The following is a 144,179-nucleotide window of genomic DNA, read 5'->3' as shown; positions in this document are numbered from 1 at the left end:
CAATTTTGGAGTTATATAGTACTAGGTGTGGGGAAGGTGCAGTGCTGGGAGTGGCACCTTATATCGGGGATAATTTAAAAGTGCTACAGCAAGTTTTGAGTTTTGCTGTTTTAGTTTGCAACTATCACTATTTTGTGATACTGCATTATCTACACACACACACACACACACACACACACACACACACACACGGATATATATATATATATATATATATATATATATATATATATATATATATATATATGATATTTATATATAGTGAGTGTTGAGCCAGGGAACCAGGGAGACACACCACTAAGTAGAGAAGACAGTGTGTCATGGAGTCTTAAGCAGGCAGACAAACCTTCCATAGCAAGTAATAGGCAACAGCTGTTCCTAGAGTTTTATCAGGGCAACTGCCCTTGAAGAACAAGATTTGTCACCTCTGGGTTAATATAGCATTACAGGGGAGTCCCAAGAAATCTACAAGTGTAATCTGGGGGTGTCTTTCAAGTTTAAATTCTGAACATTGTCTTTTAAGTCTTGATGAACAGGATTTTTTGGAGTTACCCCTGCTTGTGTTAATGAGAAACATGGAGTTATCCTGCATTCTGATAAACAGTTAAAAAATTACTTGTTATTAAATACTGTTGCTTTTACTAATGAAACCTTGTAGGACGTTTTGCATCAGAAACATTGAATATGAGTTTAATGCACAAAAGACACACAATTTGCACATTGCTTGTGTGTGGTCTTATGCTTTATAGCAGCACTTGCTTATACAGATGTTGATTGTATTTTTATTTTTCTGTTACTGTCCATTTTGGCAAGAAGACACTTTTTTATTTCCCCATAAATGCCTTAATTTAAACCGAAAATGATTTCCCGACACTGTGTCTGTTAGTGACAATGCAGAGATATGTTACGTATGGTAGATTGCAGTAGGCATAACTCTGTTTTTTCCTACAGACTGTGACTTTGCACACTACTTACTCTTCCTGACTGATTTTCCTAACATCTGGAGTGAATGCTTTCTGTTAAACTGGTAAGGAAATTGTGTTATACTGCATGAGAAGATTCTTGAGTACTAAGCTGAAAAAAAGAAAACTGTTATAACCCTTGCACCTGTACAGTGACTTGCTCTGATCAAAAGGATCCTCATAACAGTAAAAGGATTGCTTTGAGAATCTATTTTAAACCTTTGAATACATACAAGGGATTACTTTGCAGCCCTTGTAGCACTGCAGTGAATATGTTCCAAAACAATAAAAATAATTTTCATAAATCTTTTAATGTCATAAATGTGTTCATAACATCTTTTACCATCTACCACAGTTTTTTGTCCATATAAAATGTGTGACATGTCATACACTGGGCTAGGTAAACCAACCCTTTCACGCCACCATTATAATGCTTCTTGGTAAGTATTTTTTGTCTAAATCCCAAACCATAATTTTACTACCTTCTAAAATATAAGTGCTTTGTGCACAAAAAATAAATAAATAAATATGACAATAGATTTAGATGCTAATGTTGGTTCACAAAGTTTTCAATGTCTCTGTCTTATATTTGATGTCAGGAATTCTTTTACACACAACATTAGGATATGTTCCAATCATTTCCCCATTTTTCTAAATATATTTCAGTGCCTTTTAATAATGCTTTTAAACACATCAACACTGGGGGTATAACTTAAAGCTTGCATCTGCATGTATTTTTAAACCATCTTTGGCAACACTCTAATCTAGTGGCATTCCTCCTTTCATTAAAAATAGGCTGATATAATGTAATTATGTTATTTATTATTTCATCTGCTATACCTTTTAATATATGTTCTTGGTAATCCTATTTCTAAGAAAAAAAGTATTTACTAGTTTGATTTCATTTAAAGATGTCCCTTTATCAGATATTAGTTTACAAACCCTCACCAACTGAGCTTTAACCAATCTTTTTATATCTATATATATATATATATATATATATATATATATATATATATATATATATATATATATATATATATATATATATATGTGTGTGTGTATGTGTGTGTGTGTGTGTGTGTGTGTGTGTGTGTGTGTGTGTGTGTGTGTGTGTGTGTGTGTGTGGGTCTACTTTGTTTGATAGAAAACACATTTCACTGAAATTCATTTAATCAAAGCCTCATTTCACTGAAAATGAATTGCCTGAGCACAATTCACTGAAAGCTCACTTCACTGAAAACTCATTTGACTGAAACTCATTTCATCTAAACAGGTATCTGCCTTGTTCCCCACTGATGTGTGATCCTATACGTGATAGCTGTGTAGGAGTTTGATTTACATCAGCTCCTATATGACTATCATGTGGTGGTTTCAACAACAATGTCGAGTCAAATGCATGGAGTATTTGGTTCGACATTGTCAAGGTTAGTTTTTTTTTTACTTTTGGTATTAGCATTCATTTATTTGAACGGAAAATGTTTTTTCGTTCGAATAAACAATAGTAAACCATATATGTGTATATATATATATATATATATATATATATATATATATATATATATATATATGGGTCTACCTGAAAACACTGAAAGTACACAACGCCGATGATGAGAACACCAACACTGGAAGATCGACAACGGAGAAGACAGACAGCTGAGAATCCCGACGCTGAGAACACCGACATGTTAAGGTAAGTGTGTGATAGGGACGGACGTTAGGGTCAGGGTGTGGGTAAGGTAAGTGTGTGATAGTGACAGATGCTAGGGTAGGCTGCGGGTAAGGTAAGTGTGTGATAGTGACGGACTTGAGGGTTAGGGGCAGATTAAGTGAGTTAGGGTTAGGGTATGGGTAAGGTAAGTGTGCGATAGTGACAGAGTTAAAGGTTAGGGGCGGATTAAGTGAGTTAGGGTTAGGGTGCGGGTAAGGTAAGTGTGCGATAGTGATGGACTTGAGGGTTAGGGTTTGGGTTAAGGTTAGTGCATAGATAGTTGTGTATGTAAGGTTTACTGTAGGTATGTAAGGTTTTTGGTGTGCTTCTGTTGTGTGTGTGTTTTTCGGGAAAGGTATTTGTTTTGTTGAATGTTGGGATTTTGGTTTGTTGGGCATGTGAAGTTTCGTGTTTTTGAACTTTCTTTTTTTGTCGTTTTTTTTTCGTGTCGGTTATTTCGTTGTCTGTGTTTTGGCGTGTCAGTGTTATCAGGTAGACCCATATATATATATATATATATATATATATATATATATATATATATATATGTGTGTGTGTGTGTGTGTGTGTGTGTGTGTGTGTGTGTGTGTGTGTGTGTATGTGTGTGTGTGTGTGTGTGTGTGTGTGTGTGTGTGTAGATATATATATATATAAATATATATATATATATATGGAAACAGTTATGATGCATGCCTCAGAATGTGAGTGCAAAAGGATCCAGAACAAATGTTCAACAAATAATCTAGAACTTCAAGAAAACTGTTCTGTCAATTGCAGCTTTATTGCACATAGCTTGCGAAACATCCCAAAGTTGTTCACAATCTAACAGTATGGAAAAAAAACAAATATAAAGTCTAAAAATAAAGAAAACAGTGAATGAGTCAGCAGAAAGCAATGCTGCTGTCCTAGCATGCCATCACCCCAGCAATCACCGGCTGCAAACAGAAACAACAGACAGGACTGAGGATGCCAGAGGGCGAAACCGGTCTGTTGTTTCTGTTTCTAGCCGGTGATTGCTGGGGTGATGGCCTACTAGGACGGCAGCATTGCTTTCTGCTGTCTTGTTCACTGTTTTCTTAATTTTTGGACTTTATATTTGTTTCTTGCTGTACTTTTAGATTGTGCACAGCTTTGGGATGTTTTGCAAGATATGTGCAATAAAGCTGCCATTGAAAGAACAGTTTTCTTAAAGTGCTGGATTATTTGTTGAGTGTAGATATATATATATATATATATATATATATATATATATATATATATATATAAAATATATGTGCGTGTGCATATAAATATATATATATGGGTCTATCTGACAACGTCGAAAGGTCAGAATGCCGACAACGAGAACACCGACACCAGAAGATCGAAAACTGAGAAGACCGACGGATCAAAACCTCGACGCTGAGAACACCGACATGGGAAAAGGCTGTGTAAGTATGCGGTAGTGACGGACGTTAGGGTGCAAGTAAGGTAAGTGTGCGATTGTGATAGTCTGTGGGTTAGGGGCGGGTTAAGTGAGTTAGGGTTAGGGCGCGGGTAAGGTAAGTGTGCGATTGTGATAGTCTGTGGGTTAGGGGCGGGTTAAGTGAGTTAGGGTTAGGGCACGGGTTAGGTAAGTGTGCGATTGTGATAGTCTGTGGGTTAGGGGCGGGTTAAGTGAGTTAGGGTTAGGGCGCGGGTTAGGTAAGTGTGCGATTGTGATAGTCTGTGGGTTAGGGGCGGGTTAAGTGAGTTAGGGTTAGGGCACGGGTTAGGTGAGTGTGCGATAGTGGCGGACCTTAGGGTTAGGGTTTGGGTTAAGGTTGTAGGTAGTTGTGTATGTGAGGTTTAGTGTTGGTTTGTAAGGATTTTGGTGTGCTTGTGTTGTGTGTGTGCTTTTTGGACAGGGGATGTGTTTTGTTTGTTGATTGTCAGGATTATGGTGTGTCGGGCATGTGAGGTTTCGTGTTTGTGAAATGTCGGTTATGTGGTGTCGGTGATTTTGTTGTCGGTGTTGTGATGTGTCGGTGTTGTCAGGTAGATCCATATATATGTATATATATATATATATATATATATATATATATATATATATATATATATATATATATATATATATATATATATATATATATATATATATATATATATATATATATATATATATAGGTTTACTATTGAAATATTGGCACAGCATTGTATGCCTATGAACTATTCGACCTATAGATGTTCGAATAGTTCATATGTGTGCAAGCTACGTAATCGAATGGTATATTTGCGAATGAACTGTGCATTCACAAATATAACGTTTGATTATGTACAGGGATCGCCGTACAGTGCGGTTAGGGAAATACATCCCTTTCTTCACTGTAGTGCAATCTCAAAGTTGGAATATTAAGTTAGGGGGTTGTGGGGGGCACAGCCCCCCACAGGAGGGTGCAAGGGGGCTTGCCCCCTGCATAAAATGGGATGTTAGGCATAGGGGTTAGGGAGTTACTGCAAGAGTGACATTGTTGTTAATGCCGTAAAATGTCATTGTTGACATTTTCGGCATTAACAGCTAATTTTCGACAATAGGGCCGTTAGGTTATGTTTTGGTTAAACAATTCACTGTTAAGTACTGTTTTTATTTGAAATTTTGACATTAGAATAGTAAACCATATATGTATATATATATATATATATATATATATATATATATATATATATATATATATATATATATATATATATATATATATATGGGACTAATTTGATAGAACCACAAATTTTGTGAGGAATAGACCAAAAATATGAGGCAAAAATCTGAACATTTTGTGATAATCTGGACAGTTGAGAGGTATGTATGAGTCACATTTTTTTTTTTCAAACAAAGAAATTATGGAGTGTAAGGGATGATTATATGTACTTGTTCTCTTAGGAATTTTTTCAGAATCAGCATACAAATATTTATCATCAAACAACATCGCAAAATTCCAGTAACACATACACCATATCCATTTTAAAGATAAAATAAATGAAAAAGCTTTTCTGTTTCAATACATCATTATGAATCTCAGTCACCAAAAAATCATTAGAGTTGTGAATTTTAAAATTAACTTCCAAAAATTATCTTGCATATGTTGCCTTCGGAGCTTAATTCCTTGTCAGCTTCAAAGCCCTCTTGTAGTTAGTATTCATTATATTCACATGGTGGCTTACATGCTGGAGGCATAATAGTTCTTGTTTGTAAAGTTTATTTAATTCTGTCTCCATCTCCTAACAATGCAATGTGATCTCTGTAATGGTGGAAAAGATAAATAAAGGGTTACTGATTTTAGGGTAAGTATATACATACACAGGAGAATGGCATTTAGTCAAGAGAGATATTGACTGTTGATGTGATACCTTGACCCCATGAACCAAATGGTAAATAGGGGCTGATTATAATTATGTCTTTTAAATACATTATCACTGTTTATCATTCATTAAAGTGACCATTTTGGGTTCATTATGATTAAGTTTTGTAGCTTGATTCCATCATCTTAGATTTGGAACTTAACATCTCATTTTTTTTTTTTTTTTGCATGGTGGCAGTTGCTCCTTTGGGTTTAACAATTGTCACCTCAACAGGGATCTCAATATTCTTGGCTCTGACATTTGTTCCATTGGTTCAGGCATTTGTCTCTATGGTTTAAATATCTCAGGAATATCTTGACCATGGCTCCTGTTTCTCCTTACTACAGCTCTAGCATATTTTTGGATCACATATGAATTGATTTTAGAGGACTTTTCTACTAATAAATCAACAACTTTTACACTTGTTCATGGTTATTTACTGTGTTTGGGAGCTGTAAGAGAGTTTTTTTAGAGTTCAAGCTGTTTTTTGGAGTTGGATAAATCAACAACTTTTACATTCGTTCACGGTTATTTACTGTGTTTGGGTGCTGTAAGCGAGTTTTTTTGGAGTTCAAGCTGTTTTTTGGAGTTGGTATAAATCAACAACTTTTACATTCGTTCACGGTTATTTACTGTGTTTGGGAGCTGTAAGCGAGTTTGTTTGGAGTTCAAGCTGTTTTTTGGACTTTTCTACTGCACCACTTTCCCATCTTATTTCTCCTCCAACTTGAGAAGAACTATTTAGCCTAGTTCCAGTGCATGCAGAACACAGGTAGAATACCATCTATCATGGAAGTACTTTTGTGAAGATTTGGACCTTAGGTAATGTTTCCTTAATTGTTTTATACATGATAGTCTATGGCTTTTGTTTGGCTTCTAGCATAGGGGCATTTGATTTGATTTACCTGTCCAATAGTAGTACACTGGACTTACCAGCTGCACTGTATGTGGAGTTGCTTTCAAAGACATTAAGAAAATATTTTGATGTGACTAAAAATTTCTTAGCTGCCTATACTACTTTCTCTGTAGCATTATTTAATTAAAGGTAGTGAGAATTGGATTTTTTAATGGATAAACCCATGCTCTTTACTGAAGTTTTGGAATTCTGTGGATACAGAGTTCCATTGCTGGTGATCAGATATGAGAGTGTCCCCATCTTGAGAACATTGCTTTAAATCGACCTATCACTTCTTGATTAGTATCTTGAATAAGTGGATTATTTTAATGGCTCTAAAGTAGTAGTCTACTATCACCATATAGTGTTTCTTATCATAGATTCACTGGTCATCTCCAATCTCCTGTCATGCCTCATTTTGCAATGGTGTAGTCATAAGAGGTTCACTGCTTTGTGATTGATTTGTTCTATAAAGAACTGAATCATTATCATCAATTTTGTAATATCTGTATTTATATTTGGTCAACACAAAGATAAGTTTTTCATTTTTAGACTTGGTCAACCTTTGCTGACCCACATGAGTTTTTGTGAGGACTTCTTCCTGTGAAGTTGCCAAAACAAATTGATCTTGGAACAAAAAGTGACATTTGTGCTCTTCACATTTATGTTGTTACTCTAAGGAGCTTATACTTTAGCTGCTTTGTCCATGTCCACTGTGTTCACTTGTTAGGCCTTCCATTTTTATCATAATCAGTTATCATTTCCATGTCATTGTCTTGTCTGGTAGCTTCTTTAAGAATGTCCATTCTTCTCATAGTCACAGATTGCTTACATGTGAAAAATTGCATATAGGCAGCCGTACCTTCTTCAGGATCATACTCAATAACATCAGTCACTGAGTTTCTGGACAGGGTATCAGCAAGTACTAGTTGCTTTCCTGGCTTTTGCACAACTTTTTCATTAAAATGTCTGAGGCTTAGCAGTAATATCTGACATGTTGCTGGTACTTTATCTAAGTCATATGAGTTAATGAGAAGAACTAGTGGTTTATGATCTGTTTGCATTTGGAAGCAGCCCAGGCCTAAGAAGTATCTGGTGAATCATGCGCATGTCTATACTCCTTCTATGCATTCCTTTTTGATTTGGGAATATCTCCTGTCTATTTCTGTCAACATCCTAGAAGAAAAAGCAATTTGGCTTAGCTTTGCCTCATTCAGTTGCATCAAAACAATATCCGGTCCACATCTAGTTTTCTACAGACTACTGAATAAAAATAGCACCAAGCAAATTAAAGTCTTGTTTTAATTTAGTATATATTGTCTATTTGTCTGTATTTTGAGGTGTTTCATATCTGGTTCACTGCTGCATTGTCTGAGTTGCTCAGTACAGTGCATGTCCACATTGAGTGACTCATGCCGATAGAGGAGGTATAGCCTACTTTGCTGTTCCCCCACTCCCATTCCCAGCCACCCACTTATTCCCTGCCTTCGCCTAAAATCTTTACTCCTATTAAAGATAACCATAGCATTAGTATTCATTAGTCTAACCTACAGCACACAGTTAATTTAGTATTCTAGATCACCCTTCAAACTTTTAGTTCCTCTTCACTCCTTCTACTTAAAAGTAAATTGTTAACCTCATCATCATCATCATTCACCCACTTTTCCATTTTTTCTGCAAGAGATTGGAGTTTTGCATCAACTGTCATCATCTCTCTCAATTCAGTGCTACTCTGTCTCAGATGATGTGAAACTACAAGCAGGCTCTGAACAGGAACTTCAGCAAATGATTGGGGAATGGAATGGAACACAAAACTGAAGGAACATGGAATGAAACTGAACACAGACAAGACAATTGTCATGCAAGCAGATGGGGAGAGGTAGAAGAAGTTGAAAACTGAGATAGAAATGAAAATAGTGGAACAGGTTAACAGCTTCAGTATCCCCTCAGTGGGATGGTTGAGGAGAAGAGAAGTCTGAATGAGGAAGTAAAAGCAAGAATCATAGATGCTGCTGCCAAATGGCAGAAAGTGTCTGGTATAGTGTGAGGCAGAGAAGCTAGAAAGTAAGGTGCACAAAACAGTGGTGCAACCTGCACTTCTCTGTGGCTCAGAAACCTGGGCAGTGAAGGCAGACTAGTTGAGGAAGCAAGAGGGGATGGGGATGAAGTGCCCGAGACAGGTGGTAGGATGCACACTGTAGGACAAATGCTGATATCAGAGAAGAAGTAGCTCCAATGGCAGAGAAGTTCAAAGAGAACATATTACAGTGGTTGGGGTACATGTCCTGGAAAGCAGAAGGTAATTTGGTGAAGATTTGGGAGAGGCATGAAGAAGTTCATATCTACTTTTGTGTGTAGAACAATGTTTTTTTTATTTTTTTATTTAGCTTAACCTTTAGTATAATGTCTATAGTCCATAATTTTATTATTATATTTTTCATTTAACCAATGCTACCTCAGTAATGTTTTTATACATGTCTTTGTTACATATTGTTAACTTTGTTACTGTTCATGCTTGGAGCTTTTCTCTCCGGGCCTCTACTGAAAATGGACATATATCCAGTTAGACCAGCCCTGTCAACAAATGTAAAATAAATAAATAAAGTTAAAAGTAAACATGGATGTCCAATCAATAGATGGGTGGACATCTAATAAAAAGGACTTTATATTTAAAATCTACTGCCTTCTCTTCTTATGCCTTTTCTTTCTTTCTGTATATGTTTCTATAAACATTAACATAAGCAAAAATCATCCCTACTTAATTTCAATGCCATTACATTTAATGACACGCTCTCATAAATAAACTCTATACAAAGTCAATGGTACATCTGCCTAGGATAAGTGTTGTTCACAGATATAAAGTGTTTTGTCCATGATTTATTATTCAGATGTTTACACCATGAATGAGATATACTTAGGATTTGTAGAACTAATAATTATGTAAATATGTTGTAAATACTCCTTATTCATCTATTATGATCTCCTGAAATTGCTGAAATTATTACTCTTTCTTAGGCTATCTGTTACTATTTACTGTCCTTTATTTTGATGTCTGCTTGAGGTCATCACCATTTATCTTCTGCTATTTCTTACTTTTCACACATTAGTCTTGTACAGAGCATTTCTAAGCTACTGTGTTGAACTATTAAGCCTTGGTGATTTAGGGTGCCTCAGAGATGCCTGTGCAGAAATGTTTAACACTTATTGTGGTCACCAGTAACTTGCATCCATGTGAATCCTGGTATCTATAACATCACCCCATGAGTGTGTTCTAAAGAAATTATCTTGGCGCCAATACCATAGACAATTTAAGGCAAAATACAGACCATATAAGTGTTCTACATAAGGAAACACCACAGACTAAGCGCAAATGAGACTAGTGAGATATATAAAAGTCTCCCGTAAAAACTACGTACTTCTTTTATTAATGAAATAAAACAAACCTTAGGTTGTAGAAATCAGTAAAAGAGTTAAAATATATGAAAGTACAAGTCCAGATAAGTGCTTTTGTCTTCACAAGTTGAAAACTTCTTCAGATACCAAAAAACCCTGAAGGTATCTAAGGAAGTTTTCAACTTGTGAAAACAAAAGCGCTTATCTAGACTTGTACTTTCATATTTTAACTATTTTATTGATTTCTACAACCTAAGGTTTGTTTTATTTAACGAATAAAAGAAGTACATAATTTTTATGAGTGATGTTTACGTATTTTGCATACAGCTGCTCCTAGTCTCATTTGTGCTAAGTCTTCTACATCTTTATTTGGCACAATAGGTCAGTCTAGCTGCTCCTATCAGATACCAGCCAATACTTAGCTCGTATCGTCATTTTACTGCATGCTTCAACCAACTTTCACTCAGATGGCATTTCTCTATGTCTATTGCTTAAGGCATCTGGTGTACCACACTGTCTTGAATTCAAAGCTTTGAGTTTTGGTGACAGCAATTTGGTTAAAGTAATGATTGCTTAAAGGCATCACTAAGGTTGCAATAGCTGTTTAGATATCCTCTTACTGGCTTGCCCATACTTTCATACACTAGTTTGTTAATATATGTAATAAAAATTAATAAAATACAAACAGTATATTATTTCATTATTTAATATTAATAATTTCATGCCTGTTTTAGTTAAGGTATAAATATAATTTTTGTAGCTCTATGTTTGACATGCATTTTCCTAAAATATGTTCTATCTGGACTTCACCAAGGCCTTCAACATTGCCCCTCATGGTGGGATTATTGACAACCTCTCCCAAATTGACATTAATCTACACATAGTTAGCTGGATGGAAAATTGGCTGTCTGAGAGGACTCATGCTTTTAAGGTTGAGGGCGTTTCCACTAGACAGAAAAATGTCACCAGTAAAAGTCAATATCAATGAACTATAGCTACCCAAGTTCACTGATGACTGCAGGCCTGGGGTAAATATCATGTCCCATTCTGATACTCAAATTCTCTAGCAAGGGCTGGACCAAACAAACATGGGCTTACTCTCACTTGGGCATTTTCATAATAAAATGCAGAAAGTCCAAGCAGCATTATGCCATGATCACCTGCTATCCCTAGAAGTGCCCATACAAGTAATAATCAAAAACATTTTTGGACTCCTGATAGGGAATTGTAGTCTGTTTAAGTAAGACCCTGCATCACTTATTCTATGTACTAAGTATCCTGACAGAAATTTGGCAACTCAAAAAGGACCACTAGCTAGAGCTTCTAGTAATTGCAAATGCTGTAAAGACAAAGAAGAAGATAAAATAACTGCAAAGCTGTTGATGTTTTCCATTTATCCTTCATAAAAGAAAAATACAGGCTTACTAAAAGAAAAAAAACTTATACAATTAAATGGTTGCTGGTTGTAAATTTATGAAGCTGATGCTTGCGGCTGAAGACCAATCTACTCAATTGTATTTGCTATCATCCCAATAGTTAGTGGGCAAAATCCCTGTTTGTTGTTCTTTATAAGAAGTTAGCATGATATTAAAATTACCTGAACTGATATGGACTCCTCCCTGTGGTCTATAAACTTCCACTGATTTCTTTTTTGACCCCCTGAAGTGAAGCAGGGTGATAGGAATCTGACTGACTAACACAGTTGCTAGCTAAGTCATGTGACTACTTAAGCTTATTTGCTTGGGATGGTCTGCACACACCTACGCCCCCCTTACTTGGAGACTTTTCCACTGTAAGTTTTCTCAGCCACACTCAAGCTACATAAGGTAAATTGTGTTTGCAAATATACAGTATTTATTTTTTGGATGCTCCACTGTGACACAGATGTACCCAGGGTTTGTACAACTAATGAACATGTAAATATTTTGTAAAATCTCTTTTTGCATCTGTTATGAACTGCTGAAGTTGCTGAAATTATTACTCTTTTAAGTTGTGCTTTACTCTTTTTAGGCCATGCTGTACTCTCTCTATCTTTTTATGTTGTGCTTTACCCTTTTAGACTGTAATTTACTCTTTACTGTCTTTCCTTCTGGTGTCTGATGTCATCACTGTCCTCCTCCTCCCCTCCCAACTCTTACCTCTCACACATTAATCTTCTGCAAGGCATTTCTAAGATACTGGGTTCATACTCTGAGCCTTAGCAATTCTGTGTGTCTCAAAACTGCTTTTATAGAAATTTGTGATATATATTGGGATTCCCATTGATTTTCATAAATTAAATCCTGACATTTGCAGCATCACTACAAGTGTGTACTTTAAAAATATTCTCTTTGTGCCAACAACACAGACAGTTTAAGCCAAACATTCAGGTGACATTAATATTAATGTTCTATATATTGATTTGGTACAATAGATCAGGCCAAATTTTCCTATTAGATAACAGTCACTAACTGACTCATATAATCAGCTAGGAACCGATTTATTTTTGACTCCGCTGTGCACACTATCCCCTACTTTCACTTGGGAACCATTTTACTATGCTTGTTGCCTAAGGTGTCCACTTTACCATATTATCTTGAATACAAAGCTTTGACTTTTGGCATTTATAAAGTGTCTCACTTCAGATCAGCAGATTTTAGATTAGACTCCAGTTATGGACATCTGAAAACAATATCTCTTCACAGGCTGACCATGTAGAGTGTAAAGGATAAGGTGTCTCATTTCAGATCAGAAGATTGTAGGTTATAGTCCTAGTTGTCTGGAAATATAACCATTTTCTCCACCATTCCCTCTCCTGAGATAATTTAGCCCAAGTCCTTTTGACACTTTCTGAAATTAAAAACACTAATTCCATGGGTCCTGAGAATATCCCTGGATGTCAGTTGACAACACAGGAAAAAATAAACTTACTAGGCAAGCAATCACAGAAACCATAAAATGCCTAGCCATATACACCTTTAATCAGATAAACTTAAATGTTCTTGCTACCCTGTTCAAACACTTAATAGTGCTCATCTCCCAAATCAAGCAGGGCCTTACACAATAACCTTGATGACAATTTGTGTCTACTCATCTTGTCACCAAATCTACCCTTAAAGTTAACCAAAGTAGGACTTTGTTTGGGTAACCATTTGAAATGTTGGGAACCACTAGAGCAAGTCCTGAAGGACAAAAGCTGAATAGACGAAAGATCAGACTTACATATCCTAAGACTGAGATACCATTTATTGGAATATTCCCTTTTCTCTGAGGTATGGTGATCTCAGAGTTAGTATATATAACCTGGGAGAGTGTGCGGGGGGGGGGGGCTTGTCCCCCCTGTAAAAAAGTTTAAAGGAGAAGAGGTATTTTTCAGATTTGCTCTTGACCTTTGTTTTTTGTACTTTTATTTTGACTTATTGGCACTTGGCATTTTTGTGTGCCAACAGTTAAATAGGGAGTGCTTTGTTTGACCTGTAGTGATAACATATTCCATAGTGTAGGAATACATTGAGTTAGGAACCTATATTTTTAATGAGTTTTGTTTATTTGTTGGTGTAGGTTTAGGTTTTTAGTGTGGGTGTTTGTAGAGCTACTGGTTTTGCAAAGAAATGGAAGGTCAAATAAAACTGGGTCTTTCGTGACTCAAAAAGCAAGACACAGGTCACCTTGCAGCAGTCTGTAGGCTACTGAAAAAAAGGAGAGTTGTGCTAATTTATTGGGTTAGGTGAATGATTTAAGCCCTTTAATTTTCTTGATTAGAAATCTTTGGGGTCTTTTCCATTTGAGCAATATGCTTGGATTTGTATATTTCAAAGGAAGTATTATATTCACTAATAGCTTTGATAAGGGAAGAGTACAGTTGTAGGATAACTTAGTTGGATTTTAAAGATATTCTCTTGGAAATTAACTGGGAGAGATATAAGGATTTTCTAACTATGGTGGAAACACAATGATCAAATGAGAGAGCAAGAGAGAGCTATCCATATAAGTAACTCGGTTTCTTATGACTGCATCTGTCTGAAGATGAGTACCATTTATAACATAAGGTGTGACAACTTTTCTGCCAAATGTTACTTTGCCTCAGTTTTTTCATTTAGTTTGAGACTATTTTTGATACATCATGTAAGTGCCTATTCCAGCCCTTGCTGGAACTGTTTGTATAAGTGGATGAGTGGAAACAGAACTCAGTATGCATTCAGCAACAAACTTAGTCAACCACACTTCTGGGATATTGTCTTGGAGGTCTGCAAAATAAATGCTAAACAGGAGAGAGCCCACAGCTGATCACATGTGGTACCCCACTAGTTACAATTTTACATTGAGAGAAGGAAGTAGCAATATTCATAAGTTGGAGTCTGACATATAGGTAATTTGCAATCCAGCAGAGATTTTAGGGGGTTACATTAAGCGTGTCTATTTTTCAATAATACTAGCATTGGGGATAGTGTTAAAAGACTTGGCCAGGTTAAGGTAAGCAGTGTGCACAAAATGACCACTATCCATAGCCCCTGTGACCTTTTCAAAGAACCTTACTAGGTTCAGGAGACCTGCCTTTCACAAAACTATTCCAAATGGGATCTAGATCAGTTAAGATGCCTGTGTCTGCATAAATGAGTTCTGTTATGGTACATTCCATGGCTTTGCATATAAGGCTGGTGAAGCTGGTGGGCTTTTAATTACCTGTGTCTGTAGAGGGCCCTCCCTTATGTAGTGGAGTCACAGCATGAAGTCCCACCTAACAACATCTGCCATCAACTTTTCAAACTGAATCTCTCCACTGGTTTAGTTCCCGAGGTATGGAGAATGGCAACTGTGGTGCCCTTGTATATATGGTCCCCCTACTGACCCTATGAATTATGGGCCTATCTGTCTAGTTAGTAATAGCTGCAAGCCTATGAAATGTATTTTAGCTGAACTAATAAACAATAATATAGGTCTCTTTATATCCCTGGATACACACAGTTGGATTTGTAAAAGGCAGACCATTTCACACTGAGCTAATCAGAGGAAGGGCACTGAGCAAACTCGGATCTGTAATATATAACATTAAGTATCCTGTTTTTTGCTTATTTTTACAAGTTATTTATAGCACTTTTATTGTCTACGGCATACTTTTCTAGCTAGTTTCAGTGTGTGTGAGGTATTAACTGGAAATTGTCTACATTTATTAAGCATCTGTTTGGGAATTTTGTTCTGATTTCCTGCCAAGGAGTGTATTGTATAACCTGTGTGCCATTAAAAGCTTTCTCTAGAGTCTCCTTGCTCCTTTATCTGTTTAAAATTTTCATTTAAAGGCTCACTGCTGCTTTTCTGCTGTGAAAAACATTTCTGCATTTTTTTTCTACCTAAGTAGTGTGGGTATTTGTAACATTGTCCATTTTTAGGCTTGTGTTTTGGGCCTAGTTGTTGTGGAGGCTGTGTTCAAGGCCATCTTAGTTTAGCCAAAGCCATACTGCATTTCATTGAGAGGGGATTGTTTATGGTCATTGGCCGATTGGGGTTACCTGGACTAAAGCTTGCGGTCAGCACCTTATTGGTTCTTTCGAGCTTTTTTTTAAAGCACTGTCAACCACAAACGAGGATGGCAGGCATACGACCAGACCAGGGACCCGGGAGATGGACATTACAAAAAGAAAAATAAATGGACAAATAAATAAGGTACTGTTACCCAATACAAATGAATATGTTATTAATCTGTCTGAATATGAATTCAACACAGTGGAAATGAATGTCCTAGAGAAAGGACTGAAATTCATACCCACAGTGTTACCTAGACTCTATGAAGTTAAGGGGGAAATTCTTGAACTGGTAAGGAAAATGTATTTAAAAGAATATTTCTTTAATCAGAAAAAGGAAGATGATTGTTTAGTAAGTTCAAGTGATTCAGTAACAAGTGAGGACAATTATTTTACACGTGAGTCTGAAACAGAAAGCAATGCTTATACATTGTTTGACCTTAGTAAGATTTAAGCAAATAATACATTTTGCCCAACCAGTAAAAACGTACATATACAACGCTTTAGTAATGCGACACAGTTTTTTGTGGAAAGAGAACTAAAACCTATTATTAAGAAAAATAGGAGTTACAATTTGAACAAGGAAGAATGGTGTAAATTACAGGATATGAGTCGGAACAGAAATATAGTGTTTAAACCATCAGATAAGGGGGGGTAAGTTAGTTATATTGAATGCACAGGACTATTATAACATGTGTATAGAACATTTGAAGAATGAAGGAGTTTATGGTAAAGTGCAGGAAAATAATCTTAAACAGGCACAAGAGGAATTATATAAATTGTTAAGGAAAGGGGAAAGGTTATGCTATTTTACAGCTAGGGACATAAATAATAAATTGTATATGAAAAATAGTACTACAGCAAATTTTTTCTGTGTCCCAAAACTGCATAAGAACTTTTTCCACCCCCCAGGCCACCCTATAGTATCAGCAATGGGTTCTTTTACACATAAGGTGGCTAGTCTTTTGCATGAAATATTAATAGGAGAGGTAATCAAGTTAACATCATATATCAAGGATTCATATGATCTACTGGATAAAATAAAACAGACAGTCTGGACAAAAGATATGTTTTTCATCACAGTGGATGTAGTTAGTCTTTATACCAGTATTACCCATGAACTGGGTTTGAGGGCTGTGCAATATTTTTTGAAAGAGTCACCAAGGACTCAGTATATAATGGAGCTATTAAATTTTTGTTTAGTTAACAACATTTTTGAATTTGATGGGACATTATATAAACAAAAAATGGGAACTGCGATGGGGGCAGCCTTCGCCCCAGCGTATGCCAATTTGTTCATGGGACTGTTTGAGTTGGAACATGTCTACAGAAATAGTTTTTTCAGGGGTCATGTAATACAATATTTTCGTTTTATCGACGATTTGATTTTTATATGTAAGGGTGATAGAGAGGAAACTAAGGTGTTTTTACAGTATTTGAACAATAATGAATATAAAATCAAATTTGATGATATCCAAATGGGAGAAGAAATCAATTATTTGGACATAAATTTGAAGGGGCAAGTAGGCAAAAAAATTCAAGCTAAAATATATAGGAAGTTTGGACAAATGAGTAGGATGGTACATGCTACTAGTTGCCACCCAGAACATACATTGAAATCTATCCCATATGGGGAAATGTTAAGAGTTAAAAGGCTATGTACCAGTGTTAGGGAAGCAAAAGTAGAGTGTGACAAGGTTTGCAATGAATTCATGGAGAGAGGTTATGACCCAAATCAAGTGAAACTAAGTTATAATAGAGTATTTGGAAAAAGTAGTAAAAAACATGATTATGGGAGTAAGGATAAAAGCAGTCAGCATGTAGTCACAAATTACAAGGGAGAATATTCAAAAATGTTTTTTGTCACAAAATATACTATTTTTTCTAAAGTATTTAATGAAATGATAAAAAATAGTTGGAGCAAGACAAGAAGGGAGGTACCTTCTTTGGTGAATGTTGAGCTTACTATTTCTTTCCAGAGAGGGAGAAGTTTGAAAGATTTTTTAGTAAGAGGCAGGTTTGAGAGACCAACACAGAAGCTAGCATGTGCAATAACAAGGAAGGGAACTTTCCCCTCTGGAAAGTTTGCAATATGTCCTTACATAATCAGAGAAGCTGAAGATATTAAGGGGAAAAGTTTTAATACTATAGGAGCATTTAACTGCACTAGCAGGGGGATTATATATCTTATAAAATGTTTTTGTGGCAAAGGCTATATTGGGGAGACTAAAAGAAGTCTGGCTGAGAGAATAAAAGAACATGTTAGAGATGTTAAAAACAGGAAGATGAGCAGTCCAGTGGCAGAACATTTTCACTTAGAACATGGGGGTATAATAGACAGTATGAAAGTTACAATTCTGGAACAAGTAAACAACAGACATGGAGATGAAAATGTATTGAAAAAGATTTTAAGAAGAAAGGAAGCAATTTTAATAATGAAATATGAAACTTTGCAGCCTTTAGGAATGAATAAAGAGTGCAATTGGCAGAACTTCATGGGTTAATTGTTAGCTTAACAATTAGGAATTGATCTTGTTATGTAATGAATTGTTAATTGATATGGCGGCTGTATAAAAGGACTGTGTGAGTGAACTTCACTTTTTTACTCTGTAAAGGCTTGCAGCCGAGGCGCTAGGAGAGGAGAGACAACTTAAAGGTTTTTATTAAATTCTTATTTTGGAAAGTAGAGCTGTTTTCACTGGTCCTTTGTGTGGTTTCAGAATAATATTTTTTAAAGTTGTTTCAGGTTTCAACTTTCTGCTAACTAAGAAGTTAACTTGTGAGTGTTTCTGCCATTTCACACTGAGCTATTCGGAGGAAGGGCATGGAGTAAACTCAGATCTGTAATATATAGCATTAAGTATCCTGTTTTTTGCTTATTTTTACCAGTTATTTATAGCACTTTTATTGTATGCTGCATACCTTTCTAGCTAGTTTCACTCTGTGTGAGGTATTAACTGGAAATTATCTACATTTATTAAGCATCTGTTTGGGTTTTTGTTCTGATTTCCTGCCAAGGAGTGTATCATATTGTTTCCCACCCTCCCTCCTTATTGGTATTGTGTTCTTATAGTTGGTGGCTTTGCAGTTGCCCACCGCTACTGTAAATTTGATCTGGGACACTCCTCCCAGTCTAGTGTCATTACCTCATTCTACCTAATCAAGGGAGAACATTTGAGAAGGCCAACCCACTTAGTTTCTGCTCCTCCTTTCCCCTTTCCACTTTACAAAAAAAAATTCTAAGCTTGTTCTCTGCCTTTCCTGTGAGTAGTCTAGTCCAGAGACAGATTTGCTGTATCCAGGACTGTTTGTAAGCTTCTGAGTCCTCAAGCCTTTCTGTGTTGGAGGGAAGCATTCTAGCTTAATTTTGTTTCTTAGAACTAGCCAGTTTTTTAGTTCCAGCACTCAAATCTGTTTCTTTGAGCTCAGCACTTGTTCAGAACTCACTGTAAGCACTAAATAAGCTACAAATTACTACAGCACTCAACTTTCCTCACTTGTCTAGAGGAAAACAGTTTTTAGTACTTAATAAATAAACACCTATCCAGGCATGTCTAAGGGTCAGCTACCGGTGTTTTCTCCTGTCTAACATAAACCAAAAAATAACCAGCATATGTTTTGGTTTATGTTGGTATTTTGGGACCTTGCAAACACCTTACTTGCAGGAATCTATTTTGGACTGGTTTTCTCATGTCTACCTGATGAATCTGGGCATCTTGGGGCAATGCGGCAATTGCCTCATGTACACAGACAACCCTCTCCTCCTACCACCCAACACTACAATCTGTGAGAGATGCACTTATATAGCCAAACTGGAAGCAAAGCTCTCTTCACCCAAGACTGGACTAGACAGTCAAGAGGAGAAGGTAAACACTTGCACCACACCACACTCATCACATAATCCCTCAAAGCCTACACCACCAATACACACATATAGAAACACAAAACACACACCTACATTCAAGGAGGCTCTCAATAAAAATATACCAATGCAACAGGGACCTCCAAAGCAGAAATGCAAGCAATTTCCACTCCCCAACACAACCCAAATGACACATAGCCCACAAACTCAGTGTGCCACTCAACCACAGCCCATAAGGCATAACAACGTACCCAACACTCTAGTCATAGGTGACTCTATAGTCAGGCACACTGATGTTCCACTCACCAGGCTAAACAAAGAGAAAGTTACTGTCAGCTGCCTGTTGGGTGCCAGGATCTGCCACATAACGCACACATTCAAGTCACTCCATAACAAGTACATATATGATTCTGTCATTGTCCATGTTGGTGAGAATGACCTGAGACATACCTCCCTGGACTACATGAAAAGAGCCATGGAGGAGCTGTCCGATCTTGTAGCTCAGGCAGGTATGATCCTAGCCCTGAGTAGCATCCTGCCATCACCCAGAATTATACCACAGTACAAGGACAAAATGATTGACTTCAACAATTGGCTAAGCTTCTGGTGTCATTCTAAGGGGATCCAGTATCTGTCTGCCTGGGATGACATGATCGACAAACCATGATGCTTTGCCAGAGATGGCCTGCACCTATCACCCTTGAGATTCCAGATACTGGCTAAGGCTCTTGTCACCCTTAGAGTGCCTTTTTTATGCAAGGTTCAAATGACAAATTCACCACTGTAACAACTAAAAGCAAACAAAATCTGAGGGTAATGCTACAAAATGCTAAAAGTCTAAACCTCAAAATGCACTCACTCGAGGCACTCCTTAAAATGGAGAACAATGACATCTGTGCGATGACAGAGACCTGGTTCAAGGCTCCAGAGAGCACCCCTGCATTACCAGGCTATAATTCATACCACACCTTTCGGCCACCTAACCTGGACTGAAACACTAAAGGCGGAGGCATGTCCATATTCATTAAGGATAGCCACACCTCCAGGCTAGTTGCTCAGCATAATGCATCCGAGATTATCCAAGTGCAACTAACTCTGGGCAAGACCACAATCCAAATTGTAGCATGCTACAGATCTCCCACCATGCCCCAGGATTCCCACTCGTCATTTCTTGATACATTGGAAAATATTAGGGTACAACCTAACACCCTAATAATGGGTGATTTCAACTACCCTACCATTAACTGGGAAAACTACTCATGTACCAACTCTTGTGCTCAACATTTTCTGGAATTCATAAATTCCTACACCTTCGATCAACCTATCCACATCCCCACCAGGGGCAGCAGTATCCTATACCTGGTCATTACCAACATGGGCAACCAGTGTTCCACACCAGAGGTCAATTCCTCATCGGTCAGATCCGAGCACAAGCTAATCACCCTAGACATCCACATCCCACCCCCACCCCCATTAGGGAAACCACCGTAAAAGATTTCTCCAAAGACAACTTCATGCTTCTTAAGACAGAAGTGGCAAACTTCACGACATCCATGCTGACGGACAATAGAGGTACGACTGCTGAATCCTACACAAATACACTTTATAAGCACTTACACAAGTGCATGGATCGTGCAATCCCTAACAGAACCAAGATGCTATCCTCCAAAAAAAGAAAGCCAATCTGGTGGTCCTCTACAATAAACAAACTCTACAACAGAAGAAAGAAACTGTTGCAAAAAAGAGTAAAATCCCATGATTGGAGGAACTCCCTGGTCAGCCTCAGTATGAAGCTGAGATCCCTCATAAAATCCTCCAAAGCTAGTTACAAAAACAAAATCACCACTGATTCTAAAAACAACCACAACGCATTCTATAGCTATGTCAAGAATCTCAATGGCAACACTCAGATCTGCTCTGAGTTACAGCACAAAGGCTCTAACTATACAGAACCAACTTATATTGCCAAAATCCTGGCAGATAGTTTCAGTGCTAACTTTACCCCCCTCTCATCCCCTTAAGGACCCATCTCTATAAAGGAAGAATGCAACGTTCCTGTAATCATGGCTGCACAGGTAAAAACACACTCTCCAAAGCCAAGAACACGGCATCCATGGGACCTGACAATATCCCAGGCTGCGTTCTACATGAACTACAGAAGGAACTGGCACCCCACCTAAGTACCATGTTCAATCATAACCTCACCTCAGGCTTTGAGCCCACTGAATGATGCATAGCAATGGTTATCTCACTCCACAAAGGGGGAGCCACCACGGAACCTGGGAACTACCGCCCCATTAGCCTGATGAGCCTTGTCTGCAAGGCTATGGAATGTATCATCATGGAACTTATAAACAATGACATTGGAAATCTCCAAACTCTGGACCCCACACACTTCGGGTTTGTAAAAGGCAGATAATTCCTCCTAAACCTGATAGACTTCTTTGAAACGGTCACCAAAGCTGTAGATGAGGGTAAGGTGGTTTACACAGCCTATCTAGATCTCGCCAAAGCTTTCAACACCATCCCCCACTCTGGAATTATAGATAAACTCACTAAACTAGGTATAAATCCCTATGTCACAAGATGAGTTGCCAACTGGTTCACTGACAGAACCCACACTGTGAAAGTAGCAGACTCCAAATCCAACTTCAGACCAGTGACAAGTGGAGTACCACAGGGTTCAGTCCTGGGTCCTCTCCTGTTTGGTATCTACTTTTCTAAAGTAGAGGCTAACACAGAAAGTTTTTGGCTAATGAAGTTCACAGACGACTGCAAACTAGGAGCCATAATTGAAACTCCTAACAATGTGGACGTCCTACAAAAGGGCCTCACTGAGACAGATGCCTGGTGTCAAAGCCATGGCCTCAAGCTCAATGCCAAAAAGTGCATTGTCATCCCTTTTGGTAAAAACTCTGTACCCATGAACTATCACATAGGCGGTAGTCTACTTAGCACCGAAAGTGTGATAAGAGACCTTGGGACACAGGTGGACAGTAGTCTCTCTTTTGATAATCATATCACCAGAGTAATCAGGAAATCCTTCTATGTGGCACACTTCATCACAAAAGGTTTCTCATCCAGGAAAAAAGAGGTCATTGTTCCCCTCTAATCATCACTTATTAGATCCGTTATAGAGTACAATGCCCCTTTTGGTATGTACCTCACAAGACATCTACAACAACTGGAAAGGCCACAGAAATACCTCACAAAGAGGATTGCCAGCCTCAAACAGATGCCCTACGCAGACTGGCTCAAAAAACTCCAGCTTTACTTCGTCGCATATCCCCTACTCAGAAGCAATCTCTGCCTAACATACAAAGCTATGTCAAACCCAGAGCTGTTGGACATGCTGCACTTAAAGAAATCACAATCCCTCTGAGCTACATGCCCTAGAGACCTAAACATTGTCACCACAATAAATAGAACATGCTAGAGGGATAGATTCCTGTCCAAGAGACTTCCCATACAACTCTGGAACAAACTACTTATCTATATCAAACAAAGCTCCTCATTAGCACTTTCAAGAAAAATCTTGATGATTGGATGGGAGATATGAATTTCACCCCGGGGATCACTTCTGTGGCTCTGCTCGACAGGGGCAAAGGAAAATAATTTTCTTGGGTGGCAAAAGCCAGGGTACCATTTGGTTAGGCTTATATAGGTCCTAGGGCCAAAAGCCTAGTGCCTACCTATGAACCTACCTATGAATTGCTCAACCTAGTTAAGTCTTTTGAAATGGGTACTGAGACCATAGATAAGGGGCATACAGTCCACAATGCTTATCTGCTTCTAGACAAGGCCTTCATCACTGTCCCTCATGCTGGAGATATTGACAAACTTTCCCAACTCAACATTATGCATAGTTAGATGGATTGGCATCTGGCTGAGACAACCCATACCTTTAAGGCTGAGAGTGTTTCCTCTAGAAATAAAAATGTCACCAATGAAAGTAGATATCAAGGAACTGTAACTAACCAAGTTTACTGATGATTCCAGACTTGGAGTAGTTATTATGTCCCATTCTGATACTCAGATTCTCCAGCAAGAGCTGACCAAACAAATACTTAATGCATTACTCACCGGCTTACTCTTAGTTACAAGAAATGGCAGCATATGTTTTTTTTTTGGTAAATGTAGCATCACAACTACTTAACATATAGATAACATTCCACTTAAATTTGATTAAGTCACCAGGGACCTGGATACATATGTTGATAGCAGACTATCCTTTGCCACCTCATCTATGTGCTGGTTGGAAAACCTTTTTACTTTGCACAACTTATATTTTGTTGTATATCATCATCAATGTCCAAAGACATTATAGTCCTATTTTATGCATCCGTTATTTGTCCCCTCATTGAAAATAATTTACTCTATAGCATGTTCTATACCTCACTTATTATCTAAACCAGCTTGAGAGACCTCAATGTTCCATCCCCAAAAATGGTTCTAAGGTCTCAGTACCCTTAGCTACTCTGATAGACTAAATATCTTGACCCTCTACTCAGTGCCATACAAATTTCTGAGGCATGATCTCTGCTTAGCTTTCCATGCTATGAATGACCCAGCACGTTTTGAACTCCTTCACTTAAATATTACCAGTGGTAAAGGAAATATGCATTTTGTACATGTAAGCCTGTTCTACCACATTAGCAACTCAGATGGCATGACATATACCTAACCTAGCTTATACCCCATTTTTGGAATAGGCTGATTTTACCCATCAAACAGATGAGAGCACTTCTCTAGTAACCTTTAAAATCAGCCTTGATGACTGTGTGGGTTATTGTACTTTTTGCCTGTGGGATATGTGGAGAAAATCTACTTAATGGGAGACATTGTTAGTCTTCCACAGTACTGGGCGATGTGGCTGTGCTTCTTGATGGACGTCTTTGGTTGCAAGCTTAGTAAAAACCCATGACCCTATGAATAGGTTGGCTAAGGTAGTGATTGCCTTAATGCATTGCTCAGGTTGCAATAGATTTCGGGTCACATCCCACCACCCTGCCCATGCTTCTTTATACTAGTTTGTTGTGTATAATAACTGGGAATATGTGCAATAAACATTTAATGAAATACAGTCAATGATTACTTCATTATCTAATATTAATAATTTAACTTCTGCTTTATTTAAGGTGTAAGTATCAGTTTTATATCTCTGTGTCTGATATATATTTTCCTGTAATGTGTTCTGTATTGTAATTTAATGCATTTAATGCATTTAATACTCTATTTTAATAGGCATCCATATGACTCCTCTCAGGCATTTTCATAATATAGAGCAGGAAGTCTGACAATCTGTACACAGAATGATGCTGACAGCAACTGATATACCCTCCCTGTGTTAATACAAGTAGTAATGCAATACATTTTTGGATTTTTGATATAAACTTGCTCTCTCTTTAAGTTAAGTTCAGTAATTCTTTGTACTGCATATCCTGACAGAAATTTGGCAACTCAAAAGGACCACAAGGTGGAGACTCTAGTAATTACAAACACTGTAAAGACATACAAGAACATAAACTACAGAGGTTTTCATGGTTTCTGTTTGTCCTGCATAAAGGGAAATATACAGGCTTATTAAAAATGTCAACAATTAAAGAGTTACTGGTTGTAAAATTAGGGAGTTATTGCTTGCAACTTGAAGCCTGTCTACAATATTGTATCTGCTATCACCCCAGTAGTTTGTGGCCAAACCCCTCTTCATCTCTGTTTTTCAAAACAAGTGGCTTACTATCATCCTATACTTATATGAACCAATAGAGATTTCCATCTGCAGTCTACCAACTACTATCCACTGCCACTGCTTTATTTATTTATTATGTTTTAAGGGAAGCAGAGTGATAGCCCTCCTCTGCTTCGGTAGGCTACACATGGGGTCACTTCATTCCCCACTACCTCTATGCCTACTGCCCCTGCACAAAGCCTGACCCTCCATCTTGCCTTAGAAAACCCTTTCCATATTACTACCACTATTCAGACAAACTGTGTCTGAATTTGTGGTGTGGTTTTGGATAACAGATTACAAAAGGAAGCTGCTTGCTTCATCTTTTCAAAATACTAGCATCAATCACCTGTATGTTGATACCTGTGCATTTTGAAAAGTAAACAAAACATAGATAATCTATTTTGATTACCTGGAACTGGCTAAATGCAGACACCTTGATTAAATGCAGCTACATTTTTCTCCATAAAACTAAGTAGATCTGCAGAAACACAGCAATCAGAGTAAACTTGAAACTAGTATTATAAAAACAACCGTAATATTAAAACAAACAATAGGCTCTGATTCTTTGCTGCTGAATGAACAGACATAGACATTGTTTTTTTTTTACCATACCGCAGTTAAAGATATGATTCCTTCCCTGGGGACTATCCCTGCTCTGTTCATCCTTGCAATAAATGGCTTTGCTATGCTCATCCACCCTACCCCCATTCCCACCCTCTTATATCATTAAATTTTATTGGCAACAACACATCACCTTACCTACCACTTGACAAAGTACAGCCTGTACAAGTCCATAGAATCAACATATCAAAATATAGCACATGACCAAAATATTAACAAATCAGAAATAGCCAATCCCCCATCTTTTCTTATCCACCACCCCCATACCCCAAAGTCAAGTCCAAATGTTATTTTCTATTTTCCTTCTATTCCAACTCTCTCCACTTTCTCCTACTGTTGCACACTTCGTGTCATGTATCTGCACCTACTTATTCTAATAAGAATCTTAACTATTCCAACACAATTAACTACTGATGAATCCTGTCCTCCACCCATTCAACCAAAGTCCTCTACAAAAACTCTTTTATCCCTCCCCCATTTGTAGGTTTAACTTCCTAATCTGACCATCCCTCTTTAGCACTGACAAAATTATACTGAAAAAAACTCTGTTATTAATAACTTGCCCAAAAAGAAAACCTCGCCCTCAGACTCAAAAGAAACAAACACCATACTCCCTAAACTCCAGAATTCTTCCACCCATCTCAGTAAACGAATAGAAAGCAGAGATGTACACCCAAACCCTGGTTCAATATTATCACCTCCTAAACCCTCCCCATGAAAAACCCACCAAAATATCCACTACAAAAATACCCCTATCAACAGTCTTCCCAAACACAACAAACCCCAGTTTTCTCCTCTAGCCTACAAGTATACAATCTCAATACCTGCAGTATAGCTATCTGACCTTCATGAAGGGATTAAATTCCACCATCCCAACATGCTAGTTATCAAAGAAACCTGGTTAAGACCTGAAATCAAAGAGGAAGAAGTTAAATTATTGGTTACAGCATCTCTAGGAAACACTGAATAGGTAAACAGGCAGGTGGAGCGGCCATCATTTCTCAAGCCACATTACAAATTTTTATTCACCACCCAACCATTCCTCAACTCAACAATGAATAAATCCTAATAACCAAACTATTACTAAACACCCATAAATCCATGGTCATTGTAGCTGCCTATATCCCCCTTCCCCAGTGATGCCAACACAACTGACAATTTACTTAGTTATATATTATTTACCTTCAACTATGAACCATCTTGCTCAGAGACCTTAACATAGATTGAACCATTAACAAAAATATGTCTTCCTCCCATAATATTAATCTTTATTATTTCAGTCAACTGATCCAGCAGCCAACCTGATTTGACCACCCGAAAAAGCATCCATTCTAGACTGTATAATCTCAACTAACCCAGAAAAAAAAATAAGCTAGCCAGCACCCTCCCAGACATTGTAATCAATCACCACCCCACCTACATCAACAGAAAACATCACAAGCCTTGTACACTTCAGCTCTATGAGAAACCTATGTAAATTTGACAAATGCATCTTTAGTGACACACTGAAACAATGTAACTGGCAGCCCCTCAAATATCTTCCACTAGGCAAAGATGTCCCTCATTTCAGTAACTCTTTTCTAACCATGTTAAATGTGCAAGCCCCATTAAGAGATACAAGAGTGAAAAGAAAACTAACTCCTGGCTAACCTGTCAAACTTAATAACTTATGAAAGACAGTGCCAACGCTTGGAAACAATGGCACAAAAACAGAACCCAAACAAACCTAGAATATCATTGTCTTGGAAGCCATACTGAGACACAGGCTTGTAATGATAAAAATAAACTTTTTCCCCATATATTTCCCCATAAATCAGACCACACATACAAAAATCCCCAAAAGATTTTAGCAAAATTTAAACAATCTGTTAAAAACAGGCAGAAAACCCACCCCAAGTCCTTTCCCATCGGAAACTAGCAAAGACATAGCTGATAAATTCAATAAGCACTTCATATCCTACACCCTACTCAGCTTCTCCAGCAATAGCCTATGCCTGCCTCCACCAAACTACCCAATTCCCAAGCACCACACTGCAACTCAACTTAAAAACATCCAGACAAATACCACCAGAAATATACTAGAAAACTGGTGCCAACAACACTAGCTCCTAAAATCTGCCAGCATAATATCTCAGTTGGCACTGACAGTATTGTCTACACAGCAGCCTTCCTCATTACTAGATCCATAATAGAAAACCACACTTCTGCCCTATAGAAAACATTCTTCATAATCACATCACACAAAGGTGGCACACCCACTGAGCTGACTATCACCACATAGTAATCTTTCCTCCCCTCTCAAAATGCTTGAAAAATGCATACATCAACAACTCCTATCTTTTCTACTTGATAACCAGTTAAACTCTCCTACCCAATATGGCTTCTGACCCCATCACAACACCAAAACCACCCAACTACACTTCCTTGGTACTGTTAACCAAAGTAAGAAAGGGGTCAAATTGTCCCCACCCTTTTCCTTGACATATCAAAAACCTTTGGCATGGTCTCATATCAACTAGCCTCTAAAGACTACATCTTATTGGTCTTGCACCTTCCACAATTAGCTGGTTCACCAGTTACCTACAAAGTCGCACCCAGTCTATGAAATAGAACGGGTCACACTCTACCTTCTGTCCTACTGTCAGAATTTGCCACCATAATTCAATACGCTGATGACTGTGCCATAATCTGCTCAGCCTCTAGTCTTCCAACCTTAGAAACCTAGCTAAGTAAATCCAACTGCTCATAAACCCAAACAAAATCAAGCTAATCATATTCCTTCCTGAAAACATAAATCACAACTCTTGTATTAATATCTTTTCCTCAAACAACACAAAAATCAATAATGTCGCCAACACAAACTTATAATGAATTATCAACAGCAAGTTAAAGTCTGATATACACATTGGCACTGCAATAAAAAACACACTGCAAGCTAGTCTCTCGATACAGAACAAAACACATTTTAAATGATCACAACAAAAAAGCTGTCACCTCCTTCCTCCTATATGCCTCAACAATATTTACAAATCTCAACTCTTACACCAAACACAAACTAGAAAGCTCCTACAATAAAATCAGTAAATTTGCATGTAGCCTTCCAAACTGCTCCTACCACTGTGTAGGGCTCAAGCACCCTAATATGGCTCAAACTCCCTTAGCATATCATCCTCTTCCAATTACTCACAACTTACAGTATACTTCACTGTTCTCATAAGACACCATGTCTGCTAAATCTTACGCAATGGCATGCAACAATTGAGCCTTGAGTTCCACAGAATGTAAATTAACTATACCTACTAAATCAAACAACTCATGTGGTGACTTGCTCTTCTCAATCAGCAGCAACTCCAAGAAGTGGAAATATCTACCAAGCCACACCAAGCTCCTGAGTCATCTGCAACACTTCAAATCTGCCCTAAAGTATCACCTGATAGCCATCACAGGTTGAAGCATCTAATCTAAAGTCTCTCATATTGTGTGAATATTATACAACTGTATTAATGTTACGTTTTCTGTTTATTCACACCTATTCTGAGTAATTTTCTCTTACCTATTTTTAAAGCATGTATTTTTTACTTTGTAACATTTTCTAAATAATTATTTTTCTGGCTGTTGTTGAATTTTTCTAAAAATATTGTGTGTCCTTGTTTGGAGATTTTCTCTCTAGGCTTCTGCTGAAAATGGGTATCTCTTTCCAGTAAACAAAGACAAATAAAAGAAATAAATACAGTTCTGTCTGTGTATGTATTCATGTATGTATGTATACACACAGTGACACATTGGGTAGAGTTGTTGCCTCACAGCAAGAAGTTCTCTGGTTCAATTTTCAGCTAAGGTGCCTTATGTTTGAAGTCTGCATGGCCTTCCTGTGTTTGCATGTTTTTTGTCCAGCAGCTCTGGTTTCCTTACATGCAGAAGGTGGACTGAACACTCTAAAGTAGATGTAAGTATGAGTGAGTATGTGTGTATGATATGGAAGAACAACTGTGGCAGCACTAGTCATCTGGCATTTTGATGATTGGATCTAGATCAGATGTGTCCAACCTGCAGCCCCCAGGCGGCATGCGGCCCTCAGAGCTCTTCCATGTAGCCCTCAACCTCTAACTGCAACATCGATGTATGCATGCCCCAAAACACTTTTTTGTTTTGTGTTTTTCGCACCTGTGACCTGTAACTCTAATGTCAGTGTGTGCATGTGCCAAAGCACCCTTCTAGTTTTTATTTATTTTTTTGTGCCAAAGAAGGATCTGTGTGTTTGTGCCGTTATTTTATACCAAAGAATGAGTATGTGTGTGTGTGTGTGTGTGTGTGTGTGTGTGTGTGTGTGTGTGTGTGTGTGTGTGTGTGTGTGTGTGTGTGTGTGTGTGTGTGTGTGTGTGTGTGTGTGTGTGTTAATCAATTCACATATATCTTTGAAAGGAATCCAGAGTGGCATAATGGTTAAGGCTTTACCTCGTAGATACACAACACAGGGTTTCATTGTGACCTCTGGGTATTGGGTAGACTTATAATTGTTTGCAGACTGATAGCCAGGGTTTTATTGTGACATCTGGGTATTGGGTAGACTTATAATAGTTTGCAGACTGATAGCCAGGGTTTCATTGTGACCTCTGGGTATTGGGTAGACTTATAATAGTTTGCAGACTGATAGCCAGGGTTTCATTGTGACCGCTGGGTATTGGGTAGACTTATAATAGTTTGCAGACTGATAGCCAGGGTTTCATTGTGACCTCTGGGTATTGGGTAGACTTATAATTGTTTGCAGACTGATAGCCAGGGTTTCATTGTGACCTCTGGGTATTAGGTAGACTTATAATAGTTTGCAGACTGATAGCCAGGGTTTCATTGTGACCTCTGGGTATTGGGTAGACTTATAATAGTTTGCAGACTGATAGCCAGGGTTTCATTGTGACCTCTGGGTATTGGGTAGACTTATAATAGTTTGCAGACTGATAGCCAGGCTTTCATTGTGACCTCTGGGTACTGGGTAGACTTATAATAGTTTGCAAACTGATAGCCAGGCTTTCATTGTGACCTCTGGGTATTGGGTAGACTTATAATAGTTTGCAGACTGATAGCCAGGGTTTCATTGTCACCTCTGGGTATTGGGTAGACCTGTAATAGTTTGCAGACTGATAGCCAGGCTTTCATTGTGACCTCTGGGTATTGGGAAGACTTATAATAGTTTGCAGACTGATAGCCAGTGTTTCACTGTGACCTCTGGGTATTGGGTAGACTTATAATAGTTTGCAGACTGATAGCCAGGGTTTCATTGTGACCGCTGGGTATTGGGTAGACTTATAATAGTTTGCAGACTGAAACCCAGGGTTTCATTGTGACCTCTGGGTATTGGGTAGACTTATAATTGTTTGCAGACTGATAGCCAGGGTTTCATTGTGACCTCTGGGTATTGGGTAGACTTATAATAGTTTGCAGACTGATATCCAGGGTTTCATTGTGACCTCTGGGTATTGGTTAGACTTATAATAGTTTGCAGACTGATAGCCAGGGTTTCATTATGACCTCTGGGTATTGAGTAGACTTATAATAGTTTGCAGACTGATAGCCAGGGTTTCATTGTGACCTCTGGGTATTGGATAGACTTATAATAGTTTGCAGACTGATAGCCAGGCTTTCATTGTGACCTCTGGGTATTGGGTAGACTTATAATAGTTTGCAGACTGATAGCCAGGGTTTCATTGTGACCTCTGGGTACTGGGTAGACTTATAATAGTTTGCAGACTGATAGCCAGGGTTTCATTGAGACCTCTGGGTACTGGGTAGACATAATAGTTTGCAGACTGATAGCCAGGGTTTCATTGTGACCTCTGGGTACTGGGTGGACTTATAATAGTTTGCAGACTGATAGCCTAATATTTGCCAATGAACCTATAAGTATTCAGAAAAAAAGCACTGTATGTTTTCACTGATGTAACATTGCATTTTATATTGTTTCTGTATTACCTTGTTCTGTAAATGTATTGTATTCTGCAACCTCGTCTGAGACTGCAATTGGTCATATCTGGTCAGTGCTCTACCCGGTAAACAAAAATAAATGCATACATACATACATAAATACATACATACATAAATACATACATGCATATATGGATAGTAGTTGAAAGTGGAGATTCCACACAGACTGTAAGTGGAAGTTAGGACTTCACTCTGAAATTGTTCAGAAGAAACCTTAACATCTTAACAGCTGAGACACTTTATGTAAGCATGTGTGTATGAACGTATGCATATAATTATTTTAGATGTAACCAGTCTCATTTGGCCATAATAGCTTTCCATTTGGCATCTGCACATCTGTACTGCTGCACAAGTAAGTTCCAGAAAAATCATTCTTCAGAAGGAATTTAAAAATATTTACTCTTCACTACCAAAATAGTATAATAATACTATATTCTAATTTTTAACAACAGCCACATACAAATAAATTGTTTTTTGCACTCATGCTGAATGCATTTCATCTTAGAAAAGAATGAAGATGAAAGTAAATGGAAAGGTTAAGTGACAGTTACTGACTTTGAAATAAAGATAAAATCAAGTCTAGATAACTTTATTACAACTGCTATGAATATGCTTATATAACAGCAGGGCTTACCTGTTCAAAGATATTAAACTAAGAATTGGTCCCATTTCTGGTGCTCTATATGATGATTGGTCATCTGTGTTTTCACCCCTTTTGCATGTTCTCCAGCTGACCATCAGTTGTTTTTCTGACCATTTTTACCTTGAATGTACCCGTTTCTATTCCACAAGGCCAGGAACACAACAGTGATGAGTTGGGAAGGGAACATGCAGCTGGCAGTGTCACATATGTTGTCCTGTATACCAGGGGATTTTACTATGCCCAGAATGGATGGGGCTATGGTCACAATGTACATCACCTCATTTAACATCAATCAGCTCAGGCCCCACACAGTGCCATCATGTTAATATCAGTCTGACACACAGTTATGGCATTATCCTCATCAGCAGGAATGTGTTATTCTGCATGCAGAAACTCCTCCTTTCCTCATATAGTCAGTGAGCCAACAAAGGTTGCTTCAGTCTTCCCCCTGAGATGATCACTCAGTCAGAATTAAAGTTTTAAAAGTTGTGAGTCTGAAGTATTATTTCCTTCAATCAGGTATGGGTTTCAAAGAAATGAACCTGACTGGAGATAAGAAGCACCATGTTACTAGATCAGAATAAACAAACTAAAAAAGCCAATGAAAATTAAATGTAAAAAAATGCAACATTTCACAATTGCTCCAACATGGGTTAGACTATCTTAACAATTAGTACAAAGATGATGGTCTCAAATGAAATATGAAAACATTTTTAGTAAACTTTGTTTTGAAAAAAAAAAAAACATCTTCACATACCATATAGGTGTTGCACCCATCTGATCAGACACTGTTGTAAGGGATGTATGCACTCTTGCTGATACTTCCTTATTGTTTGACAATCTTTTCTCTGCATTAGTTCTTAAAGCCTTTTGTCTGACTCATATAAGTTCCAAAGGCATCCTCATTAGATCCAAAGAAGTTTTAATTCCTCTTTACTCATATCTCTTCAGATCCATTGGTGAATATAATGTACTTTTGGCATGTATTTGTCTAAATATATCACTTAGCTTGAAAACCCATGAGATTCATAACTAAATAGATCACTGACCTCAAAAATCTTAGTTATAAGGACAGACTGGCAGCCATCTCTTTTTACTAAGTTTCTTAATGATTCCTCCATAGAGATCTTTGTCTAGCCTTTCAAGCCATAAAAGATCCAACCCTCTTTGACCTCCTGTTTCTTCTCAACTAGTACCTCAAATACCCAGCTAAAGGAGTGAAAACTTCATCAGCAGATAAGTAAGATACTTTGGCATGATAGATTCACATCCCATTGCATTCCTCACCTCTGTAATAAATGTCCCCTACATGTTAGACAAAGTTGTACCACCCTTGCTGCCTTCAAGGCAAACCTAGATCATTGATGGGTGGCCTCAGACAATCCCCAATTTATCTTGTCTTGCCATTTTTGAGGGTGGAGGGAACTTGAGAATATATTTTCTTTTTTAGCTAGGTTTGTAATTTTCTACAGACGGATTGTGTAGTACTTACTCATGATCCTATGAAAAACAAAAATGCAATTAGCTGATTAGGTAAAATATAGTGGCAAATTGTAAAGCATTGTATTAGTGAGAAGCTAAGTTGAAATTATTATAAAGTGTAATTTACGCAAGATTGTAATTGTGGTCATGAAAATAATTTTTCTTTGTTATACAGTAAGCTGTTGCAGCCTCTGTGGGGTCTTCTGAAAAATCTAATATTAAATTCCTACTAGTTATTTCTCATGAAGTCCTTGAAAATAACACAAAATAATTTTCTGTCTCTGTTCCTTCTTCTTCTTCTTCTTTCGGCTGTTCCCGTTAGGGGTCACCACAGCAGATCATCTGTTTCCATTTCTTCCTGTTCTCTGCATCTTGCTCTGTCACACCAACCACCTGCATGTCTCTCACCTCATCCATAAACCTTATCTTAGGTCTTCTTCTTTTCCTCTTACCTGGCAGCTCCATCCTTAGCATCCTTTTCCCAATATATCCAGCATCCCTCCTCAGAATATGTCCAAACCAATGCAATCTTGCCTCTCTGGCCTTGTCTCCAAACCCTCCAACCTGGGCTGACCCTCTAATATACTGATTCCTAATCCTGTCCATCCTCGTCACACCCAGTGCAAATCTTAACATCTTTAACTCTGCCATGTTCAGCTCTAACTCCTGTCTTTTTGTCAATGCCACCGTCTCCAACCCATATAACATAGCTAGTCTCATTACCCTCGTGTAGGCCTTCCCTTTCACTCTTACAGGTACTCATCTGTCACAAATCACTCCTGACACTATTCTCCACCCACTTAATCCTGCCTGTACTCTCTTCTTCACTTCCCTTCCGCACTCACCATTACTCTGAAATGTTGATCTCAAGTTTATTTTTATTTTATTTTACATTTGTTGACCGGGATGGTCTGATTGGATGCATGTCCATTTTCAGCGGAGGCCCGGGGAGAAAAGCTCCAAGGGTAAGCAGATACAGCATTACATAATACCAGCATTACATATTACAAACAGACTATTTACAGAGATTACATAAGTAAGCAAGTTAAACAAGTTCCACAGGTTACAGTTAATCCTGAGCGCAAGTCAGGATTAAATTAAATTACACAGTAAACTGGTTAACAGATTTTTACACATTATAGAGAGAGTTAGCCAGGCTTGATACATTGACATAGCTAGTTAAGTGACAAATGTTGTTTGAGTCTAATTTTAAATTGACCTAAGGTGGAAAGTAAGGTAATATCAGCTGGAAGAGAGTTCCAGGATCTACTTACAGAGTTTGCAAAGAGAGAATCACCGGCTGTGTTATTAATTTTGCTAGTCTGAATTAGTAGTTTGTTAGAGGATCGAAGCAGTCTAGGATTGTTATAGGGGGTGATAATATTTTTAAGTGCAGGAGTTTTGTCCGGATTATAGAGGATTTTATAGGCCATAATCAGTTGGTTATACTGGATTAGGCTGGGTAGTTCAAGCCACCCAAGTTGATTTAGATTGATACAATGATATGTCCTAAAAGGCAGCCCAGTGGCAAACCTGGCAATGTGGTTGCAGCAAATTGAGAGTTTGTTAAGGACAGTCTTGTTTAAATTCGAGAGTAGAGGGGATGCATACCGAAGGGTTGAAAGAAGGTGAGAGCAAGCTACGGCAATTTTAGCTGGAGGGGTTAGGAAGGCTTTTATTCTGTAAAGTGACCCTAGTTTTTTATTGATGGTTTTGATAGTTTGATTAACATGTAGGTCAAATTTTAGATTATTGTCTATGATGACACCTAATAATTTTGTAGAGGGGTCAGGGGAGATTATTGTGCCATCATTTGATTTTATGGTAAAGGTGAAAGCGGTAGACCTACGTGTTGGTGAAAATAACAGCATTTTAGTTTTTTTGGGATTTAGAATCAGACGATGTTCAGAAAGCCAGTTTTCTATTGTATTAAAGGTGGTCTGGGTAGCTGACCATAACTCTACTGGAGATGTGGCTGAGCAAATGAGAGTAGAGTCATCAGCATATTGGATACAGCTGACATTTGGGATGACAGTATAAAGGTTGTTAATGAAGATGGAGAACAGCAAGGGCCCTAGTATAGAGCCTTGTGGTACTCCAAGGGTGTTAGGTAGAAGGTTAGAGAGTTTGTTCTGCCAGAGGACAGCCTGCTGTCGACCATTCAGGTAGGATTAAAACCACTGAAGGGCTCTAGTATCTAGACAGAATGTTTGCAGGGTGTGGATTAAAAGTTGGTGATCGATCATATTGAATGCCTTGGAAAGATCCAAGAAGAGGGCTGAGGATATATAATTATTGTTGCGATTATGGTTTATGGTGTTGGTAAAGGCTAGGAGGGCTGAAGTAGTGCTGTAATGAGGATGGAAGCCATGCTGAGTGTCTGCCATAAGGTGATTCTGGATTAGGTGGTGCATGAGTTGTCTATGAATACATTTTTCCATAATCTTTGCAAGTGGAGAGTATAGCTATTGGCCTATAATTGGTGAATTCAGTAGAGCTGCCTCCTATGTGAAGTGGGATTAAACAGGATATTTTCCAGATGGTGGGAATTTTAGCTTCTACTATGGTTCGATTGATTAGTATTGAGACGGGGTAAGCAATAGCATCAGCTGATTTTTGTAGGTACTCGGCAGGGAGTTGATCAGCAGAAAGTGTAGTGGGTTTTAATTTTTTTGATCAAGGTACAGATAAGTGAAGTGGTGACTGGTTGGAAGCTGAACATGAGTAGGTTTCTAGGGGTGCTACTTTCAGGACCAGGGGAGCTAGGAGGTAGTTGGCTAGCTAGGGCTTGAATTGTCTCAGTAAAGAATTGGTTAAAACTGTCAGAAACATCTTCAGGGGTTTTATCAATAGTAGCAGCAGGGATTGAGGTTGAAGTTTGTCCAGGATTGTTTGTTTCTTTCGGCTTTTCCCAGTTAGGGGTCACCACAGCAAACTCCAGTCCGCTAATGATTGGCAGTAGATTTTTTAAGTGCTGGCTTGCCGGGCCTAATGCACAACCTTCAATGAAGGAATGCCCATTCACGCATGTCGCCACACAGAAGGTGCTCTAACTGAGAATCGAACAGGCAACGTCTAACTGTGAGGCGACAACACTACCGCAGCACCACCACCGCAGTTGAAGTTTGTCCAGGATGTAGTAGATTATTTAAACCTGCCCAAAACTTCTGAGGGTTATTATGATTTACTGTGTGTAAATTACAGTAGTATTGTTTTTTGTCTTGTAAAATTGATTTTTTTGGTTTCGTTCCTGGATTGCCTGTATTTAATGTGATCTTGAGGGTCTTTAGAAGAATGCCATAAAGCCCATGCTTTGTTTCTAAGGGTAATTTTGAGTTTAGACTCTTTAGAAAGCCATGGCGCAGTTTTTGCCTTGGTTCTCTTTGAATGAACAGGTGCATGCAAATCAAGGATCTCAAGGAATTTGTTGTTAAAGTATGCTATTGCTTCCTCTAAGGGGAGGTGTTTTAGAATAGACCAATTACATGAGTTTAGTTCTTGTTGGAATTTGACAGGATCAAAGTTTTTATTGTTTCTAACCTTTCTGAGTAAGGGTTGTTGGGAATTAATGGTTTTGTGCTTAATTACATATGTGAGAAGGTGATTGCTTAGGCCATCAAGGAGGGTACCAGAGGTGTACAGTTGGGGGTGACTATTTATGAGTACCCAGTCAAGTATACTTTCTTTTTGGTTGGGCTTACCTATCCTGGTAGGGGTGGATATAATTTGTGTAAATGCATGCAGGTTAATATGGGTGGTTGGGGATTCTGAGGAACAGGTGCCCCAGTCTATGTTAAAGTCTCCAAGTAGTAGGGTTTCTTGGGGGTAGTGACATGATAGCCAGTGCAGGATATTTTCAAATGTAGATATATTGTTACCCGGGGTAATGTACATACAGATGATATTAATGCATTTATTTTATTAAGTTGCAATTTGGTGGCAAGAATCTCTGAGTTATTAATCTGAGGTGGTTGTATTACATCTATGGTGACATTCAACTCAGATTTATAGAGTACAGCTACCCCACCCCCTTCCTCGAAGCACAATCCAGCCTGTGTATGTTGTACCCAGGTGGTAACACTTCATTGTCTTTAGTGTTAGGTTTTAACCAGGTTTCATATAAACAGAGAATCTCAGGGGAATGGACATCCAGAAGTGCATGCAATTCATGTACCTTGTTATTAATGCTTCTAATACTGAAATGACAGGCTAGGAGAGAGTTAGTTGGCCTATTAATTGTAGGTTTGTTGCTTAGATTGCAAGTAGAGGGGGTATGTGTATCTGAAGTGAGTGGGCCAGGGTTGGGGTGAATATCACCACCAAGTATTAGGTTGAGTCTATACTTGGTGATGAACTTCAGGAATTTGTTTATTAGTTTGTGGTTATGTTTGGATCTAGAGCTAATGTGCCTGGGGTTGAGATGTTGATAGACTGAACAAGATGTTGGATAGGATCTGGTACTGTAAGTATGGTTAAAGGTGGAAGGATTTACAGCTGGGATGATAGTATGGCCGTTTGGGACCTGAGGTCCCGTGAGAAACTGGTTTTCATACAAGGTAAAGAGGTATGGTGCGAACAAGAGGGGTAGTAAAGAGGAGTATATCATTATCTGTGATTCAGCTAGTGAGTTAAGGAAATGTTTTACCTGGTGATGCAACACCAGAAGATAGAGTGGTGAGGTAAAGGTACTGGAAGGGGAATGGGAGAATGCCAGATGAAAGCTAATAGGTGCTATTAAAATGTGGGTAGAAGAATGGGGGTGGGAGGACTTATTCCAGATGAAAGCAGATAGGATCTAGAAAGTGGGGGAGTGGCTATAGTACTATAAATTTAGAGGTACCGGGGGTGGTAGGGAATTGGGGGCAGGGAGGGGAGCGAAAAGAGCCCGAGCGTAGCAAGGTCGAATGTAGCGGGGCTATTGCAGTTTACAAGGTTTCCTAAGGTGTCCTAAAGCTATAAGGTAAGTATTATAGCTCTTAATGTAAGAGTCAATTTACTTAAGTTACAGGGGAAGGAGGCAAGCACTCATGTAGAAAAAAAGAGCCCTATGGCTGACCAGTATGGTGACCTGCTTAATTACACAGCACTGTAAGTGAAAACTTAACAAATGCTTTTTGTGTGTGCAACCTACTCTGTTTAAATGCTGAGAGAAACTGATTGCAGTCCTGTGGACACCGTTTTGTAGGGAACTGTAGAGTTCAACTAGAGTTCAAGTATTTAAATTCATCCACCTTCACCAACTCTAAGTGGATGAATTTAACTACTTGGAAACCCAGCCACCAGGGATGCACAAGCCAGTGCATTTCTTTGTGCTGGTCCCAAGCCCGGATAAATGGGGAGGGTTACGTCAGGAGGGGCATCTGGTGTAACACCTTTGTCAAATGACATATGCGGAGATCAGTTTCTCTCTATTCCTGTTCTTCTGTAATCTTTCCCTACCCAATGTCAGTCTAACATTTTCTATTGCCAGCATACAAAGTTTCAAATCTGCTCATAGGTTTCTTTCTTGCCTTTAAATCACAGTTAAAGTCACCTAATATTACTATTTCTACATTAATTCCACCCAAAATACTACATCTTTTCAAATAGCGTCTCCTTTTTTGCCATGCATATGAGCATATACAATTATTATTCTTTGTGCTCTAGTTCTCAGTTTATAGTCCACTATCAGTAGTCTCTCTGATTCTCCTATCTAAAATCTTGAGTTCTATATTATTTATCAAGACTACTATTCCAGAAAACCTGCCTATTCTCTTTGTCCACATAACTTCCCTACCCTATATCTATCGAAGCCTTTACTTTGTTTTTCCTTAACATTTATGATATCTAATAAACATAATGTCTGTGTTTATTTTTTACACTATTCTAGCACATTAAATATATTCCTTCACTCACTATAATATTTACATTTAAGGGTGTTATTGAAGAAATATACCTTTACTTTTTTGCGGCCTACTGACATATTAATTTTGTTTTCATTTTCCTATGCCTGACATGATCCCTTATTGAAATTTGACCTTTAGCAGCTTCCCCATCTTCACTTTTATTTTGCAATGGCTGAAACTTTTCTTGTACAAGTCCATTTTCAGTTTTAGCATGCCATCCCCTAAGCTGTTTATGTCACTTTCCATTCCTTCTTCCTTAGACTTCCTTTCTCTCTCTTGCTGTTCCTCATTTATTTAAAGATTGGTATTCTTGTTATGCAAATATACTCTGTTAAATAATTTTTTTCACTCTATGATTATTTTTCCCATTCACCACTGCTCCCCATGCCATACCTAATGCACATTAATTTACTTTTTTTTGTGCAATGTGACCCAATTTCTCATATTAGTTACATCTTGTTTTATTGTTTTATTGCCTTTACTAATTAAATGACTTTCCTCACCAAAACGAAAAAAGAAAACATTTTTGGTTGACCATAATAATAAACATTCCCCTTATCCAGTCAATGTTCACAATTTCCTGCTAAAAGCTTCATTTTCACATCAGTTTCTTTCAGTGTCTCTATCTCCCAAACTGAAATTCATAATTTTGTTTTATCATGGATTTTTTTTACAATTTAAATTTCTTTGCACAATTCAGACAGAAAAAAAGTCCTGTTTAGAAATAGTGCCTGTTCTAAACTGCAGCAATATTTTTCTAAAATATCTCTAGCAGGAGAAGAAGCACACAAATTCAGCCTTAGGCATAAATCTGTTTAATAGTTCGGATGATTCAAAAGTTAATTGAAAAGTTCACATTCTTTAGATGTATTAGGGAATGCACATAAAGTGGTATAAAACCCAGTGGTTCTACCACCTTGTCCCAAATGTTATACCTAGCTGCTAACTATGACATCCTTTTTAAAGACATCCTCACACTTGTTTTAATTTTTTTAACAGCAATCATTCATTCTATGTTTTTTTCTCTCTTCTTCAAAGTTCCAGCATAACTCTCACTTCCTGTGTTGCCTGAATACCTGCAATGAACTAACTGAACATGCCTCTCTCCTCCTGCATTTTTTTCCATCATCTCCTTTAGAATTTGTGTATCGTCTACCCTGTGAGAACTCCACCACTTGAGTTTGCCTATTTTCCTCTGTATTGCCTAAATTAAAGGCTGCAGACACTCCTTTGTATTCTCATCTGCCCTCTCAGCTCTCTGCAGCCCACTCTCATACACGACTTGTTCCTTCCCCACCATTCTCTTACAGGAAGAAGTTTTATGGGCCCCCTTTACTGAAAAACTAGGAGAAGGTCCCTGGTGCTCGAGCCAAATGTTCCCTGGGTATAAATACCACACCTGGAATCCCCTGAAAAGAGGCTACTGTCCTAGTGGGACTAACCCAGTAAACATAATATAGTATGTAAATATAATAAATAAATATATACATACATGCATACGTTTATCTCTCTCTCTCTCTCTATATATATATATATATGTATATATATATATATATATATATATATATATATATATATATAAATGTGTGTGTGTGTGTGTGTGTGTGTGTGTGTGTGTGTGTGTGTGTGTGTGTGTGTGTGTGTGTGTATGTGGTGTCTGTGTGTGTATGTATGTGTATGTATATATATATATATATATATATATATATATATATATATATATATATATATATATACATATTGACATATATACATATATATATATATATATATATATATATATATATATATATATATATATATATCCATGTGACTGCAATAAACATAAAGTAAATCTCTTAGCTATATTCTCTTGAAGGAATGGTTTCTTTGAGCGCTACTCATGATCAGTGAGTGTCAGTGTCATGCAGATGATCTGGAATGCTATGCAAAGGAGTATAAAACCCAGATGTGATTCACAAAAAATGAACACAATGGGTTAAAACACTCTCTGAGATGCATCAAGATAGCATGCATATGTGTAACAGCATTGTGATCACTAGACATGAATCACAGTAGTCCTCAATGGCATTCAACGGCTTTTTCATTGTACTGAATGGTACACAGGGCTCTAATACTCTAATGTGTATTATGTGCTCCTATGTTTGAGTTGACAGGCAGTGCTGTGTAGCATTAAAGCTCTGCATAGTGCAGTGTTTTAAAACAGTGAGGTACTAAACAGTCTGCCTTACCAAGGAGCTATGTGCATCTAGTTGGTAAGGCAGACTGTATTATGGATGTGGCTTGTTATCTTGCCTGTCTGTGATTCATAAGGAAATCATAATCATCAGGCAAGACGATAGACCGGGGTCCATTACCATATTATGGTAATGAGGAGATCTGGTGCTCCCTTTTGTTGGGGGGAGCAGGAAATGGTGTTGTGTAACAGCAGGTTTATGTGCATGCTGTGTAGGGAATTCTGTAGACAATAGTGCCATGGATCAGAATTTCTATTTTATTTATTTATTGTTTGTTTTACCTTCCTACTACGTTGCCCAGCACTTTCTTCTAAGTGATATGCAGGGGAGGGGGGATCACTGTGCTTGGGAGCAAAGCAGCATTGATAGGTATGTAGCTGTTCTATGCAGTTTACCCCGCTGGGACCAGATGGCACTCCAGTGGTGCTGAGGTGACTTCTATATGTATTCTTTGCCTGGAGCAGTATGCTTACACAATGGGACAAGACATCATACGTGGTCTTGTCCCATTGTTTACTGACCTTTCTGAATGGGTACAAGCTTGTTATGAAGAGTTACTCCATACTAACCCTATTCCACTGGGTACCAATGTTCACAAATACTGACCCTCTTTTACAGTCTTACCCCATTGCATGAGAATTGTACTCCAGTCATGAGGTACAAGTGCAAGTAACCACATTCCCCGGATGTACACAATTCAAATTGGTGTAGATGGTCCCAAAAGAGTAACCTACTATAGTTACTGAGGTGGTAGGGTGTGTGGCATGTATGGTTAATCAATTTGCCATCACAGGAAGACTAATGGATGCTGCCCCCTCCAACCTCATCCAGAATGAGCGGAAAGGAAACTGCAGCATATGACCAATTCAAAAATTGGAAAAATCACTCACTTAGGGAGACTTAGAAAGAATCCAAATCAATATGAGAAACTTGGAATGGAGCATGACAATTCACTTTAATGCCAGTACCTGGAAACTCATGACCATGAAAAAGAGAACCCTTGTATGATTGCACAACTGTAGAAAGTTCTTGAAGCTATGTGTGAGAAAAACTTTACTGGGTTTGAAAAAAATTGCATCTGACAATTTCAAATCAACATTAAAGAGTGCTTTGTACCTGCAGGTAGAGTATGTGTAGGGGGACTGAGATTGGCAGCTGAAAGGAACTATTGCTTGGTTGCTCTTCTCTGCAAAATTCTTACTGGAAATATCAGGTCTAGTACCAAATGCCATGTCCCTGTCATGTAGGAGATAGGGAAAGAGTTGTACAATAAAACATGTCAGTAAAAAGATGCATATTTTTTGTTTTCTGAAAAGGAAATTGGGCTGTATGGATTGGGGAGAAGGGGTACTCGAAGGGAAACATACCAGTATGCTTGATGCAGGAACATTTGTGATGGAATGAAGAGAATGATTTTCCATAAGTAAGTGTCAGGAATACGACAGTTGATCAAAAACTGAACTGGACAAAATAACAAGTAAACAATCAAACTGGTTGAACTCCCATGCAATCCGAAGTACCATTTAACACACTGTCATTCTACCTGATTATGTTTTCCCATGAGGATGAAGCTCCCTGCATCCCCATATATAAGGTTGCTCCCCTCCCCCAGTCAAAAAACTATACATATACTAACTCCAAGGTCACACAACAATGGGAAAAGGAAGAATTCCTAATCCCCTTTGTATCATGATGTCATGCAGAAACAGCTGCACATTTGATCATCTATGCATTCAGTCGGATATGCCACAGCTCAGACAACTTAACCAGCTATGCTTTTGACTAATTGCATGTTACCTAGTGTGGGATACTCAGAAATGCTTCTTCACAGATAAGGTGATAGGTACTCAACACAGACTATCAGAGCAGGTGACAAGGGTGGGGTGTCAGAAAGAAAAGTTCAGAGAGCTTAAAGCACATTTACACAGAGCACAATGCTACAGAACGATAAGACATATATGATCCATGTGTCATTTCTGGACCAGTCTTGGACTGATTGCATTTATTAGCCTGCAAATTACACAAAACACAAATACAGGCAGTAGCATCTCTGTTGAAGTGCCTTAGACTTCTTCTTTTTTTTTGCAACTATTCACAACTAGGCCGTAGTTAAAAAGGTCTTTATGGTCTTGTCTCTCTGCCTTCATAAATAAATTAAATTAACAGAAGAGTTTGTGGCATCCTGTTAAATGAAAGTACCATTTTATTTTCTATTTTTTCTCTAAAGATCATCAGATGATAGCATCAACATGTGTCTATGGATATGCCGACAGTCATGTTCACATTTGGTATGGGTATCATGATCCATGGAGAACTGTATGACTCAGTGGCATTTGAGTTACTGCACTAAGTCTTTGTATAATTGAACAAAAAGCTACAATGGTACATTTGGTATCTTCCATCACAACTGGGTCATAGCTGAAATGAGTCAGTTCCCATACTCTGATCAGCAGTACTGCAGGCAGAAATTAGGTTTCTTCACAACTGGTTAAATATTTTTATTATTATTGCTATTATAATTATCATTTTTAGTCCAGCAAAATAACTTATGTGGAAAATAAAAACTGTATTGTATTTCTGACCATATTGCCAATATTGTAAGAGTTGTGTGGAGTTCATGAGCATGCCAGTTTTGTGCTTCTAATTAGATTAATTGTCACATATAACTATATATCTAGCCAATGTGGCTTACACTCATGCAAAATTAATTCACAGTTTTTCAAGCTTACTGATTTGAGCTTTCATATGCTCATTCTAGACTGCTCACTTCTTTTTAGTATGAGATTTTGATACTCAAAGCTTAGCAAATTTAGCATGGTCCAAAGTTGATGTACACTCTTTTTCTGAAATGTAGTAACCCCAGTGTGAGAAGAAGGTGCAACAATTCTTGCCCCATTCAAAGCACGTTCTTTGCTTTGGTCACATTGTCTCATAAATTGGGCAGCTGGAGTACATGTGTGCACTCAAGCTATTATTTATGAGATTTTGTAACCAGACTAGCTTAATGTGAGGTTGTTAGAACCAAGCATATAGTGGCTTCAGCTAGTATTGTGTGCACAGTAAAATACTGATTAGAACATTTTTTAACTGAAACAGCATACGGCTGGTCAGCATTTTCTATGAGTTTTAATCATGCCATTTAGTAAATTAATATGGAGTGGTCTGGGATGAACAGAGATGAATCCAGCACTATGTGATCTAGGCAGCTGCCTAGGGCTCATGTTGTCTGGGGGGGGGGGGGCCAGCTTTGCTATACAAATTAAAAAATATATTCTGTAAGTAAAAAAAAAATGGTGGAGTCTTTCTGTAACTGCAGCAAGCATTAGGACCTCATTGCAGAACTTCCTTACCTCATGACTTCCGTAAACCCAAGGAACCTCCTCATTAGGGCAATGTTCTAATGTCATCTAAACACACATGGGAAATTTAAGTAGAAGCTGTAAAAGACTCTGTAAGAATTAATAGGACTGTAGAATATTAGAATAAACTGGAAATAGCTGGAAGAAACTGGAATGAGACTGGAATGAATGTCTTTATCTGTTAATTACCCAAACTTGTGCAGAACAGGTGCCAGTCTCCTTTATGGATCAAATTTTCTTGTACCTTTCAGAATAAAGGCTGCAAACACTGTAATTTAGCTAATAATGTTTTATTATGTAGTAGAAGTAGATGTCAGCAGTGTCTGAATCAAATCTTAATGTCTGTAGCTTCTGCACTCGTTATACTGTCCATATGTTCTGTACTCAGAAATGTACTGTCTCCAATAACAGTGCTGGTAATTATGTCTTTAGCTTCTGCACTCATATTCTGATAAGTATATACATAGTTTCTGCACTCATATTCTGATCCTCCTGAATAATATCATTAATATTCTGAAAAGCAGGATATTTGACCTGACTTCTGCACATATACTCGAGTGTCTGTACTGCAATGACTTTCTGCATTATCATTCCAAACAAACTAACTTAACTGTGTCTGAAGTATTTCATAGCAATACCAAAACCCTGTTAGTTTCTACATCCCTCTTTAACCTTAGTTTCCAAAGTTTTACCAAACAAACAAAATGTGTTTGTACTCAATATACTGCACATTCTGTTTTTATCAATATTCTTGACTGAAAGTTATTTTCACTGATTGAAAGTGCATTCACTGCAACTGTATGCACACTGTGAAGGCCTGCATTAATATGGCTGTATTTCTAGACTTATGCAAAGAGAATACTGTATTTTTATCTAACAAAATACATTTAAATGAAATATGATCTTACAGCCTGTCATCTAAACCTATGGGAGAGACACAAAGCAACAGGACTGGGGAGATACAGATGGATGTGCAGCACAGATCCATTCTGGTGAGTGCACAGCTGCGTTTTCCTTTAGCTTAGATGAGTGTGTGTGTGTGTGTGTGTGTGTGTGTGTGTGTGTGTGTGTGTGTGTGTGTGTGTGTGCGCGCAGTGCCCCATTTTAGGGGCATTGTCTATTTAAGCAACTCTGCTCAGAGTCAAACCCTGAACCTTAATTATTAAAGGCAGGTAGATACCTTAAACTTCCACATCAACAGTCAGGTCTCCTTTATTTTTTATTTTATTTATTTACTTCTTTTTTTATTAATCACTGAGAATTATAGTCTGTCAATATCAATCAGAATTTAAAATCTATATTTATCAGTGTCCGTGGCACCATAAGTAGCCCACTTGTGTTTAGTGCAGAAAGTTGTGGGTTCTCTTCCCACAACAGGTAGATTAACTGCTGAAATTAATGTGCAGCATATGAGGGGTGGGGCTGCTGTAGTCCAGAGTGTGTCATCCTTTGGATGAGATGCCTGTTAACTATGAACCTATTGTCCGTTTGCCAGCCATTTCCTATTGCTATATTACCAGCTTACCTGTTTTTAATGTAACATAGGTAATTTATTCTTCAAACGCAGCAGACAATGAATTTGTAAATGAAATACTGAAATGTAAAGTTGTTTGCCAGCAGCAACCTCTTCATTACTTATAGTTCTATTTAAAGTGGAATTATTCAGATGACGTTTTACTTCTACAAAGATTTCTCATATTGACTGATAGTGGTGGGTTGTAATGATATAAGTTTGAATGGCTTTTATGGTTGAAATCTACTGACATGCATAGTTTTGTCATTATTTTGTCATTATTGGTTCATATCTTTTGTTTCATTGCTTACTGGAAAATTGTTCAAAACTACAAATTTAAAGCACACTCTAACAAGTGGTGCTGTATTATACAAGGAGTCTAATTTAATGCAATCAGGAAGGTGAATCAAAGAACACATGCATGTATGCATAATCCGAAAAATGTGTGCACGAGGCCCAAGTTTTGAAAACAGCCCAAAGATAAATTTAATCCACTACTGGTCATATACATTTTCTACAAATGTGGGTCACAATGTAGTTTTAATGAATGTGAGTTTTAAGGGTAGAGAAGCTTACTGTTGTTCGTGCTAAGTCTGTTTTTGTTGTGAGACTATACTGTTTTGTTTAGTAAATGGCTATCAGTGTGTGTGCTATAAAATATGAAATAAAAGTATTCATTTAAATATCTGTAATCATTGTTGAAGTAAAGTAGAAAATAGTATGCACATTGACAGGTATGAACAGTGTTTATGGTAAATGAAGAGAAATAGATGAGTAATGGGACTCTGGAATGGCTATGTGGGGGGCTGCTGCCCCAATCCATTACCTGACTATTGGCCCCATTTGACCATGATCTGGGGATGAATATTTTGCAATGGCCTAGAGTCACTTTTGATTTTCTTTTGTAATCATTTTACTAGACCAAGATGTATCTTGTTTTGGGCTGTTTTTAATTTCCCTGCAGTGATTACTTTGGGGGTTTGTTATAATATATCCCTTTGAAGTAAGGAGACTGGAGTCTTCTATGATGTTAGCAATAAAAACACAGTGCAATGGCAAATTTTAAATATTGTCTTTGGTAAGCTGTTCTGGTTTTGCTGTTGGATCCAATATTATTCTATGGCTTTGAAAGAAAGGTATTCCTTTTTTTGGAAAATGACACTGTTTTGTCTAATAGGTTAAGCACTGTTGCCCACTGAAACGTCCTTATGGTTAACTTGCACTAAGTGTTGCATATCAGTTTTATCTGATTTGTAAGTAGTGTAAAAGTCAGTTAACCTGCTTTCTAATACCAAGTATCAGATATCATTCTGAAAGAATGAAGCTGTGATTACTATTTTACATTTAGCTAATGTTTTTTTCTAAGAAATGATTCACTGCGACATTACAATATTCTTCTTTCTGTTAGAACACATGTAGAAACAGAGACTCTTAACTAGCTAGCCACCTACCTACCAGGCTGGAATGTATATTACTCATATTCATTGGTGTAATAAAGATTACTTCATATTTATTAATGGTTTCACTTTCAGCATGTATTGCTACCTGTACATTGTGCTCCTTTAGATCTACAATCAAATGTTGAGAATATAACTCTGTTGTTAATTTTAACTTACAATTGCATTGTCTGTTGCTTATTATATTTATATTAAGCATTTTTATCAGAAAGTAAATAGGATACACGTTGAATATGCCATATCATCAGTGCTTCAACAATTTATTTCTAAACAACAAATACAGATGTGGTAGACTTTTCTAAAAATCAGCTGTCAAATTACTTTTCTGTCTGTGTAGTATTGTATGAGATAAACAGAAATCTACTGTATAGCTCAAGACTAACATACACCACTGAAACTAAACTGACATGGAAGGATGTCTAACTAAACAAGTATAATGCCTATACTATATCTGTTTATGCAGCATATTTGTACATTAGCCTCGGACAGTACTTACTATGTCAAGTAGTAGGCACCAACAATACAGAAAGTGAAAATCTGCACATTTATATATAAGGATTCAGTTTGAAAAATCAAAGTACAAACACATGGAACAGCAAAACATTGACTCTTTGTTTTTGCAGGGGTTAAGTCCCCTTGCAGCCCTCACCCATGCTAATTATGTATACCAACTCCATGATTCACAACAGAAGGGAAAGGGCAAATTCCTACACCTTGTTCTTCTTTGAACTCCCACAAACTAATGCCAGCAGAAGCAATCAAATGAGTTTTATTAACTTCTGCTGGCTGTGAAAACACTTGATATTGCAAAAGTTTGATTATAGGGTGTGTTTTCATATATATATATATATATATATATATATATATATATATATATATATACATATATATATATATAAATATACATACACACACACACACACACACACACACACACACATATATATATATATATATATATATATATATATATATATATATATATCTATATATATATATATATATATATATATATATATATATGTATATGGGTCCCATTCAGAATTTCAAAGCTTAAAACTTCGAATCTCATATGATCAAAGATCATATGTTCGAAGTTTTAAAACTTCAAAATCATGAATGGAGATTGGCATACAGTGCAGACCGGGAGATTTCCCTTGTCCTTGCTGTAGTGCAATCTTGGAGTTGGTATATTTAAGTTGCAGGGGGGTGTGGGGGGTGCAGGGGGGGCTTGTTCCCCAGCATACACATGTTTGTCATGTATTGGGTGGTGTTTTGGGAGGGGTTCACAATTTCGAGATTTCAAGATCTTGGGAAAATCTTAACTCGAGATTTTGGTATTTCGAAATTGTGAATGTATGTATATATATATATATATATATATATATATATATATATATACACACACACACACACACACACACACACACACACACACACACACACACACACACACATATGCATATACATATATAGATATATAAATGGATTTGAGACATTCTGTTGATATGTCACAAAACTGAATCTCATAACACTGAACATCCAAGTGTCTGAAACACAAATCGTCAACTAGACAACAAAACAAAACTATAATTTTTTTTACAGGGGGCAAGCTTCCCTGCCCTTCCAACACCCCCGGCTAATCATATATTCCATCTCTGAGATCACACTACAGTGAGGAGAGGGCACATTTCACAAACCCTGCTGTTCTGTAATCTCACTCAAAAGCCATTGCAACTGATTTTTGATCATGTTCCAGCATTTTTAGCAATTGATAAACTAAATTGCAATAAAACAACGGCTCAAAACAAATTTATAATACAGAATGGTATTTAAACTTTATATAATAATGTCTCAAAAATATATGTGCCACATTATTCTGAAACAAGAAAGCATAGCAGTTTACTTCAGAAATCTGTAAACTACAGTAAACAATCTACATATTTCCCTAAATGCAAAAAAAAATACTGAGTTACTCAAAAGTATAGGATCTTCAGAAAAAATACAGTGTGTAAATGACTATAGTAGCTTTGACCATACACTTCTCTTAACTTGATATACACATTTTTTGTCTGTATAACATCAAAGCCAAGGGCAATTGCTGCACAATCATGCTACTTTAGAATTAGTATATTTTGTTGTTGGAGATGTGAAGATAGAATGCCCCTGCAAAAGCACTTTTTTTATTTATTTATGTGCAATGTTATTAAGCCACATGAAACTGTGTATAAAATAGGAACTGATGATCTATACTCCTTCACTGGGAGATGTTTTTTGTCAGGCCTAATGAGTTTTATATAATATTTAAGTAATTCAACAAATAAAGTGACAACTATTCAACATGTGCCCAAGTAAAAGAATATATAAGATAAATAAGGTGTGCCATTCCTTACTTTGTCAAGTCCTCTCACAGATGTGCTCATGCAAATTATTTCCCTTGAATTATTCCTCCCTGATAAATTTCACTGATTGCGTTGAAAACAGGTGGAGCTACAGAAGGTTAGCTAAGTGCATCAGGCAACTGTAACAGATGAAAAACAGAGCATGCAAATAGGTTCATAGATTAGTACTAGGCTAACAGCTCTTGTGGGCCATTTTAAGTCTAGACAATTATTCCATGTGAGAATCAAACCCTGCACCTTGTGTTTGTAAGGTAAATACCTTAACCATTATGCCAACCGCCCATAGATATAAAGTTCTTCAAAAACAAATCAGCTGGTAGGATGTTTCGTGTGTATAAACGGCACACATATATTTTGTAACACCAGTAATGTAATGCAGCTATATGAGTGACCAGATGCACCAAAGTAGAAAACGTTGCTCCGTAACAAGAACTGTGTCAGCCTTTTTTGCTGTTCATGAAATGTTTAATGAAGATGGGGTCAGTGGGCAGAAACAGAGTATGCACGTACCTTTTATATGCATGCCAGCATACTCTTTAGAAAGATAAGCTACACAGAATGCATCTGTGAATGTACTGCACAAACTAATTCATGGAGAGAAATAATCCTTGAGAGGCTTCTGGTTCCTCCATTCCCAACTGCTTAAATTTAGAAATATAAAGAAATATTTTCTGCTAGTCTGGCAACTAGTGTATGCAACAATTGCCATGATCTCAAGGTATAAGTAAATCAGTTGTCCATTAATGTAGCTATCTTTCCTTTTAAGATAAAATATATCAACCAAAGTCATCAATCTATTTTTCTGCCAATGTAATCTTTGTGTAAATAAAGTAAAATATTTAACTGAAATCTAACTATCAGGAATTAAATAATTGCTGCTAAAATTACAAATCGTGTCTCTTTTCCCTGTATTAACTGTTCCACAACTCCCATCAACACAGCTAGTTTGATGACAGGACTAAAGGAAACCTGTGTGCAGCTGACACTCTAAAAAATGTAGGCATTCTTATTTATTATTTATTTGTTTGTTTATTTATTCATTTTTGTATTAAAAGGAATAACTTAATCTGCTTTCAATGCGTTACACAGGTTGAATGCATATACAACAGACACCACTTTTTTGAACTTTATTTTACAAGCTTTAAACAAGAAATTCACATGTTCCTTAAATGAGGATGGGAGATCGTACATTTAACCCGGGTATCACTTCTGTGTCACTGTTAGACAGAGGCACAGTATACTAACCTCAAAAAAGGGCATAGCAAAATTCATTTAAAATGGGTGGCGAAAGCCAAACACACTCTGGCTAGGCTTGTAAATGCCCTAGGGCAGATAGCCTAGTATGAACCTATGAACCTATGAATACTTGCAGTGGCTCAATCTGCATATACAAAGCCTAGAGTCTGAATTAATCTTTGCAAGAAGTAAAATGGACAACTTGGGGATCAGTCACATTGAATGAAATTAAGGCTAATCAATATGCCTAACATGTATTGAGAATAGGATTCTGGAAGATAATTGTAAGTTTATTAAAAGAACAAGCAAATGTGCCAGATGAGATGACAGATGCTCTAACAGTTCGTTGCAGAGGACCAAGGCTATGAGCTGCTAACATGCTTCATCTTCTAGTCCTGGGTTTGTTTTCTTTGTTCACTATTTACTTACTATGTGAGTTTACTGTGTAAGTCTGAGCAATTCACTTAAACAGACAGTGGACTGGGTTGCCCCTGAAAAGAAACATATAGTTAGTGGATTTATTTGCGTACCATAAAACAAACAAAAGAGAACAGTGTACAGAGTGGGTTAGTGCAGATGAGACCCAAAGTTGTCCTTTCACAGATTGGGTTCTTTCATTCCTTTGTCAAAAAACAGTACATCCTAAGAGGGCAAGAACAAGAAAGCAATAAGCATGGAAGGACGTAGGGTGATAACAGTAAATTACTCAAAGGTATTCATGACAGTGATGCATGAGTTTGGAGTTTATGAGTCAAAGGGTTGGCTGAAAAAAACAGCTGAAAATGTCAAAATATGGCAAGTCATAATTAACGCATGATATTTACTGTGGCTAAGACGACGAATAAACCTTCAAGGGCAAACATGATGTCTGTTGGGGGAGGGGGATAGAGAGCATGAGGCAGAGATGAGATTAGAAGACCCAAAGCTAAAGGCCTCATCACACTACATTGTTAAGCAGTCCTTCCTCTGAAAGGAAAGGCAAGGGGAACTTTACTAATATCTACAGCTAGGAATGTGTATAGATGGAAATAAAAGAGACACGAGAAAAACACCAACATCAGAGATGATGAGAGAGTTTCATGAAAAGGCAGCGAGAGAATGGAGGGGAATAAAACATTCCAATTAACTTCATGATTCAAACCACTAGGGACAGAGTCTCAAATTTCAGTATGAACATTGATTCTTTAAACAAATTAAAAGTGTCACATCTGAAATATATTTAGAATATATATTTTCAAGAATACTAGCCTGCAAGCCTGAAGGATCTGAATTATGAAATGCTTTAAAATTTTGTGTGTTGGAATTTTTGAATTTAATTTAATTTTATTTGTATTGGTTGATTGGTCAATTAACAAACTGTTTAATTTTTTGCTACACAATTGTATTATTGGTGAATATATTTGTTACAAATTTTTCCTATGGATTTTACTCCTTGAAGGCTAATACAGCCAAGGCGCTAGAGTGTGGCAATAAACTTGTATTTATTTTATACATTTTGATTTGTTTTACTGGTTGAGTGGTTCATTAGTTTTTTTTTTCTTTTTCATGGTTCATAAATAAATGGAGGGGAATAAGTCTGAGGTAACAGCACAAGAAAAAACGCAATATGAAAGGAAAGCTATAAGAGGTGTGAAAATGAAAGTGTCATATTTTATTTTATCCATCTGCTGTAATGCCCGTTATTCTGCACCTGACTCAGTCAAACTCTGGTGAATCTGAATCTAAAGATATAGACTGGTTGGAAGAAGCAGAACTCAATCAAACAGATGAGGAGGTAAGAGAACATTGATGGAAAAGAAAGAATCCTGTGTATAATGAGGAGAACAGGATCCTTTGGTCATGGCAGGAGCATAGAGGGCCTGAAGTATTTAATAATATTTTTTTTCAGACAAGCAAAATGAATGGAAGGAAATAAATTTTGAGGGAAGAGAAGAAATAAGCAATACCAGAGAGGGACCTAATGGAAAAAAAGAGCATATAGTAGAGCATGTAGTAGTGAAATAATAAAACATAGGGCTAATACAAATGGAAATTCTCCCTCTTTCCAGTCAAAGGAAGGTAACAGAAAGTAAAACAGAAAATGTAAAATGAGGGAGGGCCATAGGTTATAGAAAGGTATAAATGGACAGAAGGAATACAGTATAATGGGGAAAGAGGGCAGAAGTATGTGAGATTTTTAAACACTATTATAAACATCACATATTCAACAATGACATGGATAAATGTACATTACAGAAAAGAAAGTAAGATAAACCATTTTAAAAATTTCCATTAACTTAATGCATTATACATATATGTTTTCTAACAATTATCATTCACTACAGCATTACATAAATCGGTCAAGTCCTGCCTTCCCTTAAATTTCACTCCTCCTGCAATTGACAATTATTCTGCATATATCGTTCCCACAAACTCCATAAATGTTTAGGTAATTTTCTCCTTCTCTTTTCTAAAGATCACACCTCCTATTCTATTATCTCCTTTATGGTATTAAGTATTTATTTATTTATTAACATTTAATTACCAGGAAAGTCTGACTGGGTAGGAACCCATTTTCAGAGGTGGCACAGGGAGAAAAGCTCCAATTTCATTCCATCTCATTTAAGGTTGGTTTAAGCTTTCATTTTCACTTTTGAGTAACTTTTTTTGGCTGTCAACAGCATCAAACTTACTAAAGCCTTACCATGTCTGGATAATTCAGATTATATAGCTCAGTTTAAAGAATCATTTTTTTTAGCAAAATTTTCTCTCTAACATTTCTGGCAAAGTACTCAGCAGGAGATTTTTTAAATCAGCCAGCTCATTACATTCCCAAAAAAACAATTTCCCAAGTACCTCTATTTCCTGTCACACATCCAGCAATTGCTATCTGGCTGAGAAAAAAAATGCTCTGAAGTCTGCTTAGGGCATAAAAAATACCTATGCAAACAATTATATGCAAAAATACCAAACCTATTGGACTTTGTTGATTACTTGGGAGCCATACAGATGACTTTGCATTGTTCTTTTGTAAATTGCCTTTCCAATCTCTTTTTTAACATCTTCTGATTGACTTTTATAGTTATCATGAAATATTTTATATGTCCTACCAGTTATCCTTTTTAATGAAATCTTATGTTCTATATTCAACTAAAACTCAGCCAGAGCTTGACAGCACTTCTATATCCCTTTCTCCTTGTCAGGTATAGGATCGTAGGAGGTTACTAGGCTATCGACCTGGAAGTCATTTCAAACCTAGCCATTTCATCCCAATGTAGTACCATAGATACTCTAGTCAATAGCCAGGAATGTATTTAGGAATGACTGCCCATGTCCAAGAGGGTTGTGGGTGCTATTCCAAAGATGTGGCAGTCACTGTGAGACACATTTGTCCCTCCAGCATGTCCTATTCAAGTCACAGGCCATATTTAAGTCCTTGGAATGGGTAATTTAGTCCTGTTTGATTTATGGATGTGCCACAAATTCATTAGATTTGGGTCAGAGATTGCTCTGTAAGCCAGGCATAAGTCTCCCCTAAGAAGTCTATATGATACTGAGTATAGTGACAGGGACTTTAGTCGGTCTGTGTAAGGCATGTGCTGGGGTCCCTTGACTCTATCAATCCTTGCTAGAGAAGTCAGTCTCTAACCTACAGTTCAAACTTCCACTTGGCCTCATCCCACTCTATCACGTTTCCTTCCATAGTTATTTGCTCCCAACACCATGATTTCTCTGCTTATTTTCTCCAATAAATTCCATCCTTTTATTGTCGGTTTTCTATACCCTTACTTGCAGTCACCCCATTGGTAAAATCTTTCTACATTCCTGTGTTGGTTTAGTTCTTAGAATACTTTCTACTGCTTTATAAATCTAATATTCTTTATGATGGCTGTTGTTATTCTCCTTAAGGGCCTACATCCAAAATCCTACACTGTCCTTATTTCTTAGTCACCCCATTTCATCATCAGGTCTTTCCATTTTGATTTGTATCATTCTGCTTGTCCTTGGTTTAAGAGCCTCAACTGCATAGCTCTTAAGTATCCCTTCAGATCAGGTAGTCCTAAACCATCTTGTTCTATGGGGAGAAATAACTTCTTAACTGTTGCCCTCTTAAATAACTTCCCTTCACTCTTTATTAATTATAGTCCGCATGTTTTACTCTAGCTAAAAAATATACCTTCTTGCATATAAAATTAAAGGGACTAGAAACACCTTCATTGATTGCCTGTTACTATCTATCAATAAGCATAATCATGAGCTTCCAACTTATCAGTTGTATTATCATTTTAGTTTCTTGCCACACATCCTTAATTGCCACAACAGACAGCCTTTTAATCCGTGCATCTAAATACTTCATCTTGCTATGTCCCCATTGATATTGGATATAGTTGAACCAATTCAAATGTGGATACATAGTTTACTGCTATATGTAGGCTTCTGTTACCTAAGCCATTTTGCTAAGAGATTTTGTGTTTTTATCTTTATTTATTTCATACTCTGAAAATACTTAAAGCCATCTCAAAATGTTCCACGACAATGAAATGCCCTTTGCTGGATTTATCAAGTACAAAATATTATCTTCTGTGAATAAAGCTAACTTTTCTTGATTACCATACTGGCTATATCCTTGAATTAGTGAGTCCTTTATTTACTTTGCCAATGGCTCTAAGCATAAAGCAAATAACTAAGGGGAAGGAGGACATCCTTGCCTAGCTCCTCCTCTGTTCAAGCACATCTTATTCAGGATAAACCCTCTCACTTCAGTCCTCCTAATTAACCCGATTATTCTATCAGGGAACACAAATTCCACCATTGCCCTGATCATAAAATTTCAGCTGAATTTATTGAGTGACTTTTTATATCAAGTCCCACCCACAATAAAGAAGTTTGCTTACATTCTACTTCCCTGTGGATCATCATCATTGTTCTTTTAATGTTGTCAAATGATTGCATCCCCTCTATAAAATCACATTGATCCATAGCTATTATTTTTTTTTTACTCAGATAATTTTTTTATTTTAAACATTTGAATAACAAATTAAATAACTATATACAATATTTACATTCAGCCTGACATAAGTAAACTTAAGATGCCAACAAATTTGAATATGGATGGTGTATCATAAATCATAAGTTATCAGGAAGAGGTTGGTTCCATTTGCAAAGTGACAATTAATAACAAAACTTTCTTCCAAGGATTATTGACCAATGGCTAAGGATAAACTCTTAACTCTTTGGTTTTAGTCCCCATTAATGCTGTCTTCTTCAGTAAAGATAGAAAGTCCTCCATAATAGCTGTTAAGCTGGAGTTCCCTTTTCTAGTTATGCATTTCCTAGCAGCATCTTTGCCATTCTGTTAGCTACTATAGACACGAACACTTGTTATTCATAGTTTAAAATTGTAATTGGTCTGTATGAAACTGGATCTGAAGGGTCTTTACCCTCGTTGGGTAATACAGCCACCACAGCTTTTTTCCAAGATACTAGCACTGCCCCCCCTTTTACAATATTGTTAAATAAAACATTTCAGAACTTTATAATTTTCTTACTTTCTAACTTCCAAACTTCCACAGAAATGCCATCTGTTCCTGGAGTCTTAACTTTTCATTGATTATACACATTGCTATTTGCATCTCATCCATTCCTATTTTATCTATTAATTCTTGAGCCTTGTCTTCCTCTAACCTTAGCATAGTCATTTATTCCATTCCAGGCTAGACAAAATTTACATTTCACAGGAACATGTGCATTTAATTGAAGGTCTTGGCACTCACCCGATAACTATTTCAGATCATGCGCCAATAATAGCTAAATAAACGCACAGGGTAATGAAAAAAACGAGACATTGGTGCTTTCCCACCTATTTGTTGAAAAGAGATGAATTTAAGGAATGGGTAGTGGAGATTATTCAGGAGCTGTTAGAGAGGATAGAAATTTCTTCTGAAAATATAGCTAGGGAATGGGATAAAATTAAGGTGGAGTTTAAAAATAGGGTCAAAATAAAATAAAGGGAGCTATGGTTAAGAAGCAACAAGAATTATTTAGAGGGAGTGACAAATATTAAAGCATTGCAGAATAGGGGGACTCTCACAGAACAAGAAGAGGATCAACTGCAGAATTCTAGACAGAAAATAAGAGATTACCTCAATAATATGCACAAGTTTAGAAAGATTACTGTTAAGCAAATTTTTTTGATAATAACACTAGAGCACAAAAACTTTTAATACAATGATTCAGGCAACAGAAAGTAGAAAGGTCTGTCACCAAACTCAGGGAGCCTAAAACAAGGAAGGTAATAAGAGATCCTGTAGCGGTATTAAAATATTTTGAAAATGTCCATCTATTTAAGAGTGAATTTTTTCTACATATTGGTTATTATTCAAGGTTCTTGGATGATCTTTTTGTGCTATGGAAGGGTCCAGAAGAATTGAGTCAACCTTTTATTGATTACATTAACAACTCCACCAAGTTTTTAAAGTTTACATATAATTTCAACAAAAAGGGTATAGCTTACTTGGACACTTATGTTAGCCATGGTGACGATGGATTTACCTCTTGCATTCATAGAAAGCCTACATTTTCCAATGACTACCTGGAATTTAGTAGTAATCATCCCAAATATGTTTTCAAAAATATTGTCAAAGGACAGTGCATTCGAGCAGCCCATATGTCTTCTACGAGAGCTGTTTTGGATAACGAACTTGAACTGATTAGGTCTATGTTTAGGTTGAGGGGATATCCGGTCACCTTAATTAATGACACCATCAAATACGTCAGTAAAGAATGGGGTAACAAATATCTACCTTTATTGGGCAACTCAACAATGGGGGTCTCACCCTCTGTTCATAAACAAAAGGAGGGATTTGATAATAGGGTTTGTGTGTTAATGTATTCCCCCATTGTTCAGTACATTGAAAACATAGTGAGGCAACACTGGAATTTATTCACCATGAACAATGATCTGGCCCAGATATTGGGATCTCATCCCAAATTTGTGTACAAAACAGGTAAGAATCTCAAAAGAATTTTGGAATCAAACATGAGTGGCATTAAAGGGGGACCAACCGGTACAAGAAAATGCGGTCCATGTAACCAGTGCTACACTATCAATGAAACAGGTGGTGTCAGTTTGGATATTTTTAACAAAACACATATATTTTGCAAGACAGGAAACTGTAATACCAAATTTGTTGTCTATCTTGCAACTTGCCAAGTATGCTCAGTGTTTTATATTGGCAAGACTGAGAGACATTTAAGACGACGTATTTATCAGCATTTATTTAGTATTAAGAAGAAAGATACAAAGAATGCTCTTTATAGGCACATTTTAAATAACGGTGTTACACATTATTTTAAATTTGCTATTATTGATAAGGTTAATATCACAGTATTTGGGGGGAATGTTAAAGCTTTATTGGCCATGAAAGAGAGCAAATGGCAAATTATTACTGATGCCACAAGACTCCCTGGCATCAATGATTTTATCAGTATCAAACCGTTCCTGCAGTCAGCATAGTGGTTTTTGAATAGCGACCTGCATTTACATATACATTCCTCCTATATATTCTTAAGATATTCTCAAAGCACTCTTAAAGCATCTTAACACATTTTCTTCAAGTATTTAAACACATATTTTTAACAGCTCATCTACAATCATTTTATTTCTTTTTTAAATCAATTCTTACAATATATCAATATTTTTTAAATCAATTCTTACAACATATCATTTTTTAAATCAGTTTTTACAATATATCAATTCTTAATATATTTAATTTTCTACTATTTCTACTATTTTTAAAACATTTCATATTTTTAAAATATTTAATATTTAATAGTTCACAATCATCATATCTATTGTAATTGTTACATTTAGGTTTCATAGTAACATTAATTGGTAGGTTTATACCATGTGTTTGATTGTATTCCAGCTTCTATGAGTTATATTATTTTATTTTTTCCACTTTATTTTATCTTTTCAAATCAGTGTTCTATGTATTTTTATTCTTAGGACAATATGTATTACCCATGTATTACTTTTGTACTACTTTTTATTCTAGATGATAACTCATCTATTTTTTCAGATAGGTATTCACTAAGGAAGGATTTGTGTCATGAATACACTTATTTGCTCATGTACCTTTAATTCATGGTTGTTTTGAAAGTGGCCTTTTGGCGCCTAAATGTATTTAAAATGAAAGAGTTGATGTTTGCCTATGTACTGAAGATGTCTGCAAGTGTCAGACGAAAGCGCTTAACTTGGATTTATTTTGTGTTTCTGTGTAATAAATTGTTTATTCTTTTGTTTTGTTTCCGAGCTGAGGAGTTATTGAAGTTGCCATCCACACCAGTTTTATTTTACGTTGTTGCCGTGCTGTGTTCTAAGATTACTGTTAAGCATTTTTTTTTGATAATAACACTAGAGCACAAAAACTTTTAATACAATGATTCAGGCAACAGAAAGTAGAAAGGTCTGTCACCAAACTCAGGGAGCCTAAAACAAGGAAGGTAACAAGAGATCCTGTAGCGGTATTAAAAATATTTTGGAAATTCTATGAGAGCCTCTATAAAGTAGAGCAATATGAAAATCAAGAAAAGATACAAATGGAAATTTTTATGGAAGAATTAAATATGCCAAGGTTTGAGACAGATCAGGTCTATTACTAATGGTTAGGATAGGAGGGGATGAAATAAAAACTGTGTTGTATAACCAATCTACAGGAAAGCCCCCAGGAATAGATGATATTCCTGTGGAAGTCTGGAAGCTAGGAGGAAACAATTGATAAAGATCTGGAAGGTTTTGTTGAAGAATATTTGAAGAGGAGGAGAAGTACCAACTTTCTGGAAGACAGCAGTGGTAGCTGTAGTACCTAAAGAGGATAATGATCCATCATATCCAGCTTCATACAGGCCCATTTCAATACTAAACTATGATTATAAAGTCTTCATGTCTATAATGGCTAAAAGAATGGCAAAAGTAATGTCAAAACTAATAGATATGGATCAATGTGATGTTGTGGAGTGGAGGCAGACATTTGACAACATTAACATAATATTGATGATCCAGAGGGAAGCAGAATGTAAGAAAATACCGTTGTTGTTGGTGGATCTTGAGGCAGAGAAAGCATTTGACAGAGTAAGTTCGGACCTTATGAGCAGGACAATGGAAGCATTTGCTTTCCTGAAAAGATTATAAGGTTGATTAGGAGGATATATGATGGATCAGAGGTAAAAATTAAAGTGGGTAAGGTCCTCTCTGACAATTTCTGCTTGGCAGAGGAACCAGACAGGGGTGTTGTCTTTCCCCTTTATTATTTGCATTATATTTAGAATCACTGGCAAAGAAAATAAGAGCCTCAGAAATTCAAGGATATAATTGGTATGGTAGTCAACAAAAGCTGGCTTTATTTGCAGATGATATTATTTTATTATAGGATCACAGGATCATAGGAGGTTACTTGAATAATGGCCCTGGTATTCCTGACAAAACCAGAAAAAGACATACAGTGATGTGGAACATTTTGAGACAGTTTCAGATCTTTTTGGGATACAAAATTAATGAAGCTAAAACAAAGGCAATAGAGATAAATCATGTGCCTACACACAGATTGGTTCAGGAATATTCATATTTATGGGGACATGATAAAAATGAAGTATTTAGGAGTATGGATTAAACATGCTTCTAGTATGGCAGCTAAGGATATGTGGGAAGAGACTAAACAAAAGATAATACAAAAACACTGAGAAAATGGAAGCTTTGTTATATGGATATGAATAGTAAGATACAAGCAATTAAAATATTTTTAGTCCTTTTAGTCTTATATATAGGTCAGGCATATTTTTATTAACCAGAGGAGAAGTTGTGGATAGCAATTAATAAAGAGCTGAAGGACTTTATTGGGAAAGGAATATGGCAAGAGTCAAGTGAGACAAGCTGATTCTTCCAAAAGAACAGGGTAGATTGGGATTACCCAATATGAAGGGGTATTTCAGAGCCACACAGTTAAGACTCCTATATATAGCATAAGCAGAAAATTATAATTCAAAGTGGAAAGGGATGATGATAAAACAGTGAATAACCTCAAGAAACAACATGAGACTGTGATTCTGGATGTAGGCCTTTATGGAGAATAACAATAGTCATACAGAATATTATATCCACAAAGTAGCAGAAAGTATTCTAAGAACTGAGCCAACACAGGATTGGAGAAAGGAAATTCTGCCAATAGGGATGACTGCAATTAGGAATATAGACAATAGGCAAGAGGGGGTGGAATTTTTTGGCAAAAACTGGCAAAGGAATCAAGGTACTAGGAGCAAATAACTAGATAGGGAAAGAAGATAGACTGGGAAGACGTAGGTTAGAGACGGCCTTCCCTATCAGGGATTGATATCAGAGTATTGGCAAAGAGGAAGAAATGGGGGGTCCTAAATGAAAGACCAGCAATGGTAGAGCATTTAGTAGAATCTAGAACAGAAGCTACCATTAAAAAAGAAATAATTAGTAGACCATATAAAATATTGCATGATAACTATAACAATAAATCAGAGGAGCTTAGAAAGGATTGGGAAGAGAGATTGGATAAGCAATTCACAAAGAAACAGTGGGAGGATATATGAATGTCTCCCAAATATGCAAAAAAATCTGGAAATGTTTACATAGATATTTCTATACCCCATGTCGACTCCGTAGAATTTTTCCTCAGGTAGACAGCAAATGTTGGTGGTGTGATTTGGAAGAAAGAGGTTATTGAGAACATATATTCTGGAAATGCAGTGAATTGCTTGATTTTATGCATTGCCTGCTTAATGCACAGTCAGAGATGCTGGGTGGCAGATTGGTCTGATGAGGCAGATGATTTTTCTGAGCTATGTTACAGAATCTGAACTGCCTACACATGGTAAGGCCTTGCTGTGTCTAATAATGGTGGCTGCCAAAGAAAGCAATTACTAGAAAATGGAAAAAAAGATCTAAACCAGCTATACTAGAAGTAGTGAATATAGTAACAAAGATAAAACAACTGGAATCAAGACCTTTAGAAAAGGGTAGGAGCAAACTACACAGGAAAAAAATGGTAATTGTGGGAACAGTACATACAGGGGAGGAATGAGGTTTAAAAGGCGGTAGAAGTTAAATGAGCTATGTAATGTTTGACAGAAAAAGATTGGGTAAATTATAAGTGATGTATAATGTTTGTAACTGGGAGTGTGTCAGTATGGTTTGTGATGTAAAATGCTTGCTACTAGGATTGTGATGGTGTAGTTTGTTTTCATTTACATAAATATATGATTGCCTATGTAGTAAGTGTTGATTTAATAAAGATGTTTCTTGTTTAAAAAATAAGAATGTAATAATTTATGTAATGTTGCTTATGTTATATAGTATATACCAATATATGAAGCATAATGTTTATGTTAAATATAGTTTGATTACTTTTATATGAATGTAAATTTGTCTGTGTCACAAGTGATAATTCAATAAAGGTGTTTGAAAAAAAAGGCTAGGGACATACCTGCCTGAGACACATATTCAGAGAGCTCAGTCATGTCTCGCTTCATATAGTCCAGTGAGATACATATCAAGTCATTCACACTAACATTAACTATGACTGAGTCATAATGGTATTTGTTGTGGAGAGACTTGAGTGTGTGTGTGATCTGCTGGATCCTGGCACCTGACAGACAGCTGACCGCAGCCTTCTCTTTGTCCAGCCTGGTGAGTGGGGCACTTGTGTGTCTCACTATGGAGTCCCCTATGACCAAAATCTTTGGTGTAGATGTGCTTTGCCTTAGTGGCTTGTTTGATGAGACACTTGTGATAGTGGTTTTATGTGTATTAAGTGCTGTAGGTATTGTATTAGGTGTAGCATATTTGTGTTTCAGAGGTCTCTGGTGTTTAGGTAAAGTTTTGGTGAGTACCTGAGCGCATGATGGTTTACGTGTTGAGTGCATGGTTTGTGCAGGAGGTATAGAATGTGAGCTAACAGTCTGTTCAGTGTTACTGTTCTGTGAACAAGGATTGGAAATTCTTAGTGTATATGCATCTCTCACAAATTGAGCTTGAATGGTTTAGGAGTAGTGGGTTGTCAGTGTACATGAGGCAATTGCTGCACTGCCTCAAGATACCCATGTTAATCAGTCTGTCATGAGAAATGGAGGAAAACTGATCATCCATAATACTAGGTATAAATTTGCTTACTTTAGTGAGGAAGGATGTGGTTTAATTGGGGTCTTAACACTGACTCTATACTATTTAGGTTCTCAAAGGGTACCAGACTATTAGGGGCTTGGGGAGTTCACTTGAAGTGACAATGCTGTAGAAAGCTCAGCCGAGGTACATTCTGAGCAGCTAAGTGCAATTTAAGGGACTCCTCAGTTGGACCACAGGCAGCTTCTAGGGGAAAATAAATCTACTTTTGCTTTTGTGTCTATAATCACCAATGGTTACCCCCACTGCATGGTGCTGTGCAGAGGTGTGGTACACACAAACAGATGCCTCAAATTGCTCAGATGAAGATAGCAGAGCAGTGGTTGGTCACCAAACTCTCTGGAGCTTTGTTAAAACAAGTACAAACCTGAGCAAATGTGGGGCTTATGTAGCAACTGTGAGAACTCTTTTTTAAAACAAATTAAGCAATTTTCAAACAAGCTGGGCAATGGAAATGCTCAATACTGAGCCTTATTCCAACAATCTCCAGTTCAGATGGGTCCTTTGCTACAGTCTTCTGCCACACGGGTACAGGGGGCACTCTTAATGTAACGTCTGGTTTTAGTGCTCAGATAATGCCAAACAGTCTAGATTCAGCAAATCTGAATGTAGTCTATGCTATAAAATACACAAGTAGTAGAAAATACAAATTGCAGGAAAAACATTCCCAAACAGCAAACAGTTGAAAGAATAAAACAGTAAAACAGTTAAAATGGCAAAAAACAGTTAAAAGTATGCAGCAATTCAGTAACACATGTTTAAAAGTGTTGCTTGTTTGTTTGTCTTTTTGGCTTTTCCCGGTTAGCGGTCGCTACAGTGGAACTCCGGCCCAATAATGATTGGCAGTCGATTTTTGTGTTGCGAAGTTGCCAGCCTGATGCCCAACCTTCAGCAAAGGCATGCCCATTCACGCAGGTCTTTCGGAGGTCACTCGACCGCAGGGAGGACATGCAGACTCCACACAGAGGGCACTCCAGCTGAGAATCGAACAGGAGAACCTCTTGCTGTGAGGCAACAATGCTACTGCTGTACCACCGTGGCAGTGAATAAAAATACTCATTTTTTTCGGTAGATTTCAAAGGATGCCTTGGATTTCTTTTAGATTCACTCCAGAGATCAGAGACAGCACACCAAACCTAGGGCAGCTCCTGATAAAAGTAGGTGGCTACTGACTTGTGCTGGAAGTGTACATACATTCACATATCCTATTTTGGGGGCATTGCCATATTTACCATGCCATCTTCCTCTTTAGTTATTCATGTCATTCAGGGCTGTGCTCATTTTGAACAGTGCACTTTTCCTGCCCAGTGTATGTTTCCTTGTATTTGCCCTTCCCATTTAACTCCCCTCCATTATTTCATTCTTCAAATGACTTTTTTAGTATACATTGCACTGAGTATATTTTTCTTTACTGTGTTATTACTGCTGGTATTGCAGTATTTTCACCCTGGTAGTCATTGTGTCTGTCCACACAATCTCAATGAGGAAGTTTGCCCGTAAGCAAATGAATGCTTCTTCTTTCTGTCCTTGTGCTGCACTGCACGGTTTCCTGGCTGGCAACACTGTCGCTGCACCACTGAACTGTGCCTGTCTATGTGTAAGCATGATGTAAGCATGATGAGTGACATGAATATGTGATTAGCGCTGCTGCTCATCCTGCTAACATGTAAACTCAGAGCAGGCTTCGCACAAAGCCTATATAGATTTTATCAACTCCATGGGTGAGTCTAAATCAGTGAGCCCAGTATTTCCAAAAAAAAAAAAAAAAAACAGACAGGTGACCACTCTGTTGACAGGACAGCTGGGGGACCAGGTTAAAAAGTTGCACAAACCCTGACATGTTGCTGTAGTGCATATGAAAGTCGTGTACACTGAAGGTGCGTCAGTGAATGTGAGAACTATATGCAGTTAATGCACTGTAGTAACTGGAAAAAATAATATAAAAAAAATCAAGTGTAGCGATCATGCTGTTATGAACGAGAGTGCTGTAGTGAATTCATAAACCATACTCAGTAAAAGTGTTGTGGTGAATGTGCAAACCATGAGCACTAGTAATTTTATAGACACAATATGAATCACTAATGCTCCAGGTACAAGTACTGTGAAGTCCATCTGCATGAGACAGTAACAGAAATGGGATCTGTTTGAATCTCCTACTAAAGTAGTTGTTGGGGTTCTAAATCAGGAGACCTACAGAAAACACTATTGCATGTCCCGTGTATTCAAATGAGACACCGAGGCTGGGTATGCGTTCAAGTCGTTTATTGTACATAGACACATTTTATTTGCTTTTGATGACCAGGAAAGTCCACTGGTCTGAAATGAGCCCATTTTCAGGTGAGGCCTGGGGAGAAAAGTTCCACAAAGTACAAGATAACAGTCATTAGTTAAACAAGGATTACAACAGGTAAAAACATAAAACTCACTTGAAACCTTATATTACGTGGCTAAAAAGTTATGAAGAGATTTTTTTGACTCATGGCACAGTAAACAGTACAAAAGAAACAAACTGAACAGACAAAACATACATACTATGCACTTATAATTTTACAATTATACTTTTGTCAGGTAAAGATAAATGAGCTAGAAGGTGCTTTTCATGGGTGACATTTAGTTTGGGAGAATAATGATTATGGAAATGATGGAGTCAAGCAGGTAATCGGGTTATAGAGGATTGGGAGATAGTGCATGTGCAGAGCCATTGAGCAGAAATTGTTGTAGAGGCTGTTTGAATAAGGAGGCACTGCTAATGGTCCAGCGATCAGGTGGAAGACCATTACAGAGTTTAGATACAGTAAAAGAGTAGAGATGTTGCCCAACAGGGAGTTTTGGTCCATTTACCTGCATGAGAGATTGATTTTCAGATCTGAAATGGTTATTAGGTAGGTAAGGAGTCAAAAGGGGACCAAGGGCTGGCCATTCAAGAGGTTTATAGATACTTTTGTGTGCTGTGGATAGTTGTATGTATGTGAGATGTTTGGAAGTTCTAACCAGTTCAGAGACTGTAGTGAATAGCAATGATGGGATGGATATTTTGCATTATTTGCAAACTTGGCAATTGTGTTATAGCAGGTGTCTGTCTTAGGTTTTTAAGGAGGACTGGATGTTTGTTAAAATGGGAGCCCCGTAGAGAAAAGAAGGAAGAAGAAATGTCGAGCCCATAGTTTTTCTAGTGGAGTAGTTTAAAAAGTGTTTATGTTTATAAAGGGTGCAGATTTTTTGGTAAGTTTTTTTAATGTTGTGGATGTGCTGGTCAAATATTAAGTTTTCATCTATGGCAATGCCAAGTAGCTTGGTATAGGGAACTAACTAAATGGTAGTTTTGTTAAAAGTGTAGATGACAAAATCAGATTTGTTAATAGTGATATTTTTTTTTTGCAGGGGGGTGAAAAGAAGGAGCTTGCTTTTTTTTTAGGGTTAAGGTTGAGATGATTGCTGGTCATCCAGATTTCGGTTGTGGAGAAAGTGTTTTAGATGTTAGACAGAAGTTCTGATTCTGAGGTGGCAGAGCAGATGATCATAGAGTCATCTGCATATTGAAGTACAGAACTGTGAGAGACAGCAGAGTGAAGGTTATTAATGAAAATGCTGAAAAGAAGAGGCCCTAAGATGGACTCTTGGGGAACTCCAGTGGAAGTAGTGAGGAAAGGCGAGAGGGATTGTAGCCATTTGATAGATTTTTGTGTTTATAAGATAGTTAGCAAACCAGTCTAGGACAAGAGTAGACATGCTCAGGTGTGATACCTTTAAAATGAAGAGATGGTATCAAAGGCCTTTGAGAGATCAAGGAAGTTGTAACTGGAACACGTACTTCAAACTTCATAAGCTAACTAACTGACTTGTTACTTCAAACACTCTCACATGTGCATCTCCATACATGCCTGCACTCACTCTAGCTAACTCTACAAAACTGCACTGATCTTTCACATGCTCAGTAACTTATATGGATGTGCTATCTAGCTACAGTGGTTAACTAGGTTCAAGATACACACTGATCTACATCCTCCCTCTTTAATTTGTTCGACATGTAATATGAGAACAAGACATTTTACAAGCTAGATATGATATCAACATTTCAACAACAAATTTAAACTCAAGTCCAAGTCGCTGTGTGTTTCACATTGGGTCTGGAAATTCTACCCGATCTGCTCACACAAAAACTTTGGGTTTAGCAACAGGGATAGTCTTTGGGGATTCCTTCACAATTGGAACTTCGAGGATTGCATCAGGATTATTTGAAGTACACTGTCCTCTGGAATTTGAACAGGTATAGAATAACTCTGAGAAATAAAGTCATTGGCACAGCCAATCTGCTGTGTCACTGGTTCAGAGACTGCTAATATCTATCTTCGATTTCTTCTGAAATCCATTCCTTCAGATTGTATGATGTAAGGTCTCGGTTCTTCACAAATGTTCTTGATGATTCCCACTCGGTCATATCCTTTGGATGTTTTGATCTTTCTCTTGTTCTTCGCATTTGGTACTAACAGTTGTTTACTGATCAGAAGAGTTGTTCTAGTCTGTTTGGACATCAGTCTCTGAGCAGGTGAACCAAGCAAGTTATCTCAAGGAATGTTTTTGAGATTAACTAAGTTAAGAAAGATATCGGTACCATCTTTCTTGGATTTCTCCAACAAACATTTTGCACACTGAACTGCACGCTTAACTAATCCATTAGACTGTGGATTCACAGGACTATTAGTAATGTGAACAAAGTCTGAAGACTCAGCAAATTTCTTAATCTGCTGACTTGTAAAATGTACACCATTGTCAGACATGACTTTGTGCAGACTACCATGGACAGAAAACTGTCTCTTTAATTTTGTAATGACAGTGCTGGATGTCAATTTAGGAAGAAGGTCAATTTCAAACCAATTTGAATAACAGTCTGCTAACACTAACTAATGCTGACCATTCCATTCGAAAACATCGGTAGCAACTGTTGACCATGGTAATTCAGGAATCTGGTTTAGCTGAAGTAGTTCTTTTTGTTGGTGGGTTTGATGTTGTTGCAAATTGAACATGCTAGAGTTTCTTTCTCTGTATCTATAGACATAGAAGGTCAAAATACTATGATTCTTGTCCTTGTTTTGGTTAAATCAGTACCTGGGTGACCACAATGCAAAATTTTGGTATATTCCTGTTGTAATGGTTTAGGAATGACCACTTTAGGACCTTTCATGATGATTCCATCTTCCATCATGAGCTTGTCAAGGTAAGGAAAATACTGCTGAATGTCAAGTGGTAAACTGGCTTGTCGTGTTGGTCTGATTGGTTGACTGATAATGTTTTTCAGCTTCTGGAAAACTGGGTCTGAAGCTGTGTGATTTCTGAGTTCATCAAGATATGATGACGAAAAATTTCTGACTTCCATGACTTCAAAGTCTGCTTTTTTGTTTTCATGCCGTTCTGTTATTTATCTGGGCAATCATGACAAAGCATCAGAAAGGCATAGATATTTGCCTTTTGTATAGTCAATATTGAAATTGTACTTTTACAATTTTAACATCATGTGTTGCAAGTGAGCTGGGGCTGTATGCATTGGCTTTTTCAAAATTGTTACTAATGGTTGGTGATCAGTCTCTATTTGGATAGGTCTGCCATAAATATAATCATTGAACTTTGAACATGTGAACACTACTATCAAAAGCTCTTTCTCTATTTGTGCATACTGCATTTCTGTTTGGGTTAAAGGTCTGGACGCATGAACAACTGGTATACCTTCCTGACGACATGCTGCACCAAGATTGTACTTTGAAGCATCACAAGAAAGAGTTACAGGTTTGTGAACATCATATTATCTCAGTGTGGGTGGACTGGTAATTTTCTGCTTCAGAATATCAAATGCTCTTTGGTGTTGTTCCAACCAGGAGTACCTCCCAACTGTCCAGATTTTTGCAGAAGTTCCAGAAGTTCAGTCTGTAACTCATAAAATGTATGGTTTTCTGGCAAATCACTGGGATGGTTTGAGGAATTAAATCACTAAATAATGACATATAGTTGATTTTCAGACTTCATATCCTTTAGAAAATGTATTTCAACAGAAACCCTGTTATTCTAGCTATTTTCTAAGTTTATAAGAGCAACATTTAAAATCTGTACCAATTTTTTTGGTCTTTGTCCTGCCATCATGTCAGGCTTTGCCATGATTTTTTGGGTTAAGAGCTTGAGAGGTATGACCAGGACCAGTTTACATTTTTGCATGTCAACTAACGCAGTGGTACAGAAAGCTCACTGACATCTGAGATGAACTTTCCTAAATAGTTTACCATACCAAGAAAACATTGTAAAAATGTGACATTCTCTGGAATTAGCATGTCCACAATTGCTGTTTGCTTACATGGATCTGGTTGTAATCCAGAACTGGTAAACAAATGTCCCACATAAGTATCTTCTTTCAGTTTGAATTTACATTTCTGAGGATTCAGTTTAAGATTTACTTCACGTGCATGGTCTAGAACTTTCCTGAGGTTTCTATCATGTTTGTCTTCACCATTGCCTCTTACAATAATGTTGTCTGCTATAATAGCACATTTTGCTCCATTGCATGTTGAAAGACTTCACTGGCGGTATTTATCCCAAATGACGTTCTCAAGAATCTGTATCTACCAAATAGTGTGCTGAAAGTGGTTAAAAATGAAGATTTGTGATCCAGCGAAATTTGCCAAAAGGAACTTTTTGCAGTTAAGACTAAAAAATAGTGGCATTTGGCATAAGAGTGGCTACCTCTTCTACTGTATGCATCTGATGATAAGGACATTTAAGTGCTTTGTTTAAGTCTCTTGGATCAATACATATTCATATATCATCTGAGCTTTTCTTATGAGCTACAACCATGGACATATACATTCTACTTGAGTGAGAACACCTAAATTCACCATTTTGTCTAGTTCTGCTTTAACTTTGCTCTGCATTGCTATTGGAATCTTCCATGCTGGTCTGACAACTGGGCTTACTTCATGGTTTAACTTCATGGAATATGTGACTGGAAGTTTGCCAAGCTTGTCCTTGAATATATTAGCATATTCATGGAAAATATTCTGTGTAAAACTATTATTGTTCATACTTATATGGTGGACCTCTTTATTAAATGAGATCATGAGATCAGTCCCATTCTCAGACTGTCTTTGAGACCTAACAGTGACTGCAAGTGTCTTTTGGCTATGTGAAACCGCAAGTCATAGCTGTTTCTAGCAGAATGGCATGGAAGGACTACTAGGCCATCAGTTTGAATCTCTTCACCATCATAAGCAACTAGCTTTGATTTTTGCTGAATCAAGTTTCTCACCAGCTTTTACTTTAGCACACATTTGTGCTGATATAACATTGCACTTAGATCCAATGCCTACTTTAAGTTCTACATGTTTCCCATTAATATGTACAGTACAAAATACTTCACTGTTTGCTGACAACTGATAGTCTACTGTATTAACCATTTCATCAATCACAGAGACACCATCAACATAAAAAGTTTGCTCACAGCTCTCTCTCTGGTCTAAAAACAAATAAGGTACTGAGCCTGCAAGACTAGAAAGCAAAGTATAATTTATTAAACAAAACAAAAGTACAGGTAAGCACGTTCGCGATTTGGTAATTGCTTCACCAAACTTGTTAAAAGACAACAAACATTTATACACTGCAGCAACCAAACCATGCTTGAAACCAATTAAGCAGTTCTTAAAAAGACATCAGTTCATCATACATAGAACCTGTGCAAAAACATTCTAAAATGCCTAAAAAATATGTATTAGATAAATAATCTATAAAAAATATATAAAATGCGCATAAAAGTGTGGAAAGACACTTGTTAGAACTCCTATTTATGTATATATATATATATATATATATATATATATATATATATATATATATATATATATATATATATATACAAACAACATCCACATTCAGTGTTTCAAAGGGTGTGACTTCAGAAAAGGCTTTAGTGTGAGAGCCCCATTTAAGCCTGGTGGTTTTTCAGCATTAAAAAGCAAAATCTATTTCTGGTCTGCCCCTTTAGTCTGATTTACCAAATCACCACCTCTCATGCTAACATCTAGAACTTGTAAGACCATGAACCTGAAATTATGTTCAGAACCATAATGCATAACATGTTGTGCTAGAGCATTTGTATCTTTCTTATAGTTATTGTCTCTAAAACGCTTAAGTATTCTGTCTTTTAGACATCTGTTCGTCTTACCTATATAGTAAGCATCACCCACATAGTAAAAAGCAAAGTGAACTATATTCACTGATCTGCAATCTGCATAAAAGTTCAATTCTATTTTGAACTCTAGATTAGGATGGACATAAACCTGTGCAGAATGAATATACTTACAAGAAGAACATCTCCTGCATGAGGACATGCCCATTCTACTGCATTCAACCCCAGCCATATACTTTTGGGTGTTATAACAAAGATGTTTCCTAAGAGATTTGTTATTTCTAAATGAGAAACATGGTGCTTCACCAATAACTCCTTTTAGTCCATCTATGGTATGCAATATGCCCCATTTCCGTTTAATAATATCACAGTACCTGTTAATGTCACTGGAATATTGCAAAGTAACCCTGAAAGTATCAATGTTCAGTGTAGAAGTGTTGGTACTTATGCTAACCACCCCCTCAGTGAAATAAGGCTTACATCTACCTGCCCTCTCATTCCAAGCATCAGAGATACAAAAGTCAGTTTCAGATTCTTTATAACCCCTACTAAGAAAATCCTTCTTAAGGGATTCTAAAGCAAGTTGTAAGTTTAAATCATTGTTGTACAACCTCATCAAATGATAAACCTGGCCTTTAAGTACATTTCATGTAACATGGGTAGGGTGCATGCTGTTCTTATATAAATAACTATTTTTTCTAGTTGGTTTTCTATATACACTCATGGAAACACTTCTCAAATTCGCTTTGTTAAGTTTGACATCTAAAAATTCAATTTCATCAAATGAGTAATTATAAGTAAACCTAAGAAAACCAGTGGTGGTGTGCATATAACCAATAAAGGCCTTCAGTTCATCCAAGGTGCCATGCCATAACAAAAACAAATCATCCACAAAACAAATGTGCCAAAGAATGTGTTCATAAAAAGCATTATTATGTAGGATGTTTGTAGTGTCCCATTTTATTAAAGCCAGGTGAGCGTAGCTATTTGCACAAGCAGTGCCCATAGACACACCAACCTTCTGCAGAAAAGACTCTTTCTCAAAAATACAAACATTATTCTCTAAGACTATGTCCAAAAATGAACAGATGAGTTTCACTTTATCATCCGAAAAAACACTTTTTCCTCATTTAAGAAAGCTCTGATACTTTTGATACCCCGGTCATTAGGAATAACTGTAAACAGAGACTCAATGTCAAGTGTAACAAACATATATTCATCTACAATGCTAGCACACCTGGCATATAGTCTTTTTAGGAAAGATTTAGTGTCTTTAAGTATGGTGTCACAATCTTCTAGCAGGGGATGTAAAGCTTTCTCTACAAAAATGGATAACAGCTCCGTATACCACCCCTTCCCAGAAACTATGGGTCGCATAGGTGGACAAGCTAAATCCTTGTGAAGGGAGGCCATATATAGTTGGAATTAATGGATGGTCCACATTAACATATCTAAAAAGTTTTTCATTGATTAGACCTGTCATCAATAAGTCAAAAACTAAAAATGAAACTTTCTCTGTCACCCCATTCACAGTGTTACTGGAAATACATGCATACGTGGTCACATCATAAAGTAGTTTCTTCATCTGTTCTACATACAGGTCTTTGTCTAATACTACTATACTACCACCTTTATCAGTGGGTCTAACTTCCACTGAATGCATCTCTTTTAACTCATTTAGTGCAGCAATGTCAGCTCGTGTCATATTACAGAAGTTAGGTTTAGTGCCTTTCTGAATTAATTCACAAAACTGTTGGGTCTATGTATGATGAACTAATGCCTTTTTAAGAACTGCTTAATTGGTTTCAAGCATGGTTTGGTTGCTGCAGTGAATAAATGTTGGTTGTCTTTTAACAAGTTTGTCTGATGAAGCGATTAGCAAATTGTGAAAGTGCTTACCTGTACTTTTGTTTTGTTTAATAAATTATACTTTGCTTTCTAGCCTTGCAGGCTCTGTACCTTATTTGTTTTTAGTCGCAATTATTTTTGATATTGTGCCGTATTCTGTGCCTGTCTACATATTTTTTGGTGTCTCTATCTGATCTACTTGCTTGATTGAATGCTCTCTTTTAATAAAAGATTGTGCCACTTTAAACTTGCAAAGCCTTTTGAAATAATTCCACTTTTTACATTTGTGACATTGCTGCCCAAAAGGTAAACACTTTTCCCATTTAGGTTTATGACTGCCTCCACAATTACGACAGTTAACAATGAGGTTGGCTGTCACAGCCTTCAGTTTATATCTCTTTTTTGTCTTAACTTTCTGTTGTACACTATCAACATTCACACCAGCAGATATTGCAACCATGTTTTTCTCATTCGTAAGCATATTTGTGTGCTTATATGTAAGCTCATGTATTTGACAAATCTCAATGGCTTTGCTCAAAATTAATTCACTATCTCAAAGCAAAATCTTTCTCTCTGAATCATTATTAACACCACACAGAAGACAGTCTTTTATCAACTCCTCTTGTAAATCACCAAATCTGCACATTTTTCCTTTATTTCTCAAGTCAGTAACATATGCTGCTATAGTTTCACCAGGCTTTTGATTTCTTGTGTAAAGTATGTGCCTTTGCAATGTAACATTAATTCAAGGGATACACATTTCTCTAAATTTACATTTTATGCACTCAGGTTCTTCCCACATTTCAGCCTGCATCACAATATGGCAGTTCTCCCCCTCCCCTGCATACACAGCAGGTGCATACACAAATGAACGTTCTCACTCAATGGCCTCTGAAACAGCTAAATTGAGAAGTATAAGTGCTCTCGTACGTGCATCTTTATCAGAAAATGCAGCCTGTATGAAAATATCATATTCTTGCCCAAACACTCGCCAGTTCCACTATCCCAACAGAGTGTAGCCTCCCAGACATCTCAAATGCGCAGGTGAAAGCTGCTCTCTCTAAAGCTAAAATCACAGCATCAATGGGACCGGATGGTGTCCCTGGCTGTGTGCTACATGAACTCAATGAAGAACTAAACCCGCACATAAGGCAGCTGTTTAATCTTAGCCTTACCACAGGATATGTGCCCAAGGAGTGGCATACGGCAACTGTGGTCCCACTCCACAAAGGTGGTGCCTCTACGGACCCTGGTAATTACCGCCCCATAAGCTTAACAAGCCTGGTCTGCAAAGCTATGGAGAGGATCATAATGGAACTCATAAACAAGGACATAGGGGACTTGCAGACCTTGGACCCAACCCAGTTTGGCTTTGTCAAGGACAGATCTTGCCTTTTGAACCTGGTCGAATTCTTCGAAACAGTTACCAAGGCCATTGATGAGGGAAAGGCAGTCCATACAGCCTACCTTGACCTTGCAAAAGCTTTCGACACAATACCCCACTCGGGTATCATAGAGAAACTTACCAGCTTAAATGTAAACCCATATGTCACAAGATGGGTTGCAAACTGGCTAAAGGACAGAACCCACAGGGTTAGAGTTGCTGGAGCCATGTCAGACTCCAAGCCGGTTACAAGTGGTGTCCCACAGGGTCAGTCCTTGGCCCCCTATTGTTCGGCATCTACTTCTCAGAAGTACAGGCAAACATAGGAGGACTATGGCTGACAAAGTTTGCGGATGACTGCAAACTAGGTGCCATAGTGGATAGTACATCGGACACAGAAATCCTTCAGAGGGGTCTCACGGAAACTGATAGCTGGTGCCAGAGCCATGGCCTGAAGTTAAGCATAAAAAGTGTATAGTCATACCCTTCGGGAAAAACAAGGTAACCCTAAGCTACCATATAGGTGGCAACCCACTAAGCACGGAAGAGGTTATCAGGGACCTGGGTACCCAGGTTGACAGTGGCCTCTCATTTGACACTCATGTTGCTAAAGTGGTTTGAAAGACCTTCTACATTGCCCATCTGATCATGAAGGGATTCACATCCAGATCAAGTGAGGTCATTGTTCCCCTGTACTCTTCACTTATCAGACCAATGATCGAGTACAATGCCCCATTCGGGATGTATCTCACCCGACACCTGCAGCAATTGGAGAGACCCCAAAAGTTCCTCACCAAAAGGATAAAGGGACTCCAAAACCTGTCATATACTGCCAGACTGAAGAAACCCCAACTCTATTCAGTTGCATACCATCTGCTCAGAGGTGACCTGTGCCTGACATACAAGGCCATGACAAACCGGAATTAATGGACATGCTCCACCTCAAAAAATCCAAATCCACCAGAACCACTAGAGCAAGTGACTTAAACCTTAGCACGGATATAAATAGGACGTGCTGGAGGGATAGATTTATCACCCAGAGACTCCTCATGCTGTGGAATAAAATCCCGGTCCATGTGAGGCAGAGCACCTCACTGGCTCTGTTCAAGAGAAATCTTGACCGGTGGATGGGAGATCGTAGGTTTACCCTGGGAATCATCTCTGTGTCACTGCTGGACAGAGGCACAACAAACTAATGGGCACATTATTTCTAACATAAGGGGTGGCATAAGCCACATAACTTTGGGCTAGGCTTATAAATGCCTTAGGGCAGATAGCCTAGTATAAACCTATGAACCTATGAACCTAAGTTCAATGTAATATTATCAAACACCAGCAATCCAGGTCAGTGAAATCCCTCTGCCATAACATCAAAATTGCCCAACTGCACAACAATCTCTCTGACATGGCTTTATTTTAACACTGCAAACACTGTGAACACTCCAAACACTTTGGATACTTTGAAAAGACTTAGTTAATGTGAAAAAGTGGTACATTGCAGAAAAATCAGTCGTTTAGCCATTTTAAACATCTTGGAAATTATTTCAAACACTTTTATCAATATGTCACTGTTTTGGACATTTTGTTTATCTCAGTAATTATTTCGAACATCTTGAATGGTTCGCACATATTTGGCAACTGAAAATCATTTAAACAAGTTTAACTACCTTTGAATAACTGCTGACCTCTTTGTGAGTTCACTCCTGTATATTACTCCACTTCGAACCTCATACCTCATGGTTTGTAAGCTGCTTCAACTTTTGATCCCATTCTGACACCATGTCGCATGTCTCATGTATTCAAATGAGACACTGAGGCTGGGTTTACATTCAAGTCATTTATTGTACATAAACAGATCAGGAGTTGTAACTGGAACATGTACTTCAAATTTCATAAGCTAACTAACTGACTTGTTATTTCAGACATTCTCACATGTGAATCTCCATTCATGCCTGCACTCACTCTGGCTGACTATACAAAATGGCAGTGATCTTGCACGTGGTCAGTAACTTATATTTATGTGCTATCTAGCTGCAGTGGCTGACTAGGCTCAAGATACACACTGATCTACAAACACTAATCTACACTTGGTCTAGTGTTTATGTCAGCAATTAGTGAGATGCAGTCTGCATGTGGTTTGTATCTTGTCCTTGCATGGCCCATGACATTTTGGGGGTTGTAAAACTAACCATGCAAGAAGCCAACAGCTGATCTTTATGGCCTGTGAGCTGTTTAATACTGTCCAGGATATTTATTGAGCAATTATCTTATAGTATGCAGAAGCTAGTGACAGATAAACTTATGTCAGAATAATATGAAAATACAACAAAACAGTCCTGGACGAGGAGCCTCTTCAGAACAACATAAAGTATACCACAAAACAGATGAGGCTCACCACAGCAGATATATAAAAAGACACGTTTTAATCACTGCAGTACAAAGTAAGTGCTTTCACGTCTGTCCAACGCTTCATCAGACTTTAAACAACTGCAATAAACTACAACTCATTTAAATAGTAGTACATACAAATATCAGCCAATCATTGCCCACTTAATTACATCACACATTATGCCGCACCCCATTTTTAAAAAAACAAAACAAAACAGAAAAAAGTGTATTCATAGCGTCTTCATAAAACTCTGTTGACTGAGACATATATCAATAAAAACATTTATAAAAATATATATTCAATACATTTATACAAATATACATAAATAACTCGTATAACATGCAAAACTTTATATACTAGTGTGCATAGGGGCGCGCTGCTAAAAATGGTTTCAAAGTCACCTTCTCATTGAGGCCATGTCCCTTATAACCCTGCAGTTTAATTATCCACCTATTCTCACATTCCTCAGTATAATTCTTAATATCCCCCAGTCTATCAATTTTCCTGATCAGTTCTAAAACACTAAATTTGAATTTATGTGACGTACCTACATTCAAGACATGTCAGAATAAGGTATACAGTAGAGAGTCGATTATCCGAACTAATTGGAACCTAGGGTAGTATGGATAATCAAAGTGTTCGGATAATCAAACATATAATTGAACCAGATAAAAAACATCTAAAATCTTGTTTTATTTCTGCACTCAGGAATACACTTCTCAACCATTCAGTAATTCCAATGGACAATAAAGACTATTTTTTACACATGAGCTGGCTACAAGCTCAAAAAACATGCTGAAGCAAATAGGTATAATGTTTACATATTGAGACTTTATGATTTTTCCTACTGAAAAACTTTAGAAAGCTAATTCTGATAATTGACGTTTCTGATAATCGACATTCAGATAATCAGCTCTCTACTGTATGTTCATGTTTGCAAGTGTCATAACACAGCTGATTGCAGCATTTTCTGATTCTCTGAACTGATGAGGAAGCAGGCATTGTAGTAGTTTGGAACTGCCCAGTGCTTCCAGGTTAACTTGTGTACTACAATTCATGAATGAATGCTGTTTTTATGAAATATGGAAGGAATCTAATTTAGCCACTGTGGTTCCTTCCCTCTAACAAATTGAGTTGATATTACAGTGATTCCATTCCCGTTTATTGAAAAGAAATGAAACATGGCCATTGTTATCAATTAGCATGGCCGCTACATCTGGCTTGGCTTCTGTAAAGAGAATAATGCCGCGGGAAATGATGCACACAATGTATGGGGAAGTGGTCTCCTTTATGTGGATACAGTAGGCTGGTTGAGTTTCAGTTTTTTTTTAATTCTTCATTTAAGAAGTTTTACTTTTTTGGGAATGGTATTGTTTACGTATTTCTATTGTACTGGTGTTTCTGTTTGGATCTGTGAGTTGTCACATCCTGTCGTAGTTAGGGTGATGTTGTGTAGCACTGTTCTGGAAAATGTGCCTAGCTGTTGCAAGATATTGTTTCTCTGCTACCATGGTTAACACAATTCTGACATTTATAGTTAGGTATAACAGTATATGTTATACATGTGGCATGTGATAGTAGCTCCTGCTATCATGCAGAGAAAAGAAAAAACACAAATAAAATTAGCTTCTTATTTATTTTAAACATTGTGAGGACAAATAAAAAGCAATTTGCAGTGTATGAGATTGTGTTAATTAGCAACTTAATATTCTCTTAGCATAACCAGTTTAAAATTGAACCTTTCTTGTTAATAGTTACAATTTCAAATGTAAAGTCATCTTGCTGCAGTCACATCTTAGCTATAAAGGACAAGTTTCTGCATTCAGCCTTTACAGTAGTATTGCTTATTTTCTTTGTTGTTGCAATAAATCTTACAGACATTCCATAAAGAATTATTAGCTCTCCAAGTCTAACAATATATATCATTATCAGAAACCCATTTTATTAATAGTGCAAAGGTACTAAAAGCTTTGTCAGTTTGTATCAGCTGTGTGGTGATGTTGGATTTAAAATAGATTTTCATTGCTTACTGACCACATAAATACTCATCTCTGTGAGCTAAAAATGTTGCAATTTCTAATTATAATGTCAGATAACCACAGGCCAACACCTAACTATCTGACTCAACATTCACACCTGGTATGAGCCCCATCAGTGGAGCTGTCAACATTACACATGATGTAATCATTAGACAGCAAACTGCATATCACTGTGAATCAACATCAGTGAACTCTAATGCCACTAATCCACGGTAGTATGCATTTTGTTGTCTCTCGTGCACACTGAGCCTTGGTGTTACAGTCAGATGGTGAAAATGTAGCTAAATGCCAACCAAACTAACAAATATATTTGACTGTCATATCAACTCCACTATAAAAACAACTAACAGGAAACTTGGTTCACTCTATAGAATCAAACCTTTCCTAACCCCTGAGGCTAGATCTCCTGTAACAAAACTCTTGTAAAACCTCTAGAGCTAATAATGTAGCAGGTGACTCCATATTTTCTAACTCAATTGGCAAGATCTTACATCCCTGACTTCTATTCCACTATTTAAAACCAATCTAAAACTCTTCCTAACTAACCACTGGCTTTGCTCTTGCAAAACCTTGCTCTCTTCCTTCCTTTCCTCCCCTCCCCTCTCACCTGCTTTTTTTTTCCTCTCCTTCTTTAAAAAGGTTTCTGGCTATAGCTCATTAGTTATATAAAACTATAGATTTTGTTATCTATTATTGACTCATGCTATTGACTCACACTGAAAATGGTTTTACTGTATAACTTGTATATTCTTAGCTTGTTAAGTATTAGATAGTGTTTTTTTCTCTCCTCGGGCCTCCACTGAAAATGGACATGTATCCAGTTGGACTAGCCCGGTTAACAAATGTAAAATAAATAAAAAAATAAATAATATGATTGGACAGATGTGCTTGAAAAGATCTCACTTGCTACATATTGTTAAGAAGAACCAAATACGTTGTAATGTGACACATCTAATAACTCCTTTGCATCTTTTTGGCAATTGATGCTGTCTATTGGACATTAAATATCCTTTCTCTTTCTAGGTTTAAACTCAAGATTTATCTTGTATCGGTAAGAGTGATTAAGTGACCATATCTTACATTACAAGTAGTATTATGCTACAAAATTTAGCAAGTGGCAATTAATAGAAGCTGATTTTTAATAGTTAGCCAAATTAAAATGTAGGGTGACAGATATACCTATTAGATTGCGACAAAACTCTAAAAGCAGTAATTAAAATAGACATTTTGGACAGTGAACTGAAGTAGACCATTTCCTATTTACGTACAATTTGTATTAATGATAACAGTGATTTCTTGTAAAACAAAAGTTTTTGGGAAACACAATTTTAAGGAGAGATGAGAATATACTACTTCATTACTGAAATTCAGTGTAGTACAGTCTGTCTCATTTGTTAGGACAGGGTTGCTGCTTTTATGGAATATAATTTTCAACATCATTACAAATCAAAACACAAGTATAAACAATGCTGTCTCACTGATGTAGTGAGTGATGGGAAAATTAAATCTTTGACAATTTTTTGCATGATCAACAAAGCATAGTCAAAAACCTATACGCTCAAAATGATTCAAGGGTAAATGTAAGTGTCAGGGTAGCTGAGCTGGCTGCAAAAAGTGAATGGCTTTGAACTAATTCTGAGATTGTAAGACGGTGATGCTAGCTGTGTTTTTTTAAATATGCCCTGAGAAGTTATTTGATGATGTCTGTCTTTCATCTAGGACAACAAGGCAAAAAGAAAAGTTAGGGAAAAATACTGAAACAATTGAAAGACAGAGCATAAACTTTCACTTCTTACTCAGTCACATTAGGTAAAAATAATGGTATTCCAGGTATGACCACATGTTTATATATATCAGTGGTTTCAATAAACTTTTTTAAATTCAAAGAACTAACAAAAGTTTGCACGTATAAAATGCACTACAACTAGAAGACATTTTTAAAAAACTATAAAATGCAATGTTTGATTTGGAAAGTTACAGTAATTTGACAACATATATTTCCTGGCACATGTGGATGTAGCATTGTGATTGCTGGTTCAGTCACAGGTATTGCTGAGTAGGAAGTGCCAGTGTCACCAATGATATTTCAATGCAGAATTCACCGCCAAGGTTTCTATGGTAAAGTTGAAAAATGAGCAAAATAATGCAAATTGCCTGTTGCAACAAAAATATAGTTAACTTCATCTGAAAGCAAGACCTGACCCATCTTCAGTTTCAAAATTTTTTGTCCAAGGAAGAAGCAGAATTTAATGACACTTCTTATCACACGAAAGCAACATTGCTGAGCGCAGGCAAATATAAAGATTTTTCCAAAGAGGTCAGAATGTGTTAGAAAAGGTAAATCAATGACAGATGTGTTTGACTCAAGAATAGATGTTAAAAGTTGCTTTTATGGTAAAAGTAATATTCTTCCTCAAGGATCTCAACATAAAACCTCAATATGGGAAAACTGTTGCCACTTGTCCTTCCACCCCACTCCACCCCCCCTTCTTTTTCGCAGTAATGCTTGTCATGCAGATGGCAAAGTAGCATGTCCAAAACAAATATTTTTGCAATTATTGGATCCCTCTGCACTGAATATGCATCAAGATTCAAGTACTTTAATTTCAATTAAAAGGAAATTTGACGTTTATTGAAATCCATTACTGCTGACATTATTTTTATTTTTTATTTTTATTTTACATTTGTTTACCGGGAATGTAAGGGTTGGGGAGGGTGGCCTAATGGTTAAGGTGTTTGCCTTGCAAACACAAGGTGCAGGGTTTGAGTCTCACAAGGGATTATTGGCTAGGCTTAAAATGGCTCGCAAGGGCAGTTAGCTTAGTACTAATCTATGAACCTATGAACCTATGTGCGACTGGAACAAGGTCCATTTACAGTGGAGGCCCGTGGAGAAAAGCTCCATAACATAACAGTACAAATACAACAAATGACAAAAAAATTCTGTACAGAGGCATATATACAATCAGAGCTCCATGTCTTTATATGACAACACATAATCCATGAATGACAGAAAATTTCTATACAGTGGCATATATACAATCAAGGAGATTTTTCGTATCTTAGTTTGATTTGAGCAAGCTTGGTATATAGATAGCAAAACTTTGAATTCCCTATTGGTAGTACAAAGCATAAAAATGAAGGAATGGAGTCTGGAAAATAATGCTATTTGGGAGATATGTCATAGCGTGAGAAATAGCTTGTAGGATAGTAGTTCCTGATAGGGAGTATTTGAGTAATACAGAATAACTGAGGTAAGCAGTGAGCAGATGAGGTGTAGCAAGTTATGAGGAGAGCAGAAAAGATTTTATGTGATACAAAGACAGAGCCATGGTTGCAAGAGGTGAGACTTTAGTGATGTCTTGAAAAGTGAGATGGATGGTGCAGAGGAGATACTTTGGGGGAGGTTATTCCATTCCCTAGCAATGGTGTGGGAGAACAGACTTTTTCCTGCAGTGTTATTGGCTTTGGTTATGCAGAGCAGGGTTTTGTTGGATGAGCATAGAGGGCGATTTGCAGAATATTGGTTTAGAAGTTGGATTAGGGCTGGGGTTTTCTGAGGGTTCCTTATTATGTTGAAGGTGAGGACTAATTGGTAATAGCTAATTAGCTGAGGGAGTTCTAACCACGGGTCTATATTAAATTCTCGAAAGCCGACAATGTCAAATCTGACATTGTCGACCCGAGAATAGCGAAAGTACAGAACATCGAGCGGGTAAACGGAAATATCCATAAGGGGAGATTTCTGTTTACTGCAATGTAGTGCAGTGTCGGAGTTGGCATATTTAAGTAGCGGGTGGTGTGGGGGGTGCAGGGGGGCTTGACCCCTGTCTAGACTCTTTAGTTTTTTTTTTGATTTATTTATTTATTTTTTTTATGAACATTCGGTATTTTAACAGTTTGATCACTAAAGGTCGACCTTTAGTGGTTCAAACTGTTAAATGTTTGCTGTTCTAATATAGACCCCTAACCACTGTAGTTGCTTCAGGGCAATACAGTGATGACTTCTAAAAGAGGAGTTGTTAGCGAATTTTACAATTTTATTGCAACATGACTCTAGTTTGTTTAGGTCTGTTTTCCTGATATGAATTAGGATTGGTGATGCATACATTAGAGTAGACAAGAGGTGGGTTTGGGCTAAGGAGATTCTAGCTTGGTCCGATAGGAACTGTTTGTGTTTGTATAGGGTTCCTAGTTTCTTATGTACCTTTGTGATGGTTTGTGAGATATGTGCATTAAAGTTTAGATTGTTATCTATTTCAACCCCGAGCAGCTTAGTGTGAGGGGAGGGGGAGATTGTGGTCCCATTTTTGGAGGTGATAGTGAAGATAGGAGGTGTGGATTTGGATTTATTGGTGGTAAAAAGGAGTAATTTTGTCTTGTTGGAGTTTAGAATGAGTTGGATATCGGTAATCCATTGTTCCACAAAGCAGAAGGATTCTTGGGTAAGCTTTTGAAGATTGGTTATGGATGGGGCTGAGCAGATTAGAGTGGAGTTGTCTGCATACTGTATAAGTGATGCATGCAGGGAGGAAGTATGTATCTTTTTAGTAAAAATGGTGAATAGTAGAGGACCCAGTATTGATCCTTGTGGGACACCTATAGTAGTTGGTAATAGAGGAGATAGTGTACTTTGCCATTTAACTGATTGTTTTCTGTCAGAGAGATAACTTCTAAACCATGACGTAGTAGAGGGGGGTGAAGGATAAGGTTGACAGAATGTCTAAGAGTAGGTTATGGGAAACCATATCAAACGGTTTTGATAGATCTAGGAATATGGCTGAGACAAATCTGTTGTCATTTCTTAGATGGTTAATTTGATTGGTAAAGGAGAGTAGAGCAGTGGTTGTGCTATGGTTTGGGCAGAAACCATGCTGTGTGGGGGAGAGGAGGTTATGTGAGGATAAGAAGTGCATTACCTGGGTGTGAATACATTTTTCCAGAAGCTTGGAAAGGGGGGACAAGTTATTTCCTGGAGGAATATAACCTACAGAGGATGTTGATAGCAGGATGGTTTCTTGGGGTAGGTTGATTGTGGCCCATTGTAGTATCTCTTCTATTATAGGTGGGTTATTTCCTGGAGGAATATAACTACAGAGGATGTTGATAGCAGGATGGTTTCTTGGGGTAGGTTGATTGTGGCCCATTGTAGTATCTCTTCTATTATAGGTGAGTTATTTCCTGGAGGAATATAACTACAGAGGATGTTGATAGCAGGATGGTTTCTTGGGGTAGGTTGATTTTGGCCCATTGTAGTATCTCTTCTATTATAGGTGAGTTATTTCCTGGAGGAATATAACTACAGAGGATGTTGATAGCAGGATGGTTTCTTGGGGTAGGTTGATTTTGGCCCATTGTAGTATCTCTTCTATTATAGGTGAGTTATTTCCTGGAGGAATATAACTACAGAGGATGTTGATAGCAGGATGGTTTCTTGGGGTAGGTTGATTTTGGCCCATTGTAGTATCTCTTCTATTATTGGTGAGTTATTTCCTGGAGGAATATAACTACAGAGGATGTTGATACCAGGATGGTTTCTTGGGGTAGGTTGATTGTGGCCCATTGTAGTATCTCTTCTATTATAGGTGAGTTATTTCCTGGAGGAATATAACTACAGAGGATGTTGATAGCAGGATGGTTTCTTGGGGTAGGTTGATTGCGGCCTATTGTAGTATCTCTTCTTTTATAGGTGAGTTATTTCCTGGAGGAATATAACTACAGAGGATGTTGATATCAGGATGGTTTCTTGGGGTAGGTTGATTGCGGCCCATTGTAGTATCCCTTCTATTATAGGTGAGTTATTTCCGGGAGGAATATAACTACAGAGGATGTTGATATCAGGATGGTTTCTTGGGTTAGGTTGGTTGCGGCCCATTGTAGTATCTCTCCTATTATAGGTGAGTTATTTCCTGGAGGAATATAAATACAGAGGATGTTGATAGCAGGATGGTTTCTTGGGGTAGGTTGATTGCGGCTCATTGTAGTATCTCTCCTGTTACAGGTGAGTTATTTCCTGGAGGAATATAACTACAGAGGATGTTGATAGCAGGATGGTTTCTTGGGGTAGGTTGATTGTGGCCCATTGTAGTATCTGTTCTATTATCGGTGAGTTATGTCCTGGAGGAATATAACTACAGAGGATGTTGATAGCAGGATGGTTTCTTGGTGTAGGTCGATGTGGCCCATTGTAGCATCTCTTCTATTATAGGTGAGTTATTTCCTGGAGGAATATAACTACAGAGGATGTTGATAGCAGGATGGTTTCTAGGGAAGGTTGATTATGGCCCATTGTAGTATCTCTTCTATTATAGGTGAGTTATTTCCTGGAGGAATATAACTACAGAGGATGTTGATAGCAGGATGGTTTCTTGGGGAAGGTTGATTGTGGCCCATTGTAGTATCTCTTCTATTATAGGTGAGTTATTTCCTGGAGGAATATAACTACAGAGGATGTTGATAGCAGGATGGTTTCTTGGGGTAGGTTGATTGTGGCCTATTGTAGTATCTCTTTTATTATAGGTGAGTTATTTCCTGGAGGAATATAACTACAGAGGATGTTAAAAGCAGGATGGTTTCTTGGGGAATGTTGATTGTGGCCCATTGTAGTATCTCTTCTATAATAGGTGAGTTATTTCCTGGAGGAATATAACTACAGAGGATGTTGATATCAGGATGGTTTCTTGGGGTAGGTTGATTGTGGCCCATTGTAGTATCCCTTCTATTATAGGTGAGTTATTTCCTGGAGGAATATAACTACAGAGGATGTTGATAGCAGGATGGTTTCTTGGGGTAGGTTGATTTTGGCCCATTGTAGTATCTCTTCTATTATAGGTGAGTTATTTCCTGGAGGAATATAACTACAGAGGATGTTGATAGCAGGATGGTTTCTTGGGGTAGGTTGATTGTGGCCCATTGTAGTATCTCTTCTATTATAGGTGAGTTATTTCCTGGAGGAATATAACTACAGAGGATGTTGATAGCAGGATGGTTTCTTGGGGTAGGTTGATTGTGGCCCATTGTAGTATCTCTTCTATTATAGGTGAGTTATTTCCTGGAGGAATATAACTACAGAGGATGTTGATATCAGGATGGTTTCTTGGGGTAGGTTGATTGCGGCCCATTGTAGTATCTCTTCTATTATAGGTGAGTTATTTCCTGGAGGAATATAACTACAGAGGATGTTGATATCAGGATGGTTTCTTGGATTAGGTTGGTTGCGGCCCATTGTAGTATCTCTCCTATTATAGGTGAGTTATTTCCTGGAGGAATATAAATACAGAGGATGTTGATAGCAGGATGGTTTCTTGGGGTAGGTTGATTGCGGCCCATTGTAGTATCTCTTCTATTATAGGTGAGTTATTTCCTGGAGGAATATAACTACAGAGGATGTTGATAGCAGATGGTTTCTTGGGGTAGGTTGATTGCGGCCCATTGTAGTATCTCTCCTATTACAGGTGAGTTATTTCCTGGAGGAATATAACTACAGAGGATGTTGATAGCAGGATGGTTTCTTGGGGTAGGTTGATTGTGGCCCATTGTAGTATCTCTTCTATTATAGGTGAGTTATTTCCTGGAGGAATATAACTACAGAGGATGTTGATAGCAGGATGGTTTCTTGGGGTAGGTTGATTGTGGCCCATTGTAGTATCTCTTCTATTATAGGTGAGTTATTTCCTGGAGGAATATAACTACAGAGGATGTTGATAGCAGGATGGTTTCTTGGGGTAGGTTGATTGTGGCCCATTGTAGTATCTCTTCTATTATAGGTGAGTTATTTCCTGGAGGAATATAACTACAGAGGATGTTGATAGCAGGATGGTTTCTTGGGGTAGGTTGATTGTGGCCCATTGTAGTATCTCTTCTATTATAGGTGAGTTATTTCCTGGAGGAATATAACTACAGAGGATGTTGATAGCAGGATGGTTTCTTGGGGTAGGTTGATTGTGGCCCATTGTAGTATCTCTTCTATTATAGGTGAGTTATTTCCTGGAGGAATATAACTACAGAGGATGTTGATAGCAGGATGGTTTCTTGGGGTAGGTTGATTGCGGCCCATTGTAGTATCTCTTCTATTATAGGTGAGTTATTTCCTGGAGGAATATAACTACAGAGGATGTTGATAGCAGGATGGTTTCTTGGGGTAGGTTGATTGTGGCCCATTGTAGTATCTCTTCTATTATAGGTGAGTTATTTCCTGGAGGAATATAACTACAGAGGATGTTGATAGCAGGATGGTTTCTTGGGGTAGGTTGATTGCGCCCATTGTAGTATCTCTTCTATTATAGGTGAGTTATTTCCTGGAGGAATATAACTACAGAGGATGTTGATAGCAGGATGGTTTCTTGGGGTAGGTTGATTGTGGCCCATTGTAGTATCTCTTCTATTATAGGTGAGTTATTTCCTGGAGGAATATAACTACAGAGGATGTTGATAGCAGGATGGTTTCTTGGGGTAGGTTGATTGCGGCCCATTGTAGTATCTCTTCTATTACAGGTGAGTTATTTCCTGGAGGAATATAACTACAGAGGATGTTGATAGCAGGATGGTTTCTTGGGGTAGGTTGATTGTGGCCCATTGTAGTATCTCTTCTATTATAGGTGAGTTATTTCCTGGAGGAATATAACTACAGAGGATGTTGATAGCAGGATGGTTTCTTGGGGTAGGTTGATTGTGGCCCATTGTAGTATCTCTTCTATTATAGGTGAGTTATTTCCTGGAGGAATATAACTACAGAGGATGTTGATAGCAGGATGGTTTCTTGGGGTAGGTTGATTGTGGCCCATTGTAGTATCTCTTCTATTATAGGTGAGTTATTTCCTGGAGGAATATAACTACAGAGGATGTTGATAGCACGATGGTTTCTTGGGGTAGGTTGATTGTGCCCATTGTAGTATTTCTTCTATTATAGGTGAGTTATTTCCTGGAGGAATATAACTACAGAGGATGTTGATAGCAGGATGGTTTCTTGGGGTAGGTTGATTGTGGCCCATTGTAGTATCTCTTCTATTATAGGTGAGTTATTTCCTGGAGGAATATAACTACAGAGGATGTTGATAGCAGGATGGTTTCTTGGGGTAGGTTGATTGTGGCCCATTGTAGTATCTCTTCTATTATAGGTGAGTTATTTCCTGGAGGAATATAACTACAGAGGATGTTGATAGCAGGATGGTTTCTTGGGGTAGGTTGATTGTGGCCCATTGTAGTATCTCTCCTATTATAGGTGAGTTATTTCCTGGAGGAATATAACTACAGAGGATGTTGATAGCAGGATGGTTTCTTGGGGTAGGTTGATTGCGGCCCATTGTAGTATCTCTTCTATTATAGGTGAGTTATTTCCTGGAGGAATATAACTACAGAGGATGTTGATAGCAGGATGGTTTCTTGGGGTAGGTTGATTGTGGCCCATTGTAGTATCTCTTCTATTATAGGTGAGTTATTTCCTGGAGGAATATAACTACAGAGGATGTTGATAGCAGGATGGTTTCTTGGGGTAGGTTGATTGTGGCCCATTGTAGTATCTCTTCTATTATAGGTGAGTTATTTCCTGGAGGAATATAACTACAGAGGATGTTGATAGCAGGATGGTTTCTTGGGGTAGGTTGATTATGGCCCATTGTAGTATCTCTTCTATTATAGGTGAGTTATTTCCTGGAGGAATATAACTACAGAGGATGTTGATAGCAGGATGGTTTCTTGGGGTAGGTTGATTGTGGCCCATTGTAGTATCTCTTCTATTATAGGTGAGTTATTTCCTGGAGGAATATAACTACAGAGGATGTTGATAGCAGGATGGTTTCTTGGGGTAGGTTGATTGTGGCCCATTGTAGTATCTCTTCTATTATAGGTGAGTTATTTCCTGGAGGAATATAACTACAGAGGATGTTGATAGCAGGATGGTTTCTTGGGGTAGGTTGATTGTGGCCCATTGTAGTATCTCTTCTATTATAGGTGAGTTATTTCCTGGAGGAATATAACTACAGAGGATGTTGATAGCAGGATGGTTTCTTGGGGTAGGTTGATCTTGGCCCATTGTAGTATCTCTTCTATTATAGGTGAGTTATTTCCTGGAGGAATATAACTACAGAGGATGTTGATAGCAGGATGGTTTCTTGGGGTAGGTTGATTGCGGCCCATTGTAGTATCTCTTCTATTATAGGTGAGTTATTTCCTGGAGGAATATAACTACAGAGGATGTTGATAGCAGGATGGTTTCTTGGGGTAGGTTGATTGCGCCCATTGTAGTATCTCTTCTATTATAGGTGAGTTATTTCCTGGAGGAATATAACTACAGAGGATGTTGATAGCAGGATGGTTTCTTGGGGTAGGTTGATTGTGCCCCATTGTAGTATCTCTTCTATTATAGGTGAGTTACTTCCTGGAGGAATATAACTACAGAGGATGTTGATAGCAGGATGGTTTCTTGGGGTAGGATGATTGTGGCCCATTGTAGTATCTCTTCTACTATAGGTGAGTTATTTCCTGGAGAAATATAACTACAGAGGATGTTGATAGCAGGATGGTTTCTTGGGGTAGGTTGATTGTGGCCCATTGTAGTATCTCTTCTATTATAGGTGAGTTATTTCCTGGAGGAATATAACTACAGAGGATGTTGATAGCAGGATGGTTTCTTGGGGTAGGTTGATTGTGGCCCATTGTAGTATCTCTTCTATTATAGGTGAGTTATTTCCTGGAGGAATATAACTACAGAGGATGTTGATAGCAGGATGGTTTCTTGGGGTAGGTTGATTGCGTCCATTGTAGTATCTCTTCTATTATAGGTGAGTTATTTCCTGGAGGAATATAACTACAGAGGATGTTGATAGCAGGATGGTTTCTTGGGGTAGGTTGATTGCGGCCCATTGTAGTATCTCTTCTATTATAGGTGAGTTATTTCCTGGAGGAATATAACTACAGAGGATGTTGATAGCAGGATGGTTTCTTGGGGTAGGTTGATTGCGGCCCATTGTAGTATCTCTTCTATTATAGGTGAGTTATTTCCTGGAGGAATATAACTACAGAGGATGTTGATAGCAGGATGGTTTCTTGGGGTAGGTTGATTGTGGCCCATTGTAGTATCTCTTCTATTATAGGTGAGTTATTTCCTGGAGGAATATAACTACAGAGGATGTTGATAGCAGGATGGTTTCTTGGGGTAGGTTGATTGTGGCCCATTGTAGTATCTCTTCTATTATAGGTGAGTTATTTCCTGGAGGAATATAACTACAGAGGATGTTGATAGCAGGATGGTTTCTTGGGGTAGGTTGATTGTGGCCCATTGTAGTATCTCTTCTATTATAGGTGAGTTATTTCCTGGAGGAATATAACTACAGAGGATGTTGATAGCAGGATGGTTTCTTGGGGTAGGTTGATTGTGGCCCATTGTAGTATCTCTTCTATTATAGGTGAGTTATTTCCTGGAGGAATATAACTACAGAGGATGTTGATAGCAGGATGGTTTCTTGGGGTAGGTTGATTGTGGCCCATTGTAGTATCTCTTCTATTATAGGTGAGTTATTTCCTGGAGGAATATAACTACAGAGGATGTTGATAGCAGGATGGTTTCTTGGGGTAGGTTGATTGTGGCCCATTGTAGTATCTCTTCTATTATAGGTGAGTTATTTCCTGGAGGAATATAACTACAGAGGATGTTGATAGCAGGATGGTTTCTTGGGGTAGGTTGATTGTGGCCCATTGTAGTATCTCTTCTATTATAGGTGAGTTATTTCCTGGAGGAATATAACTACAGAGGATGTTGATAGCAGGATGGTTTCTTGGGGTAGGTTGATTGTGGCCCATTGTAGTATCTCTTCTATTATAGGTGAGTTATTTCCTGGAGGAATATAACTACAGAGGATGTTGATAGCAGGATGGTTTCTTGGGGTAGGTTGATTGTGGCCCATTGTAGTATCTCTTCTGTTATAGGTGAGTTATTTCTTGGAGGAATATAACTACAGTGGACGTTGATAGCAGGATGGTTTCTTGGGGTAGGTTGATTGTGGCCCATTGTAGTATCTCTTCTATTATAGGTGAGTTATTTCCTGGAGGAATATAACTACAGAGGATGTTGATAGCAGGATGGTTTCTTGGGGTAGGTTGATTGTGGCCCATTGTAGTATCTCTTCTATTATAGGTGAGTTATTTCCTGGAGGAATATAACTACAGAGGATGTTGATAGCAGGATGGTTTCTTGGGGTAGGTTGATTGTGGCCCATTGTAGTATCTCTCCTATTATAGGTGAGTTATTTCCTGGAGGAATATAACTACAGAGGATGTTGATAGCAGGATGGTTTCTTGGGGTAGGTTGATTGTGGCCCATTGTAGTATCTCTTCTATTACAGGTGAGTTATTTCCTGGAGGAATATAACTACAGAGGATGTTGATAGCAGGATGGTTTCTTGGGGTAGGTTGATTGCGGCCCATTGTAGTATCTCTTCTATTATAGGTGAGTTATTTCCTGGAGGAATATAACTACAGAGGATGTTGATAGCAGGATGGTTTCTTGGGGTAGGTTGATTGTGGCCCATTGTAGTATCTCTTCTATTATAGGTGAGTTATTTCCTGGATGAATATAACTACAGAGGATGTTGATAGCAGGATGGTTTCTTGGGGTAGGTTGATTGTGGCCCATTGTAGTATCTCTCCTATTATAGGTGAGTTATTTCCTGGAGGAATATAACTACAGAGGATGTTGATAGCAGGATGGTTTCTTGGGGTAGGTTGATTGTGGCCCATTGTAGTATCTCTTCTATTACAGGTGAGTTATTTCCTGGAGGAATATAACTACAGAGGATGTTGATAGCAGGATGGTTTCTTGGGGTAGGTTGATTGTGGCCCATTGTAGTATCTCTTCTATTATAGGTGAGTTATTTCCTGGTGGAATATAACTACAGAGGATGTTGATAGCAGGATGGTTTCTTGGGGTAGGTTGATTCAGGCCCATTGTAGTATCTCTTCTATTATAGGTGAGTTATTTCCTGGAGGAATATAACTACAGAGGATGTTGATAGCAGGATGGTTTCTTGGGGTAGGTTGATTGCGGCCCATTGTAGTATCTCTTCTATTACAGGTGAGTTATTTCCTGGAGGAATATAACTACAGAGGATGTTGATAGCAGGATGGTTTCTTGGGGTAGGTTGATTGCGGCCCATTGTAGTATCTCTTCTATTATAGGTGAGTTATTTCCTGGAGGAATATAACTACAGAGGATGTTGATAGCAGGATGGTTTCTTGGGGTAGGTTGATTGCGGCCCATTGTAGTATCTCTTCTATTATAGGTGAGTTATTTCCTGGATGAATATAACTACAGAGGATGTTGATAGCAGGATGGTTTCTTGGGGTAGGTTGATTGTGGCCCATTGTAGTATCTCTTCTATTATAGGTGAGTTATTTCCTGGATGAATATAACTACAGAGGATGTTGATAGCAGGATGGTTTCTTGGGGTAGGTTGATTGCGGCCCATTGTAGTATCTCTCCTATTATAGGTGAGGTATTTCCTGGATGAATATAACTACAGAGGATGTTGATATCAGGATGGTTTCTCGGGGTAGGTTGATTGTGGCCCATTGTAGTATCTCTTCTATTACAGGTGAGTTAGTTCCTGATGGAATATAACTACAGAGGATGTTAATATCAGGATGGTTTCTCGGGGTAGGTTGATTGTGGCCCATTGTAGTATCTCTTCTATTATAGGTGAGTTATTTCCTGGAGGAATATAACTACAGAGGATGTTGATAGCAGGATGGTTTCTTGGGGTAGGTTGATTGCGGCCCATTGTAGTATCCCTTCTATTATAGGTGAGTTATTTCCTGGTGGAATATAACTACAGAGGATGTTGATAGCAGGATGGTTTCTTGGGGTAGGTTGGTTGCGGCCCATTGTAGTATCTCTTCTATTATAGGTGAGGTATTTCCTGGTGGTATGTAACTACAGAGGATGTTGATTCTCTTTTTGTTTTTAAGGGACATGACGGAGCCTAATGTCTCTGCATTCTAGAATTTGGGAAGTGGGTTTTTTAGTGGTTCGAGGTTGAGTGTGTTTTTAAATAAGATTGCAACTCCACCTCCCTTTTTGGTACCTCTATCTTGCCTTAGGATGTTATAGCCTGGGAGAAGAATTTCTTTGTTTTGTGTGGCAGGTGTTAGCCAAGTCTCTGTAACAGTTAGTATGTCTGGGGAGTAGTGGGATATGAATGCGTGAAAGTCATGTAGTTTGTTGGATATGCTACGTGTGTTTATATTGATAATATGTAGGTCTGACTTGTCTTTCTGGGATAGGATTGGGATTAGCCTTTTGTGAGGTAGTGTGATTGCTGTTTTGTGTATGTAGAGTAATGAGTTGTTGTTAAATAGTGTGGAGCATATTACTATATTTGTGTGAGGTTGTGTGTGTGTGTGTGTGTGTGTGTGTGTGTGTGTGTGTGTGTGTGTGTGGGTGTATGTTATGCGGTAGGTAGTGTTTGTTGGTATGTTAGAGTGTATGGATGTGGTGTAAGCTAGTGTGGTGAGAGTTAGTAGTAGCAGTCCTAGTATGCATTTCATGGTGTGGGTGGGGTGTACAAAGGAGGTTGTTGTGAGGTGGTGGGTGTGGTATGTAAGTGGGAGTGGATCTGATGACTGAGGGATAGTAATAGACTGTTGTGGAGGGGGTGGGATATATGGGCTATAAGTGTAGGAGCACTGGGGCTGGGTGGAATTTGGGGGTGGATTATTTTTTATTTATTTTTTTCAGAGAAGTGGAGTGAGCCCGAAGGGTGAACGGAACGGGCTAGAGCAAGAGAACCTAAAGCTGCAGAAACCTATCGGTAACAAGAGACTGACTGAGCAAGAAGGTAACTTATCCTACAGATAAGGTAAGGTAAGATTTAATAATAATTAATCTGTGGTTAGCATCCCTAGGAGGGAGTGGGAAGTTGGAACTATAGAATGGGGAGTATGCTTTAACTAAAAATTCCACCCAGCTACATTTTAAAGACGGTTCCCAAAGGAGTGAGTATTGATATAGCCTCCTATAAAATTGGCTCGGGAGAGGGGGGTAGCAATTATCACTGAGATTGGGTGGTTAGAACTGGTTGCAGAGCAACCCCAGGAGGGATTCCAAATAGAAAAGAACAAAAACAATCAGGAGCCAGAAAATGTAAGCAAGACAATACACTATGTTATAGCTTTTTAGCTTACAGAAACCAAAAGTTGCTAGCAAGCTCTTTAAGGGTGAGTAGAGCTAAGGGAATTGGGACTGAACTAAAGGTTTGCTTTGGAATAGTTTTAACCTTAGACTGTGGAGCTCACCTGTTTGTATACAGAGGGAATAAGGAACTTGTACAATTAGTAGAGTATGTTCCTACAGAAACCTATCAGTAACAGCAAGAGAGTGACTGAGCAATAAGGTAGCTTAGCCTAAAGATAAGGCAAAGTAAGATTCAATAATAATTAATCTGTGGTTAGCTTCCCTAGGAGGGAGTGGGAAGTTGGAACTATAGAATGGGGAGTATGCTTTAACTAAAATATGGTAGGAAGGGTGGATTAGTAGAGTATGTTCCTACCGAGTGGCCGACTTCATTAAAGCTTTCCAAGTTAGAAGCTGAATGGAGCTCAATGCAGCTGTGCTCACCTCACAAGGATGGTCACAAAGTAAGAGAAAATTGTTAAAAACAAATTCAATGACATTCACCTAATAATTAATTCTACTGGAAGGCTTGTGTTTACAAGTTGGAATTTCCCAGGGCTGATTTGAGCTGTAGCTGAAAATTGCTTTAGAACCAAAGGCGATGGTGGAGGGGGGGTGCAATCCCGAGGCTTGTGGATGGCCTGAACAAACTGCAAAAAGCGAAAAAGAAAGAGAGTGTGAGCAGAAAGTATGTAATACAGTTCTAGGAGAAATGGAGACAATTAGGGGAGTAGAGGATATTAGTCAGACAGTGATGGAAGGATTATCAGAAGACAGAGAGTTGGTACAAGAAAATGTTACAATAAGTAGGTACACAGGTAAATGTCTGGGGAAGAGTAAAGAATCACAAAGAATAGGAAACGGTGCCTATGCAGATCATTGCAGACAAATTTAACAATGTACTAAGTCTAACAGGTTAAATTAGCACCATAGTTAGGTAAGATACTGGCTAGTGTGTAACAAATGCTGTGTTTCTGCTTTTCAAATACCATATAAACAACTGTATGTTTCTGCTTACAAAACCAGTTAGAACTGTAGTTAGTTGGGATACAGATTAGAGTTTGCAACTAACACTGTTTCTGCTTTTCAGATATCAAATAAACTGTATGTTTCTCCTTACTATATGTTTCTGCTAACTAATACAATGGAAACTGTAGATAGGTAACAAATACTGTTTCAGCTTTTCAGATATCAAATAAACTGTATGTTTCTCCTTACTATATGTTTCTGCTAACTAGTACAATGGAAACTGTAGGTAGGTAACAAATACTATTTCAGCTTTTCAAATACCAGATACCAAATAAACAAACTATATGTTTCTCCTTACTGATAGCAGGTATGTTTCTGCTAACCATATACCAATTAGAACTGTAGTTAGGTAAGATATTGGCTAGAATTTGTAAAAATGCTGTGATTCTGCTGTTTGCGTACAAAACAAACCGCAACTGTATGTTTCTGATTATTAATACTAAATGCAACTACAGTGAAGCAGATATCAAAAAGGAATTGTCTATGAAGCCAGTCTAGCTTCCTAGGTAAGTTTAGATATGTAAGCAAGCATATACACACTGGATTAATCACTAAGCTCTACATATACAATGAGCAATAAAAAAAAAAAAGCATCACAGTTTTGTCAGACTATACACTCTAAATAGCAATAATCAATGTAGCACTAATATAAACCAACATAACAATTAAATACTTTTGTGAAAATGTTCGGCTAGAAGTTGTTCAATTACTGAATAACAACGTGCAGATAGATACAGCCACCTCAAGACATATGATACTATTTTATTCTACAATTTCATCCCAAACATTTCCAGGACTTTGCAGCCCAAATAATGACAGTCTTTCTCAGCAGAGCCAGATTATGGTCAAATGGGTCCTATACAGGGTAATAGAACACTTGCCACACAGCCATTCAACTATCCCATTACTTGACTTTCTCTCCCCAGTTACTATAAGCACTGCCAACTCCTTTGCAGTTGTTGGAGATTGTAAAAAGCATACTGCAAAATATATTACTAAAATGCAACATGTTTAGACTATATTGTGCAATCCAGACATATTAATGATGAATTAATTCATTTAGTGCACTGAATACAGTAAAACAATTAAAGACAATATAAATACTGCAGCAGCATTTGTTCAACCCACAAGTCATATGAAAATCAGAAATATTACTACATACAACATTTTTATGGGTGCTTACATGCTTGCAGGACACTGACATCTCAACATTGACCTCCCCATGTCTTCTCTGTCATCAAAAATAGCTATCACTCAGCAAAGGTCCGACCTACTTGAATGGCTAGTAATACTGCATTGTTGCAGCATACACCTACAGAGTCAGCAGAGCCAGATCATGGACAAATGAGGCTCTAAGCAGTGTAATGAATCAGGCCCCTGTCACCCATAATAATATCCCATTACTTGGCTGTCTCTCTCCAGTTCTCATAGACACTGTTAAAAGCTGTCAGTGTGTGTCTCATTAGCATGTATGTGGTGTAAAATGTTACACCTCTAACAGCCTAAATACATCCTTGCATTCCAGAGCATTTTCTGAAAAATCAATTTAAAAGCATAGGATAAACAAATGTAAGTATTTGGTGAACAACAACAGCTATTAAAACTGTACAACTAGCAATGTTATCAGTAAGAAGTATTATTTACAGTGATAATAGTCTGCACATTCATAATCTTTCCATAAATACTATAATATATTGTAATGCACACAAAAGCTAAGTTACATTATTTGCTAAATGTTCATAAATAATTGTCATGCCTTGTAAACTGTACATCCTAGACATATATTGTTAGAACACTTTTGTTAACCAGACATAAGCTTTGACACGACAAGAAATTCCTTCCTGGATGTCCACTTACCAAGATATTTCCAGAAAAATGAAAACAAAAGCTGTTGGACATGCGACACCTAAAGAAATCTCAATCCCTCCGAGCTACACGCTCTAGGGACCTAAACTTGTCACCATAATAAACAGGACATGCTGGAGGGATAGATTCCTGTCCCAGAGACTTCCCATACTCTGGAACAGGCTAGCCATCTATGTCAAGCAAAGTTCTTCATTAGCACTTTTAAAGAAAAATCTTGATGAGTGAATGGGAAATAAGAAATACACCCCGGGGATCACTTCTGTGTCTCTGCTCGTCAGTGGCACAGGAAAATAACTTTCTTGGGTGGTGTAAGCCAGGGAACCTTGTTGGCTAGGCTTACGTAGGTCCTTGGGCCAATAGCCTAGTACCTACCTATGAACCTATATGTGTAGAGTATGCATGTGTATTGTACCTTTAAGAAGCATTTTCAAGGACTGAACATGCATATTAATAGCAAGCACTTGCTAGCTTCTTTGCCATTTTGAGAGTGCAGCCAGAGAGTGAACATGCATGAGAGAAATGCTCAGTCTGTTTATAAATTTATCTTAGTTAAATTATTTGCCTCAATCCTGATGTGTTTGTACATAATAAAGCTGCTTGAACCAAACACACACGTTTGTCTGTTTTATCCTGACCAGATGAACGACATGGTGTCAGAACCAGGATTCCAAAGACTGCTTTCCAGAAATACAATGTGCAGAATCGACAGTGAAAGCAGAATAAGAGAAACAAGAGCAAAAAAGGGCCAGAAACAAGCTAGAAGTAATGAAAACTTGCATGAATGATTATTTTATTAAAAAGAGATAAAACAGAGCATTACAAGGTCACAAAATGCATTACTAAGCAAACAAGAAGCACAGAATCTTTATTAAGCAAACAAAAAGCATAAAAGAACTTTACTCATCAAACAAAATGTTTGAAATTAAGATATTAGATAAAATGATAGCCAGAAAAGTGCACATAAGGTTCAGAGTTGCCTCGAAATTACAAAACAAGCATGTTTACAATAAAACAAGCACAAGAAAAGCAATTAAATGGGCAAAATGAGTATAATAAAGGGCAGAAAGGAAATATTAAACAAATTACAGTGTTTTGGCATAAACCGTTATTTTGCAATAATTGAAGCTATTCAGAGCATAACTAGAGCTATTCGAAGCATCGCAAAGTGTGTAAAAGTGCTTACAGTGTGTGTTTATTGCTGTGCACTTTTTTCAAAGAGTTTGTTGCATGCAAAGTGCAACTATTTTGTGAAGGGCAGTCAAAATACAGCCATTTTGAAAAGTTTCCTGTGCTGGTTGTGTCTACTCATGAATGACTGCCATGACAGAGTGCTTCTTGCACCGTAAAGCATTATTTAGCAAAGTACAGCCATTTAGGAAGTGTTTCAGTGTGTTGTGTACTGTTTATTCGCAAAATGCAGTTACTTTGAAATGTTTCTTACTCTGAGCTTCTTCTACCACCCAGTTTATTCACACAGTGCAATTATCTGAAATGTTTCTTGCAATGATGATAGATGACTTTACAGTACAATAATTTCAAGAGTGTTACAGTGCATTTCGCAAAATATTTTGCAGAGTTCAATTACTCAGAGGTTTATTATGCTACTGAGCATGGTTACAAGTGCTGGCATAAATTTCTGGCATATATATATATATATATATATATATATATATATATATATATATATATGTGTGTGTGTGTGTGTGTGTGTGTGTGTGTGTGTATGTGTGTTCATGTATACTTGCAAAAGCCTTCACTGATGTGTTAATATGGCAGAGGCATTTCACAAACCAGGTCCATTTGCATTTGACCAGAATATTGTAGAGAACTGGAGAATATTTGAGCGAGGGTACAATATTTCAAGCAGCTAACTCAGGTAAAGATTCACACACCAGGGCATTCATTTTGCTAAACCTAGCTGGGTCAGAGGGTATTGACAGGGAGCGTTCATTTGTGTATGCACCAGCAGTGTATGATAGTGAAGGTGAAAACAGTCATATTGTTGTTCAGGCTGAATCAAGGGAAGATCCTGAGTATTTGAAGTGTAAATTCAGAGAAATGTGCATCCCCAGACCAATGTTACATTAGAGAGGTATTTGTTTTACACAAGAGACCAAAGGCCAGGAGAAACATTTGCAGCTTATATCACTGACTTGAGAAACAAAGCTAAAACCTGCATGTTTGGTGATTTAAAAGATGAGCTAATAAACGACAGACTTGTGTGTGGTATTAATAGTGCTGCTGTGAGAAAGATTTTGCTTCATGACCGAGACTTAACGTTGAACAAGGCCATTGAGATTTGTCAGATCCATGAAGTTACAGAAAGGCACACAATTATGCTTACAAGTGACAATAGCATGATTTCAGCAGGCTCCAGAGCAAATGTAGACCGCACGCAGCATGTTGCAAGCAAAAGCATGCTTAAGCACATGGCAGCTGCAGCCCCTGTAGGTTTCCCTGTGCAGTCTTATAGTTTTCTAGCAAGTTCTAAGACTAGATCAGTCAAAGGAGCATGCTCAGTGCAAAACAAAGGCTGCTTAATACAGTACAAGAGTGAGTCAGTAAAGCCCAAGTCAAGCTTTATTAACTGTCGTAATTGTGGTGCCATCCATGAGTCTAAAAGAAAAAAGTTTAAAAACACCCACAAACTCCTCTCATAAACTTTTTAAACTTTTCACTGCTTTTTATTGATTTTTATTGTTTTTAATTGTTGGAAGTTTAATATATGTGCCTTTTCACATGACTGCTCCATGGTTAACCACTTTTGGTTTAAAAGAGAAAAGTGTTTAGCATTTGGTCAACAATGTCAGTGTAAAAAATGGAATCATTTTCAAACGTTTTGCAAGTCAAGTAAACCTCGCTCAGTTGCAAAGAGGGGTCACTTAAAAAAGCAAGTTGATCATGTAGGCTTGCCACCTACTTTCTACATAGATGGTGTATCAGTAATTGGTGAAAAGGTTAATGTAGCAGATTTGTTGGCAAAGGGCAAAGTGTTTTGTACTGTCCTGATCCATGGCAAACCCAACAAGCTCAAAGTAGACACTGGATCAAAGTGTAATGTATTGTCAGCAGAAACATTTGCTAAAGTAAGGGCTGGTGAACAACTTAATGTGACTTGTTGCATATAGAGGTGAAGAAATGCAAACCAAAAGTTCAGTAGTGCTTTCATGCTATTTGGCTAGGTACAGTTCCAAGTTGTTGTTTTACATAGTTTGAAGACCTGTGCAGTCATCATTGGGTCTCAGAGATAGTCTGAAAATGGATTTGTCTTCCTTTACTGAAGAAGTTCATCATATAAGCACATGTCCCAGTTCCAGCTTCACTGATGCTATTTTCTCAGAATATACTGATGTTTTTGATGACAAGCTAAGCAAGCTTCCAGTTGTGTATTTCATGAAGTTAGACCTAAAGGTCAGTCCAGTGGTTAGACCAGCAAGAAGAGTTCCAATAGCTATGCAGAGCAGAGTTAAAGCTCAGTTGGATAAAATGGCGCAGCAAGGTGTGATTTGTCCACTTACAGAACCAACTGAATAGGTGTCGTATATGGTAGCAGCCCACAAAAAGGTCCAGATGAGATTAGAATATGCATCGACCCAAGAGACTTGAATAAGGCATTGAAAAGACCTCATCATCCCATGCAAACAGTTGAGGAAGTCGCAGCCCTGATACTGAATGCCACTGTATTTTCTGTCTTGGATGCAAAAGTTCATTTTGGCAAGTGATGCTTGATCGCAAATCTTCATTAGTGACTACATTCAGTACCCCATTTGGAAGATATAGATTTCTCAGAATGCCATTTGTAATAAATTCTGCAAGTGAAGTCTTCCAGCATGCAATGGAACAGCTTTTTTCAGGTTATCCCTGTGCCATAATAGTAGATGATTTATTGTTTGGAGGCAATTGTGAAGTAGAGCATGACAGAAAACTCAAGAAAGTTTTAGACAGAGCACGTGAAGTGAACATAAAGCTCAATCCTCTGAAGTGCAAATTCAGACTACCAAAAGTCTCAAATGTAGGTCATTTGTTTACTAGTACTGGGTTACGACCAGACGCATCCAAGCAAGCAGCTATTCTTGAGATACCCGCCCCAGATAATGTTCAAGCTCTACAGCATTGTCTTAATATGGTTAACTATTTGCATGAGTTTATACCAGATTTCAGTGAACTGACAGCACCTATAGGAGAGCTGATGTGCAAAAATGTTGCAATGTCATGGCTAGAACAGCATGAGAGAGCATTCAATGATCTTAAGAAGAAAATTGCTGCTCAACCTACACTAAGGTACTATGATGTCAATAAACCAGTCACTCTTTCCTGTGACATCTCAAAGTTTAAAACAAAAAGACAGCTTGGAAACACCAAAGCAAATTCTCTCTCTGTTTAATGATGCGCTTTTCATCTTGCACATATGGCAAGACTTCATCTGAAACTGAACAAACTTCAACACAAACAATATATACACACCCTTTTTGTCACGTGACACTTCTAACTAAAATCTTGTGTCTTAAAGGCACATCCACATAATTGCTACTTAAAACATTTTTTAAAAACAGATATGACTGACAATATTATATATATAATGTATATATATTTCTATCACCATTACAGGTAAATATTCTGAAGGAAGGGTAGGGCTGAGGTGTTCTAAAATATTGTCAGTCATATCTGTTTTTAAAAAATGTTTTAAGTAGCAATTATGTGGATGTGCCTTTAAGACACAAGATTTTAATTTTAATTCGGTGTCATGTGACAAAAAGTGTGTGTATATATTGTTTGTGTTGAAGTTTGATCAGTTTCTGATGAAGTCTTGCCATATGTGCAAGACAAAAAGCACTTCATTAAACTGAGAGAGAATTTGCTTTGATGTTTCCAAGCTGTCTTTTTGTTTTTCACTAGTTTGTCTTACTTTGGTTCACATCTTAAAGTTTGGTCTTGGTGCATTTTTTATTTATTTGTTTACCAGGAAAGTCCAACTTGGAACAAAGCCAATTTTCAGTGGAGGGCAGGGGAGAAACACTCCAGATGAATGTCTTTATAACATGAGAGGAAACCAGAGTACCCAGAGGAAACCCACACAAATGCAGGGAGGACACGCAGACTCCGCACAGAAGGCACCCCAGCCGAGAATCAAAGCAGAGAACCTCTTGCTGTGAGGTGACAATGCTACCGCTTCACCACTGCACCATCCACTTATTCTTCAAGAGGGCAGACCAGTAGCCTGTACATCTAGAACTCTTACCCAAACTGAAATGCAATATGCTCAGATTGAGAAAGAACTTTTGGCAATTGTATTTGCATGTTCAAAATTTCATGATTATATTTATAGTCGAGAGATCCCGATTGAAACTTATCATCAACCCCTAGCTATTATTTTAAAGAAGCCTATGCATTCTGCTCCAGCAAGATTACAAAGAATGATGCTTAAATTACAGAAGTACAACTTCAAAAATTGTCTATACAAAAGGAAAACTTCTTTATCTGGCTGATGCCTTATCCAGATTGCAAGAAACCAAGTTATGTGCAGTTACAGTCATCAGGTGCTCAGTCTCTTATAAAATCCAACAGCCAACAAAACAAGATAGCACTCCTTCTTCTTGGAAATAATTTATTGATGTTCACAATTCAGATAATGGCTTCGGCTGCATAAGCCTTCATCAGTGTAAAGAACCATTGTTACATCAAACCATTAAATGCTTTCTACTTACACCCCATTGGTCAGTCACAAACAATCATTTAACCCTGGTAGAAACAAGGCCCCTAACTTGATAATCCACCTTTTTTTTCTTTTTGATCCAGTAGTTTATGCCATCCACCTTTATTTCTTTTATACCCCATTTTATCAATAACTGTAAAATAAAATTTAGCAGTACTATGTCGCAGAGTGTGTTTATATAAAGCATTAGTAGTTTTTTTGCATCTGATATCACTCATATGTTTTTGTCTTTCCATGCCTAAATGTAAACAAACACTCAGCTGGTAAAGTATTACTTAGATTTTCATCTAGAAGTAATATATGCCAATATTTCCTTACAAGATCCATAAAAGATTTTGTATTATTTCCAAAATTTGTAAGTAGCCTAAGAGGTCCTTCTGCCACCTTTTTAGACTTATATTTTAAAAGCTGTTTTTCATCTGTGTCTTGGTTCATAGGTTCATAGATTAGTACTAAGCTAACTGCCCTTGCAAGCCATTTTAAGCTTAGCCAATTATCCCTTGTGAGACTCAAACCCTGCACCTTGTGTTTGTAAGGCAAACACCTTAACCATTAAGCCACCCTCCCAACCCAATGGCTGGAGCATAATATTTTATGGACATCTGTACTGTTATACCCCCTTTCCACAAATCTCCGAAACAGATCATCAGCCTCTTGAATATATTCTGTCATGATGCTCAGTAAATTATATACCATAAAGATGGGGTATTTGAAGGAGCAATTGATTTATGATGACTCACACAATATAAATTTGGAATCAGTGGACATCTGGAGAAGGTATTTGGATGACTGCTGGTTGGTCTGGAGGCCAGATGTCAGTTATTTATTAGAATTTGTGCAATACCTAAATGAGAATAAATGGGGTATACAATTTACTGAGCATCATGACTTGAGAAGAATTACTTTCTTAGATGTAGAAATATGGGTGGACTTAGATGGGACACTCTATAGTCAAGTGTTCAGGAAATTCCCGGAGGTAAATACTCTTTTGCAGGCCAACAGTTGTCATCCTCAGCCCATGGTTAAGAATATACCAAAGGCACAGTTCCTTAGGATCAAAAGGATCTGTTCTTTAGAGTCAAAATATGTTCAAGAGGCTGAAGATCTGTTTCAGAGATTTGTGGAAAGGGGGTATAACAGTACAGATGTCCATAAAATATTATGCTCCATCCAAGACATAGATAGAAAGCAGCTTTTAAAATATAAGTCTAAAAAGGTGGCAGAAGAACCTTTTAGGTTAGTTACGAATTTTGGAAATAATACAAAATCTTTTATGGATCTTGTGAGGAAATATTGGCATATATTACTTCTAGATGAAAATCTAAGTAATACTTTACCAGCTTGAGTGTTTATTTACATTTAGGAGTGGAAAGACTTTAGGGGGCTGGTTCAATCATTCTAAAAAGAACATTGAGTTAGGTCCAACTATGGGTCAGTTGTCCCTTGGAGGGCATCTAATTAGAGAATGCCAGCCTTGTGGACACTGTAACTACTGTAAATATGTTAGTAAAACTGAGCATTTTTCATCCGCTAATACTTCACAAGTTTTTGATATTTGAATGTTTGGCAACTGCAACATAGACTGGGTGCTATACCTACCTACATGTAACTGTTCGGCATTTTATATAGGTCAGACTTCTTGATCTCTGAGATTTCAGATAACAGAACATATGAGTGATATCAGGTGCAAAAGAAAACTACTAATGCTTTATATAAACACCCTCTGCAATATAGCACTGCAGAACAGCTTGATACAGAAAATGTTGTCTTTAATGTCATGGAAGTGCGTAATATTTCGACCACAAGACTTGATGAGCTGAGAGATCATACAAAGACTGATCCTGTTTTGCAAAAGGTCAACCACTACATCCAGGTAAGATGGCTGTCTAAGCAATCTAGTATACTGCCTGAAGTACAAGCTTATTTTCCTTACAGAAATAAAATGTTGATGGAAGATGACGTTATTTTCAAAGGTCCTAAAGCTGTTTCTTGCTTCCTTAAAACATGAATATATCCAAATTTTGCATCGTGGTCATCCAGGTTTTGAATCTACCATAAGGAGGGCAAGAGGACTAGTATTGTGACCTTCTCTAGCAAAAGACATTGACAAAGCACTTTCATCTTGTTCAGTATGCAATAGCACGAGACCACATTTGCAAAGAGAACCACTTCAGCTATGTCAAATTCCTGAACTACCTTGGTCAATAGTAGGCACTGACATACTCGAGTGGAACAACCAGCATTACTTAGTGTTGGTCGACTCTTATTCGAATTGGTTTGAGATCGATTTGTTGCCTAACCTGACATCCACCGCTGTTATTACTAAGCTGAAATGTCATTTCTCAGTCCATGGTAGTCTTCATAAGCTTATCTCTGGCAATGGTACTCAATTTACAAGTCAATTGTTTCAGAATTTTGCAAAAGAATGTGACTTTGTATATGTTACTAGTAGTCCTGAATGCCAACAGTCAAATAGTCTAGCTGAACAGAGTGCTAAGCAATTACTAGAGAAGTCAAAGCTAGACAATACAGATGTCTTTTTGAACTTACTTAATCTCAGAAACATACCTTGTGGTGATACACTTGGCTCTCCTGTTCAAAGATTTCTATCTAGGCAAATCAGAAATACCTTGCCTATCAGTTCCAGTTTGTTGAGTTCTAAAGCTAAGAACAACAGAGTAATCAAAGCCCAACTATTCAGAAAGCATTCTTTCCAGAAGTCTAGTTATGGTAAAAGGAGCAGATTTCTTTGTTCATTAAAAGGAGAGAGAGTGAAGACACAAACGGCAAAGGTTTCGAACAGATTGGTCAAGTTACAGGTGTATATGCTGAGCAGAGATCCTATTTTGTGAAATCTGAGGGTGTTGAGTACAGGAGAAACTACAGACATCTTCTTCCTGTAGCAGAACCAATATCACAGCATTGTTCCTGTGATGCAGAGCAATCTCAGAGCAATCTAGACAATGTTCCTGTTGCAGAACGTATCTTAACTTCAACTTCCATTCCTGATGATGTTCCAGATGTCCCTAAGGTTGAACATTCAGCAGAGGCAGTCCCAGTTGCTAACCCTGATTCTAAACTCTACATCACATGATTTGGTTGCATCTTCAGACCTAGTGTGAAATACACAGCAACCTGGACATAAGTGTCTATATGTATTTAGTTCTGTATAATTGCATGTCAAAGAATTATCTTGTATTTATTTCATGCCAATCAATGTCTTTGATGAAGTGTAATTTATTTCTCAAACAGGGAGGATGTAGAGTATGTATGTGTGTTGCACATTTAAGAAGCATTTCCAAGGACTGAACGTGCATATAAATAGCAAGCACGTGCTAGCTTCAGTGCCATTTTAAGAGTGCAGCCAGAGTGAACATGCATGAGAGAAATGCTCAGTCTGTTTATAAGTTTATCTAAGTTAAAGTTATTTGCCTCAATCCTGCTGTGTTTGTACATAATAAAGATGCTTGAACCAAACCCACTCATGTTCATCTGTTTTATCCTGACCGGACGAACGACAATATGCTTGATCACATAATTAGTAATATAAATAATATTGAATATCTCTTAAGATGGACAACTTACAGTACAAATATCATTGATAGTTTTCTTCAACATTATATAAGGTTTCACCTGACGCCATGCAATAATTTTTAATTCACTTGTTTTTTGAAGTATTAAATACATATGCAACTATTGCTTATTGTCACAATAGCTAACAAAAACTTGCAGTATTTCCAGTACATTGTGATGTAAATAGACATTGACTTTGAATTTTCCTGTTTCCCACCCAAGCATTTCATACTATATCCCTCAATAACATGTTGGTCTCTCAGTTACGAAAATATGAACATAAACATGAAAATATGACTAATAAGTGGCAAAAAGTAATTAATTTCTGTACTGTGGGTCATCCTTCATTATCAGTCTTAGTGTCATTTTTTTATTATTCCTTGCCCTTCCTAATACTGGCTGGTAAGTCACTTACTTAAACAAGCCAGACCCAAAAAATGTCTGAACGCCATGAGGAGCTAGGAGTGTTAACTGGACAAATACAAAAAGATGCTATAGACTTGAATGAGAAACACTGTTTCTTTCTTTACTTTTGCAGTTATCACAGACATTTGGATTCAGTTTAAAACTTGCATTTCAAAATTTTACAAAAAAAACACTGACAGCCATTTTCTAAGCAAAACATTATCACATTAAAAACAGACTCAGCATGAGAAACAGTAACATCTCTTTCCCTGAAACTCACATTTAATGAAATGCATCTAGCAACCCATTAAACTATAAGAGATGTGCTAGGATTCATATAGCAATAACCCACGCCTGGGTGTGGGTAATGCTGGATTTACCCACGGTTGGCGTGGTTTGGTCATGAGGGCGAAGCCTGAGTGGCCAAACAAAGCCAACCGTGGGTAAATCCAGCATTACCCACACCCAGAAGTGGTTATTGTATTATAATGACATTATTTAAGAAAAAAAATAATTACTTTTCTTAAATAATGGCATTGTATAATGCCTCCTTGCTGCCCTTCCGCAGCTGTCTGGTATTCTGCGGCAGTTCTGATGTACTGCACATGCGTATGCCTATGCAGTACATCAGAGCTGTGGGCAAAAGCAACAGAGAAAGCAAGATCTCCGTTGCGTTTTATTGTTTCGCTATGTTAAATGGGTTTAACATAGCGAGACAGCTTTAAAATAAGCAACGGAGATCTCTGTTGCTTTTTTTAAAGCTGTCTCACTATGTTAAACTCCTTTTTAACATAGCGAGACAGTGTTTTAAAAAAGACTTATACTAATGGAAAAAATATGGGCGACCAGACCTTTTTCCATTAGTATAAGTCGATTTACACCGTGCACGCTGACCAATCAGTGTGCACTTTTTGGAATATTAATGGGGGGTCATGGTATAATATTAGTTAACTTCTCTGTGAAGAGTGCAAGTGTTCAAAAAGCAAATGCGTAGCACATTTGCTAACATCCTGAAACAGCTCACTGGACTCAAGTGTCCCTTTTCAGGAGTAGCCCAGGAGTACTGTTTAGTGAAGCAAATTGGCAGAGTTATATAGAAGACAAAGGAAAGCTGAGGGAATAAAATCATGTACTACATGAAGTAACTCTTTAACAGCTAATAGCCTTAAGTATCTGCACTAAATGCAAGACAAATCATTTGCAGCCCAAACACACTATACATTTCATACCAGTATGCCTGCAAAAGCAACCGAAATTAAAAATGCATTCTTAGTCCAAATATTAACATTAAATTCAGTGAGTGATTTATTAAAAAAGAAAAAAGGATGTAGTAGTTAAAGGAGGCTTGGCAGCTGGTGTGGAGCATTAAGATTCTTGCCTCCCATAGATAAAGTATAAGATTTGAGTATGTGTGATTCTGAGAACCTTTAAAGCAATATTGCATTATTTTAGCAGCTGTAATTAATGGATTTATAGAATGGCCATGGCTGGGCCCCCTAGCCAACACCTGGCCCTAGGCAGCTGCGTAGGTCGGCTTAAGCTAGAACCACCCCTGCATTGCAGTGATTATACTGAAAGAGTACATTTTGTTACAGGTTGACAATTGAACACCTGCAGATTCCAATGCCAAAAACAAAGATGTACATTCAGAACCTTGTGTGTAGCTTACATCCCTACAGTGCACTATAAAACAATACTCAAGCAGTGTATCTTCCTCTCTACTGATAGGTCAGCGTAATTCAAATGCATTGCTCATGTACTTTAAAGGCTTACAGTAGCACGATTATTATTTATTTATTTTTTCCACAGTCTCACTGAGTGGCCCCAGAAGTACATTTTGTAAGTAGCTTATGATACCACAGATGTTGCCTACCCTTATCAAGTGTAATGAAGCTTAAACTTGACAGGTTGAGGATCTCCTCCCTGAGGTTGAACTCCCATAAGCAATCACTGCTGTTGTAGTTTCTGTGGACACAGTGGTCGTGATTCCATCTGTGTAGTATTTTATTTTCTTTAAATTATTGTAACCTTTGAATTAGAATTCCAATAACTACAACTATCAAGGGACAGCATGTAAACTCCAAAACATCAGCAAAACAAACACAACTGTGTAATAATGGAAGTTAATTTAATGATACACTGTTGACTGCTTTTGTTCTTAACATAAATAGAACTTCCTCAGAACTACAAATTTATAAAAGTCATACATTTAAATAAGCCAATGAGTAGTCATATGATATCAAAATAGCAATCAAAAAACAAATCTGTTGTAGTAAAGAAGAGCAATCTTTTTCTACGTGTGTAGCATTACAACATGTACACAATTCAAACAAATCAAATAGAATAGAAATATATACATAAAACTAATCTGCTGTCAAAGATTTTAAATCACAACTAATACTAATGTTGTTATGTAGTCACGGAGCTTTATTTGCAGCTAATAATAACTGCCTCCCTAACACCTACACTTCTAAAATATTATTAAAATCACCCCTCTCAAATTTATCACCAAATGATCAACTACCAAAAAAAGTTTTAAAACTAAGTATACTCTGAGCTGTGCTTGTATAATGCATTTTATTCTATTTTATTTTACATTTGATTACCTAGGTGATACACTAATCACAACTGTTTGTGGGTAATGCCTGGGTAAAATAATTCATGAAGTAGAAAAAATGAAATAGAGAGGCTGTAAGCTGTAACAGAAAGTCCCAATATATATACCAATTAATAGATGTAGCAACAATTACGAGAGAAATACAAATTTTACAATTCACGTGATTATATTTAAAGTTTTAACCATGGTGTAAATGCTATGGGGTAATGACAGTCAGGACTGGGGATGGTAGGTTGAGTTGGAGGTGTTCTTCTTAATCACATAGGTGTGCTCATAGATCCACTGCAAGCATTTTTTTGTGATTTTACCCTAAATAGAAACTCTCACATCTGGCACATTTAGCCACATAAACCAAACCTGACATTCTGAATGTGTAGTATCTCTTAACAGCCAATGTTCTAGCTAAGTAAAAGATATTAAAAATAGGGCTAACATCTATATATCAGCACCATCTACAAGAACCACATGAGTATGTCCCTGTGGGTCTGTTGGAGATAGCATATATGGGTATACTCATCAATGTCCAATACGTTTTTTTAGGTTTTTCAAGTTTTGTAAACAAAGCCTAGAAATATACATATAATGTCTGTCAAATTTAAATTACCAAGAATAATCTACCAATTATACAAAATGTTATTCATAAATCATCAACTGTCCATGGTTAACTTTAACTCGGAGTCCACTGGTCAAAACTGGAGAGAACTTTGTGGTCCTTTTCCTTGTAATCTACTCAGGCAAATCTCCTAGTTTGCTTCCCAAACATTCCCTGTCCACAACTAGATTAATGGTCATGCCTCTGCTTTTCTGCAGGTTGAATCACTTATCTCAAATTCATGTTTTTTATTACTCATCATTCATTTTTTGTCCTTTTTGGCTGTATTAACATACTGTTCCTTACATTCCCTAACATTTCATCCCCTCTCATCTAGCCTTTTTGCTTTCTCTGTCAAGGTCTATCTTACTCATAGCTCTCACAAGGCCAGATTTTCACAGAATGTCCAGATTTCTGACTCGTATTTTTAGTCTGTTTCTCATAAAATTGCAGTTTTCTGGCACATCACTGACAAATCATTGAGGACTGAAGTCAGAAGATAAAGGCAAACATTTGATTTTCAGACTTAATATCCTTCAGAAAATTCAGGCTAATGCAAACACAGCTATTCTATAAACTTTCTAAGTTTGTAAGAGCAATATTTAAAATGTATCCCTATTTTTGGGCCTTTGCCCCCCCCCCACCATTATTTGTGGCTTTGTCTAGATTTCTTGCTCTAAGAGGTTGACAGGTACGATCAAGATGTCTTACTTATAATCTTGCACCAATGTCCTGTTACTCAAAATACATATCGCTGCTACTTTATCCTACATATTACAACAAATGCCATTTCCTCTTATTGCTATCTCTTCATCGGTAGTAACAAACAAATCCAAATTTTACAGGATACGTCAATTTCAAGGTTAAAAAGCCACTGCTAAGGTTTAGTATCTTAATAAAATACCTCTAGACTATCTATTTTCCAGTGAAATAAACACCTCACAATCTATAAGGTACAGAGTTATGATATAAAAACTATTTTTGTTTATTGTTTATTAAACAGTACTTTCTTCATTATTGCTATTATAACAATTGCATTTGTGAAACTGTAATGTATAATGCAAATACAATTTTGTATGTACAACTGATGGAGCTTTTCTCCCTGCACCTCCAGTGAAAATGGACTTTGTCCAATCAGACTCTAAGAAAAATAAATAAACCCATTAAAGTTGTCAGTTTATTCTCAAAGACTACTCTATCTGCATACATCCCAGACTGTGCTGTATTTTATTTACTTTAGATGTTGACTATGAAAGTATAAATAACTGCCTTTCAAAAGTCAACTTATGATGCAATCTATTCTCGGATTTGTGATTAGCTAAGTATGTTGTGACAATCTTAGTCAAAAAATTGAAGTAACTGCTCCCTGCTACTGCATGCAAAATGTGAGAAAAGTTATGCTGGTTTTAGGTTGTGCTAAGAAAATCTTAAAGATGTATCTCCTTCCCATGCAAAAATGTTATCTATGTATCCTTGTAAAAAGAGGTGCGTAAGTAGTGGAAATTGGCTTCCCTGTACAATCTGGAGGAGAAACTGCACGAGTGTCAATAGGTCACAGAAATAAAATGAACAGTATAACACCAAATGCTTTACACCACATGAAATCATTGCCAGTGAGATTTCTAACTGAGCGCCAGCAATGATTCATGTTTTTAGGGAGATTTTGAGTTTGTGCAATCATGGAGTTGGTGTGTACAATATCAGGAGATGTGGGGTGCTTGTCCATCACATCTGGGGTTGCAGGCATCCTGTCCTCCCCCTACAAAAAAGAAGGGTGAGTTTTCTCCAGTGTGGATTTTAGCATTTTTTTCCATTCTTTTGGGACACCATCTTCCAGGAAGTCGGTTCTGCATACTAGCTGAAAGTTATCAAAAGCAGGGGCAACTTTAGTTACTACAGTTACTCCCTTGATTTGGCAATTATATTTGCTGTTAAAACAAACAAAAATCCTGGAAAACAAAAGGTCTAATAAAATACCATGGTTTATAATCAAATGTTTGAAAAATACATTACTATCATTCATAAGGTCAAGTGTAAAGTTTAAAATTGTGAGTGGAAATCCTGTTACCTTAAAAACATTGACACATAGCTTGTGTTTGCGGTTTTGAGCATTGCTGTTTCAATTGGATTGCACTACAGTGGGGATTGGGAAAAGTACCCTTTTCCTCACTGTAGTGTGATCTCAGAATTAGAATATATAATTAGCAGGGGGGTTGGGGGTGCAGGGGGTCTTGGCCCCCTCAAAACATTGGTATTACATCTCTGGACATCCAGGTATGTCAGGTAATGTTGATAATGTTGAATTTGACATACTGACATTACAGCGTTTGGAGTTGTGAGCAAATGTGGTACACATTTTCGGCATTTCGGCTGGAGTTAGTCATTACTCTCAAAACCAGTTTGCACAATTTGAATAGTAAATCAAATAACATATTGTGTTAATCTAAAATAAGTCTGACCACTGAAGAGAGCCTTTTCATGATTAATACCCAACTCTTATAGAACTGAGTTGCACAAAGAGTCATAATCTCCAGTGAAAAAAACATACATTCGTCTGCATCAAAATTTTACTCCTTTAATAAATCTAAAAATGTTCAAGAATCTTTACTGTACAACTCGGTACATTTTATTAATAGGTTAAAATATTATCTAAATACATATAAATGTATACATTTGTAGACTCCTATTAGCTACTATTGGATGAAATGGAAAATTACTGACAACATCTTAGGATTTCCAAATAAACCCACCTATTCAAAGATTTACAATTTTAAAATCAACAAACATATCAACAAATCTGTCAAGGAATTATCCAACCTAGCAAAAGTATTGTTAATGAAAATACTTTAACTGGTTTATAACTAGTGTCATTTGCTAATATTTCTTTCTACTTCAGTAACTTAGTGGCCAGAATCCATGACAATCAAACTATTACTCTTGTCTGTTTTCATAAAATGAAAGTTGGATATATGCTTTAACTCGGTTAAAGGTACCTCTCGTCAACTGAAAAGTTAATTTGTTTTTAACTCTGCTATTTAATAACAGTTTAAGGTCAGCATATCATGCATCTACAAGTGCAAAGCAAAGTGGGATTATAAACACTATTGTTTCTTCACATTTACATGTGACAAAATCACCAATAATGCATTATACAAGCATAAGCTTGGTGATACGAAATGTGCCTTATAACAGCTGAGAGTAAACCCACACTGAGAGACAATGATTAACTAGCAGACAGGAGGTATTAGTCCTGGTTCACACTAAGGCTGTACTAGTCACTTTGAAACAATGACTAACTAGAGGACAGGCAAGATTAGCCCTGGCTCAGACTGAGGCTCTACAAGTGACTAAGAGACAATGATAAACTAAAGGACAGAAAACATTAGGCCTGGTTCACACTGAGGCTGTACTAGTTACTGAGAGACAGCAAGTAACGATAGGACAAGAGGCATTAGGCCCAGCACTCTTTATAACAATAACTGGGTCTGAAAAACAGATCCCCTCACCATTTTTAAAAGCTAAGTAACTCATGGCTACTTACCTTTTACAGAAAATGAGTGTTTGATCACATGATTTTGTGTAGTTGTCTATTCCAGTTGTAAATGGAGAAGTGTAAGGTGGGAAAATATTTAGTGTATACATAATATTTTTTTCTTTTTGGAATCCATCTTATTTCAAGATGGATCCTAGCAACCTGGGATCTTTAATTTTCTTTTATTGCCAGAGTAAAAAATTCCAACGTGGAAGAACAGAACTTGTGTCTTACAAGAAAAGGCACAGATAAGGGGTGTGCAGATTCTTAGTAAGCAAAAATTAATTGGTCAGTGGCTATAGTTTAATAGACGGAAATATTTTGCCTAGAAGCTTTTACAATATAAAAGAATAAAGTTTCTTATTCTCGAGGAGACAAGTCCTTGATTGCTCAGTCTCCCACTTATGTGTGCTCTTTGCAATAAAGGACATTTTTCTATTTTGCTGAACTGTGATGCTTGAACTTATAGTTTGGTGCCATGAAGTCTCGGATTTCAAGCCATTTGTGAGTTGCTGCAGTAGAAATCCCCTTTTGGGCCCATTCTTGACTGGTTTTCTGTCTGGTGCATTTCTTTTGTGTCAGCACATAGCTGTATTATTCTACCTTCAAATAGAGTTTGAAGTTTTTACAAGTAAGCTTTTTTGTTACACAATTCTCTAAGAGTTTAATGATTTTGTATGAGACATGGGTTAAAATTGTGTGAGAGTGGGATACAGTACATATATTTTGCATGAAAGCGGGTTTTAATCACAAAAGACATATTTCCATATCAGAGTTGTATTAATCAAGCAGGTTTTAATCACAAAAGACATATTTCCATATGAGAGTTGTGTTAATCACTTACATGTTTTAGAGTGAGTTTTAATCATAATTACATACCATTACATATTGAATGAGAGTGAATTTTAATAGATGTGCGTGAGTAATATTACCATTGTATTGAAATTATAATGGCTGCAAGTGTGGGGGTATTTAAAGAGCCGGGTTCCTAGCAGAAGACCGAAGATGAATTTTGTCGAATGCGTCTTGGTCGAAGTTCAAATGTCGAAAATGCAAAATGACGAAGCTGGATATAAGCAAATTCTTTCCCTGGGAAAGAAGTCGCTTGGCTGCTTTCGTCACTTTGCCGTTTTTCGCACTGTAGTGCGATCTCGGAGTTGGTATATTTAAGTAGGGGGTGTGGGGGGCACAGCCCCCCACGTCTGGGTGTGTGTGTGGTGCAAAGCCCCCACTTTATGCAATGTTTTAATGTCATTTTTTTTTTGGGAACAGCAGTTTTTTTCTCTGAGAAAAAAATTGCTGTTCTGGTTGTTCGATGTGTTGCGAATTCGAACTTTTGAGTTCGATATAACAACGTTCGATCATTTGATCATTCGTTGTTATAATATAGACCTGAAAGAGCCAGCCAGACATATGTTTAATAAATATGGACTAGACAGTTGTAATAATTTAGTAAAGCGGTCTGAGCTCAGTAAAAATGATAATGCAATGCATGAGGGTAGAACTTTTGTTAAGGCTATTTTAAAAAATCTTAAGAAGCTTAAGCAAAAAACAAATAAACTATGTTATTTATTTATTTTTATTTATTTGTTAACTGGGTTAGTCCAGCTGGGCCAGGAGCCCATTTTCAGTGGAGACCCAAGGAGAAAAGCTCCAATTACAGACAGATTTAAGCATACATAACAGTTTAGTGTATAATTAAAAACATACATAACAGTTTAGTGTACGATTAAAAACAATCATTAATTGGCTAACACTACAAGTTCACATATATTCTGAGTTCCAAAGAAAAACAAACAAAATTATTTTTTTTTCTCCTGTGTGTGTGGTGTAAGTATCTGTTTTATAACTGGTGTGGTAAGGTGTATAGTAGGAGTTATGAAAGGGGTGGAAGGGATATCTAGAGGTCTAATGAGATGTCAATGAAATAAATGTGGGAGATAAGATACTGAGAGGATTGTATGATATTGTGATACAACAATAATAGTATTGGAGTGATGAAAAAAGTATGCTGTGAAGTTGTAATGAAGTGTGTACTACAGAGTAGAATTGGAGCTAGGTAGGGCCGTGGCAAGTACAACTTTTGGTTCTCAAATTTGAGTTCTTTCTTAAATTGTGACGGGTGTGTAATAGAGCTATTTAGGATGGGAGTTATTCCATGCCTGGGATAGGATTGATTTATAAAGTACTCTACCAATAATTTTTTTTTGGTTGGTAGATCTCAAGGAGTTGTTGGTTTAAAGGTACAAAGTGAGCAAGTTGGTGTGTAAATGGAAACCAAGGAGGCCAGGACAGGGCAGAATGATGGTTTATAAAGTATGGAGTGAATAATTTGTAACTGAGATAGAAGAAGTTGTTGTTGGAGTTCTAGCCATTGTAGTGAGTTGAGTGAGAGGCAGTGGTGTGAGTTATGTGGGGGGGTTTGTGATGAACCTTACTATTTTGTGGTAAGTTTGTTGGAGTTTGGCCAGAGTAGTCATTTGAAACTATGACTTCCATAGTGAGATCAGCCATGACTGAGTAGGATCCTTCTTCCTCCTTCCCTTTAGGGAGGGTGGCCTAATGGTTAAGGTGTTTGCCTTACAAACACAAGGTGCAGGGTTTGAGTCTCACAAGGGATAATTGGCTAGGCTTAAAATGGCTTGCAAGAGCAGTTAGCTTAGTACAAACCTATGAAACTATGAAACTATGAATATTAGTTAGAATAGGGATGGCTCCTTCAAGTATGTGCGTCTTGTTGGTCAGCTTTTAAAAACTGGCAAGAAGAATCTAAAAATAAGGACAAAGAATCTGTAGATAGAATCCATTCTGCTTCTTATGAAGCAGATAGCCCTCCCTCTCTGAGTGAGCAGGTGGGAGAACAATTTGAAGATAACCCCTCTACTGTTTCCCCTGATACTTCCTAATTCACTTCTATTTCTTATGTCTATTCTAAAGGATCTGTTTACATTACTAGGTTCCAGCAGCAGTGACAGCAACATGCTGTTTCACATTTTGATCATACAGTAATGAGAATGGCAAATAAATGTAGATAGTTATATCCAAAACTCAAGCACACCTCTGGGACAAAACATATAGACAAGTTAAAATTATTTTGTAATAGAAGCCCCTTTCTAAGGCAAGTATTTTAAAAAGTTCAAAAATCAACTTACACAGTTTCCAGTAATCATTGACAGAGAAGAATATAGGTGGAAACCACCTCTCAAGGAAAGCTCGAAGGATGCATTAACTTCTGATTCATCCTGTAATGATAACACCCCCACCACCAACCATCATCTAATACTCAGATTCATCCTTTGAGGGAGGTACCTAACTCTGCAGCAGGCTGGGATGGTGATACTGAACCTACCATAAGAGGAATCTGCCTGTAGACTGCTGTAGATTTTCAAGCTATTCTAGATTCTCTCCCTCCCATATGCACATATTTAGGTAAATATGATAAAATTTTAGGACATGTACAGTTAAAAAGCCCTACTATTGAAGACTTGCTGGCAGTTGTAAAGGCTCAACTCATCCAAATATTTTTAGAAAAATGTGGAAAAAATCAGCTATAGGAGATGATATTCCAAAACACACAGGCAAAGGATTCCTAGCAGCAAGACAAAAATATTGAAGGCAATCACTTTAGCATACCCGTCAACACCTAACTGGGCAAGAATTAAAGCAGAAGGAGAATAAATCTATTAATGCATATTTGACATGCATGATAGACGTATTTGAGGCTTTTTCAGGACATCCAGTACCTACAGAAGGAACAGCAGCCAGTAAGGGGAGAAGAAATAGAAGAGGCAGAGGTACATTTAAATTGTTTCCACAACAAACCCCAAGATATCCACAAAATGTCTGCCCTCCTCCCCCCACATTTCACCTCAGACTCAGCAGGGTGAGTCACATACAAGACTTTTTTTTAATTCTGGCCAGAGTAGATAGCATAATAAGTGCCCCTTCCTTCAGCAAACAGACCCATCTTTTCAGCCTACTACTCAGCCCAATGAAGAAACCTCTAAACAAGCAGAAAGCGAACCTCCTACTTGGAGTACCACTTGACAGTCACCTATGTAGCAAAACGATCATTAGGACAGCCACGAGCAGGAGACACAGCTCTTTCCTTTGGTACTAGTGGACCAAGGTAGTCCCTTTATTAATATGACAGTGTGCAATTCTACTCGTCCTTTTCTTGTTGATACTCAGTCCATAATAACTTCATCAAATGCAGAACAACACCCACTCTCCACAAATTCATTTTAGGTTGTGGAGGGTTTCTGAAATTCCTATGAATTGTCAAAAAACAAAACTTATACCCATTCAAGTAGGTCCATTGAAAAAGCAACATGTTTTTATGGTAGGAAATAACTGTCCCTTTAAATCTGTTAGATATTTGGTGTGTAGTTTATGATGTACTGCATTCTACACTCCAAACAGAGTTTTCTTACACATTCCAAATGACCCTTCCCCTTTGGGTATGTATTCAGCTGATATGTGTACAGATGAAGACACACTTGTCTCAGTACGTAGATTGGAACAGACCTCTGCTATGGCTGACCTGGAGGGACTTGAAACCATTCCTCTGCAGTTAGACCACCCAACACAATGAGGTAGGGCTCATAAACATGCAGAACCAGTTGGAGTTTATTTTAAAACCTTATGAACATCTACCAACAGTAGTTCAGTAGTTTAGTATCCCTAATCAACTGAGACACAGAAAGTTATTGAACCTATCAGTTTTGCATTCTTATGTTATGCACTGATTTTGCCAGTTAAAAAAAAACAGGCAAGGACACCTGCAGATTAGTCAAGACTTAATGAGCATTGAATTCATAGTAGTGCTGACTTTTGTTGTAGTACCTAACCTGGCCTCAATACTAAGTTCTGTCCCACTGACAGCTATCACCTTTTCAGTCACAGATATTTCTTCTGCTTTCATTTCCATTCCTATTCACTCAGATAGTCAGTATTTGGTTGCCTTTACACACAAAGGACAACAATATAGATGGACAAGGTTATGTAGGATATGTAGAATAGCCTACTTTTTTATCTAGGAAAATGAAGAAACAACTAGATAAAAATCAATTTCCCTGTGGGTCCACCTTAATTTACTTTTAGCTTCTGATTCTTACTCTAGCTGTCAACAAGCCACTATCTTCTTTTTAACTAAATTAGAAGAATTGGGATTTAAAGTTAATAAGACAAGATTGCAGCTGTGGAAATCACAAGTTCAATATGTAGGACATCTCATTTCCGAAGCCTCCCGGCAAATTGTACCCTCATGCTTTACAGATATTTAGGCTGCACCACGCCCCACAACATTAAAACAGTTACAGACTTTTCTCGGACTGCCAGGTTACAGCCAACAATGGTTTTCCAATTATGCAGATGTAGTAAAACCATTGTTAGAATTACTAAAGAAAGAAATTCCTGAGCCCTCCCTGGCAGGAGCATCATAAACAAGCTTTTGTCCAGCTAAAAACTTTACTTTCTAAACCTTCTGGGGTTACCCCTCTTGGGTTATCTGATTATTCAAAAAGCAGTTTTTCTATTCTGTTGTAAAAGGAATAAAGTAGCAGTACATTACTGGCACAATGTAGAAATGACGGTTTTACACCTGTTACTTATTTTAGTGCAAATCTTGATGGTTTCGTTCCAGCCCCTCCCCCACTGCCTTAAGGTGGTGGCCGTGGCAGCATGCATAGTAGAAATAGCAGCTGTTCTAACTCTCTGGCACAAAACTTTTGTGGCAGTTCCACATTCTGTGGAAGCATTGTCACTAAGAACCAAAGCACAATTGTTGTCTGCTACACAATTGTTTAAATATGAATTGTCTTTGCTTAATGACCCTTCTTTGCAGATCATTAGATGTCCACCTCTTAATACTGCTTCTTTAACTCCTAGAGCGGATGAGGTAGAACCACATGATTGTATTTTTGTAGTGAACCATTCACTTCCTCCTAGATCAAAGATTCTCCATTACCAAATTCTGAGTTGCTTCTATTTGTTGATGGGTCTTGTATTCGAAGGAAAGACGGCATATTAGTAGCAACATTTTCCATGTGTACAGTGAATCAAGTACTGTTAACTGGAGAAATTAAATGGGAATGTGTCTGCTCAAGTAGCTGAGCTTATAGCCATTAATGAAGCATGCAGAATAGAAAAGGACAAAACAGTAACAATTTTTACAGACTCACAATATGCTTATGTGGTATTTTATGATTTTGGGACACTTTGAAGAGAAACAGAATGCATGACATCAGCATGGATTCTTATTAAAACTTTTGTTTTTGTTAATGAATTGTTGAATGCACTTTTGTTCCCCAAAGAAAATGATGTGGTCAAGTGTGCAGTCATAATCCTGATGTCTGCTATATTTCAAAAGGCCATGCTTTTGGACATGATGGCCAGACAAGCCACATTGTCTTATCCTGTTCAAGCTTAATTTTTGCAGCAATTGCCAGAAACTAATGTGTCTGTTTTTCTACATGGATTGTTGTATTTTCAAAATTAAGTTGACTCTGAAAAAAGTATGGTAGATCCGTGATAGCTGTAGCCACTCTCTGGACTCATTGTGGCACCACTCAGACAGGAGGATAGTAGCCCCATGTTCCTTTCAAACTCATTTGGTTTGGGCTTATCACTTATGCATTAATAAGACACATTTTAATTGATTGGCATGCATCTTATGTTTCTAAATTCATTCAGCATTTTGTAAAATTATATTATGTGTTTAAAGTATAATGTGTCAAAAAGTGTTCCTGTTGCTTCACAATCTTTGAAAAAGCCATGGAAACCTTTTTGTACTGCATAATGGGATTTCATTAAACTCCCACAGCCTCCGAAATTCAAATATGTTTGTAGTTGTAGATGTGTTTTATGGGTAGGTTGAAGCTTACACGGTGCTAGAAAATATGTGATTATGATCACCAAGAAACTTTTGCAAAATTTAATAGCTAGATTTTAATACCTTGATTTGATATTCCTTGTTCATAGGCTCGTAGGTTAATAGGTGTATACTAAGCTAGCAATCACAAGGGCCTTTATAAGCCTAGCTGTGCAACCCACGTGTCCCACAAGTTATATATTTAAAAGGTTTATATAGGGGAGCTTGTTGGCTGCAATATGATTTACTAATGCTTCTGTCCATCAGAGACATGGCTGCCAGACCAGGAGTGAATTTTCGATTTCCCATCCAATGGTCCAAGTTAAGCTTAAATAGGGTTAGTCAGGGACTTTGTTTCACATTGATGGGGAGCCCATTCCAGAAAAAGAGAATTCTCTGAGATACATATCTGTCTCTCCAACACATCCTAGTTATGTTGCAAGCAAAATTTAGGTCTTTGGCTGTATTAGTTATGATGCTGTTTGTTTTGTGGTTGTGCAAAAGGTTCATCACAGAGAGGTCCAGGGATGCCTTTTATACCAGGCATAGATCACCTCTCAGTAGTCTGTAGGAGACTGAGTATAGAGATATGGCTTTAAGGTGATCTGCATAGGACATTGTGTTTATGCCCTGCATTCTTTTTTGTAAGGAACCTTTGCAGATGTTGTAAATGCTGCATGTGTCTGGTCGGGTACATACTGAAGGGGGCATTATACTCAATGATGATTCTGATGTGGGCCAAGTATAGTGGTACAATGACTTCCCTGGACCTAGATGCCATGCACTTATTTATAAGTTGAACAATATAGAAAGATTTCCTTACTACCTTGGATACATGTTGGTCGAAGGCCGGGTTACTGTCTACATAGGTTTCCAGATCCCTGACTAGTGGGTCAACTCTTAGGCTAGTTTTATTGATGACATAGTTTTCTGGGGTGGCCGATATCCAAAGAGGTGCTATAATGCATTTCTTTCCACTGAGTTTTAAACTATGGCTTTGGCACCAGTCATTTGTCTGTGTTAAACACTCTTGTAAGATGTTGGTGTCTTGGGGGGATTCTAAGACTGCTTTCAGTTTACAATTATCTGCAAACTTGGTCAGCCAGAGTCCTTTCACATTAGCCTTGACTTCTGAGAAGTAGATGCCAAAGAGAAACAGAGCATTGAGTGACTCCACTAGTGTCTGGCCTCTTTGAGGAGGTGATCTTACCAATCCTAACTTTCTGGTTCCTATCTGTGAGCCAGCTGGCTATCCAGCATGTCATATAGGGGTTTATGCCTAATTCCATAAGTTTATTAACAGTTCCAGAATGGGGTATTATATCAAATGTTTTAGCCAGGTCAAGGTAGGCAGTGTGAACTGTTTTACTCTCATCCATTGCCTTGGTACTCTTCTCAAAGAAGTCCACCAGTTTCAGTAGGCATGTCCCTCCTTTGAAAAAGAAAAACTGGGGTGGTTCCAGTGTCTGAAGGTCTCCTATGTCTTTGTTGATCATTACCATGATAATTCTTTCCATGGCTTTGCAAATAAGACTAGTCAGACTAACGAGTCTGTAGTATCCGGGATCTGTTGATCATCCACCTTATAGGTTCACAGGTTGTTACTACGCTATCAGCCCTAGGGCCTATACAAGCCTAGCCATAACAATTCCCTGGATATTTCTTCGCACAATATTTACTTCCCTGGAACCCTGTCTAGCAGGGTGACTGACATGATCCCTGGGGTGAATTGCCTATCTCCCATCCAATCGTCAAGGTTCCTTTTGAAAAGGGCCAAGGAGGCACTTTGCTTGACATGTATGGGCAGTCTATTCCAGAGTATGGGTGGTCTCTGGGTCAGGAACCTATCCCTCCAGCATGTTTTGTTCATTGTGATGACAAGATTTAGATCCCTGGAGTGTGTGGCTCTGAGGGATTGGGATTTCTTTAAGTGGAGCATGTCCAACAACTCAGGGTTTGACATGGCCCTGTATGTTAAGCAGAGATTGCCTCTGAGTAGATGATATGCCACAGAGTATAGCTGGAGTTTTTTAGATGGTCAGCATAGGGCATCTGCTTTAGGCCTGTGATTCTTTTAGTGAGGTATTTCTGCGGCCTTTCCAGCTGTTGCAGATGTCTTGTGAGGTACATACCAAATGGGGTGTTGTACTCTATAATGGGTCTAATGAGGGATGAGTACAGTGGGACAATGACCTCCTTTTTTCTGGATGAAAAGCCCTTGGTGATGAGGTGTGCCACATAGAAGGATTTCTTGACTGTTGTGGCGATGTGGTTATTGAAGGTGAGACCACTGTCCACCTGTGTCTCTAAGTCTCTCATCACACTTTCAGTGTTTAGTGTACTGCCACCTATATGGTAATTCATGGATACATATTTTTTCCCAAAGGGGATAACTATACATTTCTTGGCATTAAGCTTGAGCCCATGGCTCTGGCACCAAGCATTTGTTTCTGTAAGGCCCTTTTGTAGAATATCCACATCATTTGGGGATTCAGTAATGGCTCCTTTTGCAGTCATCTGTGAACTTTGTTAGCCAGAGTCCCTTAGTGTTGGCCTGTACTTCAGAGAAGTAGATGACAAACAAGAGCGGTCCCAGGACTGAACCCTGAGGTACACAACTTGTCTGGACCTGGATTTGGAGAGGGTTGGCTGTTGCAGCTCTCCATTTTCATAGCACAAAACCTGTTTTAAGGTGATAGTTAAATAGTGACTTCAATGGCCCTCATAGGTCATGTTTTAAACTATGCAGGAGGCATCCTGGGATTTTAGTGGGTCCATTGTGGCTGGGTTCTTGGCCTTAGCGAGCACAGCCAGGACTTGCTGTATGTTTATACTTGGAGGGATTAAGTTTTAAGGTATTTCCTGGGAAGTGGCGATGGTGAGTTGGGGTAATGTTGGAACTGCATTTGCTAGTCAGTAAATTCACTATGTCACCTGGCTCAGTGAATGTGGCACCATTAACCATCATTTCAGCACAATGCTGTATGCTGGCTTTGAGGTTTCTGCCACAGTTGAAGATGGCCTTGTGGTTCTCTTGTGCCTGGTAGGCTCTCTTGAGCTCAAACTTGGATTTATTGGAATTAATTAGCCCTCATAGTTGCCTGTTTATATTGATGTGAGAGTTCTTACCTTTATGGGAGTTACACTTCCTGATTTTAGTCATGATTTCTTCCTTTTGTTGTATAACCTGTCTAATCTGGGATGCCACCAGGGTCATTTGTTTTTAGAGTTACTTTTGGGCTTACTATTCACACCTCCAGGCTAGTTGCCCAACACAATGCATCTGAAATTCTCCAGGTGCAACTAACACTAGGTAAGACTGCAATCCAAATTGTAGCTTGCTACAGATCCCCCACCATGCCCCAAGATTCTCACTACACCTTTCTAAACATACTGGATAATATTAAGATACAAGCAAACCCCCTAATACTGGGTGATTTTAACTACCCTGCCATTAACTGTGAAAACTACTTGGGTACCAACACCTTTTCCCAACAGTTCTTGGAATTCATAAATTCCAACTCCCTGGATCAACTAATCCATTGTCCCACCAGGGGCTCCAGTATCTTAGACCTGGTCATTACCAACATGGGAGATAGATGCTCCACACCAGTGGTCACCCCCTCATTGGTCAGGTCTGACCATAAGCAAATCACCCTTAGCATCCACATCCCACCCCCACCCCCCAGTATGGAAACATCCGTAAAAAACTTCTCCAAAGCCAACTTCATGCTACTTAAGTCAGAAGTGACAAACTTCATGACACCCATGCAGATGAGAGCTGAAAGTTCGACTGCTGAATCCTACACTAAGACACTGTATGAGCACACCCACTTGTGCATGAATCGTGCCATCCCAAATAGAACCAAGACGCTATCTTCCGAAAAAAGGAAGCCAATCTGGTGGTCCCCTACCATTAACAAACTATACAACAGAAGAAAGAAACTGTTGCAGAAAAGAGGAAAATCCCAGGATGTAAAAAACTCCCTTACCAGCCTCAGTAAGAAGCTGTGATCCCTCATAAAATCCTCCAAAGCTAGTTACGAAAATAAAATTGCCAAAAATTCCAAAGGCATTCTATAGTTATGTCAAGAATCTAAATGGCAATGCTTAGATATGCACTGAGCTACAACAGAATGGCATTAAATATACTGATCCCAAGGATTTTGCCAGTATCCTGGCAGATCGATTTAGTGCTAACTTCACCCCCCCTCTCACCCCCTAAAGGGCCCATCTCAATACCAAAAGATTGGCAAATTCTGGTAATCACAGCCACACAGATAGAAACCGCACTTTCCAAAGCTAAGAATACAGCATCCATGGGACCAGATGACATCCTGGGCTGTGTACTACATGAACTACAAAATGAACTGGCAACTCACCTAAGTGTCATGTTTAATCATAGCCTCACCTCAGGCTTCGTGCCCACTGAGTGGCGCACAGCTACAGTTATCCCACTCCACAAGGGGGGACCCACCTTGGATCCCAGGAACTACCATCCCATCAGTCTGATGAGCCTGATCTGCAAGGGCATGGAATGCATTATCATGGAACTTATAAAACAAAGACATTGGCAACCTTCAAACACTGGATCCCACCCAGTTTGGGTTCGTGAAGGGCCAATCTTGTCTCCTGAACCTGATTGACATCCTCAAATCAGTCTCCAGAGCTGTGGATGAGGATAAGACGGTCCACACAGCCTATCTGGACCTTGCCAAGGCCTTCGACACCATCCCCAACTCCGGAATCATAGATAAACGTATTAAGTTGGGCATTAATCCCTACATCACTCGATGGGTTGCCAACTGGCTTACTGACAGAACCCAGACTGTAAAAGTAGCCGACTCCAAATACAGCTCCATACAAGTGACAAGTGGAGTACCTCAGGGTTCAGTCCTGGGACCGCTCTTGTTTGGCATCTACTTCTCTGAAGTACAGACCAACACTAAGGGACTCTGGCTAACAAAGTTCGGAGATGACTGCAAACTGGGAGCCATTATTGAATCCCCAAATTATGTGGATATTCTACAAAAGGGCCTTACAGAAACAGATGCTTGGTGCCAGAGCCATGGGCTCAAGCTTAATGCCAAGAAGTGTATAGTTATCTCCTTTGGGAAAAACCATGTACTCATGAATTACCACATAGTTGGCAGTACACTAAACACTGAAAGTGTGATGAGAGACTTAGGGACACAGGTGGACAGTGGTCTCACCTTTAATAACCACATTGCCACAACAGTCAGGAAATCTTTCTATGTGGCACACCTCATCACTAAGGGCTTTTCATCCAGAAAAAAGGAGGCCATTGTCCCACTGTACTCATCCCTCATTAGACCCATTATAGAGTGCAACACCCTGTTTGGTATGTACCTCACAAGACATCGACAACAGCTGGAAAGGCTGCATAAATACCTCACTAAAAGAATCACAGGCCTAAAGCAGATGCCCTATACTGACCATCTAAAAAAAACTCCAGCTATACTCTGTGGCATATCGTCTACTCAGAGGCGATCTCTGCTTAACCTACAAGGCCATGTCAAGCCCTGAGCTGTTGGACATGCTCCACTTAAAGAAATCCCAATCCCTCAGAGCCACACACTCCAGGGATCTAAATCTTGTCATCACAATGAACAAAACATGCTGGAGGGATAAGTTCCTGACCCAGAGACTCCCCATACTCTGGAATAGATTGCCAATACATGTCAAGCAGAGTGCCTCCTTGGTGCTCTTCAAAAGGAACCTTGATGATTGGATGGGAGATAGGAAATTCACCCTGGGGATCACGTCAGTCACCCTGCTAGATAAGGGTCCAGGGAAGTACATATTGTAGGAGGAAATATCCAGGGAATTGTTATGGCTAGGCTTGTATAGGCTCTAGGGTCAATAGCCTAGTACCAACCTATGAACCTATGAACCTATTACTTGTAGTAGGTACAGCAGCCTCTATGCAACCATTGGCATGGCTGTACAGAGTTTCTGTAAACTATTCTGCATAGACTGCTGTGTTTTCTGGATTTGGAGAGGCATTGAATATTGACATACTATTGCTAAATAAAAAGTAGTCTGCTACGGAATAGTTCTTAGCTGTTACTGGGTTTACTGAGGTTACTGAGTTGATCTGATTTCAAAGTGAAAGTTTTATGGTCAGACCTTACCAGGGAGTAAGTGACATTGGGGGTGGTGCACCATTCTTCCATATTTGTGTGTACAAGGTCCAATATGTTGGAACCTTTAGTGGGCATATGCACTAACTGGTTATGAGTGTTTGTGTTTATGGAGTCCAGGAATCTCTGTACATGTAGGTTTGGGGTCATGTAGGAGTCCTCATTTACAAAAGGATAATTAAAGTACCCCATAAGTAAGGTGCTAGGTTGAATGGAGAGTGTCTCCAATAGGTTTAAGTATGTGCTATAAGCTTCATGGGACATAGAGGGTTACGTATACCTTGCTAGGATATGTCATGGGATTTTATCTATGGTAACCTCCATGTGGAAACACGCCAGTTCATTATCCTGTTTAACCAAACTAGTGGCATGCATATCATTGATGTATATCAAGACACCTCCGCCTTAATCCCTGTCTGTGCAGCTACTGGTCTAAAAGTGTGGAAGGCACTGAAACCTTGCACTGCCAGGGTACTCTCTGCAGCTTTAAACCATACCCATACCTCAATAACTGCACAGATGTCTATATTCTCTAGGGTAAGGAGGACTTGGAGGGAGTTTAGCTTTTTGTTTAGGCTCCTGGCATTGAGCATTAACACCTTGAGTTTCAGTTGAGTTGACTTTACTATATCAGCAGGTTTGTCAAATTTGCATTGCCTAAAAAGGCTCTATGGGGAAGAATACAGTTTTATCCAGTATTTGAAAGCCTAGAGGGGACAGGTGCAGACCATTCTTGACCAAGCAACATGGTTTGTTAGCCATGTCTAATCATGCTGGCGAATATTGAACCCCCATAGAATGACACCAGAAACTCAACCAATTGTTAAAATCACTATTTTTTTCTTGGCATTGTGGCATCATTCTTGGTGAAGGTGATATGCTGCTCACTACTAAATGTATACCATCCTGAGATGCATAATCATAGAGATCTATAATGTCTGTTTTCATATAGTCTAAGGAGATATGCCTCAGTTCAGTTACACCTACACAAATTGTGATAGAATCATACTGTCACCTGTGGTGCAGTGACTTAAGTACATGTGTAATTTAGCAGATCCTGGCTCCAGATATGCAACTAACTGCTATCTTCTCCTTGTTAATCCTTACTAGATGGGCATCAGCATGTATTACAATGGAGCTCCCTATGACTAGAGTCATGGTAAATGTGTTTGTTTGCTTTATGGGCTTTGTATTTCGGACTCCACTGATTGAGGTTGTATGTATATTGTTAGGTGTTGCTTTTGTTGAATGCTTTGGGGTTTACTGAGGATGATCCTTGCTGATGGGTGTTCTAGGTGGTCTTTTTTGTTCAGGAATATTGCATTTAAGTGCCTCGGCATATGTTTAGCCTCCAGTGACATTGTGTATGTATGGTTTTTGCATACTGTATCTGTTACTTTAAAGATTAAGTGATTGTCAGTAAATATGAGACAATTGCAAAATTGTCTCAAGTTAGGCTGTAGAGAAATTAGGAAATTCCACATCCAAGTCGTCTGGTCCCCAGTTGGCGAGCTAGAAGGGTATGCTATACAGGCGTTAACATATGCTTTTAAGGGTGCTTTTTTGGAGGGTTTTGGAGGCAGACTAGGCTGTTAAATACTAAATTTAAGAGTATTGCCACTCAATGTGCAAACTAGCTGCTCTAAATTTGTCAGTGTGCAAGGTATTTGTTCTATATTTACTGCTTTACAGGATACCACTTTATGGGAAGTTCTAAAGTGAAACTGTGCTTCTAGATGTTTGCTTCTGTATAGGTTCATAGGTTCATAGGTAGGTACTAGGCTATTGGCCCTAGGGACTATATAAGCCTAACCAAAAAGGTATCCAGGCTTTTGCCACCCAAGAAAATTATTTTCCTATGTCCCTGTCGAGCAGAGCCACAGAAGTGATCCCCGGGGTGAATTTCCTATCTCCCATCCCATCATCAAGATTTTTCTTGAAGAGTGCTAATGAGGAGCTTTGTTTGATATAGATAGGTAGCTTGTTCCAGAGTATGGGAAGTCTCTGGGACAGGAATCTATCCCTCCAGCATGTTCTGTTTATTGTGGTGACAAGGTTTAGGTCCCTAGAGCATGTAGCTCGGAAGGATTGGGATTTCTTTAAGTGGACAATAAAAAAGATTCACCTCATAGGTAAAGTTGGTGTATCCAGAAGTAAACAAACAAACAGAAGAAAAAGATAACGCCAACACCACGATGTAAATAAAATCCAGTAGAACTTTATTATTCGAACAAAGCTGCTAGTACTTAGACTTTCACCATAACGCTTCATCAGGCAAGTGAAGACAAAGGTTGCAACCATTTCATTTAAGCCATTCATCAAAATCATGTGACAAAAATTAATTCAACATTAAAGCAACACACTACAATTTATTGCTTATCTCTTTTAGAGCTGGTTTCAAACTAAAATTTTCATTCAAACCTGGAAATTGATATGCTTTAAACCTTAATATCCATTTATTTTCCTGCAGTTCAGTATAATTAATCAAACCACCCCCCCAACTGCTTTATAAATATTTTGTAATATACAAAAATTAAAAGTGTGTGAAACATCTGTTTGTTTAATATGGAGATAAAGTGCATTAATATCTAATTCCCTTTTAATTTCCAATAGGTGTTCCCAGATTTTATCTTTAAGTCTTCTATTACTTTTTCCTATGTAAAATGCATTGCATTGTGTGCATATGGCCTGTTAAATTATATTCATTGTATTACAACAACCATGACTCTTAAAATAAAAATGATGTTGTTTCGTAGGATGTATAATTTGAGTTCCAGTATAGATGTATTTACAGAAACTACAGTTGAAACATTTTTGAGTACCATATTTATATATTCTGACATTAACTAGATGTTTCTTTTGTTCCTTATAGCACAGTTGTTGCTTTAGGTTAGACTGATTTTTGTAACCAAAGGACAGGTGTTGCTGTGATACATTTTAAAGATTGGTATATGAGTCATCATATGCCAATGTTTTCTAATAATGCCTTGCATTTTCCTAGTGTTGGTATCATAAGGTAGAATGTTATAAGGTCTACATGTTATATTAGTACTGTTGATACATTTATTTTTGTTTTTATTTATTTCGACAGTCAATTTTGCCATCATATCCTTATTATAGCCTCGTTCTGTAAAATCCTTAGTCATAGTATCTAATTGCTGTGCCATTTGATTAGAGTCAGTATTTAATTGTGCAACATGTTTAAACTAATTTCTTACTATATTGGTAAAACTATGTGGGGATGCATGCTATTCTTATGTAAATAGCTATTTTTCTTTACCGGTTTCTTATATAAAGAAGTACCTATGGTACTATCTAATTTCTTAAAAAGTTCTATATCTAAAAATTCTATTTTACTATAATTGATGTTATATTTCTTTAAGTGGAGCATGTCCAACAGCTCTGGGTTTGACATAGCTTTGTAGGTTAGGCAGAGATTGCCTCTGAGTAGGCGATATGCGATGAAGTAAAGCTGGAGTTTTTTGAGACAGTCTGTGTAGGGCATCTGTTTGAGGTCGGTAATTCTCTTTGTGAGGTATTTCTGCGGCCTTTCTAGTTGTTGTAGATGTCTTGTGAGGTACATACCAAAAGGAGCGCTGTATTCTATAATGGGTCTAATGAGTGATGAGTAGAGGGGAACAAGGACCTCTTTCTTCCTGGATGAGAAACCTTTTGTGATGAGGTGTGCCACATAGAAGGATTTCCTGACTACTGTGGTGATGTGATTATCAAAGGAGAGACTACTGTCCACCTGTGTCCCAAGGTCTCTTATCACACTTTCAGTGTTAAGTAGACTACCACCTATGTGGTAGTTCATGGGTACAGAGTTTTTAACAAAAGGGATGACAATGCACTTTTTGGCATTGAGCTTAAGGCCATGGCTTTGACACCAAGCATCTTTTTCAGTGAGGCCCTTTTGTAGGATGTCCACATCATTAGGAGTTTTGATTATGGCTCCTAGTTTGCCGTCATCTGCGAACATCATTAGCCAAAGACCTTCTGTGTTAGCCTGCACTTCAGAGAAGTAGATACCAAACAGGAGAGGACCCAGGACTGAACCCTGTGGTGCTCCACTTGCCACTGGCCTGAAGTCGGATTTGTAGTCTGCTGCTTTCACAGTGTGGTTTCTGTCAGTGAGCCAGTTGGCAGCCCATCTTGTGACATAGGGATTTATACCTAGTTTAGTAAGTTTATCTATAATTCCAGAGTGGGGGATGGTGTTGAAAGCCTTGTCGAGATCTAGATAGGCTGTGTGAACCACCTTACCCTCATCTATGGCTTTGGTGACTGCTTCAAAGAAGTCTATCAGGTTTAAGAGACATGATCTGCCTTTTACAAACCTGAAGTGAGTGGGGTCCAGAGTTTGGAGATTACCAATGTCATTGTTTATAAGTTCCATGATGACACATTCCATAGCCTTGCAGACCAGGCTCATCAGGCTAATGGGGCGGTAGTTTCCGGGGTCTGTGGTGGCTCTTTGTGGAGTGGGAACTGGGCACAGCAAGTAGCTCTATGGAAAGGTGCCAAGTTTATACCAGAATTAGAAATACAGAAAACTGACTACTGAACCCTCTTGCCAATAGAACCCTTTTGTAGGCTTCCCAATTCAGATAGACCAGGCAAGCACATACTGCCACTAGATGAATAATCCCAGGCCTTAGAATGTAAAAGCACAGTAAAAGAGTGTCCAGAAATGCTACCACAAACAAATTTAAAGAAAGGAAAAAGCTAATTCAAGAGAACAACACTGTACTTTAAACAGTTTATAAAATTGTGATTGTTCAGTGAAAGTACTTCACTTTATAGAAATGAGACAAAATCCAGTCAATTCTGCAGAATTTATAAAGGCACTAAAAACAAGGTAAACTGATTAATAAGTCCTCCAGCCAATAAAACAGCGATGTACAAGACTATCTGGTGTGTTTCCCCAACCTATACAGACCAGGCTGCCACCCACTACCACTGGATGGAACATCCTCTGTCCTCTTGATGAAAAAACACAGAAAAGACTTTGCTATCAAAGCAAGTAAACCAGTAGAACAAACAATGAGAGGCAAAATGCACTTTTTCAAAATAAGGACAAAGAAAAGCAAATAAATAATTCAGGATATCAACAGCAGTGTAGATAGGATGAGCTTATAAAGCTCAGTTTACAGTAAGAGTGGGCATCTTAAAATCATCGGGTTTAATCAAGGAATGGGATTCAACAACAGTGCTTCTAGTTTTTTCAGGTCTTGAGACTTATCAGAAAAAACAAACCACCAATATACTTTGTGTATTTAAGTATCCCTTGGGAAACAAATTAACTAATGAAAAAAACATTTGAAATGTGCTGCCTGAAGAATTTAGGTGTCTATCTGCCACATAAAACAAAAACACCAGGCCAAGCAGATTTCTCAAAATAAAAAACAAAGTAGAACAAGTAAAATAGAAAGCAGATATATCAGTTTAAACAATACACAGACAAAAAGGGATTAGTTTCCTCACCAGCAGGTAGTAAACAGCAGTAATTCTAGTTTTTGCAGGCCTTGTTTCTTTTTATTCAGTCAGTTAGGGGAACTCATTTCACATCCAGGAAATACAGCAAGTGTGTAAGGTTTTAAAAGTGAACATGCAGTATCATTGCCCACACAGGTACTAGGCTTCAGGAATTGTTGAAATAATGAAACAGACTTCACATTGTATGAAAAAATGGTCTTAAATAGCCAATGACATTGCCTCTAGTATTATTCAATGTGCATAGTGCAGTTAGCAGTCCTAGAAAGTATTCTCCCCATGACATTCTTTTGGGAAGAGCTATGAGAATGCCAGAATCTGTTTTTCTTTTTTGTAAGTGTCTTTTTTTTCTGTTCTGCAGCACATGCACACCCATATCATAGAAGCTCAACAGCAGCCTAGTTCCACTTCCTGCCATGATATTTCATCTGAAGACCTGATGTTCATCAAATCTTTCTCCAGATGACATGCTCTAAGGTATCCTTTCTGGTTCTCTTTGGAACAGCTACAGACATTCAGTGTCGATTCGATTCACATGTTGCATGTCAAGAGAGCCTGCCTTAGTGAAGGATATTGATGAGATGCCAATGACATCATTCTATTAAGTGCTGATGAACCCATCACATCACATACCAGAATAAAAAATAGTAAAACCAATGCATCCAGAAATGAGGCCTAGTAATTCAATAATGTCATCATGATCAAAAATAAGGATTAGCAATTCCTCAACAACATAAACAATACTATCAGACGTGAGGATTAGTGATCCAGCAACATCATGTACAATGACCAATGAGTGGAAATGGGCCAAGGGTTCACTCAATAAGTCAAGTGACCAAGCAGGACTTCAGCCACTTCAGGATTTAGGATGGAGTTTGTTTGGAGAGCGATACTATAGGGCCTACAAAAAGAAATTATATCATCCTTGTTTTCAAATCTTCAAGAATCCTCTCCAGCCCTGGTCTGATTGATATTCATATGGACTTATTATTGGGAATTACTGTTTTAATATTCATCATCATTTTATTGCATTTTCTTCTTTTATCAGAAGCCATCAGAACAGTAAGTACTAAACATTTTTTAGAGATAATTATTTGCTTAAAATCAGAGATAGACATTTGGATAAAACTGAGCACAGAACACCAGACTGGCCTCCTAAGTTTAATACTTTCTCTGCTGCATTGTACACTTTTGCCAAGACAATGAATGTCAGTAACTGGTGGATGTGTGCAGATACAGTATACCGACTGCACATGATGGGGGTATCCCTTTGTTTCCAGTACCAACAAGTGAAGCAGAAACTGGGGCAGCATTTCAGGCAATCTTTTTAACCAAAAATTAAAAAGGCAAACATGATTCTTGGCACCCATTTAGGCTGCTTCCACTGCAGTTATCAATGACTGTGAAGGGACATAATTGTTACATTAAAAATGGGACACTTTATGTTGGATGGAGCAATTGTAACTTTACTCAAAATGTATATGATTAGGTTAGAGGGTTGGGTATGGCAGCATTACATACGTTTTATTAAATATGTGGAGATCAAGCTTACTTTTGTTATCAATAGATTGGAAAGGATGTCGCTATAGAGGTCATGTTACGCCAACTGTTTGACATGCAGAGACTTTACCGATTGAGAAAATTTGTAATTCTCACTGAAAGAGAGAGGCAAAGCACATTAAAAATCCAGTCTAGAAGATAGTCACTTCTTGAGTTTACCATCATAGTATAGAAAAGACTGTCACGCATGGATCTGGGTGAATGTGTTATTTCAGGAGTGGGGATCCTGCCTGCTTATGGGGCAGTAAAGTCAAACTGGAAGTTGAGAAAACATTCTAAGCCATTAGAAATATTAACCAATGCCACTTTTTAGCCAATAAATCAGATTACAATTGAAATGACTGCTATGTACAGTGTGGTGCTGCAGAACCAAATGGAGCTTGATTTCACCCTTGCTTCCAAGGGTGGTACATGTGTACTCATCAAAATCCTTTATTCTAAATAATAGACATGCCATTTGCAGTCAGCTAGAAATTATACAAAAGGCTGCAGGGCTGTGTCATGCAAAACAGGCTGACAGCTCTCAATGGGCATGGTTGACTAACCTGTTTTCTGGTGAGGAGGAATTATTTTGAAATTTCCGTGCTTTTTGAAATGACCATTATTCCTTTAGGGATTATCCTTTTTACGTATAAAATGTTGATTATAAAGCTTCTTGGATCTAGAAAAAAGTATTAAATTACAAAATGTGCATCTTAAAGATAGAGAAGAAACACTTCCACATCCCACAATTAAAGAAAATTGCAATGAAAGAGGCAATAGTGAGGAAAGTGTGTTACAGGAGTTTGACCAAATGCATGATCTTTGGAAAAGAGTTTGAAACTGAAATTGAATGGTATTCGAACTTTGTTTTTATTCCATCTAAGCACAGGCATGTGTTTTGCTCACAAAACCATTTTTGCTTAATGTCTGTGTAAGCACTGTGCACATCAGGGACAGCTTGTCTGATTGCATGTGCAAAGATGTCTGCCCATTTGAAATCCTGTTGTTATTGTCCAGTCATTAAGGAATACCTAATCTGAGTACTGCTTCACAGTATCAAATGGGGGGAATGTGAAGGGACAAGTATAATGTGGGGAAATTGTTTAGTGTATGCATAATATTTTCTCTTTTTGGAATCCATCTTGTTCCAAGATGGATCCTGATAGCTTGGGCCTGATATGCTTTCTTTCATTGCCAATGTCAATATTGTCAGCGCAGAAAATTCCGATGTGGAAGATCGGAACTTGTGCCTAATAATTGGTCAGTGCCTATAGTTTAATAGGTACAAAATATTCTGCCTAGAAGCTTTTATAATATAAAAGAATGAAGGGCCTTGTGCTCAAGGAGACCAGTCCTTGATTGCTCAGTCTCTCACATGCATCTCCTCATTGCAATAAAGGAGATTATTCTACCAGCTGAACTGTGCTGCCTGAAGTTACTGTCTACCACAACACAGGAAATACAAGTTGATTAGAAGTACTTGTAGAAATATAGGTTTCACATTGATACCTTAATCAAGGATTAACTGAAGACTTGAACGATCATAAGCAGAAAACTACAGATTAGTCAGCATGAGATCAGATGTAGGAACAGTGATGAAATCATGTCTGAAAAAAAAAACAGTTGAACAGGTGAAGGTCACTGCGACAACAATACTTTAGCCAGCTCTGTTTTACAGCAGAAAATTTTAATTAAACATCACATATCTTTGTTGCACTTTCATTTTATTAAAATTTTCCCGTTATAAGAAAATCATCAGTAAACAATGACATAGCAACAAAATAATGCAAGCAAAAAGCAGAGGAAAGTTTTGTTAAATATCAGCTAAATAAGCATAATGTATCTTAATGAAGTATACTTTCTCTTTTAGATTTTTCTGTTTCTCCTTCCTTGCACATACTTTATTGTATAAGATAATAAATGTCTTACCTAGTAGCCCACACAAAATAGTCTATTTCTTAAGGCCACAAACTATGATGAGCTATTTAATTATATGTTTACTAAAAGGGTAGATGAACTCATCTATAATAGCTCCTTTCCATACATGATCTGGGTCAGGGCACATGGCAAAATTTGCAAAATGTTAAACCTATAAAGTAAGCAAATGCAACAGATGAAATAAAATGTGCTGGAGTTGCTTGAAATGGTAATTCTATGCTTTTAGGATTCATGCAATAAAAACAATGTCTAAGAAATAAGTAAAACATTTTAGTAGTTATAGACTACTGAATCACAAAAGTAAAACTGCTAACATATGGTTCACTGGTGCATAATCACTGTTCAAGACATTTGAGTGTATTAGAACCAGTGGGAATCCCAGATAACTAACTACAAGGTGGTGAACACAACACAGAAGATACCTTAGTTTTGTGTGTTTTATTTTATTTATTTATTTAACATTTGTTTACTGGGAAAGTCCGACTTGGAACAAAGCTAATTTTCAGAGGAGGCCCAGGGAGAAATGCTCCAGATGCATGTCTTTGAAACATGAGAGGAAACAGAAGTACCCAGAGAAAACCCACATGAATGCAGGGAGGACATGCAGACTTCATACAGAAGGCACCCCAGCCGAGAATCAAACTGGAGTGCCTCTTGCTGCGAGGTGACAAAGCTACCACTACACCACTGTGCCATTTTGCACAGCAAGTTCATCAGACCTGAACACTGAAAGATCTGGGATAGAAGGCGGGTGTGCTAGGATGTGACAGTAACCAAACAGCTGAAATTTCATCAGTAGTAGTAGGAAGTGAGGGCGTTGTTTCATATGGCATCCATTTTGCTTTATTTAAAATGAGGGATGTGGTGCTCTTTTTTAGGCCACGAACATAAATATGCAAGTTTATTGATTAGATTTTTGTAGGCATTTGGGGTTGGTATTTGAAGATGTGGCCAGGGGTTTAAGCTCTATTCATTCTTGGAGACATTTAAAGCTCCACTAATTGCTTTTGTTGTTTCATTTGCTAGGTATCTGTATGCCTTCCAACAATCCTCCAGATGTTAGTTTTAAGTTTCATAGTTTCTACAGGTGCATTAAAGTTGCACGAGAGATCAAGAGAAAGCCCAACTTATATAAATACTAAGACTCTCTCAATCTGGTTGTCACTGTGGTTCAAGTAATGAACTGCAGGAATTTTTCTAAGTCTCATTTCATATCCCAAACAGCATGAATCCAATTAAAGACAAAACTTTACTTGTAGAGTTTGAAGTCAGTAACTATGGCAGTTCTGAATTTAGGTACAGAGGTGATAGAACAGTGTAAAGCAAGCTACAGTGGTGAATGACAGGTTGTTATAGCACTAAGTAATGAGACAATCAGTGGATCCAGAGTGGTGCCATGAGAGAATCCACTATTAATTGGAGGGAGAGGCAGTTTAGAGCCTACATAATTGTTATTATGCCTGCTTTTTAGATAGATTATAAACTGGTTTATGGTTTCTTGGCAAGAAATGCATTCTGAAAAACATGTCTGTGGGACTAAAACTATATACTACCTATCTTTTGACTGTACCTATAACACAGTTTTGTATGTGCTGAAAATCTACTGTTAGTGAATATTAAGTGTAGCTTGCCTTTGTGGTTTCTGAACCCATGTCACATGTCAGAGCACTCTATATGTTGTGATACAATCTAGTGGTTGTCTCACAAAAGTCTTTCACAAATCTTGGCAGGATCAAGGAAGAATGAAATATGTCCAATGGAATCAGGGTTAGAATATTTAGATGTCTGAGACATGCAGGTAACATCATCCAAATTAATTTTTTTGAGGAAAATGACTTTCATGTGAGTGATTAATAATATGACAAAGGTTTAATGCAGTATAATTTGCTATCAGTTTTAAAATCAGCTCTAATTCTTCCAATCCTGTACTGATGTTAAAAGGAAGAATGTTAAGAGGTTTGATGGATTCATGTTTTGTGTAGATTAAAAAAAATGATAGAATCCACATTTTGTACTACTGATCAGAACCAAAACCCTCTAAACACACCTGCTTGCCAACAATTGCAAGAAACCAATTGTTTTAATGCACATAAAAACCTAAACACAAGTAATGCAGCTAAAGTAATTTTCTGCAATTGCAAAAATCACAACACAAAAACAAAGTACTTTTGTAGAGGACCAAGCGCTACAGCACCCCCAAAATCCTTACTTTGTTATTGTTAATTATGTCATTTCTGTTCTGGGAGTGATCGGTTAAAACAGACAAATATTGTCTTTGAGAAGTTGCAGTCTCAGAATGCAGATCTCAGCATTACATTCAAGCTCATACACATTTCTGTAACAATGAGAAAAGAAACTTTAGCAATCAATGCATCAAGCAAATATGTTCAAGCGAGGTAAATAGAAGCAATTAGGATAAAAGCACTTAGATAGAACCCCAGAAAGCCACTGATGCATGGTATAGGACTTCTTAAAACGTGTAATTAGAATTGTTGCAGTTAGTTCTGAAATTGAAATCCTAACAGTGGCTCCCTTGATTTTTTCACATTATTACAAATGTTAACCTGCTATTGAGTTTATCTTATTACAGAACTATGTTAGGCTGTTATATGATAAAGCGTGTTTGTGGCAAGGTACTTTGTGCGCCTTAGTAGCTATTTTGCAAAGCCTCCTAAAGCTAATAAATTTGTTTTAATTTTTCTGGTCTGTTTATGCCTTTCCATTAGTTCATGTCTAGTCTCTCAATCTCATAAAATATTTAGGAAGTGGCAAAGGTTGAGTTCCCCCACCTCTTTCTCATCTGGCAATGATTATTTATTTGACTGACTGATTGATTTATTGATATGAGAACCACTTTTCAGCAGTGGTCTGGGAAGAAAAGCTCCAGTAGTAGTTTATAATATACATAAATAAATGTATGGATTCCATTTAATTGACTGAAGTGCTGAAAGATAAACCTACAAAGCATTGATCACAGTACATTGAACATTTAAAACTGTGAAATTTAACAGATTGAAAGAGACATATACTGTCCTCCTCTGTTCTATTAATCTTACCACTAACTCTAGCCATGATTTGTTAGAATAGTGGTACTGTTACACAAAGAGATTTTCTATAGTCGGGTATACCTGCACCCTAAATGTAGCAGTGTCCGGAGTCCTGATTCTCCAACTTACCTTAGGAAAACTCCATTATATACCACCCCATTACTCACAACCTCTCGGAATCAAAAAACACACACACACACACACACACACACACACACACACAAAACATAACCCCTACTTTAACCATAACACTCTCCTCCCCGCACAAAAAACTATCACATGTTATTCCTCACACATGCACTCATACACAAACTCTCTATCCCCTCCCACTTTCTACATCCACACTTACCTATAAAAACCTGTGCATTTCATATCCTGCACATTCAACATTTTCGACACAAACAGAAATGTTTGATTATCTCAGTGTTCTCTCATGAATATTCAATTGTGTAATAGTAGTAGTAGATGAGCAAATATAGGTTACCTGAAAGGAATATACTCATGAAGAATGGTAATGGTCAGTTATTGTCAGATATGGACTACCTGAAAGGAATATACTCATGAAACATGGTAATGGTCAGTTATATTTGGATATGGATACCTAAAAGGAATACATTCATGAAGAATAGGAATGGTCAGTTATAGTCAGATATGGACTACCTGAAAGAAACTTACTTGTGAAGAATAGTAATGGTCAGTTGTAGTCAGATATGGACTATCTGAGAGGAATATACTTATGAAGAATGGTAAAGGTCAGTTATAGTCAGATACAGACTACCAGAAAGGAATACACTTATGAAAAATTGTAACAATCAGTTATAGTCAGATACAGACTGTCTGAAAGGAACATACTCATGTAGAATAGCAATGGACAGTTATAGTCAGGTATGGACTACCTGAAAGGAGTATACTCATGAAGAAAAGTAATGGTCAGTTATAATGTGATATGGACTACCTGAAAGGAATATACTGATGAAGAATGGTAGAGGTCAGTTATAGCTGAGAAGTAGTTTAGCTATGAAACAAGTTAGTTGAAGATGTGATACAAGAAATCTGTATATTTAGCAATATGATAGTATTAAAGATATTCAGTACCAAACTTATAGTTAGTTTGGAGAAATAAGATGAGAAAAACATGTAGAATATGCACATAAGTTAATGAATAGTTATAGCCAAAATAGGCCTGAAGATGGATTGAGTTCCTGTGGTACAATAAGTGGTTGAAGTGTGCAATAGGTTAACCAGGAGATGAACAGCAATAGATCCATGAGTCTTTCAGGAACTGTTTTAGCTCAGCTTTGAATGTGTGAAATTTATTATTGTCTCACTCAAAGGAAGATGGAATTCCAGAATTTAGCGAACCACTTGGGGTATAAGGCATTACCAGCTGAACTGTGTGTCTTGTGTGTTGTGAGTATGTTATGTTTTGAGCAAAGGGTTTTAACAGCAGAAGCGTGTGCAATGACGTCTTTTATGGTTGAGCATTTTTCTAGTTTGAGAACTATGGTATGAGTTATGATGTTGAGAGGAAGTGAGGTAGTTAAGCAGTTTTAGCCAACTCAGGTGCTTAAAGGCTCTACAGTGGTGGAAAGTGTGTGCTTGGTTTACAGTACATTTTTCTGCTTAATTACAGCATTGTTATTGCTTGTGTTTTGAGTTGCCTGTAAAATTAAGAGAGGCATACAGGAGTAATGGCAGTGGATAGGTAGATAGAACAGTTATTTAAAGTTAAGATTAGAAGACAAGTATTAATTACAGAGACTAACATATTGCAATTAGAGCCACTGACTATGTTTAAGACGTTTAATTCATGCATTGAGGATCAGCTGACTGTGCATGTGACACTGGTCAGGGATATGTCAGGAGCTTCAGTTTTGATACAGGTGTCTGTGTAATGAAGGCTGAGAAACAATTATTTTGGATGACCAATAGTAAAGCATGATTGCATGGCCACTGATGAAGGCAGGGAGTACTGTAGTATGTTGGACTTTGTCATGTTTACTCATTAAAATGACATCTTGAAAGGAGATTTTTTCTGACTGGGTTCAAATTTAAATTCAAATTTATTTGGGTGCCCATCAAGTAGGCACTACCGCAAAATGTGATGCCGGAATAATATCAGAAATCAAAATAAGCACATTTCAGATTAACACCAAATAAAAATAAATGAACAAATGCAAGGCTGAGACACAATGATATCCAAATGGCAGTTCAAAAACATAATCTTTTTTTGAGCTCTTCTAAAGCTGTCAAAAGTCAGGGACATCCTTACCCTCCAAGGTAGAAGGTTTCAAAGATAATGCCAAGTACCTCCTATGAAAATTCAGCATACTATATGCCAAGATAAAATGAAATGGAAGCTGGAGAAGGATAAATGGCCTAAAAGCTAGCAAAATATCTCTGATATAATAAAAAGTATGATCTAGACAAGAGAGGCAAAGAAAACCTTAACAAAACATTACAAGTATGTCATCTAACCAAGTAACCATGTAATACAAATGTAGCAGGTTCATGCTGAGGAGCAGAAAAGCTTGGGAGAAGCTGCATGAACGTAAAATAATTAGATGCACATCAAAGATGACAAGCAGATCATCGGCTGCAAGAAAGCATATTACAAACAGTTGTGAAGTCAAAGGTACTATGCAGTACTGCAGGTGTCAAATGTCACCTCAGGTAATGGCATCAGAACAGCCACACCAGAAAATGTAAGATCTAATCATCCTACAGATGGATATAAACCAAGGGATTCATATAAAAAAAATAGGGAAATCCAAGTGACTCAGATTACTTCTACAGCTAAATTTAGTCACTCTAGTTATGTAAGTCAACAATTGCAGAGCAAAAGCAGGACAATGGCAGGTGAGGCTGAAGGATATAGCAGTAGCAGAGATGGTGAAAGAGTTAAATCTAGACAATCCAATAACAGACATTTAAGAACTCTAGAATATAACACTCATCTACTAGGGGAAACTGCCTTCTTCAGGTTGCTAGAAAATATGTTGCACGGGGTATTCAAGTTTTAAACTGCAGTTGTTAGATGAGATTGACCAGACTAATCTTGCAGGTAAAAGCTCTTCATTCAACATATGTTTTCAGGCACAGACCCACGAAAGATGGATTTAAGCACCAACAATTCACCAAAAGAACACCACAGCTTCTTAGGTGTAAAAATGAATAAGTGCCAAGTCAACAGCAGCTCCAGCCAGTATGTCAGGAGCAAAACTGGAAAGTAGACCACAGACAGTGTTAAATCAATGTCAAGGAAGTCAGTAGTAATCCATCACAGCAAAGCTGATAGCACCTGCACAGATATTCCACACAGCTCCATATCTGCTCCAAATGCAAGACTGGAAAAATGTGAATGAAAACATGATGTTTTATTAAAGGTCTGTTATGTGAATTTTGGTGGGAAGAATAAGAAACGGCTTGGCAGAATAGATTCAGTGCTCAACTGGATGACAGCTATAAATCAGTGCAAACAACTGCAAGGTAGCTAATAAGGATAACAAAAAATAAAGAGATAAAAGGATTGAAAATGCACATGCATATGGATGTATTTGGTGCTGTCGGGGAAAAAAAGTGGATTGCAAACTGTTATGTTGATTGACTTCAAACAGGTGATATGTGAGCAAGAAGAGAGAAACAAAGATGGATTTTAGAAACATTAGAAACAGAAACAGGAAGTGGTTATTTCAGTGGACAGGAAACTGGTGAGACAATGTGTTCTGTGTTCAATTGTGGAATAATGCATCAACTGAAACACATACAAATAATTTAAAAATTCCAGAGGAAGGAGTGAAAATGTTATAAGATCTGAATCAGATGTCATATGTCGCAAGACTATGGCAAGACTGAGACATTCACACATGCAGTCACAAGGAAAGAACACTGTACTTTATTTATTCTGTGTTACTATACAGATTAAAAAAAGTGGATGAAAACGCTCTGTGCCTGTTCTCTTTGTGTATGTTGATTTAGTGTTACAGAAGCATCCTGCATTATCTTCCTGCTGTTAAACCATCTCAGTGCTAAGTACGCAAGCTATAACTCTGGGAGGCACAATTCAGTTTCTCAATGAATCCATGACCAGCAGACAAACAAAGATGAAGAGCACAGTCTGGAGTGTTTTTTTTTTTTTTTTCCTAGAGGATTCAAGTATCATTTGAGCAAACATGGTATTATGAGACATATTTAACAGCTAACTAAGATTACCAAGTACATTCTGGTTGAGGTTGTCCATCAGTATGTTAGCTATTTTGTTCAATGTTTTGGTCAATGTGTAGGTAAGCATGTTGTCTACTAACGCTGAACTGGTTGGTGGAGAGTATGGTTACATTTGGGACAATGCAGGTAAAAGCTCTTCATTCAACATATGTTTTCAGGCACAGACCCATGAAAGA

Source organism: Protopterus annectens, chromosome 3.part1, assembly GCF_019279795.1.
Source record: "Protopterus annectens isolate FY-2018-M chromosome 3.part1, PAN1.0, whole genome shotgun sequence".
Classification (NCBI taxonomy): Eukaryota; Metazoa; Chordata; order Ceratodontiformes; family Protopteridae; genus Protopterus; species Protopterus annectens.
The sequence above is the reverse complement of the archived record's forward strand: the minus strand, read 5'-3'. Positions refer to the sequence as shown.